At 50.5% G+C, this 118,609-nt stretch overlaps 2 protein-coding genes and 1 pseudogene across 2 annotated transcripts; 2 read left to right on the top strand and 1 right to left on the bottom strand.

The window, feature by feature from the left end:
• The first annotated feature begins 37,790 nt into the window (after positions 1-37,790).
• Positions 37,791-62,537, top strand: LOC128269847 (KH domain-containing, RNA-binding, signal transduction-associated protein 1-like). The gene is made up of 11 exons (XM_053007251.1): positions 37,791-37,818; positions 38,306-38,413; positions 44,888-44,994; positions 45,083-45,199; positions 45,281-45,427; positions 60,261-60,324; positions 60,428-60,759; positions 60,838-61,069; positions 61,249-61,350; positions 61,736-61,868; positions 62,408-62,537. Exons 1-11 carry the CDS (start codon positions 37,791-37,793, stop codon positions 62,514-62,516), a joined length of 1,479 nt encoding a protein of 492 aa, XP_052863211.1. The 3' UTR covers positions 62,517-62,537.
• Positions 62,538-72,365: 9,828 nt separating this feature from the next.
• Positions 72,366-73,993, top strand: LOC128272750 (antigen 5 like allergen Cul n 1-like; annotated as a pseudogene).
• Positions 73,994-114,035: 40,042 nt separating this feature from the next.
• On the bottom strand, positions 114,036-115,246 carry LOC128269725 (antigen 5 like allergen Cul n 1-like). Its single transcript, XM_053007119.1, has 3 exons — positions 114,867-115,246; positions 114,550-114,794; positions 114,036-114,461 (listed from the first exon to the last, which is right to left on the bottom strand). Exons 1-3 carry the CDS (start codon positions 115,155-115,157, stop codon positions 114,221-114,223), a joined length of 777 nt encoding a protein of 258 aa, XP_052863079.1. The 5' UTR covers positions 115,158-115,246; the 3' UTR covers positions 114,036-114,220.
• Positions 115,247-118,609: the final 3,363 nt, after the last annotated feature.

Consider the following 118,609-nt stretch of genomic DNA (forward strand, 5'->3'; position numbering starts at 1 on the left):
CTGCCCAGCCGGTTGGGCCGGTTTTCAATCATCCGCACCGAAAAGACTCCCAAATCCTGTCCCCGTGGCCTGGGGGGGCGGTTTTGTGATGGCGTTCCTAATCCAATCCGGAGTCGATTTTTCGTATCATCGAGCCCGGCGACGACCGCGCGACAAGTGGCTTTTGATGGTAGAATATTTCGCGTGCCGAGCCGAACGTGGCGTCATTTCCGGTCCGCGTTGCACGGTCCACGAGCCGGGATGCGAGCACAAAAACGCACTGAATAGAGACCATGATGAGCTAGTCAGAGCTGGATTTGTGTTATGTCAAAGCTCGCGCAGCATAAGCGCGTGATTGCGCGCGTGCTGGGGTGCAACTTGTACGAACGACAAACGCAGTGCAATTTCGTGTTCCCACCGGGGACGGGCGTGTTCCTTTTTTGTGTTGAAAATGGAGACGCACTATTTCGCGGTTCGAAAATCCGGCGGTTTCAACCTCAAAAGGTGTTAAATTGGGTCCAAATTTTGTGGCCTTTCCGGTTGGCCGGTTGGTGTTTTGGGTGAAGTGAATTAAAGCACCACTAAATAAGCCGTGCGACCTTCACCGAAATCGATTTAAACGCGGTCGCGGTCACCGCTCAACTTCCGCGATGCTTCGTGGAATCATCAGGCTGGTTAAGGTGGGTCACCAACGCGTCTGGATCCTTCCAGTGTAACGGAACAGTTTCCTGTTCCCGAGTTTGCACAGCTAAATTGGAGCTCGTTTGGTGGACATTGTTGGACACAGCCACAGTGAGCACAGTGAGCAAGTTTAGTGAGCAAGTTTAGTGAGCAAAACTTTTGCCCTTTCTGGCACCGCACTTCGAGTGGCACGCCGAACTTCCGCCACCGTTCGTTTCGTCACTTTTGGCCACTGCAGTTTGTGGCGATCCGGGCGAGAACTCGAGTGAATGTCTTGCGAATTTGCTTGCAGGTCAGTCGGGCACGTTTGATCGTTTCGCAGAGAGCGTTGATGGTGCCGCAAACAGTCGCAAGTCGGCAGTGACGCTTTTTTATGTTTAACCGCGCTCGAACTGTTTGATGGACGAAGCATCAGAACCCGATGGCCCCCCAATGGCCCCGATGCCATTAAGCGAGTCGAAGGATTTGCGGTTTGCGGTACGACTTCCGTGGCCAGCGCTGGGTTTGTTTTACGACTCGAAAGTGGGCCGATGGGCTCGCGCCTTCCGTTCAATTTCGAGTTCGATCTAATTCCTGTCACCGGCGGTGCCGGCGGAATGGTTGGGGTTTTCCAAGTGCCGGCTTTCCGGCTGATGGAATGCATCGTAAATTCTGCCTCGTCGATCGATTAGTTTCGACACTCGACTTTATGTTTCCCGTTTTTTTTTTTGGTAGGTTGTTCGGCTTTTGTGGAATTGAGCTGTCATGCACTTTCGCACTCTGGGGCTGCGGTTTCGCGGGTCAGGCATCGAACCACAACGGAGGGGGACAGAAAATCGGCAGGGTAATGTGTTAATGGAGCCTTCGCGTGGTCCCGCTTGTTGAGCAAACATTATAAGAGTGAGTGAAAAAAAAAAACACAAGTCCAGCCAGTAATGGTGTGGCCCTTTTTTCGCTGCATAAACTTCGGTTTATATTTTAAAACAAGACTTGTCCATCACCGCGGTTTGTTTTATGGGCCCATACCGCGGCCCGGCGAGCTAATAAAACCGAACAGTCAACATTCGGAATAAAGTGGATGGGATGGCCCTTTTTTCGGTGCCCCACTCGGGAGGTTCTCTTCCCAAAGGAGGACAGCCCCGACAGATAGGCACTTGATGGGGATTGGCACACGGCACGGCACTCACGCGCGCGCGCCCGGCAACAATAATAATTATTCGATGAAATCAACAGTCACATCCGGCGGCAACATAAACGACAAGCGGGCCGGCAGACCGTTTGGCACCACTTTGCCCGGGCCCATACATTTTTAAAATCGCGCACGTGCTCGCTCGGCTCCTCGGTCCATCATTCGGTCCTTCGTTCCGTTCTTTGCCGGCCGGCTGGCGGTTTTAAAAGTCTTCGTTCGTGAAACGTGCCGAAGAATCCAACCGGCCCATTTGGGACCGGTCCACAGTGCACCCTACCGACGGCCCCGGAAAAGGATCCGGACGAATTGATAAACTGTATCGGTTGATGAAATTGATAATATGCGTTCGCAAAAACCGCGGGGGGGCCTACGCCGAAGAAAAGCCCGGCCACGCCGTGGCCATGCCGCCGGGTGCGGTGCCTAGCGTCGCAATAAAATTATGCGAAATAATTGTAAAACAAACTTTGCGCGTGTTTTACGGCCCACGTGCGGCCGGGTACGTGCACGGGCTGCCGGCCCGACGTACTCTGTGGTTGTGTCAGCTTTGTTTCATAACTTCCGCCCAAAGTACATGCAATTAAATTTTACTCCCCAAACCTGGCTTCGCAGGAAGCATTCCGCGGGCAGCCGACTGACGGCACGGAAACTTTTCAATTGCTACCGCCTTAGATAAGCCGTTCGGTGGAATTCATTTAACGTGCCCATTTTTATTTGAGTTCTTATTAACCACACTGGCTGTTGACAGAGACTCGGAAATTGACAAAATTATTACGCCCCTTGCTCAATCATGCTTAAGGACGCTGCTCCCCCCGTTGTGCCGAAAGTGTGAAAGGAGCCTACGAGACAGCAAAGGACGGATAACCTTATGCCGTTCGGTTATCGTCCTTACCACGCCGGCAATGGCGTGAAAGGATTTGTTTGGGGCCGGGGCCCCGGGACCCACGTTTGACGTTTCATATTTTCCGGCCACCGGTCCCGGAAGTCCGGAAAAATGAAAGTAAACACACTTGATGCAAATTTAATCCGCCTGTCGCCTGTCGCGGCTGGCGGCTGGTTCGATCCTCGACCTCGTCGTCGTCGTCGTCGTCGTGGGCTGTGCGTCGGTTGCCTTCGCCGTGCTCTGTGAATCCTTGACGGCCCAGTGACGGCCTGTTTAACGGACTAACTCCCTGCTCGGCTCTATCCCCATTGATGGCACCCATCTGCGGCCCATCTGCGGGGCTGATATGTACTCTGGCGGTGGCGGTCCTTTTCTTTGCGAATCGTCACGACGCGTATACGTGATTAGATTGAGCGATAAATGAACAGTAATCATTGCGTTTCGCCGATGGCTTTCTCTGCTTGTTGCTGCTGACACACCACTGATTTTCCGTGCCAGATTGGAGCATCTTCAGCATTTGGTGACTGCCAAGAAAATGGCCAAAACGAGTATCGAAAGCACGGCACATACGGCAGACGGGCGGTGAAGACGTTCTTCGGTTCGAGGCTCTGCGTTGGGGAGGCAACAAGTGATTCGAGGAATGAGCAAAGCCTTACAGCTCGGCATTAACCGATCGACAGATGCCGACGATCGGCAGACGGGCATTCTGCGGAGAACGGTCCTTTGAAGACCCTTCGTTCCAATATTTGCGTAACGTACGATATGAGAATTGAATGAAACAATCTTATTACACGACAGGCAACAGGTTTAAAGTATTTGCTTACTTCTAAACGCGCACCAGCCCATAAAGGAGCCCGTTCCTTTGATGGCGTGTTCCAGGAATGTAACCAGTAACACGGTGCCCAAGCAGCTTAGCGTGGATTGCCTCAAATATTGACGTTCCAGGAAGGAAGGGTATCCACCATTCGGTGCATTCGCGCACATTGTACATGCTTCAAACTTTTCTTCGATCTTGCAACGTTGGCAAACAAAGTTTCTCGCAGAAAGCCACGTAACTGAGCGCTTGGCTCTCGCGGGTTGAGGTCCGCCAACTCAACGGTGTGTCCACGGGGGTGGATTCGTTTGATTGATTACCATCGTCTGTCATTTGATTCGATATCTGCTATCTGCGACCCTAAATGGAGCTTTCCCAATGGTTTCCTAATGGAGAAGTTGGTGCTGCGTTGGGTTCTGCGTAAGGACACCGTATCGGCCCACGGCCCACCGGACCAAAGTTTGTCGGACATATGAAGTGGAGTAATTTTGCTCCGTAACTCTGACGTTGATGAAAATACGGCTCACACTCATTGTCACTTCTGTGGTCCCCGTAATGTGGTTCCCGTGTATCGTCGGATCCACTCGGCCGGATGGTGGTGGCTTCGCTTACGGGCAGGGGAGCGCTGGGCTTACGTGCGAGATAAATTTCTAGGAAGTGGAATTATGAAGAACCATTTACTTAAGCCTATCCTATTAGGAAGCTTTATCCGGCATTAGGCTGTGGCCCGCGCAAGTGGTCCTCCGCACATACCGAACCGGTCCGGCAGTCTATTATTATTCGATCCCACAGCAGGCCATGGCTGCAATGGCCCAGATAAACGGCACGGGGCCTCCCAGGCTCGCAGTGATCATTCACTAATTTCGCCCGTTGTCATGAAAAATCGTTGCCGAGACCGGCCCCGGTCGTTGTTCCTTACTAGCCCGCACTGGCGGTACATCTTCATCGAGGGACGGTTGGCCCGTGGCGCGCTCCATCATCTCCATCGCAGGTCAATTACGGCCTCTCTCCATCGGCCTCATCATCGTCAACACGCACTGCATAATTCATGTGCCAACATTCGTGTGCCATCGCCGGGTGGTCGACAAGTGGTTTCTGGTGGCCCGGCAGCGAGAGGCCTTTGCGGCGAGAGTGAGACAGTGATGGTGCTGATTGATTGTCGGGCTGGGCGGTTTGTTAACTTATGTCGATGAAGGTGCAGCCGACGATTTCCGGAACTGTCCGAGTCGGGGAGCCGAAACAGAAGATTGATTAACTTCTCGACTTTGTCAACTCGATCGCTTGGCTGGCTGGCCGGAGCCTGAGTCTACTGTTTCAGTAAACAACGGTCCACAACTCGGGTGCCGTCCCTCGGAGCACTGACCAACCCGCCACCGCCGCCGGTGTAAATGTGTGGACTTTGAATATAAATCAATCGAAGAATATGACGACGGCCGACCGGCTGGTTGGCTATTGGTTTTGGGGCCTGACTATTGTGTTGTAGATTGGCTTGCGGTAGCATAGTTACCGCACAGGACGGACGTGGGTTGCACTCCATTACCCTGGCTGGCCCGCGGACCGGATGTGGCAATCTGTTTTACGACCGTGGAACACGTTTCCACGTCGTCGGTCCAGAACGGCTCGCTCTGTTTGCACAGTGCCCGTTGTGTTGTGGAGTTTTCAGTTTAAAAGGAGGTGCGGCCATTGCGGCTCGGCTGAGGCAGAAATTAATCAATCTCCCCGGGTGCGGTTGCGGATTGCTACAGATGTTGCGAAGCGCGTTTGCCGTTGCATTGGGCCAGCTCATTATGTTTCCCAATCAACGACGAGGGCTAATCACTGTGGGCTGCCACGTCGGTCCCGAGGTTAGACCTGGGAAACTTTACCGTCACTGAAACAGGCTTCTTGGGACCACGTTCTTGGTGACTTTTGGTGATTCGAAAGCCTTATTTTGCCCAAAACAATGGGCGCCTAATTGGCAAGCCGGCCGAAGCCCGCGACACCGGTCGCGGGCAGCGAGAGCATAAAACATGCAGCATCGAACCCACAATCGGAACGGATCACCGCGCGTCCATGAATAATGCAACCCGCCCAGCTGCAGTGCATGTTTTATTTAGCATTCTTTAGAAATCCGGAAGACGACAACTGATGCGCCACCGAACTCCGAGTCCTCCGAAACTACTTCCCGACACAACGCCTCCGGCCCCGCGGCGGTGGAATGGATTGCTAAAAGCTTCTGACAGCTGGCACCGGAAGAGTTGCCGCAGTAGTTCGGGATGCCCAGGATCGAAACTATCGGTGGCACAAGTTTCTGGGCGGCATCTTAGGGCCTTTACACCAAACACATCTTAGGGCCCCCGACCGGTTTGCACAGCGCAGGTTAACATTTCTTTTCTCAGCCCGGTCGGTCGGTGCCAAACCTCCATCGTCGGCTTACCATTTTCTCACCTGCTCAAAGTTTTGCCCACCGCTGCACCCAACACGATGGCCTGACGTGTGTGGCTGTGTGTGTTCGTCTGGGAACAGATTGGTGCCACGGTTGGATGCAAATGGGTTTTTGTGGAGAATAAAACTGTTTCACACCGATGCCTCGACGAAACTTGTTCCACACACATCTTGAGAATCCAAACACACCGCCACGGGTCCTAGAGGTGTGCCTCGGCGGGGGGGGCCGTGTGAAAAAGGTCGTGCCAGAAGTTGGGGCGAGATATAAATTTTCTTCAAACAACAACTTTATCGTTACACAAGCAAAGCATCCTTCAGCTCGGGCACGGCTCGACATTCTCGGGTTGTGGCTCCGGGGCTCCTCCCCGGAGAGCCGATCGGCGTCTTCCGCGTCTTCCGACGATTCGATGAAGATTGAACTTTAAAATATGCTCCCTTCTCTGGGGTGACGTGTAGCAGCGTGTCAAAAGGTATCCGTTTTACGATTTTACGGTACACAACCGCTGGTGGCCGGTGGCCACTGCAATCCCTTGATGTTCTTCGGGATTATGGCTTTCCGCCGGGTTCTGCCGAATGCCGAGTCTCCCGGGAAGATCAATGGAAATGGACCGACCCTGGTCAAACACGGAGCACGGTGCAACAGTGCATCCCGATTCTAAGCGCCCCAAACGGGACCACCGAGCACGTGCAAATCCTTTTCTTTGTCTCCGTCGAGCGCAGTCTGGGAAGTGCCACTGAGAAACGTGATAAAATGCAGAAAAATAGTTTTACCATCTTTTATGTTTTGGTGGTTTGCTAAGCTATCAACACTGCACACGGTTCCCGGGTGTTGAGTTCCGGATTAGGCCACGTAATCGGCTCGATTTTTCGCTTCCGGTCCGGGAGAAGATTACGGCACAATACTGGTGTCCGGTGATGGGTGCTTTTGGGCTGTCTGCTTATTCGATTTGCTCTGCGGATTCGCGTGCACTTCGAGTTCTGTAAAGTGTCGTCTGACTTACGTTAATAACCGGGTGCCGGCGACAGGACTTTATCTAACTCTGCATTCCTTCAAATTTCCCCGCTGGCGGAGCTCGGTTGCATTCCGGGAAGCGTAAGTAGCCTAATGCAATGAATTTCATTAGACGGAAACCCAGCGAGAAAGCCGCTGACGCCGGAACCGACGACGTTCCAATTCCATTTTCACGGAAAGTGCTGTCAGGACATTGTAAGGGAAGCTGACAAATTCCAATTACGCTGAAATGTTGGTTCCACAAAAGATTTTCGACCAAATTCATTCATTACCGAATGGACAGGCGCAGACCGCTGGCCGCTGGCCCCTTTTTGGGGCTCCAGACCGGAATCGGATTTCGGTGCGGTGTGGTGGTCTTGTTTTGTGGCAACCGCGCGCCGGTTTGTGCCATTGCCTTTCTGCTCAATTCGCACCGTGCTTTCTTACGAGAGTGGCCTTTTATTTGCTCATGGGTTTTTTTGTTGTTCTAGCTCCGAATGATAATTCAAGACATCGCGACAGTCAAGCGTGGCATGAAATGGAACGGTCTTACCTTGCGATCTTAATTTGTTTTTTAATTTGTTTCCTTCCCGTTTTTTTGCGGTGGAGCTGTCGTGGGTGAATATTTTATGACGAACCGTGCTTCGAACCGACCGTTGTATTAGCGTGACCGTCGTTTATATAGATATTTTAGAAACGTAACGTGCGGAAGAGCGTACTTAATGCTAATACGCAATTTTATACACTCTCCTTCGTCCTTTTAACATTTAAAGTTGAATCATTATTCAAAAGGGCTTTAATGTCCCGCTTCGTATCGGACTTCGGATTCTTCTGCTGCTCTTCGGCCTTACGCCGTTTGCTTCGTTACTTGCGGCCCCCGGGACCTGAGCAAATACACGCGGCGATGCGGCCATGCTACGAAGCCACTCCACCCGTACGTGCCGCCACCATCCGGGCCCGGGGCAGCTAAAATCTTAATTAACCGAAACAACGTCGACGGAAGCATAAAAATCACCTTCAGCAAACCACGGCCGCAGTGGATTTGCGCCGCTCTGTAGAAACTCTTTCTCTGGAAACCATCGACCGGCCGCCCCCCGCCAGTTGGTCCCGGGGTGCTTCGGAAGCTCTTCTGGGTTGAATAAATTAGACGCTACATTTACCTACACTCACGGATTCGCTGCGGCGAACTCGGCTGGTCTTTGCTCGTGCTCCCCTCTCACATCCGGCCATTTCAGCGCTAGATCCCACGGCTCCGTGTCCATCACAATGCGGTCGACTTTCCATTTCCGGTTCCGTGAGGGACGTGAGGTCGCTTCCGGGCCACCACTCGCTTGACCTCGACGGCACGGGAGCTACTTGAGGTTGACGCTTGTTGAGCCTGGTCTATGGAGCCTGGACCTGGAAGATCCATGTGGAGGCTGGTAAAAACCCGTTCCAGCTTAGCCGCGTGGTGGCCGTGCCGTGAGACGATCGGGAGATTACTGATGGGTCAATGGGCCGAAGCGAAGTTCCGCTTCCAAGTCGTTAACCTTCACCGGAACGGGATCCTCTCCGAGCGCCAGGCAGGCCTACGGTACGCTTTTATGTTGGCCGCTCACAGCTCGCCACCCGGCCAGGTACGCCACCACCACCACCGGAGGATGCGAAAACCGCAGCGACTTCTTGGTGAATAATAACTCATAGTCGAGTAACCTTGAAGACAGTGCGCTCGCCTGAACGCCGGAACTCGCAGGAGGGCGGCCCGGTTGGATGCCAACACGCGGTCTGGCAGACGGTTTATGTTAATCGGGTCGAGTCTGAGCGGCACAGTCGAGTGGGTAGAGATAAAGCGTGTCCGTTCCGTGCCGTGGGCGGTCGTCCATGCGTGAGAACGAAATGGAAATCCTCCGGGTCTCTGGGCCGGGCGTGGGCCGGGCGTGTGGGCCGGCCGCGCTAGGGTGGAGAGTTTTTCCTTCCCCGAAATTGGTCTCAACGCTCGGTTCGCAGGATTTAGAGCTTCTTCACACTTTCCACCCCCCTCGCACCGATTGGTTTGCCATTCGTTATTTGTTAATGGGTTTGAATGTTTTGGGACGAGCGTGCTAATCGAGCGTGTTATTGGCCACGGGTCCATCCTCATGATGGTGATGATGATGGTGATGGGAAGGACCTTCATCGTGCTTTGATTAATTTGTGCCTTCAGAGTATGACGGCACAATAAAACGATAAATTTATGCCGATTAATTAAAAGTCGTCCTTTTTTCTATTTGGTCGTCGTTGATTGATGAACTGATCGCTGATGCGAATATGAATTCAATCACTACAAACAACGAATCTTTGGCAGGATGAGTGCACTTAATCAACCCGTTCTCTTACAGTCACTTACTTGTGTAATTTAAAAGTAAAGATCTCGTGTCCAACGGGATGTCCAAAGAGATGGCAGCTCCAAATAACATTTCATCAAATCAATGTTGTATCCAACATCTCTATCAATAGCAGAATTGATGTCGCTCATGGAGCATCGCAAATGTGCCAGTGTAATGTTGGCGCAAAATATACAGCAAAAAGAAACAGGAAACCATTGCCCAGTCCGAACAACAAATAGTGAAAAGCGGATTATCTAAATTAAGGCGTAACTCTATCAGCTCCCTTAAAATGCGAAAGCACCAGGTACGTTCTTCAGGTGTGGCACGCCTTTCTGGGGGCCCTTGCCACAAAACATTCCCGGAACAGGTTTAATTCGGAAGCGAGAGCAAAGCAGAAAGATTACACATCAACACACGCGGATCGGGAAGCACCGCTCCGGGCACTCCAGGGTCCGGGTCACAGCGAACGGTACACAGCAACATTGCAGCCGGACCCGACACCCGAGCACAGCCCATCGTTCATTCGTCTAATCCGCCCGGAGTTTCAAATCTTACCCGACGTAATTCATTAGATAAGGCACCGTCGCCGGAGGCCGCTCCCAGGGCTCGGAGTAAGTCCTTTTCTTGCCGCTCTCACTGTTTCTTTGTTTCTCTTTTACGATCGCGCGCGGATTCCGAATCCGCGCGCGGAACGAACGGTTTCGTTTATATTATGCACCGCATTAGCGGACGCTCCGGGCTCCGGGTTGTAGACCATTAACGGCTCGGACAACGGCTAATCTCATGTAGTACAAATTATATCTTCCACGTCCAGCAGCAGCAGCAGCAGTACCTCGGGGGTCCGCGGCTAAGTAGCAGCTCATTCAGCGATGTTTTCGTCCGGAAACCTCTCCCTATCGAGCGCCCAAACAGTAGCGGGGCCACATACACTTGCGCCATTTGTTTGCGGTGAAGAGGAGCCAGGATCTTTCGCCAAATCATTTATCATGTGACTTCCGCCGGGGGCTGGGAGGACGCCGGAGGGTTGGCCGTAGTTCGAGTTCGTGCAGATAAGATGGTGGTCCTGCGCCACCCAAGAAGTTCGTTAAAAAGTGAGCAAAAATGAAGTCCCGACCGGCCGGCCAGGCGGTTATCGCGCCGGCGGCGGTGCCCCCGTTACGGTGGCGGGCCCCACACACACACATCCGGTGGTGGTTGGATGTCGTTACGCGAGCGGACCACTAGATGGGACGTGACAGGGAAGAATGGGAAAATAAAAACCCTCCACACCGCACATAATTCGTTTCCCGCGCAATTCGGGAGCCGGCACCGGCAGCGCTACGATTCGCCAAAGAACGGTGACGCCATCGCCGAAAGGAGGTCGAAAGGAGCGTGGCACAAAAACCGAATCCTCATCCTTGCCGCTCGGCACTCCCTCTGTGTGTGTGTGTGTGTGTGAGCTACGTGTGGGAAAAAGTGCGCGCGAAAGCAACTACAATGCAGGCAATAGTAACCGCACCGCTACGACGAGCCCGGGAAACGGGGAATTAAATCGCATCAGTTTAATGGGATTGGATCGTTCGGGGCGGCCGGCGAGACGTCGGGCGTCGGGCGCGTCGGAGCGTATTTCGCTGAAATACTAAATCCGCACTCGAATGGGGTGGCCGGTCGTTTGCTGGTGGCGGTGGTGAGTGCCATTGCACGTTCCGCCGGGTTGAGCCAACGAAGGGCGATATTATGGGGAAGCAACAATTGTTGCACGGCGCCTGCCCGTCCTGCCGCCCGTCCGAGTATGTGTCAATAGCTCCGCCGGCTGTTCTAAGCTCCTGGCAGTTGTTCCCACCCTGCTTCCGTTCAGCATATCCGTCGGCCACCGACAACAGGTAGCCACCGGTGTGCCACCAGACGGGTGCGATTTCGATGCAATCGCCAGAAAAATCATAATCCTATAATGTGGCCCGTTTTATGATCTTTTAAATCTTCTGTGTGTGGCCACGCCAATTGTTGCGGTCCCGGCTGTTAAAGTGAACGAAGTCGACGGAGATTGCTATCGTGCGAAACTCACCACAAAAACAGGCCGGTAAGTTAGGGTCACGACGTAAATACAAATAAACTGTTGTGCGAAGCCAGTCCAGTAGTGGAAGTAGTTATCGAAAGTATTTATGGTCCCAGTTTTTCGACACAATAACAAACCATGCGCTATCGCGTCGAAATCCGTCCCGCCCGGGGGGTCGGACCCGGTCGGCTGATTAAATCGTGGAGAAAAATCGCTGTTGTTTTCGCTGCCAATTCGATGCTCCTTTTACTAGGGGTGTGCATTGAGAATCGGAATGTTAAAAAGATGGCTGTACCTGGCGATTGGGACTTCCCAGTTTTGCTGCTCATTCATCATTTCCTTGTTTTGACATCAGGTAAATGATTTCAGGTCGAAAAAAAAAATATTTCGGTTTGCAACCCATCTTTAAAAGGGTTAAACTAAGTCAACTTTTGTCCCTGAAAATGACGTTTCGCGGGGATTATTATTTTTCTGCCCCTGTCGAAGAAAACTGCTTCGGAATTGCACCAAATGCTTGTCGGGACTTGTGTTTGGAAGATCGCAGTGCTTTGACTGGTTTAAAAAACTTAAAAATGGCGATTTTGACTTAACAAAAAAAAGCGTCGAAGGACTCCAAAAAACGGACTTTCTGATGGGACAGAAAGGTGTGGTGTTTCACAAGCTCCTAAAACCTGATGGAAACGTTAATTCCGATCGCTACTGACAACAAATGATCAATTTGAACCATGCATTGATCGAAAAACGACCAAAATGCAATTCTAGTGGGTTCCAATGGGGGCGCCTGGTGGCCCGTGGAATCAAGCACCAGGCACCCAAAAAACAAAACTGTTTGAGGATACTATCAAATCACTTGGATGGGAGCTGCTATCCCTCCCCGCGTTATTCACCAGACTTGGTTCTTTCCGAATATCATTCATTTCCATCGATGGGACACGTATTGGCTGAGCAGCCCTTCGTTTTTCTACGAGAAAGTCGAAAAGGGATGACTAATTAGTTTACTTAAAAAATCAAAGAATTCTTTCTCTGGAAATCCATGATTTAGCAGAGAGATAGGAGAAATGTATAGCTAGCGATGACACATACTTTGAACAATGTAGAAAATCGCATTCAAATTTTATAAACATTTTTGTGTGTGAAAAAATTCCGATTCTCAATGCACACCCCTAGTATGTGCGTGGAGCCAGCTTTTTTAAAAGTAGTAGCCTTTGTTTGCCAACTTTTGCCAGCAAACGACTTGTTTGGTTCGATTTGATGCTCCTTTGTGGGTCTTCTTGGACCTTCTCGGATCTTTCCCGGATCTTTCTAGCTCCGCAAAAGTCAAGCTCATCGAGCTCAGCAACAGCTCAATCGGGCCAAAGTTTGGCCTTGGAATCGAATGCAACCGCTCACCGACCACCGGCTCTGTGGATGTGGATTGTTTTACCGGCTCACCGGGTTCGTGGCAAATTTTCTACATTCTTCGCCGCGGCCTTCGCCTCCCCTTGCCCGTCCCGAGCACGTGTCGTGTGTCACTTTCCGATCTTTTTTGCGTATTCATTGCTCAAGTCCTTGCCGCAAGGAATGTCGCCAGTGGCGGTCCCGCACGTCGGCGCGTCAGACGCCACGCCAGCGAATCAACTCAATCAAGCCACAAGGGGGGATCGCAGGACGGGAGGCGCACCGGGGGACGGTCGATAAAATGATGATGAGTTCATAAAGCATTATCGATGTTCGGCATCGGCATCAGGAGCGTAATTTTTTGCCGCTCCTCACAGACCGCGTGTGTGCCGCGGAGGAGCCACCTGTTCCGTCGGAATGCATCGCAGGCTCGGGGCTCGCCGTGGGACGGGTTTTTCCGTTCCCCCGCCTTCGGGCTTCCGGTGGCGACGGCCGTGCCAAAGGCGGCAACCGTCGGCACGCCACACACGCTGGGCCGCCTTCCAGTTTCGGGCGTCCGCAATGATGATGGCGTCGCCGAAGGGAGTTATGACGGCCCTGGCTGGCGCAAGGAGCAATTTATGTTCCTCCAGGGCCAGACCGAGCGCCAGCCGGGCTCGATGATTCCATTTAAAACAAGAAGAAAGGATTCACGCTCAAGCTGGTGCTTGTTAGCTCTGGGCCAGAGATCTGGGCCGACGACGGCGCTGATGCTGATGATGATGATCGAGGAATGCTTTCGGTATGCGGCAGCGGCGTTAGAATGCGGTTGCGGAAGGGATTCGGACCATGGCGGGGGGGTGCCGAAATGAACACGTACACCAAATGGAACGCAGAAAGGACTTTCGACGGCGGCGACGGCCGGGGCGCTTGGGGTTGGAATTTTCCGACAAAGCCAAAGGTTGAGCGAATGCGTGGCGCTGAGAGCTGTAGGTGCTGAAAATCATGTGGATTGTCAGAAACATTCGTCAAAATTTCACTTTCACTATCTTTGCCGACAACTAAACGCCGCGGCGTTGGCCGTGGTAGGGATGGGTTCCAAAAGAAAAGGACGCTACCGTAGTGTCCGTGAGTGAGTGGGATGTATAAACAGACTTTGAGTGGATGAATGCAGCAGCTTAGCGTAGGTGTTGCTTCTAACTTTAAAGTTCTCGTTTCTTTGAAGGATACGATAAGCTCCCTTCTTCGTCCGAACTGAAGTGCTTCTTGGTAGATTGAGTGCTTGAAAGGTGCAGTGTGTTTTGAGTTGGAATTAGCCAACTAACACCAGACACACTTTTCGAAAGTGCGTAGTACCGAAGCCGAGATGCGATAGTGTCACTGGTTCGCGCGTTGAGTTGTGTCCATTATTTATGGGTCCGAGGACTCCGAGTCCGAGATCAATCATAATTACATTCGCCACCGACAAACGGGGCGCCTCTCTAAAATGGTCATCGTGGGCAAATGCTTCTGATTTCCCAGAGGTCCACCGTCCCCGGCTCGAAAGGCTTGTCCATGGCCATGGTTGGATTTATTAAAATTTACACTTCATTAATACTTACGACCGCTTATAAATGATGGAAATATCTCTACGAACGAACCCGGCACGCCCAATTGGAACGTTTCGAAGCTGCGGACCCGGGGGCCACCGAAGCCGACCGACCGACCGACGATGACCACGTAGATCAAGACTGGCAGCGAGACTGTCTTCCAAGGACATTAGAAGGGACCTAAATGGGATGCTTGAGTTGCAAACGGAATCCCTCAGGTGCCCGAGCGATTTGCATGAATTTATGAACTATGAATTTATACGATCTTTCGATTCGCCTGTTTTATGAATATAAACTGCATCGTCTGTAGCGAGGGTCGCCAAAAGGGTGCCAGGCCGGGCCGGGATGATGGTAACGGGGCCCGTTCCGACTACCTTGCCCGATCCCTTCCCCTGCATCATCGGAATTAACAGCCCGTGGTCAGCCGGTGGTTTGCAGGTTGGTAGCAGATTCCACCGTGCATTTCTAGCATCGTTACGATTACGAAAGAGCTATTGATGAGCCACTTGATCTAACATCTGGTCCTATGCTCTGGGTCCTACAAACAAGCGGTGGATTGAGGAGGTCCTGCGTGATGAGGTGATAAATTGTCAGTTACTTTCGAACCGTGTCCAATCAAGCTCCTTCGGTTCACGGTGTACGGTGGCTGGTATCTTCAAACGATTTGAGTCCCATAATAGAAAATATTGATTACAAATATATTACAACCGGCTATGTTACAAGAATTGACACGTACACATATAAAGTACACCGTAGGCACTCCGTGTGCGGCTTTTGACCTGCTTCATTTGCCTTATGTAAGAGGTCCCAACGATCCTTTTGAACTTTCTCGTCTTTGGGAAGAATTTTGCGGTAATTGATTCATATTTATGCTTCAGCCTGGAGAAGCTTTCGGATAGAACAATGTAATGATAAATGGAACGTAGAACGTCCATCCACTGAAGGCGGTGACAGCAGTGCGCAGTTTGCCCAAACAGCTGTCCTTGCTCTCAAAGCCTCTGTCTCTCTCTGTCTCGGATGTAGGCCGTGAGCGTTGCTTTCCGGTTTTGTAGTGAGGTTTTACTTTTGCGCATTGTAATTAGTTACTCCCCGTTCGTGAGCGCGACGCTGTAGAGAAAACTAAAGAGAAGAACCGTTAGGGTGGCATACTTTAAGGGCTGAATCCGGTTACGATCAACGTTCTGTCGTCAGCGTTAGCCTGTGGGCTCAAACATCGAGCGTTAGATGGTGGGAATTATTCCACTTCCCAGGCCTGGTGGTGTCACTGGCAGCAGCTGTTGTGCGGGAAGCCGGAAAAACTAAGGCTTGTTAGCCATCAGACATGATGCAACTGAAATTTTGAGTGAACAGCCAAAAGTAGGTTATTGTCTTATCAAGCATTAAAAACGTTACGTGGAGTAGCAAATTATTAGTGAGCAGTGAGCAAATTATTATTAGCAAATAATATTTAATTTACAATGGCACCCTTTATGTGCTGGCAGTAATTTGATGCCTAGTAGACTTCCGGCTGTAACAAGACCCTTTGCCGGATTGGCGGAACATTTGATGGGTTTCGTTTCGTCCGACATTTCGCCATTCTTTCGTTTTGAATATGGCTTGGAAACATTTCAATTTGTGCGGACGAACACGGTTAAATTGCAATCTTTCACGACATTTAATAAATTGTTTCCCGGCGCTGGGTGCGGGATTAACCATCGGTTGGCGTTGTACCTTGGCGCTTTAATTGCCCATTACACGCGGACGCACGGGGCCCTTAATGAGAGTTTTGCTCAGCCCGTTACCGGGGCTTTCTCTGTAAGGTTTGAACGGTGGCCGTGTCGATCCGGACGCTCTGACACCTGCGATCATCGGTCCGGGCACATTTGCCCGGGCCGGCCCGACATAATCCTTCGAAATGGCCGATGCGCATCAGCGCATTCAAAACCCCTCATCGACCGTAACGGGAAGTTAATCTTTATTGTCATTCGAAGGTTTGTGTTTGTTCTTCTTTCGGGGTTTTCTTTTCTCGTTTCCGGTTCCGTTCCGTGCCGAGCAAAAACAATTGACGAAGGGTCATGGCGAGGCGCACCTTTTTGGGCAATAACGACGGGCGAGTAGTGTGTCAGGAGACGACAGGCGAAAAACACTCAAACATGTAGAGAGAGAGCGTTCATTAGAATTTATCTCCGAAGGAAGCCGAAGGAGAGGGACACGGCCTCCGATCCGGCTAATGATTTTGTTCCGGAGCCCCCGGGTCGGGTTTTGTGGTCATAATTTAATGCAACCCTTGCTTCGTTCTCGCACACATACTTTCGTCTCACTCTCCCCCTGGTCCTCTCACTCTATCTCTTTCTTTCTCTGTGGGTCTCAAGAGACACTCATCGGATTCAATTAACAGATCGTTTTGGGCCGGCGCCGGCCGGGGCGTGAATCTTTCTGGCCCGAGCGATCCCTCGAAGGCGAAATAAAAATATGTCACAAAGGGTTTAATGACAAAGCCGGAGGCTGGCCACTGGTAAGAAACCCGGATTAATAGGACCTTCGGAACTCCGGTGCAGCGGACCAATGGGCCTCACCGGTGCCGCAAGCCATTAGCAGGCGGCGAGAAAATCACGAAGTACCGTAGCGTAATCTAGCGTGATGCTGACGGCCGGCTCCGTGTCGGCTTTGTCGCACGGTTTACGATATGTCCGGCGCTGGCCGTGCGCTGGCCGTGCGCTGGCCGTTCGGAACCGGTTCGATCCACCACCAGACGGGGTCGTCCGGAAGGACAAGTTTTCAGTCACGTAACGCTACGCGACACTGATGACGCTTCTACGCGACAGCGACTCACGCGTAGGCGAAGGCTTGACGGCGAAGGACAACAAGCGCGACAACCGATGGCCCCAATGGGAGCATACCGCCCTGCGAGCCTCGCCCGTGTTTTGTACCTCCAAGGAACCAAGGTTTCAAATCTCTGGCCCCGAAAAATCCTGCCCAGCACGAACCGTCCGATGGCACGGGCGCGTCTAGCAGTGGACAATAAAATTATGGTCCCCGACATCTCGGCTGTCTGTGTGTGTGTGTGTGTGTGTCGTGGATCAGCCTTCCGCTTGTCTCCTGGAACCTGAACGTCTGGGTCGCTCGCGGGCACACTCTGACATGGTCACCGAACGAAAACAAAACCGGTGTCAGGAATTGGTCCGTAGGGGAAAAAGGTGGACGTAAAACATCGGACCCCTGAGCGGGCATCGGAAGCATCATCATTACGGAGGCGGTGCATGGTTATGACGCCGACCGACCGACCGACCCGGCCCCGGGTCCGCCGGGTGAACCGGAAACAAAAAATCACATTTGCCAAAAAACTTTTGCCATGGCAGGTAGCGGGGACTGGCATCAGAATGGACGCCATTTACACGGTCCGAATGTTGACCGAATCGCGGGAGGGGGCGAGTTAGGGGACCGACAAAATGGCGCTCCCGGGCGCGTGCGAATGGCCCCCCGGGGGGGAACAATAACGTCGGGACGGACGACTTTTCTCGCGGTTCGCCCGGAGCGGCGTTGATGGTCCTGGTGCTGTTGCCTTACTTAATTATTTCCCCCGGAATAAAAACGTATCAACTCGTGGGTAACGGCGTTGGATCGAACAATATGGACCTGAAACACGTCTTCGTCGTCGAGCTCGAGCTAATACCACCCGCGGGGTGTCGGGATATTTTGAGGGACAGACCGTACGGTTAACGGCTCATTTCTGCCACAAGACTTCTCGATCGAAGATTTCGGCAAATTCGGCAACCATAAAGCCTCGGAAACCCCCTTGTTCCAACACTTGGATTCGGGAATGCCGTTTCGGGAACCCCGATTTGTACCCCGCTATGGTCTAGGTGAGCATATTTTTACGTGTCATAAAAAAAGGGATGAAAATTACGGTGCAAAATGGTCCAAAAATGGTTGCAAATGCGCTGCGGGATCGATCGGCTTGTTTTATTGATCCAATAAAACATTTATTATCACGACGCTTGGCGATTGGCCACGCAATCGGCACGTTACCTGAATGAACCCATTCACGGTATGTTAAATTTTATTGGCAGCGTAGAAGCGAACCGATCGGAATCGGCGTTCATTCTTCTCCGCATTACTTTATGCTCAATTAGCTTCCAGTTTGAAACTTTGTCAATCTGAAATGGCACCCCATCATATCACGCGCCCAAAGCGATACCGATGCCGATTCACGTCAAACAATCGGCAATCGAAACAACGGAAGAGCAATCCAATTTGCATTCCGCCGTGGTTCTCCCGCTCCACGGGGCACCCAGGGGCTCTTCCTGAATGTTAAACGATGCTCTTTACCGAGACCGCAGACCGAGTGCAGTGCAGTCGATGATGAACGTTATAGCTCGAACCGAGCCACCTTTCCGAGTGATCCGTGCGCTTGATTACGTCCTTTAATAAAAATCTCGCATAAATCACGCGGCGGCCGCTTGTTTGCTGCCCGCCCGCTGATGTGCATAATTTATGGGAAAACTTTCACCGACCGGGTTCCGGCCGATACACTGTTCCGGCAAATAATTCGGCCACTTCGTTGTTTCGTTTGCCACGCTTCATTACCGGCAAGCGGCACGTTGGTTAATTTTTCCTTCCACTCCTTCCGTTGCAAAGTTGAGCCGCCACCGAATGAGCCACAAATTGAACGGCAGCAACACAGTGTACCGAAGCGGGCTCAACAGGCGAGTGGGGAAGAGAAAAAAAGAGCGGAACCGAGCAAAACATGCAGCAGGCCCAAGGAGAACTTTTCCGGCCGGCACGGACGAAATGCTATCGAACACGGGCCACAGGAAGTTTTGTTGTGGTTCGTTTCAGTGCACCCGCACGCCCACGTGCGAGAGCATGAATCATAATTTTTCGAGCAAGTGAGTGACTTTTCTTATACCCTACGCGTCAAACGGCGGTCTCGGTGGTCTTAGTACCGAGTACATATTCCGGAACTTCCCGGGGAAACCGGTCAGGGCACCAGGGCGAAGAGGTGGTTTACGTCATACAACAATTCTAGTATCGATCTTTCTAAAATAGACTGTAACAAGGATCTTTCTGAAAGTGTTCCAACTAATCCCGTCGCAATTAGACTGTCGTCTCCATTGTGTGCTCAAATCCGATCCATCCGAAGGAACTGCATCCGTGTTTGGAGTTCGGCAGTGCCGTTGAGGGCCCGCGGCTTTTAGGACTAAGACCCCCGTCAGGCGCAACCGGCCACACGATAAAGTTCACTGGCGCACGTGTTCCGTTCGTTGGCAGATACAACAAATTATAATCAAATTATGATTGGCTTCTTCATTAGAATTATGCATTTATGCAGCGGGCGAGTAGGCGGGATTGAAGGGACGCCGGATGTCGTCGGGTGGGCCGGGTTATCCAATTATGCGATTTGACCGGCGCGATGAGTGCTGCGTTTAGGGCGTTCTGTTTCGGGAGCGGTTTGCAAATTAGATGGCCACCGGGAATTGGCGGAATTGGCATTTGTCATTTCGCTTCAAGCGTGATATCTGTACAGTGTCGTGCGGCTGTTGTTGGCAGGTTTGTTACCGCGAGGTACTCGGTGCCGTTTTATTACTTGTCTCCTGTGTCAGTGGGGCTCCTGGCGCTGCAGAACTGTAGGCCCCCGAACGAGTCGTGGCCCAGCTTTGGTTTGCTTGAATGAATGACCATTGGGTCGATGCGTCCACCTTGGACTCTGGACCTTGGTGTCCTGCCTGAGGGTAGTAAATTCGTTTGCTCTCTAAATATTTCTTTTCGTTACAAAAACTTCTCATCAGAACGTCCGAAATACCATTCATTAAATGAAACATGAAACGTGCCGTAATTAATGCCCGTCGCTATGCCGAGCAAATCGTTGCACATAAGCTGCTTAGGAATTACGGGCCAAACAAAGGTACTTGGCAAGGCTCCGAAAATGAGTACTTATCGTCAGCGTGAGGAAGCAGTTGGGTCCATCTTCCTGTATAATGAGCGCTACAAACAACACGTGTTCCCGAGCCGTAATCCACGTCTTAATCTGTGCCTTCTTTGCATTCAAGTAGATTACCTACACAGAGAGCTATTTTGAGCGGCTCCGGCTATCGGAACTTGCACTTTGGTTAGTATCATGACAAAGTCCCACTCACCAAAACAAAAAAAACCCTGTTTTATGCGCTAAGAGAAAATCATTCTGGGCCGGCTCGATATAAAAGCATTTTCGCACACGGCACAGCAAGGAAGCGGGTTTCTCACGCGCCGCTATTGGAATGGATTACTGAAAAGGGGTTTATGTGCCCGTGCCGGGGCGGCAAGTTCAATAGTAACAACTATCCTTGCGCTAATGACGGGAAACGGTACCGTTTTCCCGTCGGCCACGGTGAACCACGGTAGTCGCTGAAAGGCCCCGAAGAGCACTTGTGATAATTAAAGAGTCGCCCCGAGTGGCAGACACAGAGCGCCGAAGGGTCGCGTGGATGCTTTTGGCTACGGTCCAAGCCGGTCCACCCGGCTCGTCAAGCGTTGAAAGAGTGCTCGTCCGGGATGCTTTATGCTTCCTGTTTCCGCCCAAAGGGGGCCGGTGGCACCCAGGGCAGTGAGCTCACCGTCACCGGATGGCCCGGCCCGGTGCTTGCTGGGCCGATCGCCGAGATCGAAATCAAAACCCATCGTTGCACACGCTGGTGCTGGGAAATTATTGGCCATGGCCGGGACACAGAAATTACACAGATCGACCCAGAGCTCCAGGCGTGGTGTATAATTGAAGCTGTTAATTATATTTGCTGGCTGCGGGCGCAGGCACCCGGGGACTGGGAGTTTTCTGCGGGGACGTGGCTACGGACGCCATTACGAAGACGCGCCATTGATAACTGTGGCAATAAAGTGTCCGGTTTCGCAGTGCGAGGAATCGGTGCGCGTGTAACGGCACATGTATCATCGATGATTTTAAATGGATTTTATTTGTTTTTTACTCTTCTTTACTGCGAGACTTAATGATGATGCCACGCGCACTCCTTGTAATGGGAGTCAACATTGTTGCCGGCTGTAATTTATTGTCAACATTTTATCCCATTCGAGAACACACAGCCACACGGCTAACGCCACTGGAATCGCTCGGTTCAGCAGTGGTCGCGGCCCGCCGTCGGATGTAATTCACTTTCAGCGTAATGGATTTGAGATGACAGTACTTTTATTTCGGCAACGGTTTTTGGCAACGGCACCGTAGCGAACTAGCAGTTTCGGATGATTTCATTAACACAACATGATTCGGCAACATTAATCATTAATTTACATCCATCAGCAGAATGTGCGTGAATTATTTATTCACATCGCGCAGCAAGACAAACAAATCTCTGCCCGTGCCGCTATATGAGTGAGTACCGGTGGCTACATAATTCATTCGCCCTGCACCGGGCCATCTCCGGGCATCAAAGGCTGGCCCGGCCATGTCTCAGGCATGCAGCGATTGGATTATGTAACGGACGGTGAACACGGTTTCCGGCAAAATATTTGTCTCGCCAACCGGAAGCTCACCGCCGCCACCCGTCCGTTATTTTAGGTAATTCACTGTCGTTTCCATAAGTGTATCGCCGGTGCGCTCGGAATGAGGTATCATTACAAACACGGGGCTAGCCAAACACCCGGAATGGCCGGTCCCTAGCGAGGCTGGGCAAGCGACACAGTGGCACAGTAAAGAATTCTAGTAGACGCGGTGAGTAACTGGTGAGCCAGTGAGATGAGTGCACTCACGCTGTTGTTCTCGGTTAGCGCCGTAGGCTCGCGTGAGCGGGCTCACGTTCGTGAGGCTGAGATGAGCTTTCGCCCGAACGCTGCACGACACCGGCGTGCCGTTCGCCGAAGCCTCCGTCGTGTCGGGCCGATGCTTTCGGATGCTGGGAGCTGTACGACCCGGCGGATGCTGCTCTGGAGCCACCACACAGCTTGCCGTGCGAAGCGTCAGTTCTTCGAGATCCGTTCGACAGGCCGGACGCGCGGTTTTCCCTCGGACAGCGAATCGGTGCGGTGTTCGCACTCAGAGGCGACTGACTGCTGTGGTGTGAGTTGAGCTTGGCAACAAGCTTCGCGGTTGTTCTTTTTTCGTCCTCGCAGTTTTGCGCCTACTTGCGCCTTGCCATCGTTACGCGTTGCCGATCGCAACAGGCTGAGCATCGAGCGAGCGAGCGAGTGAGAGAGCGAGCGAGTGAGTGCGAAAGTGAGACCGTAGAGTGAGAGTAGCCCGGGCAAGTGGGCTGCTGCTGCTGCTGCTGTGCCGCCCGGCCCGCCGTGCGTACGCGCCGCGGCCAAGTGTTTGCGTGCGTGCGCGTGTTTGTGTGGGTTGCAGCAGGGGGGTGCCCGGGATCCTTTTCGGTGGTGTGCGAGAACACGTGCGTGAACGAAAGTTTGACGTTCGGCGGTTGTTTTTGTTTCACTCTCTTTGGCGACTGTGTTTGCAATTACTTACAGCCCCGCAGGTGCGTTGGTGGTGGCCTTTGCAGGCCCACGACAAAGTACAAGTGCTGGCCGCTGCCGTTTCTCCGAAAGCCCGTGACTTTGGTATTGCGAAGCGGCAAAGGTGTTTTCCCCGGTTTTATTTTAGCATTCCCGGCCTACAAAACGCTTTTGTTACGCGAATCTCTCGGTGTGTAGACGCGAAAGTTATTGCGCAAGCTATCTGGAACAAGATTACGGAGCGCTAAACAGGTTCATTGATGCTTGATTGCAAAGAAGTCCGTTGGCGGCCCTGGCCTGTAAACTACCCTCCTGATAAAGAGTGATAAAAGGAACTCGATTCAATCAGCGGTCCCGAAGTGTCACTAAACGGAACGAGTTGGCAGACGAGCTCGAAACGACACCCAACTATCGCCACCATTGGCCCATTACGGACTACCGATACGTGAAAACGGAAAATGGATTGAATCAGCGCTGGCCGGCCGGCCGAGATTCTCCGCCATTTCTTTGCGACGCCGGTAGGACACTATCCCATTACTTATATTCCCTTTCTACGCGGCTGCATAATCGATTTTTCGTCCCAAGTTCGTGTGCGGGAGCGCAGATTGATTTGATTCGTTTTACTATCTGTGGCCGTCTTTACGATTCTCGGTTGCTGGATTTGCAAAATCGGAAGGGCAAGAAAGCAAAAAAAAAACGAAGCTACGACGATACCGAAAAGTTCTTCCACCCGGGAATCAATTCCAAGTCCCATGGCCGTAGTGTGTTCAGTCGAGCGTACCGAGCGATGGAGAGGTTTAAAATTGATTTAGTAATTCAACCGCCTTCGGCAGACGGTCCGCCGCCTGGAGCGACGGCCGATGACGGTGTGTGAGCCTGAATGTGCGCCTCTTACGATCGGGCCGGATGTGACGATATTTGACATCATTTCCATTCGTTTCCATGTGACTGCGCCCCGGAGCCAGCTGTTTGTTACGTTCAAAGCCAGCACCAGCGGTGATATGTTTTGTTAGTGTTTCCTTATTCATTCAGTTTACTCATAAAACCTCGGTGCGAGGAATCTCCGCGTGGCGTGGTATTTGGTCGCTTGTTTGAGTTTGGTAATTACGGTACCGGAGTCGGTACCAGTGTGCCCCGGGAGCTGCGGGTTGGCGTAATGAATCGAAAATAATGATACACCATGTGCCGATTGGGCAAAAACTGGTGGAACTGGTAGCTCGTCACCTGCGAAACATTTGCCTCCGCTTCCACCGCATCCTTCGCATCGACTCAACCACCAGCCACCAGGCGGCTCCATTTACGCCTACGGATGGCCGCCGCCATCCGTTCGCTGCCACACCGTACGCAAACCGCCCGGGGGCGGTGCAAAATGAAATTAAATTGCTCCTTTTCCCACCCGAAGGCTATCGTTAACGAATTTTCCGTTGGCGGCACCACGACACTCGAGGCCGGGGCCCGGAGCGCACCGTTCCCGGAAGATGGTGATGGAATGTTTCGAATGAGCTGAATTTGTAACGAAGCTCGTCGAAGTCGAATTAATTTGTTTTCATTATATAAAAATAAATTACTTGCAGTCTTGTAAACATCCGGGGGCCCAACACGCTTTCCAGATGCCCGCTTTTGTCCAACGAGGGGTGGAACATTAATCATGTTTTGACCAGTTTGTCGACCGTCGTCGTCGTGTCGAGATGTGTGTGTGGGAATGGGTCGAATCGCGTCGTTTCATTTGCATACACCACTCATCTACTCTGCACCCTACGAAGCCGGAGTGGACTGGCTACCGGTGCGTGAGTGAGGAGTTGGATCCCATCGACCAATTTCCATTTTGATCCTGAAACACCACCCTTATAACGGCCCTCTCGGGCACCTGTGTTTTTTTTTTTGGCCGACCGAAACCAATAGAAGCACCGGCACCGAAATGGGCGTCCCGAAGCTGAAGTGACCATTTGGAAAGCCCCTTTTGCCCCGGGGGACGAGATTAGAAGTAGTGCGGCGCTTTTGATTTGTCCCTTTGTTTGTCCCTTCCGTTAAGCTCCCGCAAAATATGCCGGGCTTATGGCAATTTTACGGCACATTTTACGCCGAAAAGCGACCGACAGAAAGGAGCAGTACTGGGCCGGTCTCTTACCATATCGGCCTGCCGACGAACTTCCCGCCGACAGCTGGCCGTCGAAGCGTCGAGACTCCTTCCTGTGCGGTACGATCGCAGATTGTAATTTATTGCCGACGCAGATGACTCATTGTGCGGGGTGGGGTTTGTGCTAGGATTGCCGTGCCATTCTCATGGAAATGTAATTAAATTAATATCCTTGGCGGTGTCGGCTTGGGGCATTGCAATGCCATTCCATGCCGACCGGAGAAAGTTGTGCCAGATTTATATTCTCACCTTTCGTCACCGGGCGCGCACACCGGAGCTGGCCCTACGGCGGTGCAAGCGCAAACCGCAATGAGAATTTTACAATTCAATGGTAAAAACGGGTTTCGTCCGGACCATTGTGCTGGGGGCTGTCGGTGCGAGGGGAATGCTTTTCCGGGAGCTTCGTCGGACCAGAAGTGAATAGACTGCAATTAACCAAGACGAAGCCAGGGTTTGGTAGCCCACTGACTTGCCAGTGAAACGTGCCAAATCCTTGCGCGGTTATCCTTTTGCGAGCGATTCGAAACTTTTAATGGCCATCGCCGAAAGAAGCGCAATTGAACGCAATTGATTGACTCCATTCCATTTTGGTGTAACGGATTTACGTTGAATGCCGTTGCGTTGTGTACAATTAGCGTTGTGTTTCGAGTTTTACTTCTCCTGATTCGGTTACATAATTTCCTGTAGTAATGATGAATAAACAAAAACTGTAGCAAACCCACCACCAGCGAACCATAAACAACGCTAAACCGTACACAGATAAACCCACGACGACTTTGCGACGGGCACATTTGGCCCTCGGTCCGTTATCGCACCGGACAGGAAATTAGCCACCCCGTTTGGTTCGGGCCTTCGCCCCTTTTCGGGCAGCCCCGGAAAGCAACGGAACGGACGGAACAAAGAAGGGATCACCGGGGCATTTAATTGTGCCATAATGTTGCACCTAATCCGCCCCGTTTGTTCCTTCCGATGAAAAATGGCTGGTCACTAGTTTGTGCGCCATTTGTATCCATCATTCACACCCTCGGCCCATTCGATGGGCTCTGGTCCGGAACGGACGATGGAACAAAAACTGCACGACAGTGTGAACATAACCTTTGGCGGGAGACAAACTAAACCCCGGCGTCGTCGGCAAACGGCCGCGTTTGCCGTAAGGGCTAATCTTAAGTAAAGAGATAAAATCGGCTAATTCACAAACCTGCCATCGTCCGTGACAGTCGTCAACGGGGGGGGCGCACTCGGGGCCACAGGTTTTTGGGTGGCATATAATTTTCCCAACCTGTGCCGCTCCCGGATCCATTCCAGTGCTGGTATTGTTTCGTCCGGAAATGGGTTCACCTTCAGAGCGGTGGTTGGCCGGGAATGGTACCGCCTTTTTTGGCTCCCCAAAACCGAGCACCGGAAATGCGCGCCACGCCACGGGAACGGAAATGGTAATAATGGAAACGCCTAGGGAAACCTCGGAAAAGCACTCAACAATGGGCCCCCAAAGCGGTGGACCGATTAAGTCCCTTCTTTACAGCCCAGCTCGGAACGCCAGCCGGATGCGCGCGAAGTACGCCGTCTGCCGATGGTGCGACGAATGGACGAATGGAACCGGAACAACAACCGTCGATGGAGAGAAATTGGTTTCGAGTGCGTTTTGGAACGAAATACGATTATTTCTCCTGGCACGCGAATCCACTAATTGGCGCCACTAAAGTGTCGGAATTATGGCACATTTAGCGAACAGTTTAAGCGTTGTTATCTGATTGCTTACATTTTCTTCTAACGGAGAGTTTTAGTACAATAGCCAAGCAATTGGGCCTAAATCGTTAACATTGCTTTCCCTAATCCAACATATTTCAGCGTTAGAGCTAGAGTTTAATCTAATTTAAAGCAAAATGTGCCCAAATCGTGCCGAAACCGAAAGAAGATGGCGCCCATCAACAGTAATGCTGTCACCCGAGGCGCCAGCTGACGGGCCATTCCGGTGAACAAAAACAAAATTCAAATGAGCGAATCGACGAACTCGGAATAATTGATTACAGACGCGTGTAAAATATCCGCGCAATACATTTCTTACGTTCGGTCTCTACTTTGCGTGGTGAGTCTTTTAATTAAATTTGAGCAACAAAAAATCGCACTTCGTTTCCCGTCCGGCGTGGATGTTTGTGTGCTTCACTCTTTGACTTTCAATCAAATTTTCTTGAGCGCCCAAAGTGCAAAGATCAGCCGCGGTGCCGACTCAAGACGGTTCGACACTCGGCGGGCGACCCTCGGGCCGGGCGGGTCGAAAGGGGCGATTCATAATTTATTCAGCGATTAACATTAATGTTGCGCAAATTAATCACAAGCAGCGGAAGCCTCGCACCTCCGTCAGCACCACCACCTGGTGGCTCTTGAGGCACGGTGGCACTTTGGCTCCGGGTGGGCGGCTTGTTGATATTTGCCGACCAATGAGCGGCCGCCGCGCTGCTGTTGATGATGGAAGCGAATTTCAAAGCTGATTAATATTTTTGTGATGAATTGATGGCCGCCACTGACAGTGCCCCCGGGGGGGTGGCTCGGAGATTTTCCGGTCGTTCCGCACGCGGATGGCGATAAAGATTGGTTCGGACCATTCGGCGAGAGAGAGAGAGAGAGCTGGGTCAATAAGCCTGCCTTACAATCTTCGTACAATGCGTCGTGTTGGGAGAAAATCGGTCGAATCCTTCTCAAACACGCACTGTCGCACGGCTCTGGCGGTGTGGCCGGCTTGTTTTGAAACCGATTTGCCCGGACGCGATGAAAAAGGGGTTCATTTCGCTCAACGGGGTCTGAGCTTTAGCTTCCTTGAGGTTTGTAGAGTTCCGTCACTTTGATCCTACCGAGCCGCAAGACCCGTCCCGGAAGCATCAAACGTTCGGAAAAACGGCCCTTTCTCTCGACAGCGCCAGGTGTGTTCCGGTGGCTTGTGGTCGGCACGGATGGGAAAATTAAATGATAAACATGGAGGAAAAACGCTCGGGCTGTCGCATATTTTTGCCCAGGCTTGCCCGTGGTTGACATATCTCAATCATGCCGGTTCAGCGTTTTTGATGGCCGCTCGATTGTGCTCTGGCGTGGCACCCCGAACCGAAATCACAGTTTTTTGGGTGCGTTTGTGGCACGTACACGCAAGTTCCACTCGACCGAGAAGCTGTTTCTTGTAAGAAAAGGTTACTCAGCCCGGTAGTGAGCGGCCGGGGCGGGAACGGGATCGATTGTTGTGTCGGTGTCGGAACGGACGTGGGATTTCTAATCTGACATGAAAGTAACGAAAATCCAATCACTAAGCCCGAGAGTTTCCGGTGCCCACTGGCTGTGGTTGTGGCGGCTTTTGATACCTCGGTGCTCGCTGTTTGGAACTTTGCCCGGGGGGAGGGGGGAATCGATATTTTCTTTGAATTAATATGTGTATTGCCGTGCACCGTGAGGATGGCCACTCTGTACCCGCCCGTTCGGCTTTCGTGGACGATGTTTTATGTGGTTCCTTCCGCTTAGCAGAGACTTAACTCCGCAAGAAACGAACTTTCAACCACCACGCTAAGGACGATGAGGGGAAATGCTTTTATCGTGCTTCCGTTTCCCGAAGCTGCCAAAGAATGAATATTTAGAAGCTCATAAGCGTGTCCGCTAATATGTAAAAAAGGACGCATTGAAAAGAGGGCTAAAAGTGAGTGCCAAAACATTTGTCCCATCTTCGCGTGAACTATGGAAGATCAAAGCGACACCGACCGGTGACGGTGCCGTCGGGCTTGGGGCGAGTTGACCGACAGCAAGGAAAAAGCAAGCAACAAACAGATACCCTAAAGCAAATTGAATCAGTTATGCAAATACCGTCACGCACTTCCCAGCGCTGTCTGTCACCGCTCGTTGCTGATTTCTGGGTTCTTTTCTTCACAGACAGCCGCGCGATGGCCGTCTTGTAAGGCTCGCGTAAGGACGTGCTGTGCCGTGAGTATGGACAGCTGGTTCACCGTTCGGTACGGCGTGGGCCCAGTGCTCCTTTCGAGTATTTGTCTATCATTCTTCCGACATTGCCGTATCGGTAGCGCTTCTTCCACGCCACGTTAGGCCTCAAACATTTTGCCGAATGATTGGAAAACATTTTTCCGGGAAATCTCTACAACGCTGCTTCCATTTGGTGGTAAAGAAATTATTTTACCGTACAACCATCCCTAAGAAGGTGCGTCCCTCTCGGTACGAAAGGTGCCCCAACGGCCGAGGCCGAGTGGCCGAGATGGTAATTTAATATATTTCTGAACGTCAAAAGAAGACAGACCAGTGGCCGCTTGGCAGTTAAGAAGGAAAGGAAGCTCAAAAAAAGCATTAAAGCAAAATGAGTCACCGGCGAGTCGGAAACAAAGTGCGCCCGGATGTGTAAAGCGCACGCGGTTATATTGAAGAGAGAGAATATCAAAATTCAGAGCGTAGCCTGCAACAACAACAACAAAGAAGAAAAAAAATGGAGTCTAAGCGTTGCCCAAAAACGGTGCCCTTGCAGGAGCGCGCGAGATGATTGACGCGAACGTGAAGGCGCGCAATGGTAATGGGAGACTTTTCTCCGACAGCATTTTAATACCCGGACCGGATCCCGGAGGGAGTGTAATGGTATTTATTTATGTGCCACCTGGGAGAGGCGTAAAGTTAATGGTGTGCGTTAGGATAATTTAATGGAAGGCACTTTTGAAGCCACGCAACACCACATTAAAGGATCGGGGCCCGTGGTGCCGCACTGCCGCCGCTTCAAATAGCAATCGATCACAACCGATTGCTTTGGGTCCATAATGGCCATTGAGTTGGCTGGCATTGGTTAAATGAATTTCACCAAAAACAGGAGTAATTTATCGCTGTTACATCGCCGTTTCCTTAAAACGTGGCCGCTAATTGCCAGAATTGATCGTTTTAATGCCAAGATTGGGACTCTCTTCCATCGATGGTCCGTTGGACACTTGGCCGAAAAGGTGGTCATGCTGCTAATGATGCTGCAAAAGCGAGGAACGGGAGCTCAGGAAAATGCTGAAGTGATGCTGGTTGTGTGATAATTAGAACAATTTACAACACGTGCAGTAATCGGACGACAAATTAAATGTCTTGTAATGTTTGGCTTTATTCTCTCTCACGGGTCGGATCAAAACGATGAACATAAAAAGCATAAAATGGTGGACCACAATCGGGCGACGATTGACAAAGTATCGGTAGTAAATGTTGCACGTTCGTCACGTGCCGCCCATTGTTCGGTCGACACTGCGGGGAACATGTGTCTTGACATAATTATGCTTCACTAAGCACGGTTGACAGTGTCGTCACCGGATTCGGCTCACCCTGCGGACCGGCACGATCGCACTCGGCTCGGTACGCCGCCGGTGTGAAAGCCCAGGCGGCTGGCCGGCGTTTGGGGAAATTAGTTGGCCAATTGTCAGCACGGTACGGGCCACGGTGACATGAGGTGTCAAATGGTGAGCAAAATGTTCCGCAGCTGTTGAAGCCACCACTCGATCCGGGCTGTCCGGTGCAGAGCTGACCAGTAAGGCGAAGGCGACAATGGCCCGCAGCGGCCACTTGCGTCGAGGAAGCAACCGGAAATCACCATCAAAACGAGGGCAAGTAGGAGGCATTTCCTGGTGCTGCTGCTGCTGCTGCTGCTGACAGCGCGGTCAGGCGTCTGAAGGCACGGCAGATTGCAGCTCGGCCGCAAGCAGTGGGAAGCAAATGGACCAAGGACCAACTGGCGGTGGGAGAGTTTGATTATTGGATTTTTTTTGTCACCAGAATAATTATCTCGAGTGCTGAAACACGAGCGACAGGCTCTCGGTGGGCCATCGAACTTGTCGTCGCCGGGTGCGTTGGCACGTGTGTGTGATGGTTGAGGATTTCGTTCCACAGTGGGTAGCAGTGGGTTGGGGGTTTGGGGGCACCACGGTCGACAGGGCGTCGACACGTTGGCAGGGAGGTTATTAAAAGCCGTCGTCCTGTGGTTTTCATTAGAAACGGCCTGCGTTTTTTGGACAAGCTTGTTCATCTCTTCAGTGCGAAGGCTTGGCTATGGGCTCCGAGCGATGCTACGCCATTTTTGTCGAAACAAAACTCGATTTATTTAACTCATTTTCCAGACGAGATGTCCCCAAAGGCTGTGGATAGCGCCCCGTTCATCGGAATGTGAAGTGACTGGTGGAAAATTAGATTTCCGGTGTGCTATCGTTTGCCTAACGGTGTGGTGCAAATTGACCTGTACTCGATTAGGAGTAGATATTTTTATGGCTCTTCAGGAGGTGTTATGAAGGTGCTTTTGAATTTATATTTGAACTCTGTAGGATGGAAATCTTTTTGGATGGAAACATGAACCTTTTTCCATCAATACGGGTCTTTTTCCATTTGCATACTGTGGCTCATAGTTCATGGAAGATTATCATCAATTCATCATCAAGCAACATTTTATTCAAATTCGAGCCATATTTTTCCATTTTAGTTTGCTGTTTATTATTATTATATATTATTATTAGAACAGTCAGCGCTATAGTTGATTCACTGTCGGGATTCTAACTGACGTCTTTCGCGTAGAAACCGATTAATCGACGCAACGCAGATGGATGGTCTACTGACGATTACATTTTGTTTGCAGTGTTAATATCTCGGGAATGTAAATAACGGGACACTTCTAGACAGGGATTTTAGTGAAGTAAGACGCCCTTTAAAATATAGAATGCCATCAGCCAAGCCAACATCGGTTACATTAGTTGCATAAGCGAAAAACAGTGCTGAAAACAAGAGTCATTAGTAAACGAACGCAGCTCGCACCAACTTCCGGACCGAAGCTTAAAAAGCAACCGGCAACAAAATAAACCGGCAAACCAGGGCCAGGCGCACCGAAAACCACAAACTCCACAGCTGGATTGATTGTGGTTGTGTCATTTGGTGTCCTTAGTCAAACCAAACTCCCCCCGGGGCCCCGCCACGGTAGTATAGGTTCTAGGAAACTGAGGACGGCAAACCGGGTCCATCCTTAGCGCCTCTCTCTCTCTATGTGTGTGTGTGTTTGTGTGGGGAAAAAAATACAACTTCCACTAAAACATCAAGTCCCCGCTCGAGGGACTGACCGAGTTCTACATGAAACAAAATTAATTAGCCCATCCTTTTTCTCGGCCCACAGAGAGCCCGAGCGCCCGAGAGAGAGAGAGAGAGATAGTGCACCCCGGGAATCCGACGGCTAGTGGGGCCCTCTTAAGGGGCAAATAGGGTAAAATTTTCAAAAAGTAAGACAATGCCCAGTGGGAAGACCGGTTGCCGGGGGCGGGCGGACGAGAGTTTTGTTGGTATAAAATTTACGGAAATGGCTGACATCCGGGAATGATGGAGTGCCGGGTGGTGCCGGGTCGGATGAAAGGATGCGACCGCCATCGGTCCACGTTGCTGGGCAGCGGACTTTGTTGTTGCCATCGTTGCGTCCGGTTTGCTGGTGTTTTTGTTAATTTTGTGACCATATGCGAAGCAGTTGGGTTCGGGGCGGAAAGTAAAAACCCACGGCGGGGCAGGGACCCACACGGACATGTGGCCCAATGTTTTTTGCCGTGTTTGCCGCACCGTAACCATCAAGCAGCATTTTGTGGCTTTACGACAGATTAATTTGTTTCGCTGTCTCTCGCTCTCTCCCGTGCGGCCGTTCTCTGTACCCTTAACTAAGTTCTGCTGCAGAAAGGATAATTAGAGCCATAATTACGCGCTGCGTTGCTCCGGTTGAAGCGATGGGTTTCAAGTTAAAATATTCGTTGGTGTCGAGTTGCGGTGAAATTTGTGCCAGAATAATTGTGCTTCTTCTATTGCCTATAATAACGGATACATAGTTGTAATGCACACGAAGGAGCTGTGGCTAGCGAAGCAACATGGCTATGTAGGGCAACGGCTAAAGGACAAAAGGGGAAAGCTAATATATTTACTGAACCTAGCGAAGTCGATCCCACTTTTAATGTAAGTGATGATGCATTGATTGCATGCCATAGGAGACATCACACGGTTTTGTTAGGTCTAGTTAGGTTTTGTGGTCGGATTCTCAAGAGAAGCAATACAGGAAATGGGAGGCCTTCCCAATTCAATGATCATCTTGTGAAACTGTGCATTTTTCGGTGCCATTTATGTGAGAGCGAAATGTGAGAGCGAAATGTGAGAGCGGAATGTGCGAGAAAGTAAAATAAAGAGAGACTGAGAGTGACGGGGACCGAGAGAGTCCGGCGGAGTCACTCGACGGTCAGATGCCAAACCGATCAGAAGTGCTTATTAAGTCGTGTTTTTACTCCTGCCGTAATTCCGTATTTACATTTATATGGAGATTGTACACAATGGAACAAAAGAACTGACAAACTTACGCTAAATTGAAACATTAATCGAGCGTAAATCTTTGTATTCGTCGTCTTATTCGGTCTCAAGTCAAGCATAGCGGCCTTCGAGTGTATTAATACTGGCCACTTTATTGCAATTCTCTGTAGATAACTACAGCTACCTTGTGGAAGAACACTAAATTGACATTTTAATGCCCATTTGCTTCCCCAAAACTAGGTGAAACTAGGATTCATTAGCTCAGCATGAATTCGTTGCATTTTCCGCGTCGGACACCCCGCCGGGTCCGGCCACCAGGTGCCGGAAAATGCGAAAACTCTGCCACCGCTTCCTTTTTCAATCAAGGCGCCGCCACGGGGCGAGAAACATTGCATTCCCTGCTCACCTGAGGTGTCGACTCGAAGACATCCGGATTGGTCCACTGTGTTTGTGTGTGTCGAGGAGACGCGGATAAGAATCGAGAAGATAAAACCGCAATGATATTCCCTCCCGAAGGACACCCGGTGCCGTGCCGTGATGAAATGCTGCCTCCCGGTGGTCCGGACGCTGCTGGCGCCACCAGGATAACTCATTTATAGCGGGAAGAGGGAAAATCATTTTCCCTCGTTCGCACCCAGCGTCGGCGGTGGCCCAGAATGGCAAGACAAGGCACAGATACTTGATAGAGTTCTGTTCCGGATGATCAGCGGCGGCGGTATCCGTCGGCGTTCCTCGGTTGCCACGGTTCACCGGCCGCGCCCGTGGATCGTTCGGCTTGCCACGGGCGGAACCGTTCCGTTTTTTTTTCATCAACACCACGCCACACTGCCCTCAACACTGCGGTTTCCGGTTCTGCACTCCTGGCCCCCTCCGTGCCCTTAATTCATTCCCTGCAAGCGCTGCAAGCGGACCTCAGCGTGTGACAGCGCTCAGCTTGGCCGCGTTTTAACCGTTCAGGCGGAAATTCCACCGATAGACGGTAAATCCCCTCGGCCGGGCACTGGAACGCCACTGCCACTGGGTGACGGTGCCAGAGCGCCACGGGGCGGTGCATCGACACATCGAACCCACGCAGCGCTGCCGGCCGGCCGGGCGTTGGTGGGTTTAAAATTGATATAAATTGAAAATTGCTATTTTATACCTTTCCAATCCCCGGACCCCGGACGACGAAGATGCACTCAGCCCAGCCGGGGCCCGTTACGTACGATTTGTTGTACACTGAAACAGGATAACGCACAGCGCGGGCACCACCATCTGGTGCCCGCGCTGTGCGGGATAGGGTTTCTTGCCTGTGCCCGGGTCTGTGCCACGTGATTGATGAGGTTTTCCCCGTGGGACGCCGGCCCGCGCTGAGGGCTAATAGCTCCACACGTTGACGGACCGGTCGGATCCTTTCGGGGGCGCGCGGCCAGTACATTGTCAGTAGCTGCACTTCATGCGCCGGGTCACAAAGCTTGCCGTCATGTGCAGCCTGGCGCCGGCGCCATTGATGGGCGTGAAAATGGAAACTCATTATGCGATCCACTTTACTTTGCACCGTACTGCGCTGCGTCACGGAAGCCGACCGATCGACGTCCAGTGAACGGACGAAATAATCAAACCAACATTGTAGCGTTGCTTACTTTCAATCATCAGTGTAATGCTCGGGTGCTCAACGACTAAACGGATCCTTTTGAGGCACTCCTTCACCTCCTCCTGATTTCGGTTATTAGCGAATCAGAATTGTTTATCGCCCAAAAATTGTGCACGCACGCAAATGCTGCTTATTTGTTCGTTGGTTAATTTGCATGCAGCGTGCAGCGTGACAAAGGAACCGCACAGATTGGGTGTGCAGACTCGCTGCATCGGCTCAATACGAGGCCAAGCGAGAAATTAAATTTCCAGTTAAATTGCCAGTTTGACGGAAATGGCGGCGGAAATGGTCGTGGTCGTGGTGGGCCGTGATTGTAATCGTTAGTTACGATCGCTCGGCCAACGGCAAAAACGGGGTACGGCGAATTAAAAACCCGAGGAACCGCCCGAAACCACGGACCACGGATTGCAAATTTAATGGCGAAACCATCCCGAAACGTGTTGGGTGCGCCATTGCACTCTGCTGCAATGGCCTTTTGGTGGTCTTTCGGTCCACGGCACGGGACCGGACAGCGGATCATGAAAACATGATGACTTCGTCAAAAAGCAATCCAATCACGGACAATGCACGGCCGGCCAGTGTTGCCATCCTGCCGAACCGGTGCACATGAGGATTGGGGTTGCATCCTGCCAAACCTGCGGCGACCTGAAAGGCCCAAGGTCCGTTCGAATGCATTTCGCATTCCCTCTAGCAGCGTACGAAGTCAATGAATGCGGGCTCTTTATTTTAATGCCTCAACAAACCCCGTCAATGCCAACGAAACATGTAAAACTCTCTCGTTCCCTCTCTCCGTTTTTGGGGAAAATAAAAATTACACACGCAGACACGAAGGAACGTCGAAAAAAAACGGACCACGATGGCACTCGTGTGTCGCCACGGCGCGACGTTAATGAATTTTCGTGTCAACGACGTCGACAATGCCCGACGATGGGTCGATCCCGTTTGGTTCGCTCCGGTGCCCGGGGCTGACACTTTTGGCACCGTGAATTTCGTGCGAATTTCACGCTTAATGACGTGATAGTTGCCGCTCAAATTAGATTGTTGTTGATCTACGGGCTGCATCGCCGGCGTTTTTGTTGCTCGAGAAATGGGCTACAAACCGGAACCGGAAAAATGGACCCGTGACGCGTTTCGTCCGTTTTTTTTTGCTGATGTGCGCCCCGACCCGAACGCAATCCCTATTTGTTTGTTCGGTTGTAAATTAAATGGAAATTAAAAATGAAAAATCCAATTCATCCGTACGTGAGCCCAATTAATAATATCCCTTTTTTCGTTACGAAAACATAAGTTTTTAATTTGTACCCGAATTAAAGTCCGGCCGGGTGGGGTTAACGTGTGTGGCCGTTTGGCCGTCGTTACGGTTACCGGGTTACGAGTACGATGCGGGGTGCTCCATTATATTATTAAACGGGATTTCGGGAGGCTTCGCTTTCCACGGAGTTGTTCGGAGGCCCGTAAAGAGGCGACCGTACCGTACTCAGGTGTTGGACAATACAGCTACAAGCCCTTGAGCGTCCCTTGTCGATGAGCCGAAAAATGTCCACTGCGCTCTCGTTTGCCAAACATTAAGTTATTGAATGTCAAATACAACGTCCTCGCTGAGCTCGACCGATTTAAACTAAAAACTAAATTCCATGGGGCATTCGAACGGACCTGTGGTCGGTTGGTCGGAAGTTTAATGTAGAGAACCGCAAAAACGGATCGAAGTAAAAAAACGAATGCTTTTAACACCGGACCGGATGTGTAATAAAATGGTCAAACAACAGGACCGGAACGTCATGATAGAAACGTTCGTTTTGTGGGCAAAAAACAAAGTAAAAAGACCGAAAAAAAACTATAAACCAACAGTGAACGAGCAAATCCCAAAGACATCCGTCGCCGGGCGGCCAAAGTTCCCGAAACAAATGAACGAAAAAACTGACTTCCAACACCAGCTACCAGCTTTTATCCGAGTCGGTCGCCTTGTCCCGTGGGTCACCAGTGGGTGGTCTCAGCGGAGGAGCTCGTCTCGTCAGGAGGCGTCACGTCGTGCGACGTCGATATCGAGTTCCCGGAAATAATTTGTCAACTGCCCTGCGCTCGACTTCATCTCCGTGACGTTCCGAGGCGGTCCTCGAAGGTCGCCATGGAAATGGAGCAGCCGAGCGGGTATGTTTTGAAAGCATAAACAGAAATTCCACCATCCCGGTGGGGCTGACCATCACAACCGCGATATTATGTTTGCCTCGCTTTGCCGGGGATAAGCCTGGGATATTACAACAACGCCAGCTCGGCTCGGCGCACGACGGATTAACGCTGGATTCCGCTGGCTCTGGACTTCAGTTTTCGGTTGGGAAATTATTAATAAGGTAGAAAAATATTTCGCCAAAACAGCAATAATCTGTTTTCTGGAGGTTTGTACCGAAAACTAAGTAACTTCCTATCGACCCACCAATCGACAGTGATGTTGCTCGGGATGTTTCCAATTTTTATATTAAAGTGAGTGCGGTGACGATGACGACGACACCATTGCGCGTATTACTTGGACCGGTGTAACATTCCCGCGGGAAATTGGCCCCATTTCGTTTGGTTGCATACCGATCGGTTGCGCATAGTTTTGCCGGAAACTTTCGCCGTCAGACATCGCCGGGCGGCCGCTGTTCCGGTTCCGACTCGTCGTCGCTGCAGCACCGTAGATAACAAAGTTGCCAAAGTTTGTGCTTCCTCATTGATAAATTGAATCATCCGCACCATGCTGCCAATGCAAAATACCAGCTCGGAGAGGGGTTCGGAAATAGTTTCGTCCCGGCAGCAACTCCGTCGGGCGATGCTGCTGTGCTGCTCCATGGCAACACATTCGCTGCATCGGAGAAGCAGAACGCGTGGTGCCGGTGGCCGGTGGCCGGTGCTGCTGGGTCGCGGTCATGGCGCGATAACTTTTTCGCACCTCCCCCCCCCCCCGAACCAAGTTCTGCTCCTTCGGGAGGACATGATGGCCGCGACCACCTGCAAACGAGAGCCACTGGCGGTTGCGAGTGTTACGGCCTCACGATGATGCTGACACTGCACACCGTCGGCGGTAAAGTGCGCAAACATTCGAGAAAGTGAAAAGTTTGCACTTTATTTGAATGATTTAATATTCCAACAGCCTTCCCGCCGTACAATTGATAAACAATAAAGATGGACAATGAAAATTTGTGCCCGGCTTGAAGAAACAAAACCGTAATCTCGTTCGCATTCGCATATTAATTGACGTTTTTCTCGTTCTCGTTTCATTGCAGACCAACGTAACCGTTCCGACACCGCACAGCGTTGTTTCACTAACTCTTAAGCAAACCGTGTCCTGCACCGTCGGCGTGAAAGATTCACGCCGAAGTTAAGGGCTGAACCCGGTGCAAAAGTGAACTTTCCTTTCGCCTTATTTTATTGGTTTGCTAAAGTTTGATTCGCTTAAAATTTCGCAGCTGGCGTGGCCCAAATGGAGATCGGGTGTTTTGTGGTGGTGATTTGTGTCGTATTTTGCACGTGAAAGCGCAAGTGAAGTGCATGTCCTGGGGCCACCGCAGCACCCAGTGTGAAAATAGTCAGCCCGCGCGTTATGGATAGTATGATAAAAACCAGCATGGGACTACACGACGATCGATCGTCACGGAACAGCAACAGCAGCAGCTCGGGTAAGTGTCGGGCTTCACACACAATTACAACAAGGACCACGCCACGTGCCAAACAGCGCTGTTTACCATCTAAATGTGCTCGTGTGTTTCAGCTGCCATTCGAACGGTGCTCAGGAAAATTGACACTTCTGAGTTGAGATAATGAGCAAAGCGGTCCTTTAATTTGACTTCTTAGCATTTCCACTTCCGCTCAAGCAAACACACACACACACACCCGAAGCAAAGCTCGAGCCCAAGTTGGCTGATGCAGCCGGTGCCGGTGCTGGTGTGTGCACAAAAAGGGTTGCAAAGGTTAATGCACACAGCCCCACACACGGCGCTGCATCCCGGTGACACACTCCAATTTGGGGCTCATTCAAAATGTAGCAAACTCGGGCCCCGTGTGCAGCGCTGGCACCTACGTCTTGGGCCCGAGGTCTGAGACTAATAGTGCCAGCGGAAGACGATGGCGACGGCGACGGTAGCCTCCATAACAATTCGCTTCCAAACATTCAAACCAGGCGCCTGGGGACAAAGTGGTGCTCGCGCACTGCATCCATTCATGCAGACAGAGAGAGAGAGGGGGGGGGCGAGAGAACTCGGCTCCATGTCCGGGCCAGGACACCATCGACCGTCCGTTTGGAAGCAGGCTGCAGGCAGGAACCACTTGCACCAACGGCGCATACTTTAGCGAAGGCAGACTTGCAAATTACGCGATGCCAGAGCGAAAGTGAGTGCCGAGGACTATCGTCGTTGTCCCGCACGGTAATGGTGACTGCAAGGCGCATTCGAGCATTCAGGGCTTCAGGTTTGCACTTGGTTTGCCGTGGCCGTGGCCCGCGACATTATCTGTGCAGCTCGGCGACAGCGTTTCAACGCCCCTAAAGTACTCGCGCGGAATGACAGCCGGACGTCGCTGGCGTCGGGTTTTTGTGCCATCCTCCTACACCACACTTCTGGCTGCTGACAACGGGCAGCATACCATTAATTGATGATGAGGCGCGAATGAGCTGAAACTTGCAGCTAAGCGTCTTTCATAATTAGCTGAAATTGACTGCAGCGAACGCGGCGCTGCATAAGCTATTTTGGGAGCACAATGCGCCGGGGTTCTGGCACAAATGGCAGGCCGCTTTCGAATGAAACGGCCCCTGAACGTAAACTCGGAATGAAAGTAAAATCCATCCAGTGTCATAAATCGAAACACCAACTCGAGCTGGCTTTGAACCAGGAGCGGACTTCGTTGAACCAGCTCGCCGGTCCGGATTCGGTTTCGCCCGCTCCCGGAACGGGAGATTAAATTTGCAACAAAATTCCGCAACCGGTGCGCGATTCCGCTATCGTCAACAATCACGCCCCAACCGTCGATATTGGCTTTTCAAGATGACTCGGCGCATTCGAACTCAACTCGCTACTATCATCGCTTGATTTGGTTGGTCTGCGCCGTGTCCCGAGCCCGAGCCGAACGAAGCGAACGGCAATCGATAGCAATTTAAATTTTATGCATATTTGATGTTAATCAAGCTTTGTTATGATTAGAATGTACCCCGAATCGGTTGCTGTTCGGTCGGGTGCCTGCGTTGAGTGGCTGATGTTTATGGCCGATCAAGCCGTTTACGCGCTGCTGGCAAATAAGTGTTTTGTAAATTTTTTATAAAGTTTCTGCAATGCAATAAAATACTTTGTTCGCGAACTGTGCGTACGAGCGCCGTGACGCTCGGCTGGCAGATTAATTATTATTCCACTCATTTCCCTCATCACGGACGTTATTGTTCAAGACGCCGCTGATCTCTCGTGTGTCTTTCTTCGTGTATGTGTCTCTTTCTCTCTCTCTCTTTGGGGGAAAACACCTACCACTTGTGCGCGTCATTGATCCGGCGGCACGAAAACTTTACCCCATGGACGTTGCCGTTTTCGCTCGGAACGGTCTTTCGGATCAATTTGAAGCCAATAAAAGAAGTATTTTTACGACCCGGGCCAGACCGGAAGTTAGGCCGGCCGGCGAAAGCGGATCAGCGTGTTGGAAGTTGGAAAATAAAAGCGTGACCACGGCACGGCTTACGGTCCCAAAACCAACACACACACACACGCGCATCCCAAACGACAGCATGCGGGAGGAATTAATGGAGAGAATATACATACCGGCAGCGACTTCTGCCGGCGGCGGTGGCGGTGGCGGTGGGCGAAGACATTCGGAAAGTTGTTTAGAAAAGTAAACGCAAGAACGGACGGACCAGTAGATAACCATCCTTGATTAATCCAATAACAGGATTCCTTGGGTTCGCCCACGAACCCGAACGAACTCTTCGATGTTTCATCCTTCGCCCAAGGATTGCCCCACTCGCCGGCCGAAAACCCTTCGCTGCCGGGTGCCTTATCCCGGTATCCGGGTATCCGGCGTCCCTCCTCATCGGCGATGATTGCTGGTACTAAAAGGGCACGGAAAGGGATACTTCAGCACATCCGGTTTGCCGCTGGCATATCTAAACATATGACTTTCGGCTACCAGGAAGAAGGGCATCAACCCGGTCCGGCCCGAGGAATCGAAGAGGCCCGTTCCCGGGGCCCCATGAAAAATGATGTCTGATGCTGATGGTCGGCCGAAGATTTAGAAGCAAATTGATATGTGTAAACATTTTTTGATTGGAGTCGGTCCCGTTGGGCTGCTCCGCCACTTGGGTAAGAAAACCATGTTCCCTCTGATGTCGTAATATATTTTCCCCGTAGCGGCCCTTTAAAGTGTATGTGTGTGTGCATTTTGGAGTGCTAAAAAAATATTCGTCCAGTTTGTGCCGTTTAAAAACTAAATATTATCACACCGCCCATCGCACTGCAAACATGTCCGATACCGTAGAGGAACACATCGAGACACACCGTTGTATGCAGATTTTACGGCAAATGTGTTCATTCGATCGGAAAGATTCGACCCGAGCGACGGTAGCAAAAATAAAATGCAATAAACGTAAAAGCGAACGCGGAATCGTTTACACAGTGACCGGGAATAAAAACAAACCCCATTTTCACCGTCCGTTCCGTGGCCGGACTGGCGGCTTCGTTATGCATACACTCTACCGCCATGGTTCTAAAGGATGTTGTTTTATTGTCGCCCATTTCATCCGAATGTCAAACCCGTCGAACAACCCGCTGAGTTGCCACTGAATCTTCTGGCCGGTTCGTCTCTCGCCCCCTGCGCTCAATTGACTTTCTGTGTTTTCTATCCGCCGGAGTCGGAACAGGGATTCTGCCCAACGGTCATCGGTAGGCGAACGGCTTGGGAAGTCTGAGCTCGCTGGAATCGATTTCCATTCGCTTTCGATTTCCTAACTCCGGTCCGGAGGTTGTGGTTTTTTCTATTCGGACTGTCGGTTCTTTCGGAACTGGATTTCATTTTCATTCCGAGATAGAGCTTAGTGTCCACGGGAACTTCGTGCGATATGGGCTCCGTGTGTGTTTTGCTTTGTGAAGTGGAAAAAATGGCCGAGAATTTTATGCATCGCTACCATCTTTGTTTTAACCAAATGTGTCAAACAATCTAAAGCAAGATGGACTGTTTCAAGAGACAATGAACTGGTGGTGTGTTCTGGCTATCTTTTGGGTTAAGTTATTTCCATCTACTCGAGCATTTTCACCTGAGTTCTTATGGGTGAATGATTTTCCCAAGGTAATTGTCATCTCCCATCTTCTGTATAGTGAAAATCATTTCGAGGATTAAGTATTCAACTTTTAACGTATCGAATCGTTTTCGATTCGAATATCATATTGTTGAAAAAGACTCTCAGTGTCCACGTTTGATACAGCACTCAAAAATAAGTCAGTTTTAATCATGTCTTTTTCATCACTTTTTATTTTATTTCAATTATCTTTTATGCTTTCTTTTCAATGCTTATTGTCCGTTTTCTTTTCAACAATTACTATAATAGTTTACTTGCTTACATACTTACCTGTTCACTTAATAACTTAATCTTAAACTTAACTTAATAACTTACTTACTTACTTACCAAATAAGAATTTATTCCGATCTCCAATTACTTTCTCCTCTAAGAGCTTCGGTTTGCAAATATTATTTTAAGGATAACGCCAGCAACGTAACGCGACGGTCATTTAAAGCCCTAAGCAAAATAACCAAAGAGCATACAGTATTTTCAAAACAATAATTTTCTTGTTCACCATTTGATCTGCTTGCGTTTGCAATCCCGAACCACGGATTACCAACCGGTGGTTTGCCGTCCGACACGCGCCCTATTGCCACTCGGTGGCGGTGGCAATGTTACCGCTTATCAAAACACTTCCAAACAGCGCTGTTGCGGAATGCGCGCACTATTGACTCGGAATTCCTTATCGCGACCGAAACTCCTAGCTCCAAGGAGCACGCACGCACCGACTGACTGATTCAGACGTCGACGGTGAGCTGCTTAACGGCTTGTTCTCGCACTTCCGCTCTCCCCACAGCCGCTTCACACACGTTCCGTCACGTACCTGAACGCGCCGAGCAGCACGTTCCGGTTCGTTCCGGCGTGAATGTGTCATGCCGATGGCGGAATGTACCGTGCTGTGCGGCGGTGGGCTTCAGCGCGGCACGGCACGGCACGGCACGGCTGATTTTATCGGTGCATAAATCTACGAAAGCTGCTCGCCCGTTGTCAACGCCCGGCACAAACGTGAACAAATTTATCCGATTTCGGTGGCCAAACTGGCGGCGGTTGACGATGAAGACAAACGCCAGAACGGCGTGTTTCTGCCAAACACACACACACACGTGTACGCCACCGTCAGGCGAATTTAGGTCCTCCACGGACCAGGAGTAATATCGCGACCGCTTCCGGCAGTTCGTCGTGGCATTACGGGGCCACGTCGAAATCAATATTCTATCGCTCGCCACATACTTTGTTCGCTAAACGAAATCCTGCGATCCTGCGACGCAGCGCGGTGGAAGTGCCCGATAGTGTGGTCCCAGGTTCCGCTGCCATCGTTGGCAACGCGCACCAACGTAATATTTACCTCCGTCAAATGTTTTCTTTCGTCGAAAAATCCAGTTCCCCGCCGATGCACAGCAGGCTTCGGTAGTCTCGCTGGTTTACTTACCTTCTTCAAATAGCGCAAAACAGGGGCCAGATAAACTGCCATTTTTTGGCGGTGCTTACCCGGGCACGACGGGTTGGTCTTTTTTTCCAGCGAGGGCCACCTGATGTTGGTGTCACGGCCCGTCACTGGCAGATGATGGTTAAGGAAGTATCTTTCCCGCGAACTCGTTCCCCACGGCACAAGAGAGAGAGAGGCGGATTTGGCCCATATATTCTGCCGAGCTGATGTGACGTGTGGCCACACGCTGGCGCGCGGGGATTCGAAATGAAGTTTAAATCTCGTCCGCCGTTGCTCCACGTGAATCGCACGGGGCCTGCGAAAACCGTAAATCGATAAACAGGGATATTGTGTGACTCGTGTTCCTTTTTTTGTTGGGCGCGGGTCCCCAGCCACAAACCCAGCCCACGTTGCGGCCACCTGTCAAACTGTCAGGCGCGAGCGGAAAGTAAATCTGACGAAAGGTTAAACGGATCTTTTTGCGCGGCGCACGGTTCGCGTTTACAGGTTGCTTCCGACGTTGGAGACGCCTGGTGGCCGACGCGGTCGATGGAGACGCATGGTGCCTTTGGCGTACCACGAGGGCGTTATTTGAATTTATTGATACCGGTTTTGCTGTGCTGCGCTTTTGTTTTTTGCCGTCGTCACATGTTTATTTCCCGCACAAACCGAGGCGATGGACGGACCCGTTCCGGTTGTCGGATCTTCATATATTTGGAATTGAATCATTAGTGTGTGTGTGCTCGGTGTATGCCCATTTACATTTACTTCCCATTTGCGTTACGTAAATTAACGATGACTATTTTTCATGGCCCCTCGTTAGCGGAACGTAGCCCGGCGCAGCGCGAGTACAAAACGGAAGCAACCCTACGAAGGATGCTCAGTGCCTGAGTGCCCGAGTGGAGGATAAAATATTCTCCTCCATCATCGGTTATCCGATGTTGAAAGCGAAGTGATGAATATCAATCAGCGCAAAGCCGGCGGCGATGGCCTGTTTTCGGCTTCCTTCTTTTCGCGCCGTCTGCTGCTTTGTCTGCTGGTTCGCTTCCGGTCAACCGAAAGGGGGCCGTATTCTAATAAGAAAGGATGTGAAAATTATCGAGCCTCCATTAGGGGCCAAAAAATAGCAACCCGAGCACGTGCAGGATAATGATGGACCGAATCGCACCAGCCAGTGAGTGAGAGAGCGCGCGCCTCGCGGCGTAATGGAGCCGAACGCTGGGCCCGACTGAAGAAGGGCACCGCATAACGGGGCGGGGTGGTATTAGCGATCGGAAAGCAGCAAATGATGGGACGGGCTGAAAAATGAGCCTCACGCGGGCAAGAATTTATTTAATAGACACTCCGGTCCGGTCACCGGGATTCGCAGAAGAAGTTCCGCTTACGGTTTCGCGTTTTTTTTTTCATTTTCTTTCGCAGGATCGCCCACGGTGGCGCACGAGAAGAAGAAGATGCTGGATATCACGCGGGACAGGCCTATCAAAATCGCGGTACGGGTACAAGTTCCTGTGCGGGACCATCCAAAGGTGAGGCTTACGGTAAAGTTAGCGCGCGGCCCACAAATCCGCAGCGGTCCGCATCGAACTTTCCTTTACGCCTTTCCTTTTCCCGCAGTTCAACTTTGTCGGCAAACTTCTCGGCCCGAAAGGCAACTCGCTGAAGCGACTGCAGGAGGAAACGATGTGCAAAATGGCGGTCCTGGGCAAGGGCTCAATGCGCGACCGAAAGAAGGTACGAACGGTGGCGGCGACGGCGGCGGCGGCCACAGATTGTATCGATTATTAACTTTCGCCCGTCCTTTCGCCCGCCCAGGAGGAGGAGTTGCGGCTCAGCGGTGACCCACGGTACGCCCATCTGTCCGAGGACCTGCACGTGGAAATCTCGACGTACACCGCGCCGGCCGAAGCGCACGCCCGGATCGCGTACGCGCTGGCGGAAGTGCGCCGATTTCTGGTGCCGGTAAGTGAGGGTTTTGCTGCGGAGGGGGTCTCAACCGACACCCTGTTGCCCTGCCACACCAAAAACCGGGACGGGAGGGTGTGTTGTGGCCGAAGCAACGTGAAAAGTTTAGCTTCCGTAATCTTCCGAGCGCTCGGGTCCGGGGATTGCATCTGGCACCGCCGCTACTCGGCCACAAACGAGTTTGCCAACTACCATCGGACGACGTCGACTCTCTTTCGGGGGTCTGCAGGAAGGACCCAAACGGTGAATGCTTTCAGCCGGCAGAACTAGGGGCCAATCTAGGGCTTTAAAAGCACACTTAACCCTTAAAGCTGGTGCACCCGCGGGGCACTCGAAGGGGTCTGCTTCACGACGTGGCGACCATATTGGCCCAGCCATTCGAGTTCACCGGTTGGCTTGTTACGGCTAAGTGCACTTGCGACGTCGCTGGGCGGGAGTCTTGTTTAGTTAGTGTCCAGCGTGATGTTCCGGCGGTTCCTTGGTCGGAAGTCGGAGAACCGGAAAAAAACACACCACGATAACAGTATTATTACATCGCTCTGCTGCGATGGTCTGCGGAGGATCACTGCGTGAAGAGCGTGCAAAGCGTTACAATAATGTACGCCAACGGCTCACAGTTCTTGCAGCAGAAAACCGGGAAACGGACGAGGATTATGATGATGCTGTTTTAAGCAACTGCTACAACATTGTACCGCGAAACTTTCCACTTCCGATGGGGGCACGTGACACGCTTTACTCTGTCCGATCCGTCCGGTTATGATTGAGCCACTGGGCAGCTTGGAGAAACGATGCATCAGCCCATTACGGGGAGTTTTTTTTTTCTAAATAAACTTTAAAAGAGATTAAACTTCACGAGAACAACGTTACTCGGTTTTGTTGCGCCACTGGAACGGCCACAATGTATCGCTGCCAACCTGCAAAAGTTAACCGGTTACCGTCTGTTTGTCGGTGGTGCTGACCCGGTGCTAGTTGGCGGAGAACCTTTTGCCTCGCTGGTTCGAAAGTTTTTTAATTTTCGCGACGTAAATCATAACCCGTTCAAAAGCCGGTCCCCTACACACGGGCCGGAAGGGCCAAAGTGTTGCACTTTCGTTTCATAACATCTCTTGATCACATTCCGAGAAGATCGAAATTTAATTTCGCCAAACTTCGGCCCAGTACCTTTCGAGCCACAGCTAGGCATCGGGGGCCTCCCAAAAAACTATGGCAAACGGACCCAAAAAGAACAAAATCTCTCCACTTTTGAAGCTGTTTTAAAGTTGCCCGATGGTTGAAGTGGATGAAAATGTGGAATTGATTTTCGCCGCTCTCGTTCGGTCGGTCGGTCGGTGGGCTATTTTCCCCATTAATTCTCCCCCAGTTTTTCCCGACCCGACATTGAGCCGAACTTCATCCGAATCCCTCGTGGGTTCGCTTAAACATTGAACTGGAAGTCGCCTCATTGGAATTCATCCTAAGTACGACTGTAAACATAAAATGAGTTAAAAAATGGCCCCATCTAAGCGTCCAGGAACCAACCAAGACCATAAAAAATTCCCAGCAGCCAACGCCGCTGGGAAGAAGCGAGTGTGTTCCACACGTTCCCCCGTGGAATCGAACCATCCCGAACTCTGCGGTGCTCCTGATGCTTGTTTCGGGCCAGCCAACACCTCGGCGTTAAGTGAAAAGTTATCAAATCGAACTGTGAGTTCAATTACATGATGCTGGCGTTTGATTCGTAAGTCAATCATTCGTGACCCGTAGCTTCGACTGCAATAGTCGAATGATGGCGAAGAAAAATGGCGCAATAATTACCGCCATTAGCAGCGAAACGCGAACTGGTTTCAGCAGCAAAACGTTGAAACTGAGAGGGCCTTAAAACGGGGTGCTGAAAGGTACACCGTTCGGCCCAGAAAGGGGGCCATCGCAAACTCGGAATCCTTAGCGGGCCGTAAAAGAATTGTAGGTACTTAAACAAAAATTAACGGTCCCCCGCTTTTTTTGTTTACCGTCCACTTTCTCGGGTCGTAATTCGTGTCGGTTGTCAGCGAGCCAATCCGAAGGGCCGAAAGCCCACAAACAGGAAGCAGGTGAACTGATTGGACCCTGCGTTGCTTTGTTTGGCAGCTACGCGGCCAAGTGGCAGTGGCCTGGTCTTCTGAAACCCCTCATTAAAGCTCTTTAAAGAATTCTGGCAAACTGCTTCACGCCGTGCCCGTCAGCTACGACGAATGACAGCACCATTTCCGGTGGCACTTTCTCGGACAACAAAGCCCTCAATTGATCGCACATTTTGCGCACGCTGGCTGATCGGTGATCGGCGGAAGGCGAATGTCGCAGGGAAAAGTAATAATGTGCCACGTTGACCAAAACTTGCTTTGGTCGCCTGCTACGGTCACCCTTCACGCACACTGTTGGCGTGCCGAATTCAATAGAATTCGACAGCGAGAGACCCGAGAGGCGGCGGTCCTTCTCGGAAAACTGTCTCTCTCTCACACACACATCCTTTCGAACTGCCATCCTGTGAAGCATAGCCCCGTTTGTTCGACGAATTCGCACAAAATCGATTAAAATTGCACAACCGAAAGCGGTTAGGCTGACGGCTCCCGGCGGCGGGGAGAGTGAGAGCGACAAGGGGGGTCACGTTGCGGAATGCGGTCCACAAATTGGTTGCGAGTGGCCCAATCGGTGCCCCATCCGGTGGCGGGTGGGTTGTGAAACAAAAGTTGCTGAGGACGCACTTTACATTCATGTGGCGGTGCCACCTGCCCTTTACCCCGGACTGCCACCGGATAGGGGCCCTGCCCGTCCTTCCTCACGTGAAGCCGTCGGGCAGCTTATTTTGTTTCGCACGGACAGTTGCGCCGTTGTTGCTGATTGAAAGTAAATTCCAAGACTCTCTTTGTGTGGGTGCGTGGGGGGGTTGTGTGGGATTTCCCCAAAAACTAGCTCCGGATGAGCTAGCCGGAGTCGGTAAGGACACGCACACACACACACACAGACACACGTCCCTAATGACAAGCTGCTCTAAATGGTCCCAGCTCCGTTTTGCACAGTGCTTTCGGGTCAACGGGCGGCGGGCTGCTGGGACCGGCGTCTTCCGGAACGCTGATTGCGGAATTCCTTTCATGCGAAGGATCGCCGGACCGACCCCCGGGTTTGAAATTGAATCTCCCGTCGCTAACGTCGTTGTTCGTCATTTTCAATTAATTCTGCCAACCGTCCTCAGAAGCCGCCGGAGAAGATTGGCTAACCGGCGCGGCGCCGTTTGGATCTAAACTAAATAATCAGCCAATCCTTTCAATCCAATTTGGAGGGCCTCTTAAAATCAATTAGTCCAAACGGAATGCCCACCCCCGGGGGGAGAGGGCTCGGGGGGTTCACCAGCTCACGCACGCGCACACCAACGGTCCAGCCAACGGTCCGTTCTTGTGGAAGCGTGGTCGAAAACAAACTCCCAACTGGCTCGATCGTTTTCCAAAGTGGCCATCGGACACCGGTTTTGCGTGCCTCTTTAATTACTCCCGACCCCGAAGGCCTCCGAAAAACTTGCCCGAAAAAAAAACCCACCTTCGACGAAAACTATGCTCCGGCGGTAGACAGTAATGCGAGAAGAATGTAACACAACCCGGGACCGGTGTCCGTTGACCGGTTGTGTGTTTTTCGAATTTTCCCGACCCCTAGAATGGTGGAAAGTATCCAAAAACTAATCAAAAAGTGTGGTACCACGAACACCGGCACCCGCTTGACTTGGGCTCCGGAAGCCCAAAGGTGCGAAAGAATCAAGAACCTCTTCGCCCGGTGCACTTCGGGTGCCCGGTGCACTTGACGTTCGTTTCGTTCCGTTCGCTTTTTTTGCGCTGTCCTTGCGCCTCACTCAAGCGTCACTGGCCATGCATTTTAATTCCACGTTCGTGAGATGCATCACGTGCTGCGGAGCACTTTTGCCAGCGCTACAGACTGCCTCGGGACGGGAATGCCGCGGGAATCCGGACGCAGGCAGGCAGGCAACAGCGGCTCGCCGTCCGCTTGCAACCGGAGAGACCGGAGAGTGACGTTGGGAAAATCACATTTCCACCTCATAAATTACGCCTCACACAATGTCAGGATGGCAAATCGTTTCAACGACACCGAGGCAAGGCAGCCATGGCCAGTGTGTGTGTGTGTCGCCGGGCCCGCGGTGTCGGAAGAGTCGGAGAGTCGTTGAAAGGAGTATGACGTGGCGGATTCGTGCTATCTTTGTGGAGGTGCAAAAAAATGGACACCCTAACCCGGTCATCCTTTTTGCGCCCCGCGAACCGAGAAGCATCCTGGAAGCGACGCTGAGCGGGCGCCCACTTCACACGGTCGCGTCCGCATCCCATCTGTCACGCGTGGAGCGTGGTTTGTGAGGCGAACTTTTTGCGTCCACCCTCCCCCCGGTGGACGACGGGCGTTGCGCAAACCTCCCTCGGGGGTGGGTGGCCGCCGAAAACTTTGTCGCAAGTGATTTGTTTTGCGCTGCGTGTTGCGTTGGGTGTGATTTTATTTTCCGTACCAAGTCCGTTTCCGCTGCTGCTGTTGGTCGCATTCCGGGCGATCCGTTGCATCGGAGTGCATGGCCGGGAAATTGGATAGGTGTGGGAGCTCGATTGTGCTACTCTGTCGTTTTGGCATCGACTTAACCTTCTTCTTCATTTAATATTTTTGAATATTTTATTCAATTCAAAGGAAGTTTGTTTGCGAAACTATTTCGCGGTTTCTGCGCACCTTTTCCAATCGTTTTAAGACTATTTAAAGAGTAAGAAGTCGCACTGGTCCTGGTCAGGCATCAGGATGAGTACAGCAAGTGAAGGAGCATTCGTTTAGGCGGTGCTCTTCTTTCGAAATACCAATGCCGAGGCTTTCTTCTAGATATCCTGGCCCCAGCCTGGCTATTGTTGAGCCCCAAACCAAAAGTCATCCTTTTAGTCACTAAATGCACGTTATAAAGGTAGGCAATGGTACTGGCCAGAGCGTCCTGAGTGATTTATAGGCCTTGCTTTGTGAAGATTCAAGATATTGTGTATCTAAGGTTATTTATCTTTCGACTAGAATTGCCATTAGGCCCGCAATGGCGAGCAGTAGGCAGGAAAGAATGTTTCCACAATAACAACACCTACGTCCCGAGTACGCATCCGATTGGTCGGATCACATTAAGGTAGATCAAAGTGTTGCGCAGAGCAATCGCATGGTCTCCGGTCGGCGATCCTGCTCCAATTTGAAACCATTAAACTCTGAGGGCCGAGGGGCTGAGATGTCACATAAATCGCAATTAGCAGGATTAGCTGTCGATCCAATGGGCCGTGCCAGTCACAGTAATCTCGGCTCGGTCCCTGGCTCGGCCTTCTAACGGCCCCACCCGGCACCGAACCTATTAGTCAACAGTTAATTAATTCTGCTATAAATTCATCATCAGCCGCTGCCGAACCGGTAGTCCGGAGATTGCGGTGCCCCTCGATATGCCGTTTACGTCCGAGAAACATCGATGAACCGCATCCGATGGCCGGCCAGATTTGAAAAGGTTATGTCGTTACGCCTCCATACCGCCTCAGCCTTACTGGCCGAGGGAGGCCGCACATGACGCGCCCGCTTGAGTGGAGCCGGTTTTGTTCGAAAGCCAAGGTGTCGGTACGGTAATTATGTTGAGGAAGCAAATAAAACCAAAAAGGAACCAGGCGGAATAAAGTCAGACAATAGGTCAGCGGCGCACTCAGCGGCATGAAGGCACCCTGCCGCGTGGCACAAGACGCTAACGGCGACGTGTCAAAGTTGAGTTGCCCGGGCGCGGTCACGGCCCAAAGAGCAAGTCATAAAACCCGGCAATCCGGCGGACCCCGGCCGGAAGTGCTGTCGGTCCGGTGGAGCCCCCGCGGGGCCCTACCCCGGGGCCGGTTGATGGATGCATGTTGCTACCGCTAATAAAACGGTTCAGGTGGTTTGATAAATGGCCTCCGCACTGGGTCCACCCGGGGCGGGTGGACAATACGCGGCGCTCCCGTTGCGAAGCTGAAGGTTAAACGGCTAATCGGAAGTGGCGCAGCTACGCCATCGTTTATCCCGGCCAATCGGGGCCCCCGACGGCCAACGGACGGCATCGGAGGTTCGCCGGTTTTTTTTTTGCATCCTTCCGCGCGAGATTCGTCCTTATCGTTCGCGCTGAGGTCAGCTTTAAGAGAAGCTTCCGCGTAATTGTGCTCGGCAGGACCCTGGCATAAAGACATCATTTTTCATTTAGTCCGTGCCGTGATTGTGACCGTTATCGAAGTCCGGGAGACACATTTTGACGTTTAAATTCCATCGCCATCGGAACGATGATGGATGAGCGTTTGACAATCGCAGATATGGCGTTCGAGACGAGCGGCGCCGTAGAAAGACAAATTGTAACCATTAGCTTCCGGAGCAGCTTCCAAGAAACAAATAATGTTTGGTGCGTGTTTCGGCGTTACGGCTGAGCGTAGTGCTTTCGAAACGGAAACGCGTCGATTTGACTTACGAAACGCTGTTTTGTTTAAAGCCCCAAGACTTCGTTGGGCGGCACCCGAATTCTTAAAGCCAACGCGTGTTGATGAATTAACAAACATGGCGAAGGTCGGCAAAGATGTTTTGTGTGCGCCAAATTGTTCAACTGTTGGCAATCCACGTCGCGCCCTCGCGTTAGTATTCATGAGGCAAACGTGCGTTGCAGCTCCGTAATTATTGGATAGATTGTTGGAACTGCTTGCAGTGTGTCTGGTGTGGCATGGGCCTTGCTTTTGAATGGTTCAAAGATTTGTGGAGCATTGTTAATGTAAGCGTAAGCGAGAAGAGCATGAAGCCTTAAAGTTAGTTTGACCTTCTTTTGAAGACACGGAAGATCCTTTTCGTTCGTGTATTTTCTTAAAGCCCGAGCGAACAGTAACAAGTTAAAGAGGCGCACATTGTGACTGACACCACGGGAACCAAATACGGGAGCCCCGGGCTAGCTTGGGCAAACATTCGGCGAAAGTCAGGATTTGCCTTCAAGCCGAAGGAAAGCAATCCTCCGGCTCTGGCTCCTCGGTCCCGGAGTAACAGCTGGAGTGCCATTGAGCGAACCGATGAACTCACTCCGGAAGCCAGATAATTCCGGGAGCTGCTGAATAACTGCCGTCTCAGGAAACCCGGCTACCGGATGCGGCACCTTGAACAACGAATGCGCATTACCTCGGCACGTGTTGTTCGAATGCGCGAACGTGCCAAAATGCCCAAAAACGGTTGCCGGTTGCTCGAAGGATACTTTCTTTTTCGGCCCTCGAGCCGGTCGGTGTGATTGAAGCGCTTCCTGCAGGTGCTGAATTCTTCGTTTGTCGGAAAATGTCTTCGTTTGCCTGTGCGTGCCCTTGCAGTGCGCAAGATGAGTTCATTTCGGTCGCTGACGGTCCTGATTCACACACTCGAGGAGGAGCTTCCATCTGAAGAAGATGCTCCGAACGCCCCGGTAATAGATAACGCTCGCTTCGTTATAGCAGTCGAGACGGTGACAACATTTGTTCAACTCCGCGAGTCGACTTCGTCGACGCTACTTGTGTTCCATAATCGTCTGTTTTCCGTCCGTTTGAAGCCACTCGAATGGAACCGTCGACGAAACACTGTTGTTTGATGCACTTGAAATCGATTTGCTGAAGGATTTCAAACTGCCGACGCCTTGCCGACGACTGTCGAGGGCCTCGGATCACGAGTCGCTTTTCGGTCGTCATTCGTCGCTCTTGATTCGGTCGTGAAACAGATCCGTCAGTCAGTTTGAAAATAGGAAAAACCGCCTGGTTCCGGTTGCTATCAGCGTTCAATCCTTGTGCTACTGTCGCCAGCGTCACAGCGAGGCGGTAAGAAAGTGACTTCAAGTCGACATAATTTTTCTTTCTCCCTTGTCTGTGGCTGATAACGTGGCGTTATTCTCCCCGCTCCGTTCACGCTCATCACGGAACGATCACACGGAATGATTAATGGAACCGTGATAGACTCCGTGGAGTCGTTTCGTGGCCGTGGCGGCCGAAGCTTTCAGCACAAAACGACAATTGATCGCAAAGTGCGATATGCAAAGGAACCCGGACCACGGCGCCCCGAAAAAAAAAACGCCTTCCATTCGACGGAAGTGCCTCGAGAGTGACGCCTCTTCCTTCCGGTTGCTCCATTTTGCTGCACGATTTATGTCCACACTCACGAAATGGCCCCAGTTTGTAATGTGGCCGGGCGAAGTAACGGAATGACTGTTGCGGGACTAGCTCTAGTCCAAAACCTAGACGACCGAGAAGTCAACAACCGGGTTGCGCCGGATCACGGTCCTCAAACACCACGTCAACAGGGACCGAGCAAGTCGTTCGGCGGACGGAGCGGACGGACCAGAACGCAATTATTTGCCGTAATGGAGCGGCAAAGTGGTGGTTCGTGTAAAGCAGCGGCATGTGGCCAAAGTTTTGTCACTTTTCAACTTTGCTAATCCCACCGAGAATCGGTGTTCGGGCGGGGGGGCCCGACCCGACCTCTTGCGGAGCGTCGTCACCGTCCGTCGTTCCGACCAACACGGAAACGGCGGAAGTGTCCTTGTCACGGGAGAACGTTAATTAAACAGCCTTTCGGACGGGTGGACGCTGTAGGAGCGGCATTCCGTGCAGACTCCACGAACGGCGGTGCCAAAATATCCGTTTGAAGTTTGTCAAATATGAAATTCCGGGCAGGGTGCACCCCGCCGACAGTGGCCCCATTTTGCCTGGGGGGGCTACTGGTAGATAGATTCGTAGAACTCGCTCATGCCCGCTTAGAAACACTTTTAATGCCCGAAGGTGAAGCCGTAATTTAAACCCCATCCGTAACGGATTATAAGGAACACAAAACGAGGATTATTTTGTCAAATTGGACCAGATTTTCCTGAATGATATGGAAGGCTTTGGAACGGCAGACGGCGTTGGCTGATATTAATGAAGCAGTAAGATGATCAAATCATATCATTTAAGAGGCGAAAGTCTTTGCCTCAGTATGCAAACTTTAATTTGACTCCGATTACGTACTTCAAATTGGGAGATTTCACCAACATTACTATCAGTCTGTTTGAGGTCTATCGAGAAGATTGCTTTGCACCTACCGTACTGCTGTGAGGCAGTAAACTTTTTGAGGTTGCTCTGCAAACACACAGTAAATTGTGACCCGAGGGTCGTGGTTTTTGCAGAAATCTATATACACAGCTGGTCAATGAAATAGGTAATTGTGTGAAGGTGATACAATTTGAACTGTACTCAAGCCATTACTAAACCAATGATCACCAAACTAATACTGTACTTAGATATACTAGTTTATGTCATTTTTTTGCTATGTTGGTGATACTTATGTCAAAAGTGACAGGTGTGTTACCACTTATTTTGACAGCGGTCTGATTTGGCCTGGTCAATAAAATAGGTAATTCGTTGTATACGCTGCGATTTCACCAGACTTCTTGAAAGGAATTGGTTTATTTGATCTTGCTGCAATCAATGTTCAATTGTGAATCTAAAAAACATAGTTTTTTGCAGGTAGGACATCCAGAATGGGCAGATGCACTCATTGCAACCCTGGGCAAAGAAAGATTGTGAAAAATATGCGTAAGGAAGGCGCAACGTACGAAAGCATCACCAAAGTACTAGGAAAATCACTAAATTTTGTGAGAAATGCTTTGTTGTGGATAAAAACAAAAGAAACGCGAGATAGACCAAGAAAAATCAAGCCAACGAGACATCATCGCATAACATTTTTGGCCAAAGCGTATCCGTTTGGTGCATCCAGAGCGATTTGCTCAGTAATAAATAACAATATTAGCCCAAAACCTGTCCATAGGCGGTTACAAGAAGCTAATCTACCAGGGCTAATTGCAAGAAAAGTGCCACTATTGATTAAAAAAAAATTACAGATGAGGTAACAGTTTGCTGCTCAATATGGTTCATGGCAAGGTACCGAGGGTTACGAAAAATTGGCATAATATTTTATGGAACGACGAAACCAAAATAAATTTGTTTCGTTCGGACTCTCAGTGTAATGTTTGACGACCTGCTAGCAAATAATTCCATCCCAGGTTTGCAAAAAAAATTTTTAAACATGTAGGGTGAAGTATCATGATTTATGGATATTTTTCATGATCTGGTATAGGTCCCTATTTCAGAGTAAATAGCACCATGCATGCTCTCGAGTATGAGACAATTATAGAAGACGTTATACTGCCTTACGTAGAAGAAAACATGCCACTGAGATGGATATTTCAACCAGAAAACGATCGCAAGCATACGTCATAGCTTATGAAATCGTGGTTTGATGGCAATAATGTGTCAGTTTCGCCTTGGCCAAGTCAGTCTCTTGACTTAAACCATTTTCAAAACTTGTGGAATACCTTGAAGCAAAAGTTAGTTGGACAATAGTTTTCAAACAAAGATCAATTGTGACAAAAATTGCGGCAGGACTGATATTCCATTCCAGTAAAAACTTGTCAGGGTTTGGTTGATTCACTGCCAAGAAGAATGCATGAAGTGCTCCAAAACAATGGTGGATATACGCGGTACTGACTAATTTTGAAATAAAATATTGACTTTTGATAATATAAAAAGAGTAAACCGTGTAAATTCATTAAAATTTGCCCTATAGGCAGAATTACCTATTTTATTGACCAGGCCAAATCAGACCGCTGTCAAAATAAGTGGTAACACACCTGTCACTTTTGACATAAGTATCACCAACATAGCAAAAAAATGACATAAACTAGTATATCTAAGTACAGTAGCAGTTTGGTGATCATTGGTTTAGTAATGGCTTGAGTACAGTTCAAATTGTACCAGCTTTACACAATTACCTATTTCATTGACCAGCTGTGTATATAAAAATGGTTGTTTGTCTGTCTGTCTGTCTGTACCGCATTTTCTCCAAAACTACTGAACCAATCCGCGTGAAATTTTGCACAGCGTAGTTTTGTGACCCCAGATTGTGAATAGGAAAGTTTGACCCTCCCACGCCTCCGGGGAGGGGGGGCTCCCATACAAACGTAACGTACCGTAACGCCCATACGTTACGTCCAAACGTTTCAAACAAATCGAACCAAACTCGGCAGGCGGGAGTTTTGGGGAAGGGGAAATGTTCTGATGAATGTTTGAAACCCCTCCCCTCTTTACAAAGACCCTTTTTGTAAAGAGGGGAGGGGTTTAAAGGGAGAGGGGCATTAACCCATACAAAATCTGGGTTAATGTCAGCAAAGCTCGGATAATTTTCAAGCGATTTCAGCCAAACTCAGGTGGTGCGAGTTTTGACATGTATGCAACAGGAAGCCGATCGGATACGTCACCGGGAAACGTAGGAGTAACGGGAGGCGGGAAGGGAAATTGAACGAATACGTCACCGGGAAGCCCGATCGTTTGAAAAGTAGGAGTAACAGGAAGCGAAAAGCGAAGCTGTTCGGATACCCCACCAAGAAGTCCTCTAAAACGCCTCCCAATCGAGAAATAAGGATGAAATGAGGCGCAGCGACGCGCGTCGGGATCTGCTAGTTAATCATAAATATTTTTCCTACTTCATGACGGCCCGAATCAGACCTCCAAGCGTTTCCAGGTGTGTGTAAGCATCGTGGTGTGTTTCCGAACCAATCGATGCCACGGACCGGTGCGATGCAGTAAGCAAATATGTTGCGTTGATTTGTTTGATTAAAAATTAAAAGGTGTATCTCGTAAATTGTAAAATGATGAACCTTGCCAATTCAACTCGTTTTGTTGACATTTTACATTTCGTGTGGCGGCGTTAACGATAAAGAAGTTTGAAAGTTTGGATTTTAAATGAAGGGCTCAAAACAAACAAGGGTCACAAATAATGTACTCAAACAACGATTGGGCTTATAAAATAGAGCAGATAAAGTTGGACGATATCACTCCGAACTCTTGCTATAAAATGTGGCCATTCAAACTGAAGGGGCCCCGAGAGGGAATGAGCAATTTCATTAAATGGTCAAACTTTGCATCCCATCCCTCGTGGGAACCCGCCGTCCGAGGGTCCGGACGCAATAATCTTTGCAGCTAAACGACGAAAGCAGCTTTCGCTGAACTGCAACTGCGCTACAGTCGGTCCCGCTAGGATGCTGCTGCATCCTTTTCTCTTTCTCTGTCTGTCTCGCTCGAGTTGGACCCAAGATTCCGGCGCCCTAATCGGATTACTTTCCAGCATCCAGCGGATTGCAAAATCACTTATCCGGAGTCCCGTGGCGCGGAACTTCTTTCGCTCGCTCGAAGAGAAGGAATTCGTTTCGAGCGGGTCGGTCGGAATGCATTGGCGATTTGGCGGAATGCAGTTGCATTAATAAACGCGGCAAATCTACGATCTTAGCGGCGGATTAGTTTCGCAACAAAGGGAAATTTTAATTGTCATCTAATTAATATCCACGCTCCGCTGGACCAGCTGGAGGGCGAAAATGGCGCCTCTAACAGCCGCACTTAAGCATGGCCCGGCCCGGCCATTTGCGCGAAGTCAAACATCTGCGGGCTATTTATTACAGACCGATGGAGGGATGAGCGAGCGAGCGAGAGGGGTCCCAGTTTAATCGGACCATACAGACTTTTGCATTGAAGCGCATGATTAGACACTGAACGAGTTACGGACGAGTTACGAGTTCTTGAAAATCAAATGAAGCCCCACACCTGGCAGTTATCTAAGCGTAGATTCAGTTACCAAAGCCAGGACGCATGTGTTTTTTTGTTTTTCGCAACGATACTGCCTGGCGGACGATGCTGCGCGAACCCGTACATCGTTCGGAAAAGGGAGAAGCCCAATTAATTGAATATGATTGTGCACGAGAAGAGATAAATTTTCACCACATGACCAAGCGACATGCTTCGTGGTGAAAGGATCTCCGTTTTTCTACGGCCCACAGGGCTGGCCTTGGTCGGGACGGCATCCCACTCCACCCGTGTCCACAGGAGTGTTGCCACATCAATTGCCAGCGTCTGCGTCTGGTGTGGAGCAGAAGCTTGGGGGCCAGCGACTCAACTGCAGCGCCCCGTAGCGTGATAGTGACACGAGTACGGAGTTTACAATTTACCCCTTCAACCTACCCCGGGCCACCCGGGGTTTATGATAAATGGAAAAAATTCAAAACGCAAAGTACAAGCGTGTAGCGAATATTACATGCACCGTTCACCGGGCGCACGGGGCCACTGCCGATGCCGTCGAGCTGGGGCTCGGTTGTCAGAAAAACGTGTACCATTCATTTGCATATTTTGCTCAGAAAAAGGAAGGGAAGCGCCATCGCCCGGGTGTGGGTGCCTTTTTCTTCGCTAACGAGCCGAGGTGCACTCTGCGACGCGCTGCTCCTGCCGCGGAGCGATGAGTGAGCGAATGTTTGCGGTGCTGCCAAAGTTGGAAAACTAGGAAGACAGATAACGAGGAGGCAGGGCGACAAACAGGGCCCGGGCCCCGGCACTTCTGGCCAAAGTCGGTGTGTTTGTGTGACATTTGCATGATGGTTTATGCGTTTCTCCGTCTTTGTTGCCACGCTGAGGAAGAGCAAAAAACGGCATCATCACTTCGGCGCTGCGCTGCTTGCAGAAAGCAAGATGCACTGTTTGAACTTGCCGCCCTGCACCGTTTGACGCGGCGGGTAGACGCCACTGGGCCCGAGGAGCCCCCAGTGGCAGCGTAGATACGGATCCCATTTTTTATCACCGAGCAGGCGTTCCGTTGAAAAATGAATCCTGATAAGACAAATTGCCTCATAAAGTGCAACGAGTCGGGCATCTATTGAGTGCCTTGTTGTACACACACCAACGCACACCCGGTGACTTAAGGAACACCGGCAGCCGGGTCCTGATGTTGCAGTCGTTGCGTTTTATTAAGCAAGTGTTGAAGCTACAAATCTGTGTTACATGTATCAGTAAGTCGTTGAGCTAGCTTCTAAACGGTGCAGGCGTAGTTTCAAGGTAATGTTGATGAAAGTAGCACTAAATTCTGTGTAAACTAATCAGCACTTCCGGCAGTGATGGCACTTGTCCTGTGACGTTTTGGTCAAATTAATGTTCAGTGAGTTGATAAATTCCAACATGTTGACGTAGTCCCAATTTCTCCCAATTTTCATTCTCCTTTACATGTACTAAGTTAAAGGGTCATAATAGCTAGTACATCGTATTAATTAAAATCAAATGGAGTCCAAATGTACGTCAAATCGTATGCATCAAATTCTTTACAAAATCATCGGCAGCCCCTCAACAGATGGCGCACCAAGCTCGAACAAAATTTCGACTGAATTCGGCCTAAACCCAAAGCGAAAAAATGTTACTAATACCCTGCTAAATGATGAATCTCACGAAATTGAAGAGCAATTTATCGGGCTATGTTTAACATATGTATTTAGTTATTGGCTCGGATTTTCGTCGATTATCAGTCTTCCTTGTACGACGATGTTTGATGTTCACCGTAGGACCTGAAGAGAACAAGGTCGTGGCTGGCATTTTTTCCTAACTTATAACCCGCTGTGAAACAATACCAACAAAGTCCTAAAAACAAAACAAGAGGAACTTCAAACAAAAAGTGCAAAAGAAACTCTAGACTAGCTTTGTGCCGCTGTACGGAAATGTTGGTGCCAAGTGCACCAACCAAAGCAAGATTTTACGCTGGGAATACACCAATTAAAAGGGCAAATGCGCAAGGACGTGAAGCAGTAACAGCAGACAAACAAATAAAATAAAATCTGCCTAGCAAAAAGGTTATGTTTTCATGTGGTTCAGTTGCTCACAGACTCATGGGTCAAAGTCGACTGTTTTATTCAACACTTTGCAATGAGCTCAAGAAATAAGTCGCAATCCTTCTCTTCTTATCTCCCCAGGATTATCATGACGACATTCGGCAAGAGCAAATGTGGGAGATGCAGGCCCTGAATTCACAAAGCGGTAAGGATCGACCCCGGGGGGTGCAGTGCGCCGGTCCGGACGAATAATGTGTTTCGATATGTTTTGTTGCTCGTTTGCACGGTTCGACGGGTGGCGTGAACAGCGGCCACCAACCTGACCCACGATACCGGCCTCAATGGCGGATGTGGCAACGGTCTCGGCACCAACGGTATCAGCATGAGCAGCAGCGGAAGCAGCTGCAGCACGGCCAGCACCGGAAGTACGGCGAACGGTTCGCTCGGCCCAAGCGGGGGCCTTAGCAACGGCACAGGCCTCAACGGAGTGGTCTCCAACGGCACCAACGGTGGGCTCGGAAGTAACGCCTCGATCACGGTGGGCGTCGGAGCGGACCTTAGCAACACCCAGTCATCGGCAGCAGTGGCAGCAGCAGCAGCCACCATATCAGACCTGCAGCACGTGACGAACTCGTTAACGGTGAGCCGCCGCGCTGGGGAGCTGACAGCGCGATTGGAATGCCCTAACGGTTTCTCGCTTGCTCCATTGGTCCTGCAGCACCATCACCATCATCCACAACAGCAGCAGCAGCAACAACAACAACAACAACAGCACCATCAACAACAACAACAACAACATCAGCAGCAGCAACAGCAGCATCAGCAGCAGCACCAGCAACAGCAACACCAACACACATCCCAGAGCCAGTTCCTGTCGGGCGATACGGATATGAGCAGTCTGCTGCAGCCGATGGACGTAAACATGGCGTCGGCGAATCATTTCGTAAATTGTGAGTAAATCCATCCCCCGGTGCCGCAGTTCGGTGCAGCTGCCTTCGGGTCCTTGTTTGCGCCGCTCGCACTGCCTCCGGCGCCGGCCATTAGCGCCGGCGGTACCCGTCGCGTGAAGTAACTTTAGCCATTAAACTTGACCAAAATGGCTCATTAAAGTGCAACTACCCTTTTTCAGCCCTACCTACGAGTGACCTGGAAGCGCAAACGCTGGCGTTCGTCGAGTCGGCCAATGCATTTCTGCACCCCGCGTTACGGGGCGTCAAGGCCGTAAGCTTAGGTGAGTTACTCCGCCACCGCATTGCACCAACGCGAGCGCGGCCGCTTAAGGGCGAAACGGAGCGGCGAAGTGGGCGAAACAAAAAAAAACCCGGCTCCCACCTACGGAACGGAACCGAGTTGGCGTGGAATCTAATTTCCCACCTGGATTTCGGAAAGTTTCCGGCCGGATCCGCGCGGCCCACGCCGAAGGGCGCAAAAGCCGTGCGCTCTGATTTTTTTGTTACGTTACCGGACGAAGCGGGCGAGCAAAAAATCAGCCGAAAAGGCACGGCTTTTGTTTTGTGGCGGCCGGAGCAGGAGTTGGCCGGGACCACAACATAAAAGTATTGACTCACCATGGCTTTTGTTTGTGTTTGTGTTTTCTATGCTCATTTCCGTTCCAGCCCGCAAACGGCCACTGCTGGGAGGGCCCCGCTCGACGATGAACCCCACAAAGCGCACCGTGATGACGCTCATTGCACGGGCACGCACCGCCCAGGCCCTGCACGGTTCCCGGACGGCCCAACCGATCGGAGAGTAAGTGTGCGGTAAATGGGGAAAAGGTAGAAGAAAAAAAAACACCTCCAAAGTTCCTCCAGTTTTATGCCTCATTTTTGGCCCCATTATGGTTATGTTGTACAACGAAAAACACAAGCCGTCGAGTGGGCCGCAGTTTAGATTATTTTCCACGTCTGGTGGCCGGGGAATTGCCGCCGCCGCCGCTGATAAGCCAAAGCCCCCGGTCCGCGAAGCCAGTGTCGATGTCGATGGTGAAATTGTAGGAGGAAAATTGGAACAACTTCTTCTCTTTGTCTCTCTCTTTCGAGGGTTTCCCGATTTTCCGATATTGATAAAAGTCAGGTTTTTTTGTTTGGTGCCACTTCAACGGGCACACCTGCTCCATATTAATCATGGGCCCCGCGGGCCGGTACTTGGGAACGGGAACCACACACAGATCGATTCATCCGACGGTTTTTTTTATGGCACGCTAATATCTCCACGATAAACCCACCCTGCAGTGCGCACTACGTTCCTTCTGGGCACGTGGCTAACGCTCCGGTTTCCATTGTTTCCAGACCGATACAGGTGATCACATCGCCGTTAATCCTGCAACCACCGCTGGATCTGCTGCAGTCGAACGCGGGCACCGGAGTGACGAAGGAGAACATCCTGCAAGGCGCCTGAAGCCGCCATCTGTGTCGCCGGACGCTGGAGCGGGAATCCTAAAGGTGCGTGTGTGCTTTTGTGCTCCGTGTCCGTGTGTGTGTGCTGCGGTGGCCATTTGTGTTCGAATGCGCAGGATGCGCACATCCAACCGGCTGCCAGTAACAATTATATTTTTTTGCTTCCGAACGGGAACTTACATTCCGGATGCGCTCTTCGCTCCGCTCGGCCACAGAACGAACACAAACAAATGACACGACTCCACTTCCGGCTCGTGGGCACCTTGGTTGGTCATACTTTTCTCTCGTTTTGCACCGCCGCCGCACCAGGTTCAGTTATCGTGTAAGTTTCGATCCCCGTTGTTCTGCTCGGGAAGCTTACACACACACAAACACACAAACACATGCACACAATCCTTCCGCCGCCAAGCATCAGCGTCGGACTCAGAGAAGGATGATGGCGATGATTAATCAGAAAACTGTTCGAGCAGAGAACGGAACATATCGCAAAGGTAAGTCACGTTCCACCGTTCCTGCCGATGAAGCCATGTCTCTTGTGTCTAATTAGCCAGCATGGATTATCTTCTCGTGCATTACATCATAACATCCACTCATGAGTTGTTAATTAATGCAGAAATGTAAGAGTTTGGCTGATTGAATTAAAAAAAGAACATGTCGGCCCATAAATAACATGATAAGGCGACGTGAGAACGGATGACGGACCTTCTCACTGTGAACGCTTCTCATCTCATTGGTGAAGTTCACGCTCGCCATTGGCAGGCTTTCTGACGCATGACCTTCTTTGATTGCCAGAATGACCGCAAGTTGTTGCGCTCTGTTTGCTTTGAACTATAAAAACTTTAAACATTGAACTAATTGAAGCAATTTTGTGCAAATCTCCCAAAACTTACACGCACAAGATATTTGTTCCTCAACCCCTATTCTCGAACCACCCGAGCGCTCGATTTTTGTTTTTGTTTGTCCAACACTTCGGTTCGGCATCGGTCGATTGCTCCGGTAAATCCGATTTCAGTCTCAGACCCGCGAGGAGGGAACACAATTGATCCGCCCCGCATACTGTGTGCCCCATTAACGAACTTTTCCGGTGGCCGGCCCGGAGAAAAACATGGCGTTAAGGTAGAGGCGGTTGCACGCAGAACGTTGAACTATCCGCAACTAATCGAGAACGAGAACGAGACGGGCAGAGCGGGGAAGGAAAAAGCGACGATCAACAGTCGCTCCGTTCGGAAGGGAAAACCAAGCAAAAAAATAAAATCAAACGGAACGTGAACGTCCCCGCGCCAACACCAGATGGACGGTAAAATGGAGGCGAAAGTTGTGGCCGGCGATGGAACTTCTCGCACTTCTCCATCATCCGAGCGCCGACACTGGAAAAGAGTGAAAGTTGTGGCCGCCCCGGCACTTGCCGTGCCCGGTCGGAGATATTGATTTTCCTGCTGCTACACACACACACTGCAAACACTAGGGACCAACTTTTGGCGCAGGCACGGCGTGTAAAACGATGGAGCTGGAAATCAACTAAACTGCCCCCAGGCACGATCGTCGAGGCCACCGACGGGACTGTGGGGTCCTGCGGCAAGAATTAATGCTCGCCACTCTCCGTTCTATCTTTAGAAGTGTGTGTGGTTCACGGGAAAGGGCCGTCGGGCGTGGATTTTTCTGCTCCGCCGATCGTCCACAGGGACGGGCGGAATTTGGGTACAGATTTTTGGCCAGTTAATAGCTTAATTAAATAAGCTTAGACAAAATGAGTCCTCGCCGGGTCCACCACGGCCAGCCATTAAAGCGGGTCGTGATTTATTGGACTCCACGTCGGCGGCACCGGGAATTGCGTGGAAAACTTTCCGCGTGAACGTGACGACCCGTGACGCCCGGAAAGACGGTCCGGAGAAAACCCAATCTCAGGCGCGGGCGCGCCCTTCGCCACAACAATTGCAAACTAAATCCAATCATGACGCCGACGACACGCCGAAGCCGGCTGGTTCCGTTGGCCGCGCTGTCATGTAATCGCGCTTCCTCCGAACGCGAGCCAAACTTCAAGAATCAGTCGTGGCCGGTGGTCGTTGCTCACCTTCGGACCGGAACAGTTACGCGCACGTAACGTATTGCACAAAGCGCTGGTTCTGGGGCGCCGGGTTCGCCGGGAGTGGTCGGGAATCACATTCGATCGATCGATTGCCGGTTCCGGGGGCTCGAATCGTTGCGCCAATCTGAGACCGATGTCAGTGTTCCACGTCCGACTGCTTCAGCCTCGGGGTTGAATTTCAATTTCAGTTGCCAATCGTCCCCATTTCCGGTGCGGAGCGTATTTTTTGCTGCGCTCTCTGCTTGCCTGCCCAGATTTCCGTTGGCTGGCTTGAAATCAGTTTTCGCCAATTTAATGCAAGGAACTGGAAGAATGTGTTGCTGTGGGCAACCCCCAGCCCACGGCTGCCATCCTGTCACTGGCTGGCAATGGTTGAAATGGGACCGAAAGCCACAAGCCCCCCCCGTTGGCCACCCCACCGGCACGATCCTAGCACGAGGCCACGTGGCCACGTTAACGAACTCTCCACTGTGGCCGCTGCCATTTGCCAACCGGTTTTCCGTCTGCTCGTTTTCGTTTCAGTTTCCATCAGCCGTCTGAGACAGAGACCTCGAGAGGTCCACAACATACATGTCCAGTTCCTGGGGCCGTAACGTCCTGAGCAACAAGCATTCAGTCGCTGCGCTGCGAAACAAATAAAAGCAAGAATACAAACAAGAATGTACCACAACGATGACACTGAGGTTTCACAATACAAATTCAAGGAAGAGAGAGAGATAGAGAGACAGAGAGAGGGAGAGACGGGGGGAGTAGAGGGTTCTGCATGAGGACATGCCGAGAGCACAGCGGGCACACTCGAACCGGAACAGTGAGAGGGTAAGAAGGCGAATAATCTTAACGCATCTCCGTTTATCGCAATGGCACGGGACGCAAGCTTAAAGAACCGGACCCACAGGACCCGGAAGCAAAACACCATTACCACCACCACCACCAACACAGCAGAGAGCGACACCCCTTTAATCAATACCTAACAACGAGCGAGCGGCAACGGCCAAAGCCGAGCCGAATAAGTATTACATAGTTTTACATAGCGTAAATGACGCCAGGCGCAGCGGTAGGCCGGTAATCGGTACACGCAAGTAACGGTAACTTTTAGCATCATCATCAGGACGAGCCCCAAAAGCAAGAACTTTTGCGTTTGCGTTGCGCCGTAGAGTGCGCCGGACTTTGGGAAGCGGACGTTGTTTTCCGTTCCGTAGATTTTGATATCGTTTTGTACTGTCACCGACCGGGGCCCACCGGAAGCGGCGGGGCGGGGCGTGTAGAGCCGTGTTTGTTCATTGGTGTCCGTTAAAGGGCGTAACAGCCCGTTTGATTACGATTTACCGGGTTTTTATTGTAGCGTAATTTTGTACGAACGAAGAGTTGCGTAGCCCAGGAACCGGGATAGTAAACGGGGCGCGTTTGGGGGGGGGGCCTGAACGGCACGAGAGAATCGAGGATACAACCGACAAAGCTATTTTGCATTTTTATATACACTGACGCACATGTAAATTCCCCGAACCTCCTTCCGGTATCGCTTCGAGCTTCGAGGGATCATGGCGCCAAACGGAGCATGAAGCCAATGCATTTAGTAGGAACGTATTGCACCACGCCTGGAGTTATTATGTTGAGTTTGTTTACTGTAAGTTAGTGAAAGAAAGGGCCAGGTTAAAACAAAAACAGTGAGAGAGAGAGAGCGTATGTTAGACGGTTGCCCGCCTGTTGAGTGTTAAAATTAAAAGTAAATGCTCATCCTCTGAACTAACCATTTTGAGACCAACACTAAAGAAACGATAAAAAAAATTACATTACAGCTAGGATGCGATTCACGGGCTTCAACACGGTGCCAAGTACCTTACCTAAATGCGTTGACATACTGCTTGATGTGTTACAAGTTTGTGATGTTTTACCATAAGCAACTAGACGAGGGCTTCGGTCGACTGTCACGATCACCTTCAAGGTGAACCGACCCGCCAAGAGATTCAATCAACGGATCACAGCACTGCACCGTAAGCAACGGCGTATCAGGCTTGACCCTATCAACCCACCTTTCCTTTTCATATTAGAGAGATAGACATACACAATCAAACAAACACACGCACGCGCAGGTATAGAGAGTAAGTTGGAACATAACAATTAGAAGAATACGCGACACTCCTCACCCATTCTTGATTCTTCGCGTTGTGGAGAAAGTGAGAACTTTTCAAGCCGTCAACTTTTATGAGGCCGCTGTTGTGGCCACAATCTTAATGCGTCTGAACGCCAATTCTAATCACGCCATTTCAGTTTGTTCCCCCTGGACAAGGACCGCTTCGTCCGGGCGCATTAGCATGTTTCGAGGTTCGCCTTGAGATATGTCTCCCATCGCTCGTCGTCTTGCGTTGAAGTTACGCACGTATCCCGTTCTCGCTCGAAACGGGTTAACTAATTTAAACGATCCCCCCGGGGGCGAATCAGTTGGCCATCTAAAAGTGGTAGTGGTTACGGTGGAAGTTGTCTGCTACGAATCATTAATTTTTATCTAAAACGTGTTCTAAAGCATTGAGCCTTGAGTCCAACTTTGACCCGAGGGATCGCTTTGAACCGTGGCACTTTTCCGACTGGCAAGGAATCCGTTTGTTTTGATGTTTTCGGTTCAAAAGTGTTTCGATGGACATGCAAACTAGCCAGTGCTCAAGACAGGAAATTTTATCGCACTGAATAAATCAAAACAATATTTACCAATGTTATTAACCCAACACCTCACGCCAAGTGTAGCCAAAGCTGATGGAGAGTGGATCCCCGCGGGGAAAAAGGTGTAGCTTAAACTAACACATACCCTAAACCCACGACACGACACTTTTAAATACGCGAAAGTAACTTAGTATCTTAGCCTCCATAGTTTAAACGAGACGTTGAGATGCGGTTAAACATGCAAAGAGAGCAAGAAAAACAAACGAACGAACACTCTAACTGATGTCTCCACTAAGTAATATACATGTTGTTGATGGTAACCCTCCTGTCGTAGTAGATTTATTAATGCCAAAGGGAACGCGCCGATAAACTTTCGATAAAACCTGTCTCTTAAAGAACCCTGCTAACGTAGAGCCTCTAACAGTAACGTAACCTCGTAAATGCCACTCCACTTCCCAGCAGTAGCTTCCAGCGTACGAACCTAATAAACTAATTGGAACATTGAAATCGACGTCGGCCGGCACGCGGGCTGGTTACAAAAATATTAAACCCCAAAAAACGCGACTAAATATGGAAAAATGAAAGATAAAGAATCATAAACAAACTGCGCTATACGGTACACAATAAGGTAAAACGACAAACGGGAAAACATTTAAACCAAAAGCAAACTAACAAATGAAATTCCAAACAAAAGCAACACTTACTAATAACAACCATAATTTTCGATGTAAACTTAAACGGCAGGATTCGGGCGAAGCATTTTAAACTAAGCACACGCACATACACGCACAAAAACGGAAGTCCAGTTCCAAAGTTCAAATAAATTGTTTGACGCTAACGATAAGACAAACCCAACAACAGACTAAATGAAGCGAAAGCGAAAAAAAAAACACTCACACAAAGTTGAATAAAAATGATTACAAAAACCACGCAAACGCCATGACGCCAGAACAATGCTGATTGCAATCGTTAAAGTAGCGGAATAAATATTTAAATTTAAATGTCAATTATATTTAAGCCAAAACAAGAGCCCACAATCGCATAAAAGAAAGCCTGGTCCTGAGCTCGATAAACAGTGGTTGATGATCGTATGGAGTCGTTCGCCAAATGCTGGCCGCGGAGAGTGATGGACGCGCAAATCCTCGATTGCGGCAATACGCGACGCGATGGACCAGATGGAAAGGCCGATGAAGCCGATGGTATTTCATAGCCGTTAATAACGTAAGGATAAAAAAAAACAATCTGAACCTTAAACAGTTTTCTCGATGTGTGTGTGTGTACGTGTATGTGTACTGCTGGTAATTATCATGGCAAAACTTACCCAACTAATAAAACCATTACTAAAAGTCAAACCAAACAACACACTGTGTAACTAGTAAATGCATCTTAATTGGAAAAAAAACAGCTAAACACACTAAGCATTAAATGATACCACAGTATTAAAAGTTAGTCGAAAATAATGCGTTATGCTTTTAAAACTGCGCCGATGTTGAGCGAAATTTTGAAGACATTTAAGACGAGGAACGAGGACGACATGGACGACGTAAAGTAAGAAATCCGGGGACCTAAGCCAGCAAGACGGACTGCGGGGAACCCCGAGAATGGTGTGCGAACTTAACTGAAATTGGAAAAGATAAATTTAGCAAACCTTTCGCAATCGATTCACTCCGTTAACCCGACCCGACCACCATCAAGCTCTTGCTAAGCTCTCGCGTTTCGCGTTTCGAGAAAGATTTAAAACTAAGTTCAAACTTTTACTGTGGCCAACCAAAGGCCAAACCAGCAGGAGCAGGATTGGAACAGGCGCAGGAGTTGAAGTTAATGTTAGCTAAAACAAAACGAAAATGGCAAGTACCAACCGAGAGAACCGATCAACTGAAAACCTATTTCCAAAATAAATAGAGCACTTTTGAAAGCGAGAAACAAAAAAAAACACAATAATTATATAAAAATAACTGCGCCGTACCGTGTGTTGGCTTGTCTGTTTGCAGAAGCAATCCGAAACGCCGTTTGCAGCACGTAAAGTAAGTAGCATGCCATTGCCAGCGATGGAGGGAATGTTTTTTAAAGTTCCCTTTTCGGGCAACTTGTGTTATATGGTATGGTTACAAATAGTTTTATTATTTTAAAAGCCCAAATATTTCGCAACACTTTATTGTTTTTGTGTAAAATTTAAGACTCTAAATCAAATGTTTCGGCATGTCCGGGTAGGGTCAAATATGCCTCGTTTTGTTGTATAGTTTGTTTCCATTTTAAAGGTGACTTCAGAATGTAAACTCTAGTAATCGATTTTTACAGTTTTCTCTAGATCCTAATTTCTTAGGACTCGCAAAGTTTTGCAATGCGAGAAAAAGGTGGTGCCAGGTCCGTACTATACAGTGGATGCATTGAATCTTCCTAACCAAGCTGCCGGAGTGTCTGGCGAATCACTACAGGTGTGAGTGGCCTTGTGTTGTCCTGATGAAACCCAACACCTCTTCTGTTGTGCAATTGACTGGCCGTTTCTGATCAATCGGTAGCTTCAAACGGGCTAGTTCTTAACAGTAGCAGTCTTAATCTAGTGTTTAGCCACACGAAAGCAACTTATAATAAATGATTCCTTTCACGTCCCACCAAATACACACTAGAACCTTCCTGGGTCGTTAGTCCTGATTTGACCACCGTTCAAGGTGCTTCCGATCACCTTTGATTATTGTGATGGTTTTATAGACATTTTTGAAGATGCGAAGGGCATCAGTGCAACCGACGAAACCAAACAAAACCAAGGTCTAGCATTTTCACTTTTATTTTATTCAGTGGAAAAATGCACCTTATGCTGACCACCCCACGGGATATAAGTTTTAGTAAGATAATGTTTAAATTAGTACTCACATGAGAATAAAGTACCTCGAAAGCCACAACAGACTAATCGCCCAACACAAACACGATTCCCTACTTTACATTCATCCATTGCGGCAGAACTAAATCCAAACAATCTTCTCGCTTCTGCCTTTCGCGCCGCAAATGCAAAATGAAATGCAGTTTTCTCATTTGCTTAACAGAAACCCGGTCCCGTGTGAGTATTCCGGCGCTCCGTACCGTTTGGTCGCTTTCCGGCAGATCGCGTCGCGTCAAATTGAAGAAATTTCTAATTCATTACGAAAGGACTTTTCTGTTGACAGCAAACTTTCCATTCCAGACCGTGGCGTAAGAGTGAAACAAAAAACCACATTCATGCGCCTTTCGCGCGCGAGACTATTCTTTTGATGCCGCCGTGGCACCCACCTAGAAGGACATCCGTCATCGCCGGCGTGCACCGTGTAACGTTCGCTAACAGGGCGAACGACAACGGTTCCGCGCGGATTCCATCTCGCACGGTGCACGTGAAATTACCGACCGACCGACTGACGACACCGGCTCCTGCGCCACGTCACGTGGGTGACTCCGTAGGTGGTGGCAAACAAAGGCGCACCGGCGGCGCACCCATCAAAGAGGTTTTTCTTTTGGCCCCACCCGTTGCCCGCTGACGTAACGCGGTCCCTGTGACAGGAAGGAATTGAGTTAGCAGTCTTGGAAACATTAAAAGGTTCTTTCAAGTGGGCCCGACCTACGCAGTCTGTGACCTTCTCCTGTATGCTTGGAAGACACGTTGTCACACGCTCGAGCTCGTCGTCACACACACACTCGAGGCGATATTTACATTTTCATAACCTCATTTGAATAATTGTCAACTGCAACGTGGACATCCCCACGAAATGGTTCACAGTTCGGGGTCCAAACCGCGGAACGGGGTCAGCGAATCGTGATGCGCTTAATTCATCCACCATTCAGCTGGCCCCGTGGCATGAAGATGACACGTTAGAGCACGGCTCAGAGGCCCTGGCCTATCGGTGGTCCAGACCCGGTCCGTGAACCTCCTTTGCATTTTCTCGCTTCACGCCCAATTATTTGTTGGACGAATGTTTGCTAATTTGCTTTTCCTCGGCTCGGCCTCGATCTGCATGCTCCGTTTGTGTTGATTTTCCGGAAACAGTTCACCAACGATATTATCTCACGTGCGTGTTTCGGTGTGCGTGTTTCTGAATACTGCGCGCAAAATGCAATCAAAACGCCGGGTTGCGCCCGTAATGCGTTTATGATTAATGCACACGAATCGGAACGAAGCATAAATCGGTACAAATGGAGAAAAACGCCCCGTGCAGGTAGCAAAATGGTTTCGTTGATTAAAGCATCATTGATTTAACTCGGCCATCGATTTAGTTGAAAGCACGCAACGTAAAGATGTTTTGAACATCTCTAAGCCTGATGCTGATGGGATTGCAACTGGAAATCGAACCGTTTCCGAAGCAGCTTAACACGTTGTTCACTGATTCACGCACTTTATGCTACCGTCACGTGGTGGGCGTGTGAAGGCGCACTCTAGCTGCCACCGGTGCTCAGTCACGTGGCTCCGAGTGGCTCTGAATTTGCATTAATAACCGTTGCGTGTGTGCGAACCGGGGTCGATCGGTGTGCGAAAGTGTGAACAAGTGTGGCAATGTGGCACGAGTCACCGGACCGAGGCTACCGGGTATCCGCTTCAGATCACATTACCACAATATGAACCTAATCAACGGTGATTGATTAAACACCGTTAATTGGGTTATTTTTCGGGTAAACGCGTCCGGCTGCGCGCTTGATCGGACACCCGCGGACACGTGTACGCTATTTGTGATCATTATTGCAATAAACCAGGCAAAACATAAACCCAATACCGCGAGTCAGTATCGCATTTCAGGAAGCCGAGAGCGCGAGCCGAGCGTGGGGAGAGTTTAGCCCCAGCTATAATGCCGCCTGGCAACCATTTAACGCACATTAGGCCGGAGCCGGCCTGAAAAGTGCAAGTGCGCCACTTCCCTTACAATGTATGGTGGTGGGAAAATCGATCTCTTATCTCCGGCACCCTCAGCGAGGCTCGAATAATGATCATTTCAAATAACTTTATTTCCCCGCGAAACAATCGCTTGCCCCGCCGGGCTGGGCATTGAGACGGGCATAGTTTGAATAATTGTGCGTGAGAAAATCCGTGAGCCGGTGGGGCCTTATAAATATCACCGACCGGCGTCCGGCTTCGTTCAGTCGTCGGTCGGTCGATATCCGGGCAGAAATGCATCTCAACGGCTTAGAGTGGAGCAGTGTCTGCTACGTGCTCGTGGCGACCGTTGGTATTTGGTCGTCGGTGCCCTTCGGCCGGGCGGCCGACGCTGGGACCACCGGAGACTACTGTGACCCAACGCTGTGCAGTTCGAACCACACACACATCGGTTGCAATCGATCGAAGGACGCGTTCGGTGAGCTTTGCCCCTCGGAAACGGTGCAGCTGGTGCCGATGGATGCATCGCTCAAGGAGCTGATCCTGAAGCTACACAACAGCCTGCGCAGCGAGCTGGCCAGCGGAAAGATGGAAGGTTTCGCTCCGGCGCAGCGAATGGCGGTTTTGGTAAATAAATTAAATATGGCGAACTATTTTGCAGATGAAAACGATTAGGTCAGCGCAAATTAAATTCCCATAACACTCGAGCCGGGCGGAGGGTCCGAAAACTTTGTCGTGCTTCGAAGGCTCCGCAAATCGCGAAACCCGGCTACCGGCCGGGATCTGTTAATTGGCACCATTTTGGAACTTGCACCAACGATGCGCCGACGGTGTTACATATCGAAAGTCAAACAAAACTAGACCAATCAAACTCTACCGAGGGGACTTGAAACCCCCACGCCGTGCGCTGATTGCTATCGGCAGATTCTAATTTCAAGTTGAACATTCCCATCCCCCGAATGGTGGCCGCTCGGTGGTGCTCGGTCGGTTTTTTGCCACAACGTCCGATTATGTCCAGCCCCTGGACCAACTGTTAGTTTTAGCCAATGCGGGCCACCGCTCTCAACCCCGACCTCGGATCGGCTGGCCCGGATCACCATCGCCACCACAGAGGCTAGGGTTTCGGAAGGAGACGTCAAGTGCACTCCAGCGATAACCAGCACCGGTTCGGTTCCGAGACGTCTCTTTTTCGAATGTCTTTTTTGGACACACTTTTTTCCCCGAACACTCTTTGTTTCACGTCTGAACCTGCTCGGTCTGCTCGGTTTTGTGCGTTACAGGAGTGGGACGATGAGCTGGCGCTGCTGGCCGAGTACAACGCCCGGACCTGCCTGTACTCGCGTGACGAGTGTCGCAACACCGGGCGCTACCGGAACGTGGGCCAGAACATTGCCCGGAAGTCGCGGCCCGGCAACGGTACCATCGATCTCGAACGAGCCATTTCCGATCTGACCAACAAGTGGTGGCAGGAGTACGTCGATACCAATCAGACCGTTATGGATGACTACCGGCAGGTCGGCGAAGGGTAAGTATCCGGGCACAGTCCAGGCCATGGGAGTCAACTTTCCTAACCTCACAAAATTGCATCCGGCGACCTTTTTGTGTGTCCTTTTTCCGGCTCCGGCTTCCCGCAGGGTGCACGTTCTGCATTTCGCGCTGATGGCCAACGACCGCGTCACGAAGGTCGGCTGCGGTGCGACACGCTACTACAACGCGCCCAACAAGCGCTCGTACGTGTACTACGTTTGCAACTACTCGCACAGCAACGCCCACGGTCAGCCGGTCTACCGGAAGGGGGCCAAGTGTTCCGGGTGTGGGGCCGGTGCGACGGACGGATCGAACTGTAGCACGACCTACGCCGGACTCTGCCAGGGGTAGCGGCGATGCGATCGATAAGCAACTGTAGCGGCGAGTAGTTTAATAAAAAGTGACACTATTTATTCGGGCACCCGAAGGGCAAGCCCCTGATAACCGCCGTGAGTAACCCGTGACACGGGCGGTGGTTTCGCTTTTTTCCGCTTTTCCCTTCATCCGTCCGAATCCGTCGCCGAAAGGCGTTGGGTAAATGTCAAAATCAGACACCCGCAACCGTGGGCTGGTCGTTCCCGTCCGTCTTCAGGCTGGTGTCCTTTATCGGGCTGGAGCTGTGCAAAAGTTTCCACCAAAAACGGTCTGCCACCAACAGATAGTTTTGGCTGGTTGGGGCCTCTGCTGAATGGGGGACGGACTTGTGGATTCGTAATCTTGCGAACGCCGTCCGCTTTGCTGTGGTCGAATCTCGTCGATATCTTGACACGCCACACGGCTCACGGAAGGTTGCCACAAATGCGTGCGCTGTTTTGACAGGCGTATAATGGTTTGCGATTGAGCGCTTATTAATCGATCTGATTGTTTGCCATTTATCTGACTGCTGGTGTCCCGGGAAAGCTGTCACGTTCAGTCTCTGTACTGAACTCTGTGTGGGGATTAGGAGTCGCTTTTTGAAAGAACGGATGGATCGAAGAAGTTAAACCAGCCAGTAGCCCGTTACACTTCGCATCTAGTAATTAGGGTTCAAACGAAATTACTTACTAATGCCCGCCAAAACACGTTCGCAGACTCAAAATGAATGCATCGATTTAATTCACCACCGAAACGATCGCCGGACGGTGCAGCAATTGGTGCATTTAACGATGGCTCGCCCCTCAATACGGTTCAGTTACCGATGGCCGCTGGTAATCCATTAAATTGCTGGTGAACCACGGCACGTTCACGGCATGGTATTGAATTACTTCTCCACGACCGATGAAAGACTCGCTTCTCGCTCCAAAACCACCGACATAAATTACAGCCATCGGGAGCTTCGGCACAATGATGATGCTGCGAAAAGTTTTCCCCAAGTTCGCCGGGCGAAATTGGGTCGTGGCACAGGGGGCAAAGAGTTCGAATAAAACAGGCACACCGTTGCAAAAAAAAAAAAACTATTACCTAAAGCGACCTGCAAGGGCCAAAAGGGCCCGAAACGCAAGCGCTTCGGTAGAGACTTTCGATAGTAAAAAGAAGGGTTTTGCCCTCATCCTGTTTTGCCAGCGCGACGTTACTATACGAGCCACAATTACCGTTCGCTAGCGCTAGAGTTCCATTGAGCAACTCCATAAAAGTCTGGCGAGGATGTGCAACAGTGGCGCATTCCGGTGCCGCCGTACAATCGATACGTGAAAACATCCACGATTTATGGGCACCATTTTCTGAATGATATTTTATGCATGACGCAAACGAGGGCCAAAAATCACAACAAATCGCCCCGCGGTCGGTGCTTGAAGCGAGAAGCGGAAAAGGAAAACTCGGGTCGCATATCGATTCCCGGCAGATCTTGTAGCGGGGACGGTTTACGTTTTCCGGGCCAGTAAGCTTCTTGACGATGCGCTGGATTCCGGCTCGAATCAGCAACTAGTAGCACTCCGCCACTGGCAGCGCCGTGGACCGCCTTTTTACTTTCTTCGATTGCCGATTCGCCAAGGAGGGGGGGCTCAACCGGGTTCGCTTTGACCGGGTTTTGCACACATTTGAAGCGACTTCCGGGCTCCGAGGGAACGCCACCGCCATCATTGGGTCACCGGGGCAGGGAATGCAGTGCGCTGCACACTCAACTTCGCATGTTTGTGGAATCATAAAATTCAATGGCTCGTTTCCTCCCCGGGTTGTCCTTCTCGGTGACCCCGGGACATACCGCCCTCACCCCCACGGGGGAACGCACATTCCAAACTCTCCGCCGTGCTGTTTTCTCGCTCACCCGATCTCAGCTTTCCACCTAATTGCCCATCAATCAGGCGAGTAGTAGTGGTTTTATGTCTCCGACTTATGCGCGCCCGACCGACCCCAGTGTTCGGACGTTCGGTAAAGGTGACATGCTCAACGGACTGGTAAAAAAGCAATAAAAGACGAATCAAACGAACGACTGTGGAATAAAATGCAAAATGTAACTATTGCTTCGGTTGCAGCACCGCGAGTGCCGGGCCCGCCCGTTGAACCGTTTTGCAACATTGTCCGCCGATCGGTTTCGATCGGCCCCGGCTTCCGTGAACACGGGCTTCTAATGGAAATTGCATTGTTGATTTGCCGATCCATTTCCTCGGAATGGCGCTGGAATATTTCATGAATTTACAGGACGCTTTACAGGACCGGAAAAATCAATCAAGATATGGAAAACTTTGATGCTTGGTGCGGTCGTTGAGTGGGACGAAAGTTTTCGAACGATCGGAGCAAAAGGACAAGAGTTGGCAATGGAGACTACTTATTCGCACTATCCACCCGACTGTTCGTCCAATTCAATTTAAGGCGGGTCCTTTACGAGAAAACGGTTACATCGCGGCATCTTCGCGGATGGAACTTCAACCAGCTGGCCGATTAGTAGGAAAATCCGTTCCGGGTTTACAATTCGGCTTTAGTATGGTCCCGATTCGTGGTCCGTTTATAGATACTTTATTTTATGTAAATAAGAAAATTTCTTACAGTTCAGTCATATGTTCCTCTTCGAACTCATAAACTACTCCAGTCGGAATTACCTGGAACCATTCCGCCTGCAGCGGAATGCAATCAATAGAATCCAAGATCAATCAGCTTGCACGGGTAACAGTTCGTCCGCCCCGTCTGGTGGTAAATTGAAGCAAGAGCGCGGGGCCAATAGGAATGGGTTCATCAAACAGAACGTTCCAGACGATGATCGTTGGGAGATTAAAAATTTTCAATTTTCTTTCAGACCAAGCAGCAGTCTCGCTGTGGATACGGAGGAAATGACGGAGAAACTAATCCATCGAACAGACCCGGGCAATCCAGGTGTAATCCGGCCTCCGGTGTAAGTTCCCGCGCTGGAACGTATCAAAATGACATTATGAAATGTGTGTGGGATCTTCCGTTCAGCAACCTTCATCAGAATTTAATTGGCAATCAGCGAGCGCGCTAATGCTCGGGATCCCTGTGTCTGTGTCTGTGCCGTACCCACACACATACAAGCCGGGCTTGGTCGGTGCTTTTGGGGGGGGATTCTCGATTTTATGGGAACCCTTTAATTCGGCTAAATAATTGCTGCGATCTTTCGACAGACACAGCTTCTTTCACGACCGCCACCGACCTGTGGCGGGTGGTCCAAAATTTATCACCGCACTTACGCTCCATGCAAATGAAGCCTCTGAAGAATTTTGCCAAAAACGTTGCGTTGTGGATTTATGAGTTCATTATGCACTCACCACATACTTTCCCCGGGGGGGTGGCAGGCCCTTCGACCGACCGAGGGCTTTTCGCCGATGTTCCGTTTGTTAATTGAAGCCATAAATAATGAGGGGATGAGGGCTGCAAACTAGAGCGTGTTTAATTTAGTAACACGATACCTGCCAGCGAATTAGTTCGACAAGGAAAAACCTGTCAACATTCGTTTCGGCGGCCTCGGCGAACCTCCGAGCCTCACCGAGACGGATGACACACGGTGGCGTCATAAATTGAAGGCTTCACGGGGACCACCGGCCAGCCCTTTTTGCCCGTTTGGGGTGGATTATTAAAACATACGATGACAGCTCGGGCCATTGTCGCATGAAAAATAATCCCATCGAAAGGATATTTGATTCCCGCTGACAGCTGCAGACATGGTCACACCGAAAACGGGGGTCCTTTTTTTGCGGCGGTGGTCTTGCAACTGGCCGTCAACTTGTTGGCATCGGTGCTGATTTTTCAGACATTGATTAGTTTTCGTTTGGCCGCCCTGCCCGCCCGCCAAAGCCCGCCACATTGTGCTCGTGTCAACCCATTTTTTCTTTTTGTAACGTCTGGTTTCAATTTGACATTTGAACCCCCCCGACATGATCCGACATGCGCCGGTGAGCCGGTGAAAGAGAATGAATGTGGTGACATTCCGGTGATTCATGGCATCAATATGCGATGAACCGCACGAACCGGTCGGCCGGACGCCGGCCTGTCCGGCCCTTGTTAGTCCGACCGCCGACGGAGCTGCATTTCTTACGGCTCAGGCTCGGGCGAAACGACCTTTGGCCGCAATTTAATCGATTTTCTGTGCCGAGCGTGGTACGAATTGTGCCGCAGACCGGAAGAGAAGGACATTTCTACTTTATTATTTAATACATTTTAATCGACGATTCCGATGAAGTTCCAGAGCTCTCGGGAAACACAGGGTCCGATACGCCAGGGGCACACGCAATTAGTTCGGGGCCATCTGTGCTGTGAGCATAGTTTTAGACACGAAACTTCCACGATGGTCCCCTGTGTCCTCTCTGTGGGGCTCATAACTCGGAAGCTTGGCCTTCAAATACCACAACCTTTGCTCTTCGCTTCGAGAGTTTGCCTCAATTAAGTCTACTCAAAGATTCGCCTACCCGGACCGGCCCGAGCGCCACCCAATTAATGCTGCTTCCGAGCAACATCCTGCCCACCGGAGGTGGTCACAATACCCGCCGGCGAGGCGATGTAATATCCGTAGTTACGATGGGCCTCGTCCGGGCCGAAACGAACGGTGTGGCCCGTCGGGTGACGATGGGCGTTCCGTTCACCGTAAGTACCACGTGCCACGGTTGGCGTCCCGGAACACGTGTTCCGAGCCCGGTCACCACACACTTCCTGGGAGAGTTCACGTGTACTTAAGCTTATCTCACCGTTCACCGAGAGTGCACTTCCGGCTCGGCTCTGACACAGAAGTTCGGCCGTGGACGAGACGATAAGACGAGTGCGAGTTCGGGCAAGCCGATAGGATCAAATTTGCTCCGTGTGTGAAGTTCGTCGGGGTCAGCTTTTGAAAGACTCGACATTAAAGTCGAACTATCGAAGGGGAAAATGGCCGAAAAATTGACCCTTCGCGATCCTTATCCTGGGCTGAATTTTTGGGCGGCTTTCGGGGGCGGCGATATCGGAAATTTCCCATCTGAAAATCAGTTGCCGTGAATTTTACTGAAAATTAGCCGCCATCCGGATGAAGCCCCCGCCCCGACTCGGAATCGATAGCGATCCCGAGGGTCTTAGAACGATGCCATAATCGTAATAGTTTAATTGAAAGTTATCTTCGTTTATCGTCGACCGTGTCTTCCGGGCACTTCCGGGCTTTCCTCCAAGTGGCACCGTTCAAGAGCCTTCCGAGTGAAACTGCAAAAGAAAAACATATTTCCAAAGCCCCCGCTCCCGCGTTAAGCCTTTTCCGGGAAGACACTTCCCGGAACACGTGTGTGTGTGCGAAAGGAGAACCGTTCCTCTGGCGTCACGCGGATATTGTGCTTCGCTTCCGACAAGTTTTCCCCTTTTTTCCCAATTTCCACCAACGCTTGAGCCACGGCTAAACACACAACACAGTTCAATGGGCGGGCGAAAATTGGAAAACCTCAACCGCCGGCTTGCTGGCTGGCTGGCTGTGTGTGTTCCGTGCAGAGCGCTCCTCCTCGGAGGCAAACAACTTCAGTGCCGGAGCCTCTGGCACACACTATCGTACTATAATTTGAAAATCAGCTACATGACACCCGGAAGAAAAGTCAACATCGGTGGCGTGTTGAAAGGGGGCTTTGAAGGACTTCCCCCCCGAAGGATCCCCGGCCCGGGGCCGCTTATTTGCGAGGCCATTTTTTATGCACTCAATTATGTTCCCGGACACCGGTTGCCCCGAACGTTCCGCTCCCGGTCCCGGTTTCGGGAGCCCGCACTAGCGGCGTCCACTTAACAGCTGTGTTAATTCGTAAGGACACGATTAAGACATTACGTACACGGTGAGGACCCCCGCACGGACCGACCCGAGGCCCGGGGATGAATCCTCGATAAATATCATTCGCGCTTGGCAGAGGGCTTAAGGCACCGGTGAGTGAGGTGCCAGCCACCCAACAGCGGTGGCCTGTATTTCGTTTTTCCTTCACCGGCGCCCGGACCTTCAGCGGAAGAATGGAAAGCAGACGCGGCTCGAGGGTGTTTTCTCTTTTCTCAGCACCAACACTGGCCGGGGACCGCCGGAAACGATTAAATTCAGGCGAACGGACGACGGTGATGAGCGTAATGGGTTAAATCAAACCATTAGAGAGATAATCACCAAATTAAGCCCACCGGCCGAGGCCGAGGACACTTCGCGTGTCCCGGCGAAGTGTCGCCCACGATGCGCTAATGTACAACTCTTGCACAACATTAATTTAGGACCCTTAGTTCGGGCGCATTAAATCGTACATTGGAGCGATAATTACTTTTGTCCCTCTCGGTCCCGTCGGGCGGTAATGTCGAATAAAAACCCAGCAAGTGGCAGTAGCTTAAAAAATAATAATATTTATCACCCTTTTCACCGCGCGTTAAAAGGCAGTTCCGGTTGGCGCTAGTCCGCGCTACTGTCAGATTTAATCATCCTGCCGGTGTCACGTGGAACACGGCAGGAAAACGCCAATCAGCTTACTTATCGTCGTGGTTGCCAATCGTCCTGGCCAGCGCCCAGGAAGCGGAACTGTGAGCAAAAAAACACTAGAAGTCGCCCACAGTAACTCCAGCGGAAACGAGCGGAAGCTAATGCAATTATACGCGCTGCTTCCCGTTATTGTTGTTGGCGAAAAATGTGGCAACAGTTTTACTTTCTCACGCGCTGCACCGTCACCACCCGGTCGCCCGGTCGCCCGGAACGGTTGAAATGTAATGGCAAATATCATAAACATCCGCCCGGTCCGCTGGTGGTGGGGCTCCGGGTCACTTCCGGAGCCACGGGCGGGCCACACTTTAATGAGCGAAACGTGCCACTTCTCGGGTGGCCCAGCTTTAATGTTTCCAACCGGCACTGCTTTACGGTATCGGTTGGATGCGTGTCGAGTGCGAAACAAGTTGCGCCAACTCCGCGGCCCTGGCGTGGCGTGGTTTAATGTTTCCCTCGGTTGCGTTTAAATTTTCATTCGCTCTTAGTGCTCGCCGTTCTCGCCCATTGGTATTTAACTATTTGCACTTCACCGTTGCGCTTTCACCGTTTAAAGAGTGCAATGAATGGGATTATAGTTTTTGCCCTTTGGTGGGTGATTTTCTGCTTCCGGCTGCCGATTGTGCTTAGAGAGCTGCGGGGCGAGTGCTGTCTCCTGTTCAGTCACGCTGACACACTAATAATGGTTTTATTGTGATGTAGCACCATCCATTTAAAAGGGTACCGGTTGTTACAATACTTGTATAATACAAAAATTCATCTCCGACGTTCATTCAAACGTTCAAACTATTAAACTAACCATTCCAGCAATCGATACAACTAACCAAAATATTAAATATCATGTATTTTTCCAATAATACTTGCAATAAATTCGATATCATTTTTGTTTGAATTTTACCAGAGAAACGCTTATTTTGTTGCAAAAGGCTTTTTTCTTAGGCCTCAATTTTTAATATTTTCTAAAGAATAGAAAATATTCATGCTCGGTGACGGATCACGGCCATGGGGCATTTTAAGGAGAAACCGTCCCAAAACGAGAGATTTTTCGTCAACGAATGTAATAGTCATGTAGTAATGTCACGTCGAAGAGAGCAGACCGTATCACATCATAGGCCGCAGATCGGACCCGATTACTGGTGAAAGTGTGACCGACACCTTTTATCTCTCTGGATGCACAGTGATTAGTCATCTTTTCCGATCCTTCTGTTGTAAGGCAGAAGTAAATTTGCAAATGATATCGACTAATGCCATACCGCATTGGAAGTGTCATTTCAGTACAATTTTAACCATGGAACACAGGACCATTTTACTAGGTGTGTGCGTTGAGAAACGAACTTTTAAAAAGATGGCTGTACCTGCCGATTGGGACTTCCCAGTTTAGCGGTTCATTCATCATTACCTTGTTTAGACATCAGGTAATGGATTACAGGTCGAAAAAAAAAATATTTCGTTTTGCAACCCATCTTTGAAAGGGTTAAACTATGTCATCTTTTGTGCCTGAAAATGAAGTTTTGCGGGGATTATTTTTTTTCTGCACCTGTTGAAGAAAACTACTTCGGAATCGCACCAAATGCTTGTCGAGACTTGTATTTGGAAGATCGCAGTGCTTTAAGTGGTTTAAAAAATTCCAAAATGGCGATTTTGACTTTACAAAAAAGCGTCGAAGGACTCCAAAAAACGGACTTTTTGATGGGACAGAAAGGTGTGGTGTTTCACAAGCTCCTAAAATCTGATGCAAACGGTAATTCCGATCGCTACTGATAACAAATGTCCTATTTGAACCATGCATTGATCGAAAAATGACCAAAATGCAATTCTGGGGGGTTTCGATGGGGGCGCCTGGTGGCCCGTGTAATCAAGCACCAGGCGCATCAAAAAACAAAACTGTTTCAGGATACTATCAAATCACTTGGATGGGAGCTGCTAACCCTCCCCGCGTTATTCACCAGACTTGGTTCTTTCCGAATATCATTCATTTTCCTCGATGGGACACGTATTGGCTGAGCAGCCCTTCGTTTTTCTACGAGAAAGTCGAAATGGAATGACTAATAAGTTTACTTAAAAAGTCGAAGAATTCTTTCGCCTGGGAATCCACGATTTAGCAGAGAGATAGAAGAAATGTATAGCTAACGATGGCACATACTTCGAATAAAATAGAAATTTCCATAAAAATTTTATAGACATTTTATTGTGTGTTAAAAAAGTTCGTTTCTCAATGCACACACCTAGTAACACTGGAACGGTACAGAACAAAAGAACATGCTGAAATTGTTCGGCTTTACATTTAAAATATCAGCTCAATCGTCAGCATGTCTGCACATTTTTCGTTAAATAAGCAAAATTGTCGGTTTTATGCTACCGAGAATTCTCAATTAATCCAACAGCAGCCCTTTTACGACCAAACCGTAGCTGGTTGCGGACAATATTCGCCCGGATATGATCATCCGGGGCCGTATTTTGTTGAAGACAATAATGGATCTACGGTAACCGTCAGTGGAAAGCGTTCTCGGATTTTGTGATGCCAATTGTTCGCGAAATTGACCTGGACGATTACTGGTTACTACACGACGACGCCACATATCACACAGCTCAGCGAACAATCAATTTATCATATTGTGATCGTCGTTCCCTGGACGACTGAAATCGTGAAAATGGCAATTTCAACTTGCCTCTGAGGGTGGCATTTTAAAAGAGATTATACAGAAACTCCTTGAACCAAAAAAAAGGGTCTTCAGATGTACAATAAATAAACTATTTTAAATTTAAAATAACTAAAAATTTAAGTTAAAGCATAAAATCCGCATTCAAATGAAGCCTCCGTCAGTAGAATGAGTTGAAATCTTTAAACTCTTTAAACTACACACAAAACGATTTATATTTCGAATAAGGCTTCGGTTCCAGCAAGGAAATGGCAAGGCTTTTGCTGAATGGAACTAGGCCGCTTGCCGATCCGTAAAAGACGGAAGTCACCATTGACGGAGACGAGACAAGACAGTGGCAAGTGGTAAGGAGAGTACAGCAAACGCCAAGCATATCATTTCCATTCGAGTTGTCGCACTTTTCTTGGCCACTCCGGAACGCTCGATACCACACGACGCTTGTCGTCGCTGTTTTCCATAAACGAAAGCTCTCGCAAGAGTTTATGACGACGACGACGACGACGACGACGACGACGGGGGGCGAAATGACTTGTTGGCCCTGTTGCTCCATTGTTGCCGCCGGGCGGGTCGGGCGCCTTTTTATTGTTTCGCAGCCATAAACTGGAAAAATCATCCGGAAAACAGTGCGGGTCCGGGCCGGCGGACGGGACTTCAGATCCTTTCTCCAGAACAGAATACGGCCTTTCGCAGTATTCTTTCGAACGAACGCGCAGCTTACACGTGGTGGCGGCGGCGGCGGCCCAAACCCAAATCGCTCACCCTTCGAAGTTAATCGTCCGCCAAATTTGGCCCGACCGACGACTCCCGGCCCGGCGGGTGTTGAGCCACTGTCACAAACGCTACCCGAATCCCCGGACCCGTGGTGGTAGACTATTTTTACGACCCGAAGTGACGATGATGATGGCTTTAAAACCACATAAACTTGCTCTCCAACGAGCCGCTTAAGCCCCCGAAGGTATCGACGGGCTTTCCCGGTAACGGCGCTTCCTACCACCGGCAGCCGCGCGTGTATTCGCGCGGGCCTTTCCCGTGGGGTGTGCAGAAATCTCCGGGGCTTAGGCGTTGATAAGGCATCTGATTTGATAGAAAGTCCGTCAGATTTATGCCGAGCCTTTTTCAGTCGCTTCTGCGGGGCTGAGCGCCAATAATACACCTCAAGTGGCACCCATAATGCCGCCCGTTTGGGACCATATGTTTGGGATGTGGGAGCTTCCGCCCGACCCGATAATAAAATATAACGCCTCGGTGTATATTCGAGTGAGTATGAGTTTGTTAACGCACGTTGGGCCACGACACTGCACACCATCATCTGCCCGGACTGCCCGGAAGCCCTCGCAACTGAGCGCGCTCCGACTTCATTGATTCGTTTGGTGCGTTTTTCGCCGAGCGGTTCCGGCTCCGTGTTTTCCCGCTGCATTAGATAGGATACTGTTATCGGGGCCGGCGAGCAACTCCGAAATGCAATCAGGCAGTAAATTTCAATCATCCTTTACAATGGCCGAGCCGGCGACGGCGACGTTTCGGCGAGTCGGTACGGCAACGCCCGACGACTTCGGAGAAACTTAGAAGAGCTCCCAAGGAGAGAGGCTCGTCCCGCCCCCCGCCCCCCCGGTGCGGGACACCTTAGGCCCGGCCCGGCAAAAATAGAAATCGCCGGGGGATCGCAACTGTGCAACCTTTTTGGCGCTCGAGCATGAAGAAGGCAAGGTAGAAATTTCTTCACTGCGTGAGGATGTAATAATACTAAAAAGCAATCCTCCCGGGCTGCGTCCCGGTTGCCCCGGGAGGTGGCAACCTTGTTCCGGCAGGCGGCGGCGGCGGCATCCAATTTACAAATCAGATTGAAAGGAAATTCCATGCTCGAGCGACAACGATCAACGATGGAGGCGGTAGCCTTGGCGGTGCAATCGATTCGATTGGTTTGTTGTTGCCAGGCTGATTAAATCGTATTTTTCCGGCGTCAAAATGTTGTTGTGGAAACGGCAACGATGCGGCGCCATTTTGTTTCTGTGCGTAACAAATGTGTTTCACCGTCTAAAAGTTCGTCCGCCTCGAATTGCCCCGAAATTTGGCTCCCGGAAACTATCCCAAGCTCCCATCCCGGTCGCCGGCCGAGTGGGAGCTTTAATGCTTTACAGTCCGTCCGCTGGTCGCGAAGGTCCGTCTAAGAAAGGACCGGAGCGGAGTGTACCTCAGAAAACGCACCAAAAAACGCCCTCCCCAAACTGACAAACTTCAATTGGAGGTTAGTTAGTTTTTTTAAGGGCTTCATTCGTTCGTCCGCCCACCGAGCAGTCCGTCCTTCCGTCCAAAAGCCCATGGCCTCTTTGTCGGGCCCAAGGCCAAGGAGCCAACGGAAAATCACAACTGCCGCAAGAAAAAGGCGCTTTGCGCCACGGTTATTAGCCAGGCGAAACTTTTTGCTTCTTTCTTGGGCGCGGCGTAAAATTAGACTCAACGACGCCTAGTTAATTTCGCACATCTTCGAGAGGCACCGTTTGGCACCTACTTCCGTCGGCCCGAGACAGTTCACAAAAACTTACCACGTGACGACGCTTGACGGTGCTCGTTTCGGGCTTCTCTTCCCAGGGCTTAGGGCATTCCATCGGAGGAAGGGACCAAAGTTAAACCGGGGACCGGAAAAAACCCCCAAACTGAAGCCGGGCCGTAAGCGATGGTGTACGATGGTACGATGGCACTACTCGAACCGCGCCGTCGTCCCGCGGTTCGGAATTGGACGATTTCCCGGAACGTAGTTTTAAAAGTGTGTGCGTGTGTACCTTTCTCCTATCACTTCCCTTCTTTAGGTTGGTTTTTTGTTTAAACACTGGCCCATTGAAGTGCCCATTGATTCGATCCTTCAAGGGCTTATGACAAAAGGCGCATAATGAGTGCTCCAACTGTTCCAGTGCTTGAGTGGAAAGCATGAGGGTGGAAGCAATGATTTTGAATGTTAAAGCAGAACCTTCGCGGAACGGAACCTTCTGCGTATCTCCAAAACAGGCGGCCGCCACGAGAGCGACGCGAATGTTTAATTTGGGCCACTTCCGGAAGCACCACAGGCTCACCTTTCGCAGCCATCACGGGGAGGGGCCCCGTCGGGACATCACTCGCGGTTCCCACGGGCAATGGACCGTGGGTAGGTGGGTGCTGTTGGAACCGCGACCCACCTGGCGGATGGCGGAAATGGATTATTCGTGTAACGCATTAAATCGCTTGGCGCTTGGCGAACCCTTACACGCGGGATAAACACGCGGCCCGGTTGAGCTTAATTTATTGCGGCCCCTCCAAAATGCAGCGCATCGCGTACTGGTGGGTGCTAATGAAAATGTTGCAAGGTGGAGGTGGGCAGGCTCAGATGGGGTGGCCATTACGTGGACGAAAACACCGCGAGATTCATTGTGTCATATTTTTCACCACGCCATCACGGCGGCCATGATTGGAAAGGGCACGGAAACCTGAGAGCACTCCTCGCGGAGCACCGATCGGTCGCTCGAAAGGGACACTCCTGGCTCCAAGGCTGGGTACATGCCTATGAATATGTTGCATCGATTAGCACCCGAAACGGACCTCCTGACCTTCGGGTCGCGTAAACCTCAAACACACTTCAACGGGTGCTCTGAATGCGAAGGATTCCAGCGTCCAGAACGGTTCGGGATGGCCATGATTGGCAGGGCAGATTGTCGTGCCTGAAATATGTTGATGTGAGAAATATGCGGACCTCGCACGCTCACAGACAGAGCGAGAGAGAGAGAGAGAGATCGCCATCGATCGACCGAGAAGTTTGCCTAATGCGTTTTATGATTTATGTGCGTTCGAGTGCGGGTGCGTGGTGGAATGCTCCCAGGAATGGATCCAAGAGTAAATAAGGCCAGCACAAAACGGGGAAAGAAATGGCGCACACACGTATGTGTGTGTGTGTGTGTGGCGTAGGACGAGGGCGTCCATCGAGAAGGTGCTACCTCAGCTCTTCGCACCACGCAACCAACGAAAAACAATTATTATCTTCGGAAGCAATAAATTCTGCTCCTCCGGACGGTGCCAGCGCATTCTTCGGCGTTCGACGGGCACCGGGACGTTTCGAGCACCTGCGGTCCACCCCCTCAGCAGCTCCCTCTTGGGTTTGCAGGTCCTTGCAGGGTTTTTGTTTGCTTTGTTCGGTGTCACTGTGCCATCCGTCGTACCGTCGTCCGGCGCTCTCTCCGAGAGAGGACCTTCGAGGACGGCGCCGAGGTCGTTTACCTGGAATCGATGAAGATATACCGCCACAGACTCGGTGCCACAGTAACCGTATTGGAAATGATTTATCAAAACACAGGCAAAACAGGATCACAGGTATAAATCCGGGCGACTTTCCCCGGACCCCGGACGGAAGTGGAAACGGTTTTTCACACCGAACGATTTCCGCCTGTTTTGATAGCGAATCGAAATGGCCGCTTTCTCTCTCCTTCTCTCTAGCTATTTGGAGAGAGCAACCGATGCCGGCCAAGAACTGCCCATCAGGGACAACTCGTTTATCAACCAACCATTAACATCCGGCCCGGATCTAAGCTTTAAAGCGGGCCCATCTAAGCCATCGTGCCCACGATTATCAGTCACTAAATAATGGATCTGCTCGTATCGGGCACGATCCACCTGGTTTTTTTTTTTTATTTTCGCCCCCCTCCCCCCCCAACCAAGAGTGCCGCCAAACCAGGAGCGTGGCACAATCCGGTCGGAGGCACGGCCACGACAGCCACCGGCTGGCAGACACGAACGATTTCATTAATGTTTGATATCATGCACGGGATCCGCGGATGAGTTATGACATTCCACCGGCCCAGGCCACCGAACTCGCGCTCGCACGTCGGACGTCGGGGAAAGCTATTCTTCGTGTACTTCGTAAGGTATTCAGAAAATGATTTGCGGCGATAGCGGCGCCCGATGGAGCCCGGGGAGGAAATGGATTATGGCGCACTTCCGAGAAATGGCGCTCGGTAAACATAATGGCTCGACTCGGCTGTAATGTGCAATAAGATAATGCAACCGTTATGGTCGGCGGTCTATCATAGTCGCAATTACGGGACAACGGGCTTTCAATTCCGGCGCCATCGGTTGCATTGCGTTCCCTTCCCGTGGTGCGCCAGAAGTGTGTACGATCCGGAAGTTAATCGCTTCGATCATAAAATCCAACCATCATTTTTCTCTTCATTTTTATTTATTGAAGCACGAAGACGGTCGCTTAAAACTCATCCGTCATAAAAATTAATACCCATCGGGGGCACCGAAGTTCGAACAATTCCTTCTAATATTTTTAGATGATCGTATTATCGCAATCGTCTCTAATAATATGAGTGAATAACATATATGGAAATCACCCGCCAGTGCCTCGAAACCGTTCACAGCGAGCGTTCAATCTGCGGCCAAACGTTCTGCAATCGTACCAAAAACAATTACCAATGCAGAGCGCGTCCTTTGGCCGGCATCGGTGCTGTCAGCCGAACGGCGAAAAACGTCTTCCCCAACGAAAAACGCCAACATGCCAGCATACCGTTCGGATCCGGTGCCACGAAAATATGATGGCCACATTCCATTCCGAACGATGGTTTGTCATAATTCACCCACCTGGTCGGTTGCTGGGCCCTCAGCGGTGCGGTTTTACCACGTTACGTGTCAGTATGTTACCGAGGATGGCCCTCGAGACAGTCGTTTCGTTTGCTCTGCTGAAAGGTTACGAACGAACAATTTTTTGAATAAGGCCGGCGTAACACCGATTCCCGGCGAGCCCTTTTTGCCCATCTCGGCAGGCTGGGACGGTTGGGCCCCGGTTCAAGTGGGATCTGATATTGCTGATCCAAACTGAAAAGTCCTCATTTTCCAAGCGCGGGTTGCGAGTGCACGCGAGGGCCATCAGGACGACGCTTCCTACATAATCGCTTCAGTTGTCAGCGGGATTGATTGATTACCGAACTGGCTAAACCGGGGAGGGGCACTCGCTGATCTCGCGGGAGGGTCACGTCGACCGCTTAGGACCAACTGCGGCGCGTTACGCCAAACACCCGACGTCAACGATCGATTTTCAACAACCTGCGACTGCGACGGAAGCTTAAGCCAGGTACGTGCCCGAGTGCATGTGTGTGTGTGGCGGGGTCTCACGTAGGATAAATATTTTTCCGACGAAAGGACACGTCCCGGGATTCGAACCTTTTCGTCGGCGCCCATTTGGGTGGCAGGCCGCCAGCGGCGGCGGCAAAGAATAAAAAAATACTACACCCCGACATACGAGGGTCGTGCCGTTTTATTACGCGCCGTGCACAGTCAGTAAGGGATAGTGTAAATCCTGTCACCCCGCCATCGGGGCTTAGCATTGCGAGTGGGTTCCTGCCGCGTACCCGCCGTACGCGGCTGATCACACCCGGCGGTCACTGGCGGGCGGGGCGTGTGACAAATGTCAATCGTGGCGAATAAATCATATTTTCAATCAATAAGCGTGATAAATTGGATGTGTAATATTGGATATCGGACCGATCGATGACAAACGATTGTTTTCGTTTCGATTAGCGTGCGTCAGGGCGGGTCGGGTTTGGATGGGACACACGCCGGGGGCTGAAATTAAACATGATCGAGCCACAGTCAACATCGAACGGTACTCCTTTAAACATGAGACACTTCTAAGGCAATCAACACTCTGGATCAACACTGGATTTTTTACCTTCGACTGATCGGCTTTCAATGTGCTTCTCGAAGAAGTGGGTTTTCTACCAAGGATTAGGACAATGTTACAGGAGGAGGTCTAATCTGGTGCACACGGTGCTCATTCTAGGTGAGCCCGGCTTTGTATTCTATTTTATTTCTATACTTTGTGCGTGTAGTTAACTTTTCGAAATAGTTGTGGCATAACTACTGCAGTTCTGCTCTAAATCTTTCAACTTGTACCTTTATTATCTGCTCCAAACAATTCGACATCGACAATTGCTGCTCTCTTTTTGACATAGGTCTGCAGGTTGATAGAATTTATACTGACTTCAAGGCAGCATTTGACAAAGTTTCACCTCAGTTATTGACCTTGAAACTGGCCAAATGGGGTGTGTGTCTATTGCTCGTAATTTGGTTCGATTGTTACCTATCACACATTTACCACTTTTTTGTTCCTGACTTCCAGTTCTTGGAGACGCCGACCTGCCTTGGAGCTTTGAATTACTACGCGGTCATCTCTAACTGGATATAATGACCAGTTACTAGCTCTTTGCCCTACTTGCAACAATTTCTCGTCCTTTATTGACTCTAATATGTATCTTAATCAGTGTCGTGATTTTTTTGCTTTCAAGCCTTCAAAGTTACTGTCCCATTCATGTTACTTTTTTATTCATGTATCTCTTAATATACCGGTTAGCAGCTTCTACTTTCGTTTCGCCAGTGGTGATTTGTTGTGCTATTCGTTCTAAGTAAGTCCTGTAAGATGTCAATGAGATGACTGTACCTGTTAACTGTTTAAATAAATAATAAATAAAGAATGATGACATTGGATAACATAAAATTCAATACAAACTCTCTGTTCAATGTAAATCCTGCCTTATTATGTAATATTTTATTTGTTCGCAACATAATTTTCATAATCACTTAACAAGCCTTTTTTATGAGCGCAGGTTATTTAAAAAAAATGCCTTATGAAAAAGACTTGATACTACAAAATAAGTCTTAGTTAGTAAACGTGTTGACAAATTGCTTCCAAATTTTACTTCACTACAGTAAATTAAATAGATATAAATAGTCTGAATTAAAAGACTGCATTCCACCTAATGCTGCACCTCTTGGCCGAGTTATAATGTTGCAAGTTATTAATGACTCAATCGGGACGCTCGTGTGAATCAGGTCATGTGAGCAGGGATTCATGTCCGCTTTGCATCCATCACAATAACTCACTCTCAACTATCGCTGCTCTCGCTGACACCCGGTGACACTCCTGGCGCATAAATCTTTTTCTGATGACTCAAAAAAAATCCTCAACGAAGGCATAAAGTAAACAGACGAACTAAGCAAAACAACGGAGCTTCTATCGAAGAATTCCGATGCCTGTGTGTGTGTGTGTGTGTGTGTGTAGAAAAACCGGGCACCAAAGGAAGGACCAACGTTGTTTTTTGCACTTCCGTTCACTTCCAACTATTTTTCGAACCCCCCGGGAGACGTCTGCCAGGCTCAGCTCCCGGCTCGGAGAAAGGTCGGCGAACAGAAAAAAACACATTCCCACACACACACTGCCGCACCGGTGAACATAAAGACGACAGATCGCCCGATCATAGCGCCCGCGCGTGACACGGAAATTAGATACATTCCGCTGCCGGTGGGGTCGCCGCCCTTAACCCGCCCGAGACTGATGACAGCCATTTGTTACATTTGTTTGCTTCCTGCTCCCGGCTCCCCGGGGACGGCAAACCGGGGCGGGCCGCGGAAATGAATATTAATAAGGTGGATTGATTTCTTGCTCGATTCGTTGTGCGCGCACCAAACGGCCGGATTAAAGTTGTGCCCGGGGTCGCGCTCGGCGAACGCCGCGAATGTCATTGAAATCATAACATTCTGAAGAACTGCTGTGGCCGCCCTCGGAGAGCCCACAACGCTTTTCGCTTAAAGAAGATTACATGTCGGTCAGCTCGCCGGTCACTTATCGGTTGGCGCTGGCGGGCCCCACCAGGTCGAGTCGGGCAACAATAACAATTTCCTCGAGGTTTTGGAGAAAAACTTGTCCGCAGCACAAAAGCACGCCGCCAGCGGCACGGCAATCATTGTGGCGGAAAAACTTTCGCTCTCCAGAACAGGCCCCGGCCCAACAAGGAAAAACTTGGCCAAAGCTTTTTCTTTAAGTTTCCATCGCCTTTGGCGTTCAACTCCAACGAGAAAAAAAACAACACCCACCCAACGCCGGGAGCTTGGGATGTGCTGTGCCTTGCAGGACACGGGCCGCGGCGAATGTGTCGTTGACAAATAGCCCGCTATTGTGTTCGCTTGGAGCGTGTGTGTTTGTGCGTGTGACACACAACTTTCGGCCACAAATTTATTCGCTTCACTCGGGGGAATACGTTGTGGCCACCGCCGCCGCCAGGGAACAACACCTCGGTGGCGGGCAAAATCAAGACAACGGCAAGAAAACACCGGACCATCGCATGGAAGGGAAAAGGTAACGAAAAAGAAGAAAAACAGCGCCAGATCACGAACTCTCCGGAGACCGCTGCTTTCCCCGCTGGACCTTCGGGACCCTTTCCTCGTCGAGTCTGTGGACAGTTGCGTGGCGAGGCAATAAACGGGGTTTCCAGTTTTCATGATCGGCCGATCGATCAAACGCCACGCCACGGAATGCTACGCTTCGCCAGTTCTCGCTCGTGCAGCATAAGCTTACCCATTTCTTTCCTCCACCCCCAGCCAGGTGGCAGAACCCTTGAGAACAGCGTCACACGGTCCGTGTGTGTGTATCTGACCAAAAGAGTTTCGGATAATTTTGGGGCCCCTCGGATCCATCCATAATTTATCGGATAGCGAAACAATTTTCCAAAACCTACACCAAACGGGGCCAGTGAACCGATTCGATTATGGGTTCCGGTTCCGGTCGCCCGCCTTTGTGCCCGGTCGGTTTTAATTTATTGCCCTCTGGTGTGGCTGGCCAGGGCCTCTACATTTTTCCTTGGAAAATGCCTCGGGCTACGGAAAAATCAAAATGGCGCGAATCGAAAGAACAAAGGCTCGGAATCAATTAGCAGCGAAGCTGAGCTAAAGACGACAGAAATGTGTGAAAACGAACGCTGCCTAATCGAACATGACCACAGGACGCCCAGCAACAACAGGAACATCCGAACACATCCGCAGGACATCGTTAGCGCAATGTACCTAGTTATTCAATACGTTTTGAGCACACAATTTTGTGGTTTGAAATTACACGGCTATTATGACCTAATCATTTGAGAAAAACAATGCTTTCGACGCATGAATTTTTTAAGCTCTGGAAACGGATGAAACCGTCGCTAGGGGCCAAATCTGGTGAATACAGTAGATGTTCCAACAATTCGGACATTAATTGATGATTTTTTGCCATTGTCGAAATGCTCTTGTAACACTGTGCATTGTTCAGAAGGAAACGGATTATATTCATCTGCAAGCCGTGTCATTTCCACGTTTCCACGTTTTCAAGTCTCATCCATAGTGATGAATCGACGCCCAAAATCCACTTTATCCTTTCGAAAAGGCTCTAAATATTGACGAGAAAATTGCATTCGAATGTGTTTGTGTTCCGAATGTTGCGAATGCTTTTGGAAGTGGATTGTCTTCAAGGCTTGTACGACCAATTTAAATTCAGCGATTCATCTTTTTACTGTGTAAATTGAAGGTGACGAGTCCTTGTATACTTTCGACATTCGTTATAAATTTGCCTTTACTTTGAAACCATCCAAAAATAAAAATAATTCAATCACTGATCACGATCTTAACTTTTTTGTATTGTAAAAAAATACTGTGACCCGTCTTTACTAAATATCTATTAGGCTATTAGCAACGCCATCTGTTATTGAACCACAAAACATATTGAACAACACAGTAATTATCAATTTCGCGTCGCGTCATGCCATTCGCCATGTTCATCATCAGATAAAACACTACCGCCGCGACCGCGACCATATGGCGGCCCTTGACTGAGTTCCTTCGAATTTTCAAAGTTCCCGAAACGGTCATTAACAGTTTCGGCGCTCGCGCGTGATACGATGAGAAGCGGAAAAGCCAACCGCGGCCAACCGCGGCCGGGATCCTAAAACGGAAAACAATTACAAAAAGCTAATGGCAAATCCGAAACTCCTTCCCGTTTCGGCTTGAAACGGGTTTGCCGGGGTGGTATTCGCGTGGTCACTATATTTTATTTAACAACTCCCAACTGTGCGCCGGTGACGGCTGACGAAAATGGACGGTCACCGACAAATCGAAACGGTCGGCTCAGTAGGAACCCGCTTTGATCGATATAATTTTTTTATGTACCAAGCGTATGACACCGAGACACCGGAAATGCGACAAGGCACGGAACGGTACGTGAGAAAGCTTTGCTCGCGATATCTCGGAGCAATCTTCTCCGCGTCGGAACCAATACAACCTGGCTCGACCCATTTTATGCACGGACGGTAACTCGATAGCTTCGGTGATATCTAAAAATAAATCACTTCTTTAGGCCGCCGGCGGCGGCGGGGGCGGCCATCCTGCGGAGCATGGCGGAGGGAATGATATTTTATTTTTATGCCCATAACTTTCCGCCGACGAATGTCCCTCCTCGTGGGCACTCATGCCCGAAACCAAACCGAGTCACGGTGGATCCAGCAAATGTCAAATTAGGCTCTAGCCTTGGGTTTCGAAGCGAAAGCCAAAGTCATCCATGGCCATCACATATAGCCCCGGATGTCGTTCGGTGCTCCTACTGACGTTTTGAGCTGGGGTTTTGATGAGACAATACCGAACCGAACCCGTAGCTGGTTCTGGTCTACGAAATGTAGTTTCGAAGGGCACATCAACTAAGGTTGGCGCGTCCTCAGCCGACGCGTCTGCCGGAAGTTGCTCTCGGTTACCAATTATGAAATTACTACCCCTGAACGTGGCACTCGCAGGTTATTTTCTAACCTCACCCGTCTAGACATCGTAAAGGTTTTCTTTATTCCTCGGTTGGTGTCGCGGTGCAACAAGCGGCGATGGCGTCGTCGTCCAAAGGGTGGCAACCGTTTCCAGTGCCTAATGCCGGGCGTCAACAATTTCAGCTTACCCGAGAGGATGGAATCCTGAAGGGTGAATAGATTATTCCCACTTCCGGCGGGCTCTTAGAGGCGATGTCTCTGTCTTGCCATCGGTCTCAGCGTCTGGCGCCAACCACCGACGTTAAAGAGCGCCACCTTTCCACTAAAGGGGAAAAGGCGGTCATAAGTCGACCTCAAAGTATGAGAATTTCGCTTATAGTCCCTTAAAATATGGATAAGTTAACCAGGACCAATACGAAATACGTTGGAATAGCATTGTTCTATTGCGTAGTATTGTTGATTTCCCCAATTTGAACGACGATAGTTCTGAGACTGAAAATATCGAAAACGTTGATCGGGGTTTAAATAGAGGATGCAAGTCATAGGAGTAACTTCGTAAGCATCAGAAGCGATGCAGAATAAGTGAAATGGAAAATTTATTGAAAGACAAATACAGTTTGGAAGAAGTGATTGAATTGGCCTGGAAAATGACGTAAAAAGAAGAAGGCAATTATGAGGCCTAACTTGTCAGAACGCTTAGGACTTTAACTTATTACGAAGTAGACAATATCAACATGAGTTTGAGTGAAGAAACCAACTAATCAATAATCCTTCATGTGTTTACACCCTTAAGTGATAAGATTTTTATCCGAAATTCGATATTTGCAGATGATTATGCATCAAAAAGTCATAGCTAAAGTTGATATCTAAGCGGGTGTCACGCAGATTGCATAACTTGGGGCGTTGAAATACCGCAAAATATAGAAAATGACCAATTTAATATTCCGTTAACGCGTGTATTAGGGATAAAATGTTGAATGTGATCAAGATCATTAGATTCTTCTAAAATCCATTTATGACCTGCCCCATACATTTTGGCCCATAGTGGATTCGCGACCAGCGTCTCACTTCCCCACCCGTTCAATGCACTTTGTGTAAGGCCCCCCGTGGTGGTGGCGCTTCCTATTAGCATTCAAGCATTCTGCAACTTTTTGCCGTAATTAGACGCGGCCGTTCCGCGGCGTGCCTCAACTTTAACCGGCACGGCACGCGCCACCCACCGTGCCCGCCCCGCCGTTTGGTTGAAACCTTTTCTGCACCGCCGAGCGGAACCGGAAGATGAAAGTGAATTTCTGTGCGGCCTTACAAGCGGCCCCGGCGCAAACTAATTGTTTCTTGTAGCGAAATTCTTCAAGTTGCCGGGCCCTTGAAGCCCGGGCTGGGCGAAAGATTTCAAAGGACTTTCGAAGTGTCGAGTGTTTGGGTCTGTGCCATGCCGGGCGGGGGCACCCGGGTTGTGGTGATGCCACCGTGTTGTGGTGATGTTCAGTTCAGGCCCCCACCCGAGGTGGGGCCTAGGCCAATATGCCGAGCATTAATTGAAATCATTTGTCGCGGTTTCTGGGCACGGGGCACGTGCCACACACATGCATCGAATGTCAGCCACCGTTCGGTGTAAGCTTTGAGAGAATGGCCCCAACCGGATCCATTCTACGTTTTTCGGTGCCGGAAAGGCACCTCCTGAAGCGCAGTTCTTCGAATTAAATTTAAAACTCGCGTCCCTCGCGATGTCGTTGAAATTGAAGCGCTTCCAACGGTGTCCTCGGAGCGGATTTGGGAGTTAAACACCCAGCCACATCGCAGTAACCCGAGAAATGGAGTCTAATGAAACTAATTTATCGCGCTGGCAGGGCCACCGCTCGTAACGCAGCCGGTTACGACAGCCGTCAGGCGGTGCCAGGTAAATGGATATGAGTAATTTATGCACTTGGCGTAAAACTAAATATCATTCACTACAGTTCTTGGGGTCCCCGGCGGCTGCAACTGCTCCATCAACGTTCACCGACGGGGCATCAAGCGCCCATTTGTACGTTGTCTTCTTCGGGCGCCCCTCTCGGTGCATAACAAGGACCGGATCCGGGCTGCCGAAATGGCTTACTATGCAAATGCAAGCCAAGCGATAACCGCTGCAACAATATAATCCTCGCCCGACCGCCCCGGATCTGTAACCCCGGACGACGGGGCCGGCGCGAGACTCCGGGATTCACGCCGGGAATCTACCGCCCGGAGCAGCAAGGATTCCTCCCACAAAGACGGAAACCATCCACGGAGGCCAACTGCGATGGAAATTAATTGAAGTGTTCACCAGCGCTCATTGCAACCCATTAATTTCCTCTCGGTATCTCTCGGGGACCCCGTCAGGGGACACAACTTCGAGACTGACTTCTGCGTGCCGAATCCGGGATACTTTCCGAAAACGACACCGTACCCGATTCAACGCTACGCAGAACCCACAAACAACTCCCGGTTCCCGGCCCCAGGCGAGGAGCATTTGTCTGAAGTGGCACCGTGCAAAGTTCTGCCCCTTTGCCCTTTTTTTTCGGTCCCTTCTGCGGCGTAAGGACACTTTTCGTGGTTTTTGAGTTAATCTTTTAGCGGCGATGGTGGTGAGCCCGGGCACTGGGTGATGCTACGGAGAAACGATGTTTTGAGGTCGGAGGTTCCATCATAACGTGCCGCGTGCCGCTGAATCAATTTGCGAAGACAAACTTCTGCGGGCGCCCATTTTCGGTCACTGTGCCGGCCAACAGATTTGCGATAACCAGCAAAAGTGTCGCCGCGGCGTCTTCTGATTCGGCGGCCCTGATTAGGCGGAATGGGTGGCCATAAAAGTGAAAAATGTGTCCCGCGACCGTTCTGCGGCCGACACCGCCGACGTGGTCATAAACTAGTGGCAGTTGCAGTTTCGCAGCGCAGCGCCAGTCAAAGAAGTTAATAATTTTCACCGCCAACAACGCCGGGTAGTACGAATCGATCCACTCTTAGCGTATTACGCAACGGAAGTGACAGAGAGATAGAGGGAGAGGGAGAGATAGAGAAAGAGAGAGAAAGAAAAAGAATATACGAAGCTTGCTGCGCGCGGACTGCGTGAAAAATGACCACTTGAAGACGCTCTCCGAAAGTGTCAACCCGTGGCTTAGCGTGGTCCCCGTGGCCAGTGGACGAAGTTAAGCGAAACTCATTTATCTTTTCGACTTTGCGACAGGCTGATGCAAACCAGAGCCCTGCAAATGCGCCACCAGGCGGTCCAGGCTGGGCCGGGCCGAGCTTAACGAGCGTTCAATCGGGCGTCGCTGTTAAGAAAATTGCTTCCCTGCCATTGTTGCAGGAAGCAGCTAATGTAGCTAAGCCTGAGACTTGGCAAAGGACGATGTCGATCGCTTAAGCGAAACGTCGGATCGATCCAAAAAAGGGCACCGAAGCGAAGACTTCCGCCCAGTTAATCAATCGCAACTGGTGAGCTGATATACATTCAAAAGGATGTAAACTGGTATCGGTATCGAGCCAATTCTCGGAATGCGTATGTTCTCGGTAATCACGGTGTGTGTGGGGAGTGCCGCAGAACGATGGCGCCCTGTTACCTGGCGTTCGCTGGAAAGTTCCCGTAAACATGCCAGTAAATCAAAATTAATTAAAAGCGAGAAGTCTTCCATAATTTACTTCGCATTTCGAATGAATTTAATTTCCATATTCACTTCCCCGTGCCCCGTGCCGGGTGGGTGAGTGGATACACTTTCAGCTTGATGAGTTTCGGTCGAGTTTCCTTTGTCGGGCTTGGGTGGGCGCAAATTAAGCAATGCTACCGGCAAAAACGGCGCACTGCACTTCCGACCCGACGTTCTTCTCGCGGGCGCGCCCTAGGACACTTGGATACTTAGGTCCCGTCTCCCACCGGGACCACACGCTCCGGCACGGTGCGGATAAAGGATTGTGAAGTCTCGCCCCCAGGCGGACAAGAAGTATTAGTCCCTCCGTGGGGCGAAGGGTGCAGCGAAAGCGAACCCACTTGGAGCCTGACAAAAAAGAAAACTCCGAAATGGAAGGTGCGTCGCAGTGATCGGAGCTGCCAAACAGGAATGGCAGGACGAAAGGAAACCGGATCGCCGTACCCTGCGGACGCAATTTCGTAAAGTACGCGAAACGCAATCCGACGCGGCCCGCGGGAAAGCCGGGTGCGGGTGTGGACATTTTTTCAGCCCCACCGGCACCGGCATCGGCGGACCCGCGAAAATCTACAGGTTTTTCGGCTCGGGGTGGCCAAAAGTTTTTAATTAACAAACTTCAGCCGCTCGCCCAAACTGAAGACATTTCGAAGGGCGCCAAGGTTAATGGTGAGAAGAGGTGTGCCGCTCCGGTGGGAAGCTAAGCGGAAAGCGTTTCGTTTTTTTTTAATTAAGCGTCCATTGCACCGACCGACCCATTATCTGTGGCCGCTCCTGGAACGACGGCCGCAGCCTTTGTCCCACAGATCCTGACTATCGTGTTCGCGCGAGGCCGAGGAGGGTTAAGCAACAACAGCCGCCAGCGGTCGGAAAATCAACATTTGCGTGTCCCACAAAAGTTTACCGCTACCGTACAAGGCATGGCGAACCTCACCGGCAGATCCTACCGCAGCACCGGTCCGTGGTAATCAATGTATAACAATTAATTACATCTTCCCAACTTTGGCTGCGCCTGACGCAGACGCTACCGCGTCGTGTGAGGGAACCGTGTTCGAAGGGTTACATAGACCCTCTTACAGATAATGCCCCAAACGCCCCGGATAGCGCCTATCGATTCCACTGATGCTTGTGGGCGCAAAGCACAGCGTTCGGGTTGTAACATTCCCCACAAAACCTTGGCTCACGTGGAGCGAGATTTTACTCACTTTCGGATCGGATTCCAGTCGCGTCAACAAGTAAAATCGAAGATTCAATTCCATCACCGGGGCGCAAACTTCTCAACGAATTGAAAGTTTTGCCGTCCATTTTCTTTTCCGGATCCTAGGGACACCATCCGGCGCTGTCTCAAGCGAGCTCCACAAATCACGGCCACAGAAACGGTCCTCCGGCGGAGCCTCCCATCAGCTGTCGGCCGGCGCTGTCGTCGTCGTCGCTGGGATGAATTCTTAATCGATTCAAAGGTACGAAGACAAAGTGCCTACCTGGCCAACCGTGCCAAGGATTGTAAAATGTAATTTTGATAATTACACTCGTACACTAATCCGATCCGAGGCGGGTCCCATCGGGACCCTGGCACGCGATGGATTGCAACAGTTGGGAGAACACAGAACGTCTGGTCCGTTCGTTCGTCGACTGGCAATCGACGTGTAATTGAATAAAACGGAAGCTGACCCAAAAAAGATGTGCCACGACGGTGTGCCAACGGTGCAGCACCGAAAGATGCTCGGACCGGACCGGGCCTTGGGCAAGCCCGTGGCAGGGTATCAATGTCGGTTCGATGCGATGCCACGTGTTTAGCTACTAGGGACACATTAATTACTATGATTTATCAACCGAAATAATTACGCTTTGCCCGACGGGTACCAGCTTGTATTTATTTTCTGCAGTTACAAGACAGGAGAGCACACCAGACCAGGAGCATCCTGTAGCTTCTTTGTGGTCCACCGACAGCGCCTAATGGAACACAATGGAGATGGCCAAATGCCCTCCGGGCATCTGGTGTTTTAATCCACTTTTTTGGGTACCCCGTACCAGAGACAGCATTATTTTGTTGAAGTACAAAGGGCCACCATTTCTGACTGGTTCGTGTGCGTGTGTCTATTTTTTGTACATAACATTCTTGGTTTGTGGCTTCGTACGAACAGCATTCCACCGTGACGTCCTCGTTCCTTCTTTCAGCTTCAAATAACTGCCGAAACGTAGCTCCACACACACAGCCAGCATGACGGCAAATTTATCAAGCACATTATTCACGACACAAAAACGATAATGGTGAATCGAACACGAACTGGTCTGAAGAATTCGCCCTCCCAATTTGCCCACATGACCCACCCGAACGGACAGCGACAAAGACGGCGCGCACTCCGGCAACAGGACTCTCCGGCGAAGACGGGCAATCAAATCGCATTACCTTCCATTATTCATAAAATGAAATTACCCTTTTGTCTGCGACAGAAAAGAAGCCCGAGGACCCCCGAGGAGGCCCAAGAAGGACAGTTTCGACTGTTCGCAAATAATCAGAACGTCTTGCCGGCGTCCGGAGCCTTTGGCCGGGCCGGGCAAGTCATTGGCCCGCCCCAGTATCGGCCCTTGACATACGGACCGGTCCGGTCCTCTGGTATGCTCTGTATGCTCTAAACGGGCCATTACATCATTACACTCATTCTAATGTGCCACCGTCACTTGGTCATATCAAACCTTGGGATTCAGCACTCTTCAGTGACACTTTCCCAACCGGCACGACACCGGCAACAGTGGATTGTGGGAAGTCCCCGGCTAGAAGTCCTTGTGCCTTGCGGACTACCGTCGAGACCGCCTCATGGGGCGAGATAAATGCTGGCACCCTTTCGTGTACGTCCGATGAAAGATGCTTTTACTTTCTGTTCCTCGTTGAGGCGATTCGCTCGATCCACCCTCGGTCGATGCTCTCGCTGCCGGCTGCCGGGCTTCAATCGGTTGCTCCGGTTGTGTAACCATTTCTCATGATTTAACGTATTTTATCTTACACTGTCTTTAGCCTCATTTTCCCAGCCACGGGGTGGCGCTTTGGACCTACCCGGCGCGCTGCTTCTTGCCCGCTGTTCGATATGAATAATGCAAATTTATCAAAATCCCTCCGGCGGGAAAAGCATTCTAGTTCGGGCACACCGTTGAACCGTTGAATACCGCAGCGATGGCATGTTCGAAATTAGGGAAATTGGCCCCATTGTGTGGCAGAAGGAGAGAGAGAGAGAGACAGAGGCGCGATCTTAGAGCGGAAGGTCACTTGGAAATTTAAGGTTCCAAGGTGGCTCAGGTCGCTAACGGGGCAAGGATTATGAAGATTGGCCCCTTCGACGCGTGTACCATAAAAATGTGCCACCACCCACCGCCATTGAATGCTGTTCAGGCAGTGTTCAGGCTCTGTCGATTATCAGACACCGGGCGACCGCTCGGTACACCTTGCTCACATCGCCAACGGTCGTTCAATCCAATATCCAACGGCCGTGATCGAGTCTCGGCCAGATTGCTTGTGGGAGTTATTACATATTTTGACACGACGTCCCGACCGTGCGCTCGTCATCATCGTTCGGGATCCGCCACGGTTCGGGAAATTGGTTCCATCAGCTTGGGTTTATGCAAAAAAGCACACCACACCCAGCAACGCACACCACAGGGCACCGGAGCAGCGGCAGTTTCCGTTTGGTTGCGGTTCGACAGACTCCTGCCGAAGTTCCTTTTTGGAGATACAAAGCGGAGCCTCAGACAAGATCCGAAGCCACCGTTCGGTCTGACGATGCCGATGCCTCAGCGATACGATCACGCAGGAATTATGAACAACGGTGCGGGAGTTGCACAATAATAGAGCACAATGGAATCGGCGGCGGCGATGCTGATGATGGGAAAAATTGATTAGTTTTTCCCATCCAGCCTGATGCGTGCGCTCAGCTGCACAGCATTTGCACAGCACGGAGCAACCGGTTGCACCCGACACCGGTCGATCTTGGCGATTGTTGCGTGCTTTAAAATGAAACAACCCAAACACGGGGCATCCCGGCATCCAAGAGAGACATCAAGAACTGGTCCCGTCTGTCGCTAAAACGCTACACATGAAATCTGAGACACGAAAACCCATCGTGCGCTCAGAAACTATTCAGAGCGATAACATCCTCTGTGTTCCGACCGAGCATAAATCTTCCATTTGCAGTAATTCCGTTCCATGATGGCCCTCCCATGTTTTGGGCGTCCTTTTTATGTGCATGATTGAATTCAGGATTTTCTCTATTTTGCGATGATCCTCGGCGCACCGATCTGAAGGTAACCGGTTCGAGGGCACACTTCATCCTTCACCCACCCGGGGTACTTCTTCGATGTGAAGTGCATCACTCGGAGGGCCGTGCGATAAATGAAACCTCTCCAGATTTGCGCCGGAAATCTCGTAAACACTGACGGAGAGAGGATACACTTCAACGGCAGCCGAAACCGGCGGCGAGCCGTCGGCGGAACAAATCGACTCACATGGCGCGACTGATTCGTGCACGTGTGTGTGTGTGTCTACCGGCTGCAAGGACTTTCGCTCGACTGGAAGCCATTTATCATGCCCTGCAGCGTGTTTCACGTGAGCGGTTTAGTAGTTGAAGAGGCCCCTAAAACCGGGTCAGAAGTTTAACGGCGATTTCTTCGCCGCCACCGCACCGTCTTCCTCGCGTGCTTCGCGCGTCTGTGTGTGTGTGTTCATTCAGCCATCATGTTGATCATGTTGATGAACCACTCGTCTCCACGCGCCGTTCCTTTTTTCGGTGCTCCGTTGGTGATTGAAGAAGAAAGCCTTCAACTCGAACCTGTTCAAAACAGAGGCCCCCGGTCCCCGGTCCACGTGGCAAAGGATGACGAGCGAGCGCCGGCGAGCCTGAAGATTGTAGTAATTTATGGCTTCCACTATTTAGCGCACGATTCGCTCGAGGTTGCCAAGGTTGCCAACGATCGTGGCCGACCATTTTTTTCTCTGGAAAAAGACCGTCCCTTCGGTGTGCTCCGGTCAAGTAGCGCTGGCCACTGGGCGAAGCGAGCGAGCAGAAGCACGATCCGCGCCACAGAGCGCCCCGTTACGGCCCTCCTCCCCGTCTTGTGAGGGTGACCAGCGTGGCCTTTTGGTGTCTGCACAAGAAACCGGCGTCCCGGATGGTCGGCTACCGGCCACGCTCAATGGTCACGCCAAAGTTTTCGTGTAATATTCCGTGAATGCATCAGCACGAATTACGACAATCGGTGGAAGGTTCGGCGAGGCTGGCCGGGCCGGGCTAGAAGAATCCTAGAATTGCGCGGTTAAGGGGGTGGTTTTACGGCTCGTGGCTTTAATAAAAGGTACGCCACGCGAAAAGATCGTAATGCCGTGGTTTCGGTAGCCGCGGAAGCCGTTCTCGTCACGTTATGCCAGCATTATCGTGGACCAACAGAACAAGAGGTTCCATTATTTAATGATTTGTTTTGATACTGGAAAACCCGTTATTCTATGACGATACTTTTTTGGAAAATAACTCCACCAATAGTGCTCTCAGCCCGTGACTACCGTGTTTGGCAATTTGTCAAAGCGTCCGTCGATGCTCATTTTCGCTCAGCTCGGGAGCGACAAATCCATTATCCGTTCCACGTTTATTGTGATTAATTTTGTCTCTTCCGGTGATCCGGACCCGGGACCTGTTGTGTGCTTTTAAGATTTTATCCTTTCTTCCTAGCTTCACCGAGGCAGAAACTTTTTCCGCATTATCCGTGACCGAAAACTACGAACGAGCGCCGCAGGGACTCTCTTGAAACCCTCAAAACTACTACAACACCCGGCAAGGTATTATCATCCATAGTTGGCTGTGGGCCAAGAAGCACAAACTTTGTGTATTATGAAGCGCAAGAAAATGGGCCCCGGAACTTTCTCAATTTTGTCATCAATCAATCTTAACTTTTACATCGCCGGCCCTGGACTTGGGAGCTGACCAGGTTATCACCCCAGCACAGTGGTGTTCATTAAAACAGCCTGAACCCCCGAGAGCTCCCAAGGAAACTCCTACAGTGCGCCGTTACTTTGTTTTCGTCAATTCCGCGCCAGGCTGTATCAGAGCGCAGCCCGAAGGTGAGCAGAATAAATTATTAAATTGATAATCCCAATTGACGTTCGAAGGGTTTGGGCTAGGCAACCATTCAGGGCCCGGACCGGAAACGAAAACAAAAAAGCAGTTAGCTCACCGTGCTCCAAGTTTAATGAATCCCCGGGCTTTCCGGGTCGTTGTTAAAATGAGTAGAAAGATTAGGGATCAAAATCCGATCTGCTGGACGTGACCGATCCCAGCGCAGATTGGTGTCAGCGGCGGTGGCCTGAACTCTCGGATCTTAGTTAATTGATGTTGGCCGCCGTAAACGCAGCACCATTTGTCATGATGTCCCGAACCGAACCGAATCCATCCGAGGCGGTGTTACTGGTTACCCCCGGAACCTGGAGTAATCGGATGCTTTTACCCATCCTCCTCCCCTCCAACACCCCGAAGTATGTACACAGTCCAGACCACAAACTTTGCATCTCTCGGTGAACGGCACGTTTTGGTCAGCCAGAGCCGCCAGAGAGCCGAAGAATTTGCGAAAACTCAAACTCGAACGCCTGCCGTGTGTCAATAACTTGCCATTTGCATGTCCCGAGCCCCGGAACCCGAACCTTTTCTGTGGCTCCCGGCTCCCAGCACACCCCTTCCCATAAACAGGGGTTGTACCGTGTCCAGGAGTTCCACCAGCGGCGTCACTGCAATCTGATACGCAAAACAGACCGCCCCCCACCTCAGTGTGGGGCCATTTTTGCTCGGTTGTGCAGTAAAATCGATAACTAAATGCTCGTTAGTTTGCGGTGCCACTCTGTGTGTGTGTGACCTCCGGGTTTAGATATGCCATTAGATTGTCATTATAGGTTATCACTTGGCAAATAGCACTTACGTCCTTACGCCCCAGGCCCGGGCATCTATTAGAAGCGAAGGAACCCATACGCCGCCACCCTCTGGAGGCCCTCTGGGAGGGGACAAATAGTTTTCGATTGAAGTTGGGCGACCCCTCACAAAGTTGGACACCCGGTTTGTGGCCGGTCCCGGGCGGAGTTGGGGTCTGCGCACAAATTGTTTTAAACATGTTAGCGCGCGTGACGTAAGCCAACGGCGAACCACTTCCCGCACCGGATCCGGATGAAGATTTCAACGTCTCGGGATTCGCCAGCCACCAATAACGCGCCCTCGGGCGGACGAAATGGAGAAGCTATAGGGCAAACATCCGCGGCTCGTAAGCGAAGATAAATTTGTTTACCTTCCCGGGCTCGCTCGCTAATCGCTGGAACTGGAGCCGAATCAATAAAATTGTAGGCAATTATTGTCTCCGTCTAAATATGTATTTTTTCCACACAGCCACCCGCCGACGATGGACCGGCACAGGCGCTCCTTCGCTGTTCGATGCTGTTCCGGTTCCTATCGATTATTATCGCCATCGCAATGCTAATAGCACTGTTGCTTGCTGAATTTGTGTGGTGCGGGTAAGTGTGGTAAGCTTTCCCTCTGTCCCGTAGCCTGCCCGCGGGCTCCTCTTTCTTGACCTTAAAACATCCCCCCGGCCATCGCCCGACAGGACGATGTTGTAAACAATGTTCTTCAAATAAACTCACGCATTCCTGCCACGTACGTCCGGGTGGTCCCGATCTCCGCCCGAGCTGTCCTTTAAAACTCTCTCTTTCGTTCTCTCTCGCGCGCGCGCGCGCTCTCTCTCTCTAGCGGACGCCGGATGCTTCGCTGGAAGGACGAGCTTCACGATACTTTACGGTAGGCTACCCAGCTCAGCCACCACCAGCGCCAGGCGAGGGCTACAAATTTATCTCAAGTGTTTTCCACTTCCATCCACGGCCAGCCCGGGGCGCTAGTCGTCGAAAGACGATGTTTTCGAGAACTTTACCCCCCGAGGACGACTAAATCTTAGATTTCTTACCGAGAGCGTAAAAAAACAATCTTCCGTTCGCCCGGTGCACATAGACCGCGCGGAACACACACACACACGTAAAGAAAATGGGTCTCCCCCGCGTCGGTGTGCCGGGTTTCACCCCGCCCCGGCATTCGGTTTGCTTCCGTCGGCCAAGCGGAACATAATGCCGGCTCTCGCCACGCTGGGCCACGCGACCCGCTCCTTGCTGATTTATGATTCATCAATTTTCCATTGCCCGAGTCAAGCACGGCGTACCCAAATACGACACCACGGAAAATCTCGTTCTCGCCGGTTCGGGCCCAGCAAAGGCCCTCTGTTTTCTCCTGCCCTTTGCTTCGCCTGGGTCGCTCCGTTGTTTCGCTCGGTGTGTTTATTATCCACGCAGCGCTGGGCACCGCAACCACTGGCGGAGCTTCATTTATGTTTAGCATTATTATCTTCTTTACTTCGCCCGGCCCTTTCACCGAAATTACTCCGCCGCCGCCTGTCCCCACCCCGAGGATCAAATTTCGTCGAGTTCTTAAATGCACCACCGGTCGGACCGGAATTGGCGCGGCTTGGGCGAAAGCAATTTCGATCGATTGCGTTCGACTTCGGGAGACCCTTCAAAGGGGGCCGGGACGAATCCCAATCAGCGCTCTGTTCGGTGCGTGGGTGCTCCGGGTTTCCGGGTTTGATGATCAAACGAAATCGAAGATATCACTCCAGGACCCAAACTTGCTGCTCGGGTGCTTGGGACAAAGTTTGGCAACGGTTATACTTTAAACTGCCCATAAAATGTTGCATATAAAACGTAATTAGACACTATTGTGTTTCGAGATTCATCTCTGAGGTGCCGGTTCTTGGTTCTTCGCGCGATTTGCCCTGTGGCCTTGTAAGAACAATTGATAACTAAATAAATGATGCCGAGACTTTACTGTCTCGGGCTCTCCCGAAAAAGGAAACTCCAAAAACCGGGAAATAACCACCGAATCGATTTGCGATTACTTTGCACAACAGCCACCAAGTTCCCGGCGCGTTCGTGCAATCCAATTTCGTGGCCACAACAAATGTTTGACTTAAGAATAATAAAATGTTTGGTCGCTGAATAAAGTATGTCCCCGCCTATGGGCCGCGTTTCCTGGCGTGCCCCTGACTGAAGGCTTAGTCGGCTAAGGGGGGGACCCACAATCGTGGATTCGCGGCGCCGTTCCTTGGACCAGTGCACGTCGATGAGTAACTTCTGTGTTTAACCTACAGTCGACGTGCGTGTGTGTGTTTGGGACCAGAATAATTTCTAACTCAACACTTAAACCGCAAATCAGCGATTATGCTCTACGGCAACATTAAGTAGAACCCAGTTTGTCTTTGATCTTTAGAGAAACCTCCAAAAACCGGTGACTGTCAAAACACGGCGCAAAGGATCCACGAAAAGTGATATTTTTTTTGTCCCTCTGCCAACGGACGCGAAAGGTCACCGGCACCCGGTTGGTCCGGCGACTAAACAACCAACCGGCGGTAGCGCGTCCGGCCTGTCGAAGGGGTCGGCAAAAAAGGAACCTGCGTAAAGAAAAATCCCCGGAAATCGAGTAAATAACGGCAAGAATTTTATTAAGCTGACCCACGGGATTGGACCCACTCTGTGTGAATATTTACTTGCGCACTTGGTGCGATGGAATGTTGACGTTTGCCCGAATGCCGACGGCCGCCGTCGACACCGTGAAGCGAGTGCACAATTGGTCCAATTTAATTCTCATACCGGCCATTACGAACAGGGTTCGGCTGAGAAAAGGTTTGTTTGCTTGAAAAGTTGGCCTACTCCTTTGAATCGCTGAGTAGCTTCTTCGGGCAAACCGATCCCCAGCAAGCCATGAACACATCAGTCGAAGATAAAGCGTTTTTAAGCGAAACCCGCTCATCCACGTGACGCTAGTGATGCCCATTGCGCCACTTTTCGGTCCACTTTCGGGAAGTAATTGGTCGCATCTTGGTCTTATGTAGAGACAGAGAGAGAGACAGAGAAAAAATACAACAACTCCTTATCCAAAGATCCGTCGCGTGGCAGGCAGCCAACGCAAGCTCCTGTATCCCGAAGGTGGCAGTTAACAAACGGGTTTCCAGTGAGTTGCCCGGATGCTCAGGAAATTGTTTCAAAACAAACCGTCTGAAATCTTCCCGGGGGTGGCTTACAGAACCGCAGCGTACGAGGGTTGACAGGAAGCCGCACAAACAGCAGCCGAAAGGTCGCCGCGTGGATGTTGGCGCTGAAGGAAACATATTTTGCTCACACCAGGACGCGCCTTCGGACGTGACCTAATGTAGTTCACCTTTTGGCGCCAGTATCCCGCGATGATGAACCCGCGACGCGGCGCGCCCCCTCGTTGTTTGTGGGGAACTTTGGACGAAATATTTTCTTCATCATCAAAAACGAGCTTGGCCGCGGTGGAGGTGGCGGCGGTGGCTGAAGCTAGATGATTAATACCCGACTGGAGGAAGATTGGCCACAAGATTCTCCGGGCCGATGCTATCGTACGGAGGCGAGCTAGGTAAGTAAAGCTTTCGGTAAATTATTTTTGTCTGGTTTTCAGCGCGGCGCACATGACATGCACCGTGCTTCGTCGTTGGTTCCGCATTTTCTATCTACGATTCCCCAACACCAACCAGCACAGAGGGTGTGGTTGCCATGCAACAACTCCCGGTTCCCGTGGAAAACCTTTCACGAGAATGGAAATTAGGCATTCATGGACTTTTCTTTTTTCCGACTCTTGAGAGCTCACTCATCAGGCAGCAAACGTGAGTTACAGCCAACAGCAATTCTTCTATCGCACATGGTTGAATCATTCCCACGCTATCATGTAGGTTACCCTGAAGCGCCCATACACCTTTCCTTAATTATTTGTTGTCCTCCGAATTCGAGCTTAACATTCTTTGTTCCACGAAGAATCGATGAATATCTACGCTGATAATTGAGTATTTTATGGATAATTCAAGTAAACAGAAATATTACTTCGCATGTTCGTGGGAATCCTAATGCATTCGAATTATTTATCAGTATATTTAGCAACTGCTTTTGTTTTGATGTTGCTGGGTTCTACTAAAGCTGCCGAAGACTTTGTGAAATATTCGATGTTCGATGTAATCGATGAACGGTTAAACGTTTATTGATGCGATGCGATTAAACGAAATTTGATATGAATATTAGGAATTTATTCAAAGTGTTTTACAATAGATGGAATAGATGGCCAGCCTGGTGAACCAGGTCCATTGCAACCAAAGCGAAATGTTCACTGTGCAAAGGTTACGCTGTACATATGGTGGGATATGAAAGGTCACTTCTAAAGATGAGATGTTCTACTGTCACGGTATCGGGGAAATACCTGACAGGTGGGTGTAAGTAATAGCTAACCACGAACAATAGTTTCTTTAAAGTAGTCATATGTTTTGTTGTTGTAGTTCAAAATCCTAATATATCTTCAATATTTTCACTTTTGATTTTATTTGTTAAAATCTTTTCTACTTTAAATTTCACTAACGACCACGAGAAAAAGTAGTCTTCTGTGTAGAACATGGTAAGAAATTTCAAGAATAAAACCGTATCGTAGTTCATCGCTGCAAACATTATCTCCGCTATGAATAATAGAAAGATCCCATTCGCCGGTAAATTCATTGCAACTTGTTCTACTCACTGGACCGATGGGCTGGTGGATGAAAATTTAAATTTATCCTTGAATTTACCAACAGCGTGGATCGATTAGTGACGTGAACGGCGAACGCTGTGGGACCAGAGGAACCCAATTAGTTCGTCAATCAGCACGAGGCAGCACCGGAAGCGCTGGAAACGCTCGAACGGAAGCGAAGTCATTGCGAATTCATTTGCATCTCAATCGGCGCTTCTTATGCTCCTCAATCTGGCGCTTCGCCTTCGCAACAGGTATCCAACCCAACCACCCGCCAAGCACGTTTTAATTGCCCCCCCTACACCGTTGCGCCACGGTGGCTAGGAATTCGGAACAAGAGACCGATTGCTTGATTGTGTTTCGCCCGCCATTGGATCAATATTAAAAGTGAGCTACACAAAATTAACTTCCGAAAGCGACAAATTCCCGCCACGATTGATATTTGACTAATTTGTGAGTCGTGAAAACTGAGGTACTGCCAATTTCAATCAGTCCGATCCATTATGCTCCTTCCAATCGGGCACTCACCACAGTTCAATAGCTTCCAGTCGTCGGAAGTTTTGTGATCGTCTTTTTGCCCATAATGAAGACAAGCATCGCCCCGTGAAACGCTCTCGAAACCGTGCTGCAAGTGACATCACTTTTGGTCAGGAGCCAGCCCAACGACCGAGCTCGATGCTTCCGACCGAGGGGTTGCCCCCGGTCGGAAAACAGTTTTTCTTCACCATCCGTGCCGGTGCCACCGTCTCGCCGCAACCTGACACCGTTCCGGATTGCATCGCTTCCGGCCGAAGCCGGATTATGGATTTAATTTAACAGATCACCGATTTGCGAATACGCCGGAAGGTGGCATGGTGGCTCGGTGGCACGGGCCTTAACCATCATCCGAAATTTGCAATCTGTTTCTTATCGTCAAACATCGCTCCTTGGCTTCCGTCGTCGTCGTCGTGGCGCTCGTTCGATCGGTGGCTTCGGCAGTTCGACGCCAAGATTGGAGGGAAAACTTTGCCCAAAGTTTCATCACACCCCGGGCAGGCAAATGAGGCCGTCGTTGGCTGGTAGGTGCCAGTAGTGGAAGAATTTAATTAACAGTGCTTCAGAGGAACACGATCGTCCGGAGCGGTGAGCGACGACAGAGGTTTTGGGCCTGGGGCCCCCAGTAGGTGTGCTAATGCGGGGGAAAGTTTTCCTTCCATCGGCAGAATGATTGCTATATGTGGCGAACGTGACGCGCATCCTCTCTCTCTCTCTCTCTCTCTCGCTGCCACGGTCCTGAAGATATTTTTCTTCTTTTATTTTCAATCCGTAATGCTGTGCCCGTAAAAGTTAACGATAATCCTACGGCCGGGAAATCCGGGAGGACTCTTCATTAAGACATTTAGAACCATCGTCAACATCGGCGCTCGAAGGGCGTGCTAATTACGTTCGGCCCTCCGAAGCGTCGATCATTTACAGAGGGCAGATTTGGACGGTAAAGGGATTACACAAATGTTTAATTGAAACCCGAACCGTTTCCGGACCGAAACGTTGTGCAAACGTCGGTAACGATTATTTGTCCGGTAAACCCAAATTGCGGCTCGGTGTGCCCGAGAGCGTACCGTAACGTGTGCGGAATCTTAAGCATGCATTTATGTTTTCCTTCTCCGGATTGGACACTTGTTTGATGTCGGGGTCGGCTCGATTTCATTCGGAAACTTGAAGCCCAACCGAGAGTCGTATGGTGAAATTGAGCCCATTTTCTGTTAGTTTATAACGCGACTGGCTCCAATCAGAACGGACATTAATTGTGTGCGTGCTTCATTGTATTTATTTTTTACCCGTAAGTTGACACCCCACATAAAGTCATAAAAATAAGTTTGGGGAAAGTAGTCTAATTAGAAGCTATACAAAACTTTATGTTTTCGCATCATGAAACGGTGTAGATTCCGGATCGTAACAAACTTTGAAGACCTTCCGAAATGCTTTCGAAGACGGTACTTAGCCCATTCAACGGCACGACATTACATCCAGCTAATCCTCCGGCTTTCCCGAAGGTCTAGTTTTCCCGGTCATGTGAACATTTAACCCGATAGCCCCGGTGCCATCATTAGCTGCTCGCTCGGGGTCCGTGAAGACGGGTGCATACATTAATGGCGTTCGCGTTTCCTTTAAGAAGTCTTCTATCGCCGCTTCCTGGTCTCGTTCCAACCCCAAGAGTTCGTCCTTTGCGACGCGCCGCAACTTCCATATGCTGCCCTCCCGAGAATTACTCTTCGGCTGCGGCTACGACAATCTGCGCCACTTTCATCTTTTTGCGCCCGTCTTGTGGGGTAAAACTATCGAAGAACGTAACAACGGTTCGGTAGCGCCCGGCCGGAGGCCCTCCTCCGCAACCGAGGATCTGTTCGAGGTCGTGTTCGTTTTCGTTTCTTTTCGCCTCCCGGCTCCGATGTATTGTTGGCCGGCCGACGACGGGCGACGGCCCTTATAGCCGAGACGATAAGATACACACGGTAGAGAAAGTTTGCTTGATTCCGTGCATTCTAACGCTTCCGGTGCCGCGGCGGCGTTCACTTATCTACCCTCTGACGAGCATGACACGATGCTTCGGGCTGCTTCCCACACACGTCCTGTGGGCGAAACGGGCCGAAGCTAAAGAATAGTTTGCGCACAACTTGGCCCCTTGGTAGCCGCAAGGATCCCGGCACACTGTCACACGGAGCGCGCCACGGCGAGCGCCTTTGTGTGCCATTACGCTAGGACCGTTGGCAGGGAGCAATAAAAAAACAGCCGATTAAAGGTAACGATGAGTTGTTAGTTGCCTCGAAGTTTTATCGTTCTTGGCTTTTTCTTATACGGGGCGTGAATTATGCATTCCTGAACATTCCGTAACGAACTCCGTCGATGAACTAGCAGCTAGAACCACTAGGAATCCGTCTCAAACCGACCTAAACCGATTCGATTTGCTGTCGTTACATTCGCAATATGTTCAAAATAAAGTGGGAAAATATCAGGTAACTTCTAAAGTTACCCAACCTCTTGCGATTGTAACAGGACGAACATTATTGCATACCTTTAGGCGTTTACGTCACTGAGTCGAAAGTTGACTCCCAAACAACATTAGAAAATCAATGTAATTTTATATAGTGATTTATAGAATGCAACCGCTGAGCCCGGCAAACTGGCTTTTACTTTTTAGAAACACGAGCTCCGAGGGCGTATTTCAACATGTCCTCTAAGCTTAGCCCACGCGCAGGAACAATGCACATCAATTTCAGTTCTAATTGAACCAGCCCAGGCGAAGAATGACAGTGTGTGAGAGAAGGGAATGTGTAGGTGAACGTACCATATCAAATTATCCACTGTAGGTGCACCCGAACCGTTTCGGTTGCCAGCCTGCCCACCGAGAACGTGACTGGCGTGTCCCGCAGAGCGTGGACAACAATGATTTTTAGCGCAAACAGTGCCCCATTGGGTGCCCCAGTGAAGGCTGTTCGGCCAAAAAGCAATGGGGGAATCAAATTAAACCAGCCAGCGGCGTTAGTAATGCACCACAACTGTGGAATGGTGGTGAAACCACCGACCGACCCCGACGGCAGTGGATTATTCGGGACCGACCCACGCGGGGGGGGGGGGACGTTTCGCCTCGCAGGACTTAGTAGCAGTCGTAGCAGCTACCGGCACACAATTGGGTGCGTATTTTAATTAAACGCTCTCCTATAATTCAATTACACCCGCACGGCGTAATGTGGCAAATCCAATGATAGGGCATCGCGTCAGGCCACAGGAAGTGGCCCACATTTGGGCTGGTCTCAGCTGGCAGAACAAGCACGGTTTAGCGTTTCGGATAATTTGTACATATTCAGCGCAACTGCCACCTGCATGCCTATCTGCTGCGTGCCATGTTGTCACAGCAATCGATACTGTCCAACTGTTTAAACACACGGACGGCGGATTAAACACCCGGGCCGCGCAGGAATCCTTTAAAGTCTGCCCGGAAGTGTGCTTGCCGGAACACCTGCGGGGTTTTGCCATTGCCAGTACCTCGTCGTTACTGCTGTGCTATGGATGCATTTATTTCACGATTCGATTCGATGCAACATGAACAGCTTTTCCGTTCGAATTCAAAGCTCTAGCGTGTGAAAGCGCGCGAAAGTGTGGTGCTTCTTTTGGACAGGGCCATAAGCTGCTGTTAGCAGGAAGGGCTAGAAAATCCTCGATCCGCTTAGAAGGGAACCGAGACCGGCTCATCGGGGTTGCAGAGTCCAGCGTACGCCGAGTTGCAGCCGGTCGTACATCCCGAGCACGGCTCGCCGGAAGCGTACATCGGCAGTCCGACGACGTCGGTGAACGAGTAGTTGCACACCAGATACAGCCAGGTGCCGTTGTCGGTCCACTGCGAAACGGCACAACCGATCTTGTTGGACTTGTCGGCGGCCAGCACGGCGAAATGGAAGATCATGGTGCTGGACACAGGACGAAAGCGTAGGTAAAGAAGCGTTAGAAAGAAGCGCTACCCACGGGCACGGCCACACCCCCACGAAGGATACTTACTGTCTGCCCGGATCGTACATGCTCTTGACCATGCGCGAGTTCACATCGTAACGTTCGTCCCACCAGGACGAAATCAGGTCCTTGATCACCTGCGGAACGTTGTCGATCGAGGAAGCGGTCGTGGCGATGTGGTTCAAGTTCTGGCCCGAGTAGCGATGGTTGGCCGTGTTGTGGCAGTCGTCGTGCTTCTGCACGCACCGATTCGCGTTCAGCTGAGCAAGCTTGGCCAGCTCATCGTCCCAAACCTACCCGTTCGCAAGCAAAACGTTATGTGATTAATTCCGGGCAGTAAGTTTTCGGGAACCGCCCAAACCTACCACCGTCGTCATGCGCTTGGCTTTCGGCAGCCACTTTACGCCTCCGGTAGCAACCGTGCTGCGGTACTTGTTATGCTCGTCCAGCATGATCTTCTTCAGCTCGTCCGTTACCGGCACCACCTTGGGTTCGTTGCAGCCCTTCACGAAACCGCCCGGATTGTTGCACCCAATATGGGTCTGACCCGGGTCACACAGGTCCGGGTCACAGTAGTCCTGCGCCTCGGCCACCTTCAGCACGGCCGCCAGCACCACGGCCAGCAGCAGCATCCACTTACACTTGCCACTGAACATTTCGCCTGAACACGAGAACCGACTTCGCAAGAACTATCCCGAACTACCGGTTCACAGGGCACCGCAACGATCACTGATCACTGACCTGACCGAACCGGGCGATTTTATACGGAAAATTCTTTTCCACTTTTCTCATTACGAGTTCGCCGAAACGAGGGTAACCTTTAACTGCTCAAAAGTGTAACGCCGATTCCGTGAAGCTCACGCACCCATTTCGCTGATGAGAACCTTCGATGTCGGGCGTATCAAGGGATATCTCCCCTGATGTAACGAGCGTATGCACCAAGTGCAAGCCCCTCTGGCGGTCTAACAAATCATTCTCGAGATCACACGGGCCCGATAGCCGGATTGCAGCCCCGTTGCACAATTACTGCCCTCCGATCCGATCGGACAAGATCGATTGCAGAAGATACGCGCACGGAGCAGATGTAATCGGGAGTGACCAAACGATAGCTGGCGGGCGCCAGATTTATTGAGCTGGGGCCCACTTGAGGTGGGCTCTCATAAATAATTTAATTCGATCTCCACCTTCGAAGTGATCATTGTTTTTGACGCGGATTTTTTTTTGTCTCATCCAAGCGCTACAAATTTGCTGCCACAATTAAAGAATAATTGCCGGCCAAGGTGTAACTGTGCGATTGTGTACCGTTTTTGTGGGCTCGATTCCTCTCATGACGCACGCCAATTCGGAAGGGCACGTGTCGAATGCACGGCAAGGCGCTATTACGTTATGGTTTTGCATATCACGTGGAAGGATGCGAATGGCAGAGTGTAATCGGCAAAAAGTGGTGCCCATATTGTCTATCGGGCCATTTATAGGACCGCCGATCTGGACTTACGGCGGCACACATAACTCGCACACGCACCCAAATGCAAATGATATGATGCTACTGCGAAACAATAGATAATGAGCGCGATACGCGCTCGTAGGTTTAGTACTACATTCGGTAGCTAATGAAGGTTTAATGAAATAACAAAACTTTAGTATTTTGCAAATGTTAGCCTAAGGTTAAGAAAGCTGCAATTTGAAATTAATACGTAGGCTCACTGCAACCGCCGGAGGGCAGCTTACTTACCACCCAATTTACATTATCACCCTGTAACGGTGTTCCCTGGGAAGGTAAACCCCACCGAAAGTAATTAAAAACTTTTACACTCGGTTACATTAGAAACAACTTTTCCTAGGGTGTGTCACTTTGATTATCCTGCTCCCCATCGGGATCGGTTCAAAATACGCTATCCGGCGGCCTAGCACCGCCGGATAGCGTACTCCAGCACGTGTTGCTGATAAGACAACCGGAAGTCTCATCTTAACGGCACCTGAGGCATTCGGGAGGCTGGTGTGACAATCTCGATGCCGTGCCCCGGATCCAGAACATTCATAAGGCACCAGGCATTGCGTCGTCGGCTTGCTCGTCTACCGGTGGCACCCACTTCCGGTATCGAATCGTTGCGCGGCTGGGCTGGGAAACGTGACCGGGCCGTCGCTCGTTGGAAAATCATTATTGAATGGCTGCCGAAAACGCGGCCGATATCCCCGAAGGCCGGGGGAAAATTGAAAGCAAGGCCGTTTGAAACGATTTTCGTACGTGGCGTACGGAGGTGGCTACAGGTAGTTGGCAGGGTGCTTGGTACGCTGGGACGGCGTGTTAATTTATGCAAATTTATGCTCATACTTTGCTCGCTTTGGCAAAGTCGGGTTCAACAAGTTCTGCGGAAAGTGTATCAATGTGATTTGTCGCACGCGACTCTCTCTCTCTAATGGAATTTATCTTTTGTTGAAAGTTCTTAAAAGTCGCTTCGATGGAGTTATTAACATGACACCGTCGGTTGGGCGGTGTTCGGAGACAAATGTTGACAATTTTCCGGAACAAATTGGCCATCCATCAGTATCGTTCCGCCAGCATCAGGTCGGGAAACCCGATTCATTAAGCTACGGCAAAAGCACGAGGTCGCTCGAAGAGCTGCCTACCTCAACCACTGATCGATGATCGGTCGGTTCCCGCAAGCGTTGCAATAATTATTTTCTCTCGCCCAGCCCAGCGTATAGCTTCTGCTCTGGGTGATGGTGGACCCACGGGACTGAGATTGAACTGAACTCTGCTGTGTGGCGCTGGAAAATGCATGGGAGCTCCCGCAAGGGGCCAACGCCGGGCAGGCGCACGTAGTTAATTAAATCCATTTTCCATGCACGATTAGCATCGCATTACGGTGCGGTCTCGAGGGTTCGCACTTCGGCCGACGGCACCGACGGGAGCGATTGCGACCAAGGCGGCACTGTGAGTATGATTCGGAGCTGATTGATGGTTGTTGGTAGCTCGTTCAACACCCGGTCACGGGGCACTTTTACCCGAACGAGGACAGCTTGTCACTCAATTGTCACCTTCCTCGACCGTTTCAATTAGCAATAATGGAAACATAACGCTCGCGAAACCCACGACTGACCGACCGACCGACCGGACGGTAATGTTTTCATGCGGTTTTCAATTACTTCAAAAAATAATTATCTTCTCTTTCGCTGGCCGATCGCCGAGCCACAGGATCTCGTTACGCGCGGCACAGAAAGTGCTTGGACATTATGCAGGACATTTGGAGCAGCTTATGTCCGACGGATTATCTTCATTTTTGTATCGATAAACAGCACTCCTTGTGGGATGCTGCAACAGGTAGGGGCCGGCTGGAGTCACAATGCTCACCACCGGCGATGGTTTTAATGCGTCGACGTAGGGAACACCATAATTTTGATTTAAGCTCATACAAAAGGCTTACCCACGGGTTTCATTAATCGTTTTTAATTGATGTTTTCCGTGTGAACCGTGGAAGCCATTTATTGCCATCTTGGACAATGAAAATCCACGCATCGATTACCTCACATATTCGCCTGCATCGGTAATGCACCATTTTAAAGGATCATCCACTAGCGTTACCTTCACCAGCACCGGCAGCGGGTAATCAATTTATCGATGGTCATCAATTATTTCTACCTCCGGGGCCCTGCCCTGCGCCGGGGAATAGTTTTTCAACCACATCGGCTGCTCATCGCCCGCGTGGCGTTTGAGGTGTTTTATGAGGTAGCGTGGGGCCGTGGCCGCCCGCGCCCCGAGGTCTGCCCATTAATTGTGGCGTAATATGTAGCAATTGGCAACGCGATACCGTATATCATGCCCGCAAGACTGACAGAAAAATATCCGCGAAACATGATTAAACCGCATCAGAAGTTGATTATCCCACCATCGATGGAAGAGATTAAACAATTTATTGAATTTCCTCGGAAATTTATTTCCCCAAACACTGACCACTGACTGGCGGACAACCTGACAACTGGCGGACGTAATAATTTTATGAATTGCATAATTTCATTCATTCACCCGTTGTAGCTTGCTTTTCGGGATGTTTAGTTGATGTGAATAATAGGCCTTTTATTGTCATACATTTATTTGCGTTTAATATCC

Source organism: Anopheles cruzii, chromosome 3 (genome assembly GCF_943734635.1).
Source record: "Anopheles cruzii chromosome 3, idAnoCruzAS_RS32_06, whole genome shotgun sequence".
In the NCBI taxonomy this organism is placed as follows: domain Eukaryota; kingdom Metazoa; phylum Arthropoda; class Insecta; order Diptera; family Culicidae; genus Anopheles; species Anopheles cruzii.

What these genes read in the sequence shown, in the direction of transcription:
- LOC128269847 (XM_053007251.1), top strand. Translation starts at nt 37,791, where the DNA reads ATGATGCTGACACTGCACACCGTCGGCG. An exon ending in ACGTGACGAACTCGTTAACG is followed by an intron (nt 60,760 to 60,837) that starts GTGAGCCGCCGC and finishes TTGGTCCTGCAG; the next exon opens with CACCATCACCATCATCCACA. An exon ending in CGTCAAGGCCGTAAGCTTAG is followed by an intron (nt 61,351 to 61,735) that starts GTGAGTTACTCC and finishes TTTCCGTTCCAG; the next exon opens with CCCGCAAACGGCCACTGCTG.
- LOC128269725 (XM_053007119.1), bottom strand. Translation starts at nt 115,157, where the DNA reads ATGTTCAGTGGCAAGTGTAAGTGGATGCTGCTGCTGGCCGTGGTGCTG. An exon ending in CCAAGCGCATGACGACGGTG is followed by an intron (nt 114,795 to 114,866) that starts GTAGGTTTGGGC and finishes GCGAACGGGTAG; the next exon opens with GTTTGGGACGATGAGCTGGC. An exon ending in ATGTACGATCCGGGCAGACA is followed by an intron (nt 114,462 to 114,549) that starts GTAAGTATCCTT and finishes TCCTGTGTCCAG; the next exon opens with CACCATGATCTTCCATTTCG.